Consider the following 128,440-nt stretch of genomic DNA (forward strand, 5'->3'; position numbering starts at 1 on the left):
ACCTGGCTCCTCCAGTCCGCGCGCCCTTACCGCCCTGGGATCTTAATTTGGTTTTGTCGGTTCTACAGAAACCTCCTTTTGAAAACATCAGGGAGATTCCCTTGCTTACTTTATCCCAGAAGGTGGCCTTCTTGGTGGCTATTACTTCTGCTCGCAGGGTGTCAGAACTGGCTGCATTATCATGCCAGTCACCATACCTAGTGATTCATATGGATAAGGTAGTACTTCATCCTAAGCCATCTTTTCTTCCTAAGGTGGTTTCAGATTTTCATCTGAATGAAGATATTGTACTACCTTCCTTGTGTCCTCAGCCCAAGCATCATCGGGAACATGCGTTGCATTCCTTAGATGTGGTTCGGGCAATCAGGGTATACCTGAAAGCTACGGAATCATCCCGTAAGACGGATTCACTTTTTGTGATCACGGATGGCCCCAGAAAGGGTTTGCCTGCATCTGCCGCAACCATTGCCAAATGGATTAGACAGACGGTGGTACAGGCTTATTCTATTAAGGGTCAGAGTCCTCCGTTCCCTGTTAGGGCGCACTCCACTCGAGCGCTCAGTACTTCCTGGGCCTTTCGCCATCAGGCGTCAGTGGTCCAGGTATGTAAGGCGGCCACCTGGTCGTCGGTACATACCTTTACAAAATTCTATAAAATTGATGTGACGGCATCGGCGGATGCCTCATTTGGCCGCAAGGTTTTGCAGGCCGCAATTTGAGGAGACCGGTGGTCTACCTCGAGGGTTTTTTTCTGTTTGAAAATTTTTTTGTTGAGTCTCATCATTAAGGATGAGCATTGTAAACTTCTAGTTGGCACCGGTTGGGCCTTCTAGATTGGGATTTGATTTCCATTTTCCCACCCCTCAGTTGTGATACTGCTCTGGGACGTCCCGAAGGTGGTGTATCACCGAGGACTACGTCTGTCGATGAGCGCTAGAGAAAAATGGATTTTTGTAAAATCTTACCGTAAAATCCTTTTCTCTTAGCTCATCGACAGACGTAGTCCCCGCCCCTCTGTTTTGGAGTTGGGTTGGGTTAAATTCTCTTAAGCACTGCTTTTTCACATAACTGATTTGCTGAGGCAGAGAGAGAGAGGATATACCCTCTGGGACTGCCCCTAGGGTGTGGCCAGAGCTTTTTAATTTCCTGTCTAGTCCTGCTCCTGCGGAGGTAACATAACCCGAAGGTGGTGTATCACCGAGGACTACGTCTGTCGATGAGCTAAGAGAAAAGGATTTTACGGTAAGATTTTACAAAAATCCATTTATATATAAAAACGTGAAAAAAAGATATTAAGGATAAGTGAATTAATAAATAAAATATTAATCTTTTCAGTCAATAAAAAAAATTTTATAAAAAAATTGTCCATAGTGAATCTTCCCAAGTGACAAGAAAAAAGTGCAAACGTGCAAAAAAGTGCCACTATCCAATAAATGCGTGTATTCAGTGTCTACACGTGGGGATCCCACCTTCCGTGCACCACTATTTCCCCTAAATGGTCTCACCGGAAATTAAGCTGGTGGAACCAGCAATCACACTTTCTTAATAACTTTCCAGCCTGGTTGTCGGTTTCCTCAATAATAGTTATCCCGATTGGTCAGTGAGAAGAATGTCCCTTACATTGGTGGTCAGTGAGAAGAATGTCCCTTACATTGGTGGACAATGAAAAGAATGTCCCTTACATTGGGGGTCAGTGACAAGAATGTCTCCTTACATTAGGGGTCAGTAGGAAGAATGTTCATTACATTGGTGGTCAGTGATATGAATATCTCTTGTATTGGTGGTTAGTCAGAAGAATATCTCCTTACATTGATGGTCACTGAGAAAAATGTATCCTTACATTGGTGGTCAGTGAGAAGAATGCTCCTTACATTGGTGGTCACTGAGAAAAATGTCTCCTTACATTGGTGGTCAGTGGGAAGAATGTTCCTTACATTGGTTGTCAGTGAGAAGAATGCTCCTTGCATTGGTGGTCACTGAGAAGAATGCTCCTTGCATTGGTGGTTAGATGGAAGAATGTTCCTTAATTGGTGGTCAGTGGGAAATATGCTTCTTACATTGGTGGTCAGTGGGAAGAATGTTCCTTACATTGGTGGTCAGTGAGAAGAATGCTCCTTGCATTGGTGGTCAGTGAGAAGAATGTTCCTTACATTGGTGGTCAGTGGGAAGAATGCTCCTTGCATTGGTGGTCAGTGAGAAGAATGCTCCTTGCATTGGTGGTCAGTGGGAAGAATGTTCCTTACATTGGTGGTCAGTGAGAAGAATGCTGTTTGCATTGGTGGTCAGTGGGAAGAATGCTCCTTTCATTGGTGGTCAGTGGGAAGAATGCTCCTTGCATTGGTGGTCAGTGGGAAGAATGCTCCTTGCATTGGTGGTCAGTGGGAAGAATGCTCCTTGCATTGGTGGTCAGTGGGAAGAATGCTCCTTACATTGGTGGTCAGTAGGAAGAATGCCCCTTACAATGGTGGTTGATGGGAGGAATGGCCCCCTTACATTGGTGGTCAGTGAAAATTATTTAAAATAAATAAAAATTGTTAAAAAAAATGATTGTAAAGCACATCCAGGTAGAGTGCTATTTAGGATGAGCACACGTATGTGAACAATAATGGCGGAACATATGTATGGTATCATCGGGAACGTCGGAGTGAGAGCAATTCTAGGGCCATAATTTTGTAACATGCCAGTCAGAGCTTTTTATTTTTTGTATCTTTTTTATTAAACTCTTCAGCTAAGAAGACATTTGTTGCACCTATTATTTTGTGTTAATTCATGAAAACCTTAATTTTGGAAATGTACCATTGTTGCACTTTATTTAATGTAAATTTCTTTTTCTTTTTTTTCTATAATAAGAATTTATTTTGAACATAGTGTAGAGAAATTTTGTGACGAACAAATGTAATGTGGGCAGTGCAAGATGTAGGCGGGGCTTTGTGTGGGTGTGGCTTGAGTGTGGGCGGGGACACATGGGGGCCCATGATCTCTTCTTGCCCGGGGGCCCCATGAGTTGTCAGTCCGCCCCTGTTTACAGCTATCTAAAAAGTGTGGCATGTGGGCCCACTTGCTGAAGAAGCTCAACAAGGACTGTAATGTGTACAGGTGGAAGGAGCCGCTATTCAGGACGGTTTTTTTTTTCATTTAATGCATCAGCCTGGAGAGTTGATGATATGGCTGTGTATCACATTGTTATGTGAGTATTTGAATCCCTGTGTATAGTATTATTAAATAATTCGAAACAGAGAGCACTATGGTTTCCCCTTATTATTTTTTTGGTCATATACGAATGATTGAGTTTCCTAGAAGAGTCCAGTTTTGTCCAGGAACGTCTTGTGGAGGAGCATCCTCATGGTATCCAGAGAGACAAACAAACCGCCAATTAGGACTCTGTAGTGGGTTCATTGCTTGGAGGTGGGCAGACATTCCAACTAGAGGTGGTGGTCACTGAAGTCCCTGGATTATATAAATTTTTTTGAACACTACTTAGAATCGCACGATGGTGGAATTTTCATATATGTAAATTGGGACTTATAATACTGGCTGCGCTACACTGGTTATGTTGTTTTGATGTTTATTTAGAGTCACAGGTGGACACACTTTGATAAGTGTTGGCAGCAATCACAATTTGCAATATTTTTTTTGTTATCTTAATGAGTGGTTGATACAGTTTGCACATAATTTGTTTCATTGTGCTGATCACACACTGATTTTGATGTAATTAGTTGTGGAGACGTTTAAAGCAGGATTGGGTTATAACAAAATATCCCAAGCTTTGAACATCTCACGGAGCACTGTTCAATCCATCATCCAAAAATGGAAAGAGTGTGGCACAACTGTAAACCTACCAAGACATGGGCATCCACCTAAACTGAGAGGCCGGGCAAGGAGAGCATTAATCAGAGAAACAGCCAAGAGGCCCATGGTAACTCATGGAGGAGCTGCAGAAATCCACAGCTCAGGTGGGAGAATCTGTCCACAGGACAACTATTAGTCCCGTTTGCAGTTTGCGAAAAGCCATGTGGGGAACACAGAAAACGTGGAAGAAGGGGCTCCTGGTCAGATGACACCAAAATTTAACTTTTTGGCCTAAAAGCAAAACGCTGTGTGGTGGAAAACTAACATTGCACATCACCCTGAGCACACCATCCCCACTGTTAAAACATGATGGTGGAAGCATCATGTTGTGGGGATGCTTTTCTTCAGCAGGGACAGGGAAGCTGATCAGAATTGATGGAATGATGGATGGAGCCAAATACAGGGCAATCTTAGAAGAAAACCTGTTCAAGTCTGCAAAAGAGTTCAGACTGGACCGGAGGTTCGCCTTCCAGCAGGACAACGACCCCAAACTTACAGCCAGAGCTACAATGGAATGGTTTAGCTCAAAGAATATTCATGTGTTAGAATGGCCCAGTCAAAATCCAGACCTAAATCCAATTGACAATCTCTGGCAAGACTTGGAAAATTGCTGTTCATAGACACTCTCCATTCAATCTGACAGAGCTTGAGCTATTTTGCAAAAATAATGGGCAAAAATTTCACTCTCTAGAGGTGCAAAGCTGGTAAAGACATACCCAAAAAGGTGTGCATCTGTAATTGCAGCGAAATGTGGTTCTACAACGTATTCTACAAATGCACATCACACTTTTCAGATATTTATTTGTAAAAATTTCTGAAAACCATTTGTAATTTTCCTTACACTTCACAATTATGTGCCACTTCGTGTTGGTCTATCACAAAAATCCCAATAAAATATATTTGTTTTTGGTTGTAATATGACAAAATGTGCAAAATTTCAAGGGGTATGAATACTTTTCAAGGAACTGTATGATTGGTTAAGAACGCTTTAGCTTGTCTCTTCACCAGTCTTCAGGAAGCTGGCTGTGACTCCTTGTGGCTTTACAGCTGGCTTCCCACTGTGTATGCGTAAACTGCACTGTGCTTTGTGAATGGCTCAGCAACCTTTTGGGACCTGTGACGTGTCTCAGAAGGCTGCTTGAAAAAAAGGGGAGGGGAACAAACTTCAAAACCAGGTACCTGCTCCCCCTCACCCCCCAAAAAAAAAATAATAATATAACCAGAAGGGGGGGAAGCTAAACTTTCACTTTTTGGGAAATTAATATATTAACCTAAAACTTTTTTTTACAAACAGAACGCTATACTGTTGATCCAGTGGAAGGCAAATAAAAACCTATTAAGCATTGTCCAAATTGTTCCACTAGGGGAAAAAAAAAAACCTATGGTGTTGTTACTTAGAAATGCCAGATATACTCTGTGCATTTAGGAATGTATCGCTTTTTCCCCACTCCAAAGGAAGACTATTTCACAGCTTAGTATGAAGAAGCCCCCTTATCTTTTATGATGACTTTTGTACAGAGTTCACTATATTGACCAATTATGTACACATAGTGAGCATGTAAAGGAGATAAAGTTCAGATAAACTTTTTAGTTCCCCGAAATCCTTTTTGTGCACTTGTGCCCCAAACTGAATATCATATCCTAAGTGAGGTCTCTCTTTTTTTTGTATACAAACTTTTATTGAAAGGAAACAGAAAATGGTGGTACAAAGAGAATTGGTACGTTAACATGACAAATAATAGTATCACGTAGAGTAAACCGAAATATAACATTCTTATGTATTTTTAAGTCATCTCAGTCCAATATGGAAATTTGATATGAAGCTAAGAACAAGGATATCAAAAATATAGTTCCTGTAAATCGGTACAGAGCAGCATCAAAAATAATGTGTCTTGTTATTAAAGAAAATTCCATAACATAAGTGTTAGGCAGGAAACGTGGTGTCAAATGAAAGGCTTTTAAATGTTTAATCACCAGTACAGCAGTTACAAAAAAAAATGTCTGAGTGTGTAATCTATGGGTCCCATTTATTCGTGTGAAATGTCATAGAGTTGTAAATGGTATGAAAAATTCTTTCCATAATATAGATCGAATTTATTCTTGTTTTAAGTTGTGAAACTGGGAAAGAATTTGATTTCCAATGTATGGCAATCAGCCATTGTATAGCTACTGAGATAGTGTGAATTAATCTAGTGTGAGGTATGGATAAATTAATAATTGGGGAAAAAAGTAAGCAATTAGATGGAGAAAGAGTGATGTTTGTATCTGCGATTCAAGTGAGGTCTTTCTAATGCTTGGTACAATGACAAGATTTTCTGTCTGTCTGTGACTCTCTCTCTCTCTCTCTCTGGGGTCTATACCTATTTTAAGTACTCTTTTTATTTTTTTTAGAAACCGCAGACTGCCATTGCATGCTAGTCCTATACCAGGACTCCCAGATCCTTTTTAATTATGGACTTGTCCAGATGTATCCCCCCTAAAGTGTATGATGCATGGTATGTTTATAGCCCACAAGTGCATAAATGTACATTTTTCAACATTAATCCTAATTTGCCACAAAATTGCCCAATTAAATAGTGCATCGAGGATGGCTTGTAAGTCATCCTGTAAACTTTCTCTCACTGACATAACTAACTACTTAAAGTGGAACTCCACCCAAAAGGGGCAGTTCCACTTTAAGGACTCGTCCCCCGCTCCTCTTGCAAAAATGGGAGGGGGGAGCAGGTACCAGATTTTGACAGGTACCTTCTCCCACTTCTGGGAATGGAAGTTCTCCTCCCTCCCCGCAGTCTTCTGGGACACTGTCAAGGTCCCAGAAGACTGCATCCACCAATACAGGATGCGCCACATGACTCGTGCACGTACTTTGAAGCCCATAGTAAAGATGCCAGCACCGCCAAGGGTGGACAGCGGATGGAGATGGCTGGGGCAAGCTCACCGCTGGACCGTGGGACAGGTGAGTGGCTGTTTTTTTTTTTTTTTTTTGTTTTAAAGCTAGCAGCTACACTTTGTAGCTGCTGACTTTTATTTTTATTTTTATTTTTTTATAGGTGGCTGGAGCTCCTCTTTAAATTCACTATGCCTGTGGTGTGCTGTGGTGTGATTTTTTTTTTTATATTAACCTCTAAGACAACCAGTGAAATTACAAAATTACTTGGAGTTTGTGGCTATAGGCAACTTGAATTCTGTCATCCAAAACCTGATAGCTCCCACTATCCACACTCCATAAAGGCTGTGTGGAATTTACAGATACTTTAAAATGTATTTTATCTTCATTGCACAGTACAGGACACAGGTCTTCTCTCTGATCCCTTGATTGCTGGCTAACAAAAGCTTCATGGAGTGGGCATGATTATATGGGGACACCAGTGGTGAACCCAACAAATCTTTTTTAGATACAGTATTCGATCTTTTTAATTACAGTACAAAACACAGGTTCCTCCCCTTCTATTTAAAACAAAGGCTTGCTGGGAGTGGGAGGAATCTTATTTATTTCCCCAAGTGGGACTAGCTTGGGAAGTCCTGTAGATAGCATGGTGACCGCTGGATGAGCCTTTTTTTGTTCCATGTTATATAATAAGGTACAACTGCCATACTTGCATCAGTATAGTATGGTGTTAATGATTTAAAGGGGATGTATAGTGGTTTTGTTCTTTGCATCTACTTTATGACCAGGGCAAAAAAAAAAAAAGAAACATTTAAAGGCAAGCAAAAAACAGCATTGCATATTGATGTTTTTTCGTCTTCCATACAATCAGCAGAGTGTGTGGAGCTCCAGTCTGCTTTTTACATGTTAATAAGTTACTCTCTGTTGTCATGAACCAATCCTCTTAACTTCATGGCTCACCACAGAAGTAACCAATCCCTTATCAGACTGCTGGGTCAGCTTTTAATTAAATTAGGTGAGCTACAAATCAATCTCCTCTGCTATGCTTTTTAGCCAACTAATAATGCTTTGGGAATCCTTTCTCATTCTTTTAAAACAAAGATCATGTGTATGTATACAGTATCTCACAAAAGTGAGTACACCCCTCACATTTTTGTAAATATTTTATTATACCTTTCCATGTGAAAACACTGAATAAATTACACTTTGCTACAATGTAAAGTAATGTGTGTACAGCTTGTATAACAGTGTCAATTTTCTTTCCCCTCAAAATAACTCAACACACAGCCATTGATGTCTAAACCGCTGGCAACAAAAGTGAGTACACCCCTAAGTGAAAATTTCCAAATTGGGCCCCACGTGTCAATATTTTGTGTGGCCACCATTATTTTCCAGCACTGCCTTAACCCTCTTGGGTATGGAGTTCACCAGAGCTTCACAGGTTGCCACTGGAGTCCTCTTCCACTCTTCCATGACGACATCACGGAGCTGGTGGATGTTAGAGACCATGCGCTCCTCCACCTTCCGTTTGAGGATGCCCCACAGATGCTCAATAAGGTTTAGGTCTGGAGACATGTTTAGCCAGTGCATCACCTTTACCCTCAGCCTCTTTAGCAAGGCAGTGGTCATCTTGGAGTTTTGGGGTCATTCTCTCGTTGGAATACTGCCCTGCGGCCCAGTCTCCGAAGGGAGGGGATCATGCTCTGCTTCAGTATGTCACAGTGCATGTTGGCATTCATGGTTCCCTCAATGAGCTGTAGCTCCCCAGTGCTCATGCAGCCCCAGACCATGACACTCCCACCATCATGCTTGACTGTAGGCAAGACACACTTGTCTTTGTACTCCTCACCTGGTTGCCGCCACACACGCTTGACATCATCTGAACCAAATAAGTTTATCTTGGTCTCATCAGACCACAGGACATGGTTCCAGTAATCCATGTCCTTAGTCTGCTTGTCTTCAGCAAACTTTTTGCGGGCTTTCTTGTGCATCATCTTTAGAAGAGGCTTCATTGTGGGATGACAGTCATTCAGACCAATTTGATGCAGTGTGTGGCGTATGGTCTGAGCACTGACAGGCTGACCCCCCACCCCTTCAACCTCTGCAGTAATGCTGGCAGCACTCGTACGTCTATTTCCCAAAGACAACCTCTGGATATGACGCTGAGCAAGTGCACTCAACTTCTTTGGCCTGTTCTGAGGGGAAACTGTCATGTTAAACTGCTATATGGTCTTGGTCACTATGCTGCAGCTCAGTTTCATGGTCTTGGCAATCTTCTTATAACCTAGACCATCTTTATATAAAGCAACAATTCTTTTTTTAAGATCCTCAGAGAGTTCTTTGCCATGGGGTGCAATGTTGAACTTCCAGTGACCGGTTTGAAAGCGTGAGAGCGATAACACCAAATTTAACACACCTGCTCCCCATTCACACCTGAGACATTGTAATACTAACAAGGAGGGAAAATGGCTAAATGGGCCTAATTTGGACATTTTCACTTAGGGGTGTACTCACTTTTGTTGCCAGCGGTTTAGACATTAATGGCTGTGTGTTGAGTTATTTTGAGGGGACAGCAAATTCACACTGTTATACAAGCTGTACTCTCACTACTTTACATTGTAGCAAAGTGTCATTTCTTCAGTGTTGGCACATGAAAAGATATAATAAAATATTTCCAAAAATGTGAGAGGTGTACTCACTTTTGTGAGATACTTTGTGTGTGTACAGCACCAAACTCATTCATTATGTGTAATGGCGTGTATGCCATTATCTGCAGGTGGCTGCTACTGATAAAAATCTTCCCTGCTGTGCTTCCTTAAGAGCTGTCTGATACTGCCCTGTCTACTGGTGCTGTGAAAAATAGGAGCAGCCTTTGTTACAGAGAAATGTTTCACTCTCTGCCATTCACATATCTTATACTATTATTGTTCCACAATACATCGCATTCACTAATGGAGGAGGAGCAGTTGAAGGATAGGATCTCCCCTTCCCAAAGAATGCAATGCATTGTGGGACAATATTATAATTTTGTGATTAACAATGAGGGCAAAAGGGGAGGGGCAAGCAGTGCAATTTTTATCAGTAGCAACAGCTGCTGGTAACCTTCATAGCTTCTAAAGGCAGATGTCTCAGGCCGGCTCCGTGTCTGAATGGACACAGGAAGCTTCAGCTCGGCTCGGGTGTCCCATAGCAAGATGCTTGCTGTGGGGACACTCAACAGGAGGAAGGAGCCAGGAGCGTAGGCGAGGGACCCGAGAAGAGGAGAACCCGAGCTGCTCTGTGCAAAACCACTGCACAGAGCAGGTAAGTATACACGTTTGTTATTTTTCACAAAAAAAAAAAAAACACTTTTTAGTATCACTTTAAGCTTTAGTTATATTTTGCTGCTGAAAATGTACAAAGAGAAAAACATTCAGTTCCAAAATAGCAACAATATTCTGCCCACATCTGTGATCTTAAATGACACACAAGTGTCGCAATATGTTCTGTATCTTTGTTTACTTTAGTAACCATTTTCTATGCTGGGTGTTTGTTTGATTCTATTGTTCATGGATATTTTACATATATTATTAGTATAGCATGAGTAATTTCCTGCTAGAAAGCAAAATAAACTATATTTGGTCTTGTGAGTGACGAGGTCTAAAAGAAGGATGATACTTTTCATAATATCCATTTTATTAACCAGCAGCAAAAACAGTTCATATCTTAAGATTTTCTTTTCTTGTACAAAAGTTTTTATTAATAATAAGTTAAGCAAACAGAGTCAACAAGTGGATAGCTACAATGCATAGTAAACGATTATAAGCCAAGTAGATGTACATAATCGAGGCTTAACCCCCTTCTAGCACACAGAATTATAAAGGATGTAATCAAAACAATTCTGGGTTCATGCCACCATATAGCTCATGAAACCAGCCAACCACATGGTTGGGTATGACTAAACAAAAAAACCTCTAGTAATGAGCCAAGGTTTAACCTCCTGCCATCTGCGCTACAGCCTATATACGGCTGCAGCGCGGACTCGAATTTTCGGGAGGCCGTTTTTAAACGGCCTCCCAGTGACACGCCCCCCGCACGCTCCCGCGAGCGCGCATCGGGGGGAATCTGTGTCGGCTGTGTCCAAGGGATCACAGATCGTGGTGAATGGCCAATCACAGCGGCCATTCACCACGTGATCAAGCCGTCCAATGAGAGATGATCTCATATGTAAACATATGAGATCATCTCTCATCGCCGGCGCTCCTTCCTCACAGAGAGCCTGCGTGTGAGGAAGGAGGGAGAGCTGCACAGCGCCGGGGACACAGAAAAAAGTAATCAGGGCACCGATCACCAGTGCCCTGATTACTAGAGGTACACCAAACACACCTTCAATGCCCACAGTGCCCACCATCAGTGCCCCCATCAGTGCACACAATCAGTGCCCATAGTGCTGCCAGTCAGTGCCCATCAGTGCCTGCTCATCTAGGCACTGATGAGCACTGACTGGCAGCACTATGGGCACTGAGTGTGGGCACTGATGGTGCTGCCCATCAGTGCTCATCAGTGCCGCCCATCAGTGCTCATCAGTGCCACCCGCCAGTGCCCATCAGTGCCGCCCGCCAGTGCCCATCAGTGCCGCCCGCCAGTGCCCATCAGTGCTGCCCGTCAGTGCCACCTCTCAGTGCCCAGCAGTGCCGCCTATCAGTGCTCATCACTGCCGCCTATCAGTGCTCATCAGTGCGGCATATTAGTACCTCCTCATCAGTGCCACCTCATCAGTGCCCATAAGTGCCACCTCAGCAGTGCCCATAAGTGCCACCTCATCAGTGCCCATCAGTGCAGCCTATCAGTGCCCATCAGTGCCGCCTCATCAGCGCACATCAGTGAAGGAGAAAAATTTATTTATTTTCAAAATTTACTCGCAAAAAATAAGAAAAACTTTTTTTTTTTCAAAATTTTCCGTCTTTTCTCTTTTTTTTTATAAAAAATAAAAAACCCAGAGATGATTAAATACCACCAAAAGAAAGCTCTATTTGTGTGAAAAAAATGATAAAAATTTTATATGGGTACAGTGTAGCATGACCGCGCAATTGTCATTCAAAGTGTGCAAGCGCTGAAAGCTAAAAATTGGTCTGGATGGGAAGGGTGTTTAAGTGCACAGAAGGCAAGTAGTTAATAATATAAACAGAATCTGGAAAGAAATGCAAATATTGTAACCATCCAAATCAGGAAAATGTCTGGTGGTCAGATAAACATGCAGACAAAAGGATGTAATAAGTCAGAAAAAGCAAAAATGAAGAGACAGAAAAAGAGAGGGGAAAAAGGAAGGGAAGGGGGAAGAAGAGGAGTCCCATGGGGATTGCACCAGGAGATTACTAAATTGAAAGAAGAGAGTTATCAAATGGAGAGGGCTAGACATGGGCAATCTAATTTTTCATTGGTGTCAGAAACTATGACTGACAATGTTTCATTAACCATAATATAGTTGATGTGGTTTTTGACAGCTTCAAAACTAAGTAGAGGGGATTTCCAAGCTTTCACGATGGTTAACTTAGTTGCAGTAAAAAGATGCAGAGCCAGCTGTTGTTCCAGGCAAAGCAATCCAGCAATTGATTTGCAGAGAAGGGCCTTGTATGGATCTTTTTAAAGGTCAGTATGGAGTAAAGTGCGGAGAAGGAAATAAACCATGACCCATAATCTGCACACCTTTGGACAAGACCACCAGATATGTGCCATTGTACCCACATGTGAACATTCTCAGAAGCAGAATGGAGAATAGGCTGGAATGAAACGAGCTAGCCTAGCCGGCATATAATACCATCTATACAATACCTTATAAGCATTCTCCAATATAAGTACATTCCTAGAGCTTTTAGAAAGCGATAGGGTCATGATCTGCCAGCCCTCTGGGTCTCTTCCCCAATTCCCTTTCCCATTGGAGATGATAAAGCCACAACAATGGCCTTCTAGAGAAGATTTTCGAAGAATGAATTAATAAAATAAGGCCAAGGGAATGGGGCCGGGATCTACAAAGAGTCTCAAATGAGGTTAAATCATAGGGGGTAGGCTGGGACTGCAGGAGCTGTTAAATAAAATGACAAAGTTGTAGATACCTGTAAAATTCCCATTAGCAATAATTTTCATCTCAATGTTAATGAGAGAGATGGGCCTAAAGTTGGCCCAGGACGAATTATCACGGTCAGGTTTTGGAAGCATCACTATATTAGCAGTCAATAAACTGGATGTGAAAGCAGAACCATTTTTAACTGAGTTGTAAATTGCCATCAAATGAGGGGCAAGTACATCTGCCAATTTCCTGTAATATAGCACCGTAAAGCCTTCCAGGCCCACCTTAAAATTTTTGATACATTGTAAAACCACGGATTCCTGGATGTCTCAGTTCATGAGAGCCTCATTAGCCGATGATCGCTTAGGTAGAGCTTAAAAAAGCAGAGATGGCTTGACTATCCAAGTGCATAGGGGCAGAATATAATGCAGTAAAACGATGGCAAAATTTGTCTAAGACCAGTACCGGGTCAGAATATTGACGAGTGCGTAAAGTAATTGGAGAAAATTTAGAGTGAGAGTACGTAACATGTTGGCCAGCATCATGTTTGGTTTATTTGCCTTAGCATACCATTTCTGATGAGACCAGCACAGAGAGCTTTCAGCCACACCAGTTAGACATATGTGTAGCTTGGTACATGCTTGGTCTAAGAGTTTACGATTTGCCAATATTGTTTATAGGTTATAGAAAGGGACTCTAGCTGAACCTCAAGCTTTCGTTGTAGGAGCTGGTGTTCCCGCTTACTCTTTGCAGCTAGTTGAATAATGTGCCCTTGAAGAACCTTGAGTCTTCGGCTAAGAGAAGGGTACCTCTCTGGTAGGTTGCCGGTAGTGAGTAGACATGGGTCAAACAAAAGGTCCTGGGCTGGTATTATAGGCATATTAGGTCATAACAGTGACCTCTGTGTCCAAGATTGTACTTTGGAGTAATAGGTATCTACCATTTGGATCTGCAATCTGTTTAGTGCAATGGAAGGGAACAGATTTGCAAAAAGGTATGAGAACACTCCTTTGTTTTGTTAGACCGTTAGCTAGGTAGACATGGGGATATTGTGCATTCAAAAAGTTTGGACAAATGGAGGCTGAAAATAAAATAACAGAAAACTTTAGTTTTTGGGGAGATTTCATGCCCTGGGCATTTAAGGAGAGTCAATTAAACGTCATAAAGACTGTAAAAAGACAAAATAATGGTTCCCGGCGTGAATCTCAAGGACTTAAGGAGAGTGAATGAGAGAAGGAGGAAAAAAGAATAAACAAGAAAGAAAGAGAACATGAGAAAATACATGTTAAGACCTAGAAAAGCTTGGTTCTGTAAGAACCAGCATAGCAGAAATGCATCTGTTTGTGGGTCAAAAGGCCCACAGAGGGGCCGGGACTAGGCCAAAACAGTTGTTTCAGGCAAGTTCATTGGGGGTGCAGTGGAACCACTCGGCATAACTAATAAACCACAAATAACATGATAACAATATTAGGACAGGTCAAATAGACAGTAAGAAATCAACTGGTGGCAGAGAACCAACCAATAGTAAACAGATCTGTAAGACCAATAAAACAGTTAAAAAAAAGAAAAAAAAAGGAGCACAACTAAAACTGAGTCAAATAGACTATAAACACAATAAAACAAAAAAAAAATTCACAATGGTGGGATCTAGGCCGAAAAGGGCCACTCAGGATAGATGGATCATACCCCACAGTCAATGACCAGTGTCAGGTGGCAAAAAAAAGCAAAGAGCCTGGCAATACCACCAGGCACAGGTTGAGCAAGAGATCTGGAACATTCAAGAGCTGACAACTTCTTCCCGAGGAAACTTTCAAGATTTTCTTTTCATGAGGCCCATAAACTGAACATTTTAAGCCTAGTGTTGGCGATCATACATTTATATTGCACAGCATTGAGAGTATATGATATCTTTGACAGTGATGCTGCCTGAGTGGTTCCTGTGTCTTTTTTCCACAAAGATAAAAAGCATATTACATGCTGAAATGTAAAGCATTAACCAGATTGATTTAAAAAAATGTGGTTTTATCAAGCTAGAATGTTCATATTCGTTGATTTTTGATTGTCATTTAGTAAAATGCCAGCTGTCACACATCGTGCCTGTTACTATGTGTTACTGCAATGCACTGCTGTGAATATGGTTTCATAACATTTCCCAATTTTTGTTTATTTTCTCCTTAATACTTGCATTTTTATTTTCATTTCATTTTTCTTTAGTATGTTTGGTTTTAGGAAGTAACTGATTAAAGGAATCATTAGCACACTTTATTTGTGATGAAGGACTGAAATTAAATGCATGGTCTTTCTTCACATCTGACACTTCCTCTTTTCATAATTTCATTATATATTTTTCTTATGATAATTTTGAAACCCAGTATTTTGACACAGCATAAACTCCCTCTTAAAGCCCACAGAAAGGAAGGGGATGTACTGCCAGTGAGGTCATAGCACTAAAAAAAAAAAAACTGAAGTTCCAACGCTTCTCTACTCATATCCACTCCAACAAGAAAAAAAGGTTCTAGCCGGGATTAGGCTGTAATCCTCATTTACTATCATTATACCCTCAATAAAACATTTCAGCGGCAAATTGCGCCTCTTTCTCTGTTTGTCAAGGGACATAATTTGACTGTCCTTATTCCAATGTATTTCATGACTGAGAATGCTGGGCTAAACAATGCTATTGTTATCTCATTAAAGTGGAGTTCCGGCCTATTTTGCAACTTTAGTGATTCCTGGAGTGCTCGCTATGCTGATCAACAATTGGGCATTTTAAAATTTTTTTCGGGGGGTCCCTTACCTTATTTTCAGGGCATTTTTGATTGTACTTCCTCCTTCTCCCCCCTCTGTGGCCACGGCCACCGACATCACTTCCGCCTTTGCATTGCATCCTGGGAGCTGTTTGTCATCACTCCCAGGAGGCTGGAATCAGGAAGAACTTCCAGAACACTCCCTGGAATCAGGAAGAATGACACAGATTACACTGCGGCTTCAGATGCCCACGTCTAAGATGGCCGCGCCCAGACAGTGTTTTTAAAAGTAAGATTTTGACTAAAATCCAATACTGTACACCTTGTAAGTATGAGAATAGCAGTTCTGTAAAGGGCGATGGATTAGTATTATAGGGGTATTTTTAGTTAAAAAAGGTACTGTATTTTCTGGCGTATAAGACTACTTTTGAACCTCAAAAAAATCCTCCAAAAATGGGGGGTCGTCTTATACGCCGAGTACAATATCTCCAAGGTAACCTAAGTATAAGTATTACCAGTAGATGAAAATTAGGGGGGTCGCCTTATATGCCCAGTCGTCTTATACGCCGGAAAATACGGTATTTGAGGTCGGAACTCTGCTTTAAATGGCTTAAACCACATACATTATACACTGTAGAAGATAAATATAAATCTCTAAAAATCGTACCCCACAGGACTGCTGTCATGGGTTATATGCAGGCTTCCTTCAGGTGATTGGACAGTGGCAAAGAACTTTGCTAGGACAGCTTTAAGTGCATGCTCATACAGTGGGTACGGAAAGTATTCAGACCCCCTTAAATTTTTCACTCTTTGTTATATTGCAGCCATTTGCTAAAATCATTTAGGTTCATTCTTCTTCCTCATGAATGTACACATAGCACCCCATACTGACAGAAAAACACAGAATTGTTGACATTGTTGCAGATTTATTAAAAAAGAAAAACTGAAATATCACATGGTCCTAAATATTCAGACCCTTTGCTGTGACACTCATATATTTAACTCAGGTGCTTTCCATTTCTTCTGATCATCCTTGAGATGGTTCTACACCTTCATTTGAGTCCAGCTGTGTTTGATTATACTGATTGGACTTGATTAGGAAAGCCACACACCTGTCTATATAAGACCTTCCAGATCACAATGCATGTCAGAGCAAATGAGAATCATGAGGTCAAAGGAACTGCCTGAAGAGCTCAGAGACAGAATTGTGGAAAGACACAGATCTGGCCAAGGTTACAAAAAGATTTCTGCTGCACTTAAGGTTCCTAAGAGCACAGTGGCCTCCATAATCCTCAAATGGAAGACGTTTGGGACGACCAGAACCCTTCCTAGAGCTGGCCGTCCGGCCAAACTGAGCTATCGGGGGAGAAGAGCCTTGGTGAGAGAGGTAAAGAAGAACCCAAAGATCTGTGCCTGAGCTCCAGAGATGCAGTCAGGAGATGGGAGAAAGTTGTAGAAAGTCAACCATCACTGCAGCCCTCCACCAGTCGGGGCTTTATGGCAGAGTGGCCCGACGGAAGCCTCTCCTCAGTGTAAGACACATGAAAGCCCGCATGGAGTTTGCTAAAAAAAAACCTGAAGGACTCCAAGATGGTGAGAAATAAGATTCTCTGGTCTGATGAGACCAAAATAGAACTTTTTGGCCTTAATTCTAAGCGGTATGTGTGGAGAAAACCAGGCACTGCTCATCACCTGTCCAATACAGTCCCAACAGTGAAGCATGGTGGTGGCAGCATCATGCTGTGGGGGTGTTTTTCAGCTGCAGGGACAGGGCGACTGGTTGCAATCGAGGAAAGATGAATGCGGCCAAGTACAGGGATATCCTGGACAAAAACCTTCTCCAGAGTGCTCTGGACCTCAGACTGGGCCGAAGGTTTACCTTCCAATAAGACAATGACCCTAAGCACACAGCTAAAATAACGAAGGAGTGGCTTCACAACAACTCCGTGACTGTTCTTGAATGGCCCAGCCAGAGCCCTGACTTAAACCCAATTGAGCATCTCTGGAGAGACCTAAAAATGGCTGTCCACCAACGTTTACCATCCAACCTGACAGAACTGGAGAGGATCTGCAAGGAGGAATGGCCGAGGATCCCCAAATCCAGGTGTGAAAGACTTGTTGCATCTTTCCCAAAAAGACTCCTGGCTGTATTAGATCAAAAGGGGGCTTCTACTAAATACTGAGCAAAGGGTCTGAATACTTAGGACCATGTGATATTTCAGTTTTTCTTTTTTAATAAATCTGCAACAATGTCAACAATTCTGTGTTTTTCTGTCAGTATGGGGTGCTATGTGTACATTCATGAGGAAGAAGAATGAACCTAAATGATTTTAGCAAATGGCTGCAATATAACAAAGAGTGAAAAATTTAAGGGGGTCTGAATACTTTCCGTACCCACTGTATATACTGTAACCCCACCAAGTCTACGATAATTTTTTGCTAATGTCCTTAGGTGATGGACCTCTTTTTCTTTGTTCTTTTTAAACCATTGTTTTTTTTCTTCAGATTCTACTATTAAGATTTGACTGCGTATTGCCCTGGGCTACTATCAAGATTGCACTGCGTATTGCCCTGGGCTATCTAGCAGTTTCCAGATCTGTAACCCTCAGTGTTTACCTTGGGGACTGTAACTGTTCCCCACTGTAGTGGAGCAGGCCTGTAATGTTTTCTTCAAGCACTGATTCTACGTTAGATGCTCACCTTGGAACATTGTTGGCTGTAGTTAGTCGCAGGGTTTTATACAGTGTGAGTGTAAAGACCCCTTTGGCAGTAAGCCCACCGTGACATGGGAAGCTTGGACCCTCTACGGCCCAGTGACAATCGACAAGGTAGCAGGGTTTCCCTGTAATTTGAACTGTTCCTGGCATAACACAACCTGCAGTGCTTAGAACACAAGTGCTGCAAAAGGCACAGGAATGGGGAGTTAACTCACTTCACTGTGTTACTCCCAATTATACGTGTCTCTGATGCCCTTGGTGCTAGTATTTATATTTTATTATAAATTTTACTTTTCTCATCCATGCCTTGCTTTGAGTTGGTGATATAAGTGCAACACACCTCTTGGCTGATGCACTTCCGCCCTCCATATTGGCTGAATACATGCACACCACGTTTGCTGCACTTCCTACCACTTTCTGCTATAGGGACATAGCCAAGGAACATAGTGCCTGGGTTATAGTGGCTCCTGTATTCCTGACACACAAAACACCATTCTTCTGCATGAATTCTGTGGGCACACTACAGGGATCACTTAGCAATGTGAATCACAAGCACAGGGGTGTCGGGACAAAAGGGAATCACATGCTCTCTGCCAATGGCCTACAAGAAATGCAAAACACTCCTCAGGGTGATAGTTGTTCTCTTGTCATGGAGCAAAGTCCTATTATAAGATTACTCGCCTCCTCTGATTCTGGCTCCCTCTCAGGTGCACATATCCTGTCCTATTTGACTAAAGCAGATTTTTCTGCCACTATGTCCGAATTCTTTGGAAAACCTTCGACACTCTTTAGAACCTTCAGTTTGCAGAGGCCAAAATATTCTGCACTGCCTCTTTATTCCTGACCTCTGTTCATAAATCACAGATGGAATCTTCTAACCTGTGTTTTTTTTTTTTTCAAACCTGTTTTTTTTTTTCAAACCTATTCACAGTCCCAAAGCTAAATGTGGCATCCGCCCAATATTGGACTTGGTCTCCGAACAGATTTCTTTTTGAACCAAAATTCTGGACTGAATCGGCAAGATCTATTATTGCTTCTCTTAGACCATGGTAATTTCTGGCATCAGTAGAAATACAAGATTCCTACCTACATATCCCCAAATTCCCATAACACCAACTCCTTCTTAGCATTGTTTAGGGGACCAGTACATCCAGTTTGTGCCCCGCCCATGGTGTTCTCGCAAGAGTGGTGTGTCGGGGGGCTCGCGCGCTGCTGTCGGTCGCTGGCTGAGGAGAAAGGTTCGGCGACTCTGTGAAAGCATAGACCTGAATCGGAGTAAAGGGGAGATTCCCCAATGTTCCAGTAACCATTGTCAAAGTGTGCAGTGGAGAAAGTGTACAGTAGAGAGAGGTGCTCTGAGTCTATATCTAATTCCTAGTGACGGCTTATATCCTTGGAGGTTACCTGGTGAATTTATATGCTCCAATATACACTCCTCAGGTGAGAGGCTGGTGCATCTGGTGGAGGATCACAGCACTTTGTGTGGGCACAATTGCTAAGGTGTCATCAGTATTCAGTACTGAGCACTTTTTCAGCACAAGCTATACTGCATGGACTACTTTTTATTCTATTTCTCATTTTTATATCTTATAGCGCTGCACCATTTATTATAATTGTTATGCTTCTGGTGTTTGTAAATTGACCTGGGTGTTCAGGGGTTTTATATCATTGGATGTTGCGCCGATATTTTTTATTTTTGTCAGTTTGTAGCATTACCATTCAGGCTCTCCTCTGCACCCCAAGTGTTCACAAAAGTGAAAAAAAAATGCTTCTCCGTGGATCCAGGGCATCCATGTCACTGGATACTTGGATGACCTTCTGTCAGTCAACGTCCACAGGACTACTCAGCTCCCTCAAACCTAAATCTGGTAATCAACTTTCTAAAGTCTGCCCGCCCCCCCCAGCTCTCACTGTCTGGAGAACTCAGGCCTAATCTTGCACACAGCCCAAGCCAGAATTTTCTTTCCTCCGAAAAAGACCGCCTCCTTAACCGCTTCAATACAGGGCCCTTTCACCCCCTTTCTACCCAGGCCAATTTTCAGCTTTCAGCCCTGTCACACTTTGAATGACAATTGCACAGTCACGCCACGCTGTATCCAAATAACATTTTTAACATTTCTTTGAGACAGATAGTTTTCTTTTGGTGGTATTTAATCACTACTGTTTTTTTTTTTTTTCTTTGCTAAACAAATGAAAAAAGACCACAATTTAAAGAAAAAAAAAAGTTTTTCATAGTTTGTTTTAAAATTTTGTACATAAGTAACTTTTCTCCTTCACTGATAGACACTGATGAGGCTACACTGACGGACACTGATGAGGTGGCACTGATGAGGAGGCACTAATATCTGCACAAAAGGTTTTTAACCTTAAAGCAGGGAATAAAAAAAAAATGCAGAGGTAAAAAAAAAAAAAAACTTTAGGCTTTAGAACCACTTTAAGTTGTCTGATATAATTTACTGCATATTTTAGTTCTGCCCACAAATCTTCACTATTCATATCTGGAGGTTGTGAAACCTTAAACGATTATTGCATTTTTTACTAAGCCATTAACTAAACCCCACTCTCCCCTCAAAAGATGCACAGGCCTGGGAAGGGGGAGTTGCCCTAGGGAATAATGGCCATCCCATACTTCATACGTAGACTACCATTATTCTGTGTAGCTGTAGCCTATCCTCTTCCTAGCAGTGGATCAAGCCATTATGTGAACAATGCAGTAGACTGGAGTACTGGACTTAAACAGGTTGTAAGGAGTAAAGCTGATATTTACTACAATGTAAGATGTGGGGTCCAACTTTCCCTTCTAAAAGTTATTTTAGGGGTTTGTTTTGCTGAGTGGAATAGCCAAACTATTTTATGTGACAGTAGGCAAAGATTTTTCACTAGAACAAAACAACAGCCAGATAAATTATTTAGAAGAAGGTTTGAAATATTGAGTTGTGGAATTTTTATTTCTGCACCTGCATTCTATCTTCACACATATGCGATGCCAGGCATCGCATCTGATTCGTACTGCATTGCTCTTCACATCACATGCAACGTCTGTGCAATGCAAATCCAGCCATACAGCTTATATGGCTGAAATCGCATTCGCACCGAAATGGTGCAGGACCCTTTTTTTGGACGGCACTGGAATCGGATGGATATGTGTGTGAACACCCATGCCATCCAATTCTACAGTTCACACTGCGTTCTGCGAACCGATTTGGAGGTGTCATTCACTTTCTATTGACACCCGCAGCATTTTTCAGTGACTAGTGTGAACTGCCTGCAAGTTAGATGTGATGCGGGAACTCGCACAGGAATCAAACTGGTTTCCGCATTGCAAATGTTCGAACCAAAACTAACGTTTAACTCGGGAAACAAAATAGTAACTAACTGCAATAAAATCAGAAGAAATATGTTGGGTTGTTGGTTGTTAAGGTTGTCCCTGCAGAGGTAGTCTTTAATGTTCTAGTGTCAAAATCAGGAAAAATAGACTGCATAAGGCCCTATATTTCTGATGAGCACAGAGTTAGTCAAGGTGTTTTCTGTTTCATAAATACAATTGTTTAGATTATGCACATGTTTTACTGAAACTTTCTGCAAGAATCTACCAAACATAAATATGGAACAAGCTATACACATATTGACATATTTAATAGGTTAAATTATATGTGTTCCAACTCAAGTTAATGTGAAGTGTGTGGGATAGGTGTCTTTTTTTTTAGACTGAAGTAGGACCTGAGAATGCTAGTGTAGGGTCTGCTGCCCTCTATTGTCTATATTATTAAATAGCTTTAGATTGCAATTACCACAGAGTTGGCTGATTACTGACATGTATTTCCTGTCCCTGTTATTTGGGTCAGAAACCCCAGTTGGAGGACTGTATTGTTGGATAAAAGAGTTTCCAGGAAGTAGTCACAGACCTGAATATCACATGACCCTAGACACACAGGAGCTGCTGTTGTAATATTTTAACTGCTGCTGGTTATAGCTTCTTGAGTGTGTATTTAAATCCTTGTGACTGTAATATCCCCAACAAGTGCAGTGCAATCAATATTCAAGTACAATTAATTATAAATATGTACTAAATTACTAAATGCACTAAAAACTAGTGCAAAAGGGGTGTGGTCCAAAGTTAGCTCCTCCTCAGTGGGTGTGTATTCATTCTATGGTAACCCCAGCAGTAATGCCATGCAACCCATTCCCCTAATGCTTTGATTCAAAACTTTAATGTGACCACTGGAAAAGCTCTGTACATAGAATAGGCATACGTTGATGCCAGGAATCATCTTACCCTTAGGTGACCTGAAGGGAGATGTGTACAAAGGAAAGGTATCCACCAGTTAAAGGTGTGTGACAGCCACCTGGAGACATCAGGGATCTTCTCTATGAAGGGTGCAGTCTTGCCAAAGAAACACCAAGGGTATACATCTATCTTGCCCCAGGGGTGATCAGATGGGGTCTCACCAGATGAGGGTCTGGACAAAACGGAGCTACAAGGCAGGGCACTAGGCCGGTGTGCCCTCTGTTTGTTTCATGATTCTAGTGTCCAGACATTCCCAGTTGAGAGGGCAGCAAGGCAGCAGCTACCTGCATTAGCCAAGTCCAAGTGCCTAAAAGTGACATTACTTGGTTTTTTGAGGGCCCACCTCTAAGCACAGGAGAGTGGTGTGGTGCACTTTTTGGAGAAATACATGTTTTACCACCATGACGTTATCAGGGCCACACGTCACTGTAATGAAATGTGAGTGCATATGTTTTTTTTTTTTTAACAAAGACTGTTTATACTGTGTACACTATGAGGCTTTTTTCTTTTTGAGCTGGGCTTGTGTCTGAGGCTGGGACTGTTAAGTCCATCGACCATCCACAAAGAGTGTATATACATACCTATGAGATAACCACCATCAGCAGCCATTTGAAATCTTTGGCTTACTGTTTAAAGGCTCCATTGGTCCCTGTAGTGTGAGACCATCTGTGAGGTGGGTGCACACCCTTGGGGTGTCAGGTGGTGTCTTTACATCAATCTTTGATCTATTATTGATCGGATCTCACCAATTTTATGGACATTGATGTGGTTTGATTCACAGATCTTTGTACGCGAATCGTTCTGGACTTTAGTAAATACAGGACTCACAATTTTTGTGTTTAAATATTTTTATTGATTTTTTATTTTTTTTATTTCGAACAGCGATATCCATTGTCAGCATATTTAGAAAGCATTGCATTTTATGTATGTGTTTTATATTGGTAGCACAGCACAGCACTGAGCACATGTATTTTACATGTAATTATTTATTTCTTTAATATCTGTCTAGTTCAGCTTCAGGATGTTTCAGGACATTTACAAAAGTCAAGCCTGATTCATATCATGTGTGTTATTTTGCACGCATTATGGTTGCAGTCATCATTTAGATCAGTAAATTGAGCAAACTGGATGGGGAAAGTCTAATAAGGCCTGGATGGACTCTGTATTAACACACTTCTCTTTTCTGGAAAGCGAAGAGGAAGTATTATGTTCATGGCTTAAAAGAAGCTATAATATAACTTGCACTTTAAAATCCCTGGTTACTGTGATGACCTTAAGAAAATGGTTGGTAACAGTAGAGAAGTACAGGTCTGGAAAATTTCCCCGCTGCTGCACAGACAGCAAAAAATTAACTAGAGGGTTTTTCCCATTTATTTTAACCGTTTGTAGTAATGGATAAAGAAATACCAAACCTGTCAAAATTTAAAATTGTGCACGCCTGTAAAATGTTGACTACATAACTCCCCCCTCTCCTCTCCATTACGGTGGGTGGTGTTTTGCTGTCCACAGAGATAGCAGGGAACAATGCTGTTAACAGTCTAGAGGCAGAAACCACAGGAAGTTAGGGGAGGACTGGCCCAGGGGGCAGGGGGGAAATTGCCCTCCGGGCCGCTCTGATGCCCTGTAAAAAGGCTGCATTGCTTCTGCCACAGACATGCCTAAAGAAATCCTGGTGAAGACAAGTAAAAAGTCCCCACTGCTGACCTGAGTGCAGGATGAAGACAAAAAAAACACAACCCCCCCAGCATGGATGGTGCAAACTATGTCTGAGCAGAGGCCGGTTCCATGCCACACTGGAGACTTTCCTCCCCCAGCCAGCCCTGACCGAGTTGTCCCAGCTACCCCCAACTGCCCCCTGCTGGCCAGATGGGGAACCTGCATTCGATCATTAGAGAGTACCTGAAGTGGAGCTTCAGCCTGAAATGGGGGTCAGGAAGAGGGAGAGTGGGAGGGGGGCCGAGTCGCTGCACCATGGGCCTCTGGTTTGCCAGCCAGCTCCTGCAGAAAGTTAATAACTCAAAGGTTTTCTGCCTGGATGAACAGCTACTTTCCATTTTTACTTGTTGAACAGATATAATAAATCACTTTCAATGTTATATTTAGCAAACCAAAAGGGAGCAAATAAGAGAAATATATTGTTAGCGCGTACATACATTCATCTTCACACCTATCCAGGATGCCCCATTCAGCCCTATGGAGCAGCGGATGTCAGCAGTGACATGTCCGCTGGCACCCACTGCCATCCGCATCCAATCCTGTCCGTGAAAGCCAGATGGATGGAAACCCTATTTTCCATCCGTCCTGGGGATCAGATGAGAGCGGACAGGCGGTCTGCTCTCATCCGATTCCCCATAGAGAGCACACAGTGCGGAGACAGAGCTGTCATCCGCTGGCTCAGCGGGTATCGGCGGATCGATCCCCGCTGAGCAGAGCACGGTCCGCAACGGAATGCGAACCGTGTGAAAGGGGCCTTACAGTGCTGGGGGTGACCCACTGTAATGGTATTTTTTCTGGTGCTCCAAGTTGGTCTTTTTAACGGCTTCTGACATAATCAGAGCCTTTGAACTCAGAAAACAGTCTTCTGACATCATATGTACTGTATTTAAGAGACATTGGATTTACCAACATGTGCAACTAATTCAAGTTGTTCTTAAAAGTAGAGCTAATAATTGCACAAAATTCAAAAATACATTTGTAGATAACAAGATTGAAGGCATTTTAAGTTGGTGTACAAAAACATACAGGGAGCCTGTCTCTGCATGCTGTGTAGCATAGCGGCATGTTTGCTTCTGCTACCTCCTCCCCTCCCCACTTATCACTGGTTGTAAGGATGCTGTCACCCTCCCAGTGACCAGTGAGACTTACAGTGGGTGGAGCCTGATGGGAAAGCTGAGACACTAGGTCTCTATCAAGTACACTCTCTCCTTGTGATTGACAGCAGGCAGTGGATGGATTCATTAGCCAATAGCAGGCTGTCTATCACAAAGGGGAGCAGACCTGGTGGAGGAAATAGTGTCTACGAATCCCCATCAGGCTTCACCCACCTAGATGCAGCTGCAGGAGAGAACTCAGCGGAAATAAAGACAGAGGGCCTGTAAGTTAACTCCAGCCTCGGCGAGCCTCCAAATATTGTGCTTTTGCCAGATTCATCTACCTGTTGGAAACTGGTACCTGAATCTATCACCCACACTTCAGTAAAGTTTGCCGAACCACCCCAAACTGAATCACAGTATGTTTGACTCATTACTCTTTTTTAATAGTCTGGTTATACTGCCGCCTAAAGGTGGTTGGGACACTGAAAAACAAAAACGTTAGGCCAGCCCCCGATTAACCTCATCCCCTTCTTTTCAACTAGCATTGTAGGAGGCTGGATTCTTTTTTTTTTTTTTAAAGTGATTGTAAAGTCTCGTTTTTTTTCCTAAAAAAAAAATAAAATAAAACATGTTATACTTACCCGCTCTGTTGCAGTGGATTTGCACAGCCCAGATCCTCTTCTTCTCAGGTCCCTTTTCTGTGATCCTGGCCCCTCCCTCCTGTTGAGTGCCCCCCACAGCAATCAGCTTGCTACGGGGGTACCTGAGCCAAGTCACAGCTCCTTGTGTCCATTCAGACACGGAGCCCCGACCCGGCCCTTCCCCCTCTCTTTCCTGATTGGTTAGCTAACTTTGACAGCATCGGCAGCCAATGGCGCTGCTGCGGTGTCTCAACTAATCAGGAGGGAGAATCTCTTCAGGTGGCTGAGACATCGCTGGACCTCAGGTAAGTGTGTGGGAGGCTGCTGTACACAGAAAGCTTTTTATCTTAATGCATACACTGTATTAAGATAAAAAAAACCTTCTGACTTTAGAACCCCTTTAAGCTCTGCTGAAGAAAAAAAAATAGTATTTATTTATTTATTTTTTTATTATTATTATTATATTTTTTCTTCGGTCATTACAGTGGTACATTACAGCAACTTCAATAGATGTATTTTCAGCAACAGCTTTGAAAGCCATACCCAGACCCTGCTAGAGTTGCTTTTACTGATTCGCCTAATAAGTAAAGCCATTAGAGCTGAACCCCCGGGAGCTACCTCACTGTTGTGCTGGTCCGATCTTGTATATTAATGATACTGTTTGATCAATGAGCGGGAGCAGGAGATTCACAGCTGCATGAAATAAAGGAGCAGAGATGCTCATGACATCATTGACTAATATGGCCCAGAAACATCTATGAGTGTTGGAAGGAAGAAGTCCTACTTACAGTGCCTTGAAAAAGTATTCATACCCCTTGAAATTTTCTACATTTTGTCATGTTACAACCAAAAACGTAAATGTATTTTATTGAGGTTTTGTAAAAGATCAAACACAAAGTGGCACATAATTGTGAAGTGGAAGGAAAATGATAAATGGTTTTCAAAGTTTTTTACAAATAAATATCTGAAAGGTATGGCGTGCATTTGTATTCAGCCCCCTTTACTCTGATATCCCTAACTAAAATCTAATATACTAATCTAAGCCCTCAGAGGATTGTTAGAGAACCTTAGTGAACAAACAGCAGCATGAAGGCCAAGGAATAAACCAGACAGGTCAGGGATAAAGTTGTGGAGAAATTTAAAGAAAGGGTAGGCTATAAAAAAATATCCCAAGCTTTGAACATTTCAGGGAGCACTGTTCAATCCATCATACGAAAATTGAAAGAGTATGGCACAACTGAAAACCTAACAAGACAGGGCTGTCCACCTAAACTGACAGTCCTGGCAAGGAGAGCATTAATCAGAGAAGCAGCCAAGACGCCCATGGTAACTCTACAGGAGCTGCAGAGATCCACAGCTCGGGTGAGAGAATCTGTCCACAGGGCAACTATTCGTCTTGCACTCCACAAATCTGGCCTTTATGGAAGAGTGGCAAGAAGAATGCCAATGCTGAAAGAAAGCCATAAGAAGCCCACTTGCAGTTTGCGAGAAGCCACGTGGCAGACACAGCAAACATGAAAGAGGGTGCTCTGGTCAGACGAGACTGAAATTGAACTTTTTGGCTTAAAAGCAAAAGGTTATGTGTGTGTCGGAAAACTAACACTGCACATCAGTGAGAAAACACCATCCCCACCGTGAAACATGATGGTGGCAGCTTTAAGCTGTGGGGATGCTTTTTTTCAGCAGGAAGAGGGAAGCTGGTCAGACTTGATGGAGTCAAATACAGGGCAATCTTAAAAGAAAGCCTGTTAGAGTCTGCAAAAGACTTGAGACTAGGGGTGGAGGTTCACCTTCCAGCAGGACAACGACCCTAAACATACAGCCAGAGCTACAATGGAATGGCTTAGATTAAAGCATATTCATGTATTAGAATGGCCCAGTCAAAGTCCAGACCTACATTCAATTGAGAATCTGTGGCAAGACTTAAAAATTGCTGTTGCCAGATGCTCTCCATCCAATCTGACAGAGTTTGAGCTATTTTGCAAAGAAGAATAGGCAAAAATGGTGTTCTCTAGATGTGCAAAGCTGGATGAGACATACCCAAAAACAGACTTGCAGCTGTAATTGCAGCGAAAGTGGTTCTACAAAGTATTGACTCAGAGGGCTGAATACAAATGCACACCATACTTTTTCAAATATTTATTTGTAAAAAAAAAAAAAAAAAATTGAAAACCATTTTTCATTTTCCTTCTACTTAACAATTATGAGCCACTTTGTGTGGGTCTAGCACATAAAACCCCAATAAAATACATTTACATTTTTGGTTGTAACATGACAAAATGTGGAAAATTTCAAGGGGTATGAATACCTTTTCAAGGCACTGTATCTGTCTGGTCCTGGTGGTCTTGTAATCCAGTTTGGGTTAAGGTGTAGTCTCATCCCTGCCTACCCCTTAAAGAGGATGTTGTTCACTCTACCCTCTTCATCGGGAGAATACAGGGTCACTACCCTTTTAACTTTTTCCAGCTTAACAAGTTGTTTCCCCTCTATCTTTTTAGATTTCATGGTGTGAGGACTCCTACATCCATGGCTATATCTTATGGCATTGGTTGATCTTCCTTCTCTTAAGTCACTCTTTTTGTTAAGTCTTTTCTAGGGACAAACAGTCTATCCAATCTTCCTATCCCTGAATTAAAGGATTAGGCATGCTAGACGTAAGCTTCCTAGTATGTAGTTTTTGAACTTCCCCCTTAGTAATCTGTTTTTTATTTGGGACTTGACCCAGCAAACATTTCTTTCTCGTTAACCATGTTCATTGTTGGTCTATTGTTCTCATGTTTGGATAGTGTGTTGTTCCACCCGTTTTTTTTTCTGGATAGTTAGTCCCTTGACTTTACTGAATGAGGTCCATCTGTTCCTTCAGGTAGCAGTTACCTTTAGTGGTGATTATATGTTCTAGTCAGAAGTACCAAGTTGATCCTCAGTGCCCTCTCCTTAGTCATGGCAATTTTCATATTTTGTTTGTCCCTTCTTCATCTTGCTGAGATTCAGGGGTTGATTCCTTCAAATACTCCTTTGTAGTATGATCTCTACATTTACTTGTGCATCAAGAAGGTGTCATTCTCAGAAACTTCTGCCCCTTTAAAGTGTAGCTCACACAAAAAAAGAATTATCTAGTAAAGAAAGGCGCTGTTAAAAGCCAAACTACATGTGCTATCTTACTACGTGCTCCCCCAAAGAAAATTCCCTCAAGGGTACTAATAGAAATGCCAAAAAGGTTTATATACACTACATACTGGCATGCCTAATGTTATGTAATCAATGCAAAAATATGAAAAAACGTATTATTTAACATGAGTGATATCAAACGTAAAAAAACATCCAGTAATCGTTACCCCAGTGAAGAGATCACTAACATGTATAATGTGTATCAAGATAAAGTGGATCCAAAAAAAAGAGAAAAAAAAAAAACATAAAGTTCTTTTTAAAATGTGACAGTTTTTGTAACCATACACTGTGCTGTACAATATATGTGCTTTTCTTCAAATATATTTAGTGCTCTACCACGTGCACTCACCTGAACCCCCAGGTCGCAAGGACCAATCTCGCCTTTTATAAATTCAAATATGTGTTGGTTTTGGACTCTTCCGCAGTTAATGGCAATACTCCTTTAGATCCCCTCACACAGTAGATGGCAATTGGCATAAAAAAACAAATAAGGTGATCGTGCAACACTATTTCATAAAAAATAAGTTAAAAACAACTCAGCAGTAGTTGTACTTACATTAAAAAGTGCCCCAGCCAGAACCAGCTCGATATACCCGCACAATGCCCCTAGACAATCAAGACCTGGTAAACTCAGGACTCACTCTTCCTCGCCGCTAATTACGGTTCTCCGAGGCCTAAACTCCATGGATAATCAATGACGTCATTTCCGGATAGCGATTGAGCGCACGTAGGCTGAGGAACTGTAGCTAGCGGCGAGGAAGAGTGAGTCTTGAGTTTACCAAGTCTTGATTTCCTAGGGGCATTGCATTATAAAGCTGCTGCCGGCCAGGGCACTTTTTAATGTAAGCACAACTACTGCTGAGTTGTTTTTAATTTTTATTTTTTTATTAAACGATATGGTGTCACTGAGGCTGTCTCTGATTCATTGGATCTTGGTGAATTGACCCTGGCAGAATGATGATCCTGGTCATTCACCCTGGACAGAGTAGGGGAAGGGGAAACCCATAGCAGCCGATCAGATTTCAATTTACTGACTTGGCTAATGTGATTTCTGTTTGAAAATGGGTCACTGCACTTTGTATGTCATCTTTTGCTCTGTGCTACCTTAATTGGAGTTTTTAGCTCTGTTATGTGATACTGTTATAACCCCTTTGGGACATGTCGGTTATCAGCAGGAGGTCAGATAGCCAGTAGAGCATTCTGGAGGTGACCTCTTAATCTGGACATCAGGGGTGTTGCTAGGTGGGAAAAAGACCAGGGGCTTCAGCCCTAAGATAAATTTGATAACCCCTCCCACATTTTAAAGTAAGTCCCATCCAAGCTCTTCCCACATTTAAAAGTAAGTACCACCCAAGCTCCACCCAATGACCTCCCCTCACCCCTGCCCAATGTATTTGTATGGCCCCCTTACATGTGTAAATAAGGAATTAAAATAAAGAAAATGCATTAAAAACAATATATATATAAATACATAGCCTATATTTCTCTGTCACTCATTGACAGACGCAGTCCTCTTGATTAATAACACATTGGGTTATACTGCCCTCTACAGGAGTAGGACACTAGACGGAAGGAAAACGTTCTTACCACACCTTAGGGGCAGTCCCAGAGGGTATATCCTCTCACTTCCTGCTACAGGATGTCAGTTTTTTCTGTCTAGTTAGGTCCAGATTCCCTGGACAATAGGATCCGGTTGAGCGAGCGGACCAGGGAGTCTCTGGTCTGGTGGCTTCGGTCTCCAATGCTCACCCAGGGGAAGTCACTCCTTCCGATAGTATCCAGGTTTTCGATAAATGTGTGGGAACTGAGAATGATCAGACTGTGTCTGATTTACTGGACCGAGCAGCTCCAGGGCAGCCCGGTTCGGAACCAGTTGGACAATGCCACGGCTGTGGCTTAGGTCAATCACCTAGAGGATTGGCAGGCAGATTATCTCATCCATCAGACTCTGGATTAAGGGGTAGGGTCCCTTTATCCAGGGGTATTTCACCAGTTGTGCCTTCATTGGGGCACCATTGATGTGGATCTGTTGGCATCCCGGCTCAACAGGAAGGTGCGGAGGTTTGTAGCACGCGCCCGCGATCCTCTAGTGGACGCAAAAGGCGCGCTGATCGCCCTGTTGGGGCAGTATCAGCTACGGTATGCTTTCCATCCTCTCAAGTTTCTGCGGGAACTTCCTCGCAGAATAAAGGTGGAGGGAATTCCAGTTATCCTGGTAACTCCGGACAGACCTCGTCGAGCCTGGGACTTCGACTTGGTGAGGCTAGTCACGGACGCTTCTTGGAGACTTCTTCTCAAGGAGGATCTGCTGTCTCACGGACGGATCTTCCATCTTGCTTTACAATAGCTGGCTTCAACGGCCTGGCCATTGAGACTCAGGTACTGAAGGACAAGGGTTTGTCAGCTTCAGTTATTCCTACTCTAATTAAAGCAAGGAAAGCGACTTCCAGCAAAGTCTATTATCGCACATGGAGGTCTTATATTGCGTGGTGTGAATCTCTTGGATTTCCCTCACGTACCTATTCGGTGACCCGAATCTTGGCCTTTCTGCAACAGGGAGTTGAGCAGAAATTGTCCTTGAGCACTATCAAGGGTCAGGTTTCAGCATTAGCAATCTTCTTTCAGAAACCTTTGGCTACCCATTCCTTGGTGAGGAATTTCATCCAGGGGGTGCGTCACCTGGCTCCGCCAGTGCGCGCACCCTTACCACCCTGGGATCTTAATTTAGTGTTGTCGGTTCTTCAGAAACCTCCCTTTGAAGATATTAGGGAGATTCCCTTGCTTACGTTATCCCAGAAGGTGGCCTTCTTGGTGGCTATCACTTCTGCACGCAGGGTGTCAGAACTGGCCGCATTATCTTGTCGTTCCCCATATCTGGTGGTTCATAGGGATAAGGTGGTTCTTCGTCCGAATCCATCCTTACTTCCTAAGGTGGTTTCAGAGTTTCATCTGAATGAGGACATTGTATTGCCTTCCCTATGTCCTAAGCCCAGTCATCCTCGGGAGTGTGCGTTACATTCCTTGGATGTGGTTCGGGCAATCAGGGTATACCTGAAAACTACGGACTCGTTTCGTAAAACGAATTCACTTTTTGTGATCACAGATGGCCCCAAAAAGGGGTTGCCTGCATCTGCCGCGACTATCTCCAAATGGATCAGACAGACGGTGGTACAGGCTTATTCTATTAAGGGTCGGAATCCTCCGTTCCCTGTTAAGGCGCACTCCACTCGGGCGCTTAGTGCTTCCTGGGCCTTCTGCCATCAGGCGTCAGTGGTCCAGGTTTGCAAGGCGGCTACCTGGTCGTCGGTTCATACCTTTACAAACTTTTATAAAGTTGATGTGATGGCATCGTCGGATGCCTCTTTTGGCCACAAGGTTCTGCAGGCCGCAATTTGAGGAGGTCGTTGGTCTACCTCGAGGGTTTTTTGGCTCCGGTTGGGCCTTCTGGATTTTGATTTCTGTTATCCCACCCCTCATTTGTGGCACTGCTTTGGGACGTCCCAATGTGTTATTAATCAAGAGGACTGCGTCTGTCAATGAGCGACAGAGAAAAATGGATTTTTGTAAAATCTTACCGTAAAATCCTTTTCTCTTAAGCTCATTGACAGACGCAGTACCCGCCCCTCTACTTTTGAGTTGGGTTGGGTTAAATTCTCTGACACTGCTTTGTGACATAATTGACATCCTGTAGCAGGAAGTGAGAGGATATACCCTCTGGGACTGCCCCTAAGGTGTGGCCAGAACGTTTTCCTTCCGTCTAGTGTCCTACTCCTGTAGAGGGCAGTATAACCCAATGTGTTATTAATCAAGAGGACTGCGTCTGTCAATCAGCTTAAGAGAAAAGGATTTTACGGTAAGATTCTACAAAAATCCATTTTTTTTTTTGCTTTCTGTGCTTCCCCTGTCTCAACTTTAGTTATTGCAAATACTCTTTCTGAAAGAGTATTTGCAATTACTTGAGACAGGGGAATCACAGAAAGCAAAATATTATTTACACTGACAAATCTGCAACGTGATAGTGTGAAGCTTTTGCTTAGATGAGTAATTATACATTTAGGAAATCAGGTGGGGTCTTATGCATGATGAAAACAATTCCTGAGAAACCTCCTGCTAAGCTGAAACACTTCTTCCTATAAATACTGAAATAAGCATACATTATTGGGAAGACAATAATGGAAATGAGGGTTGAAGAAGCAGCTTCTTGGAAAACCTTTGCACCATATCCTAGGCTGACTGACCTGGCAGCCGCCACGACCTGTCACTTCAGGGCCTGCCTCGGCTCTAAGCTGAGCCCGTGCTGCCACCAGGAGAAGAGGGAGGTGGCCAGTGGGTGGAGTTAATTCTAGGCGCGGAGGAGGAATTTGAAATCCTCCTCCACTCTGACGCCTGCGCTGCGCTCTCCTGCTGTCACGTAACGATGCTGACATCACGTGACATCACTGGTTGCTAGACGCCAAGCGTCAGGCCATACTAGCAACCAGTGTGGGTGCAGCGCACAGAGCAACAGCACGGAGAGGATTAAGAGGAGGATCATGGACTCGGGGCTAATAATGATTTACATATAGCAGCAGACCAGGCGCTTTTTGGGGGACCACTCGGGGCTATAGCCCGGGTCAGCCCCCCACCCGACGCCACTGCTGGCTATACACACTTAATGTCTTTTGTTTAGCCTGCAAGACTGAAGGAGAGCGATCACTCGATTCTCCCATCCAAGCTAATTACCGTGGATGGATGAATCTTCCCTTCCAGCTATTGTATCCTGACAGCCAGCACTTGTGACTGTCAGAATACCCAGACAGTGACTACAACTGATTGAATGCAGCCACTGTTCAGTTGACAATTTTCCACCCAGCCTCTTCAATTTTTCAATCATAGTTTTTCAAGCCAGGTGTTACTTGCAGGGACACCCTTGGGTAGAATTTTTTCTCATTTACAGCTGGAAATTTTAAGCGTATGGCTAGCTTTGTTCCTATGATAATACTCAAAGTAAAGATAACTATGGTGTCAAGTATACTGTAAATCTTGTATGGATAAGCCTGCGCATTTATGATATTTTAAACTTTACCCATAACAACTTGATAAAAAATCATGTCTTTTAAACAAGTAGCATCAGTGGGGTATTTAGGTTTTGTGCTGGCCTAGACTAAATGACTAAACTCGTGCACCCCCTAATTTAACCATGACCCACCCCTTACTGTCAAGGCCAAACCCCTTCCTGTTTCAGACCCACCCTGTCATCTGTAAACCACACCCCTTCCTCTTTAGACTCCACCTCTACCTCTTCCTCTCTGCACATTAAAAGTGGGTACAAAGTGCCTACTTGTATAGTTTGTTGTTTTGTATTGGTATGTCGGTTCGTGGGAGCGCTCCTGGGGGCCCCCCTAAGAAGTGGGGATGCCAATCCACGGGGCCAGTGGCCGCAATAGCCGCCGGGCACCCGCGATCGTTCCCCGCTGAGAGATAACGACGGTCTGCTGTTGTAAACACAGCAGACCAATGTTCTCTCCGAAATGATCACAAAGCGCCTGTGATCCTTCTATTTAGAATCACAGGTCTCTGTGTTCATTTCACAAACCCCTCCCCCATATAGTTAGAAAACACCCCTAGGCTCACATTTAACCCTTTGATCCCCCCAGGTTAACCCCTTCCCTGCCAGTGTCATTATTACAGTAACAGTGCATATTTGTAGCACTGATTAGTGTAGTAATGTCCACTGGTCCCCCCAAAAGGGTAAAAAATGTCAGTTAGGGGTCCGATCTGTCCGCTGCAATGTCGCGGTCCTGCTAGAAATCGCAGATAGCCGATATTACTAGTTAAAAATATAATAAAATAAATAAAAATTACAAATCTGTCCCCTAGTTTGTAGAGGCGATAACTTTTGCGCAAACCAATAAAAATACGCTTATTGTGATTTTTTTTTTTTTACCAAAAATATGTAGCAGAATCCAAATTGGCCTAAAAGGATAAAAAATTTTGATTTTTCAATTTCTTTTGGGGAATGTTATATATCTGTTTCTTCTTGCTGGAGGCTGCCATTTTTCCCAGAGCTCCTGAACAACAGTAAATAATAAAGCAGAACTAAACTCATCGATTTACCGGTTTAAAAAAACAGGTACATTCCTGGAATGCTGGGATTATTAACTGTCACACTTGTGTTCTCAACCAAACTGTCAAACCTTTAGATGGCTAGTGTGATAACTGATCACTTTTGCAGCACCATGGCAGTTGCAGATCAAACAGAAGCAGCTTCATTGGCTGTAAAGGATAGGAGGGTTTAATTCTGCTTTAAGGCTGTTAGCAGTTCGGCCTCTTCAAATTCAGCAGTGCCTAAAAATGGAGAGCAACTGAGCATGGGCAGAGCAGGGTGAGACAATGTATTACTGGATTTTAAACAATATAGACACTTTATTTTTAATGTGTTATATATCTGCAAAATGGGCCAGCCTGAAGTCATCTAGCAGGACTTCCTTTTCTGACTAAAGTTCTACTTTAACATCAAATATCCAGATTCTTGCATAACATTAACTGTCACAGATTTTTTTTTAAAGCTGCATTCATTGAGACTTTTTTGAATCTGGGGATGGATTCTCATTTTTTGACCCATCAACAAATAGGCTGCAGTATTGTACTGTGCCTGAAATAAAACCATCATGTGAGTATAGGTGAAGTATTATTCATTGAACAGCCTCTCACTAGGAGGAGCTATGTTTATTTCTCATATTCTAAACTCTTTATACTGTTATGGTATGTTTACAGCCAATCAGAGCAGTGCATCAGCTCTGCATTGTTCACGCCTACTTCTGTAACAAACTTTTTCAGTTTGGTATTCTGGTGGCCAGAGCTTCAGTCTGTAATCTCTACAGCTGGGAAGTAACTGATCACACTTGGGATTGCTTCACTGAAACTACAAAATACTTGTAATTAACTATGGCAGAGCCTTTCATCAGGCATGTTCAGCTCCTTGGCTTCGAGAAAAGATTCTTTCCCAGCCAGCACTATGTAAGTAATTCAATTGTAAGAATAGAGTTTTATATTTTGAACATAACAATTGTAAGAAAGATTTGCATTTACACTGCACTTCTTGCATGTCACCCATACATGCTACTATTGTGAGTGTAGAATAAAGTGTCAAACTAGATTTTGGCATAAAACAGTAAATGTGACATTTACTGAGGGTGAATAACTGAAATGTAAAATACCTGCACCAGGAAGATTTACCTGCAATGTTTCGTGAAAGTCACATTCACTGCTTTAGAAAAATTAAATTTAATGTGCTGTTTTTGAGTAAGCGAGTGTAACCTAAAAAAGGCTTTAACCACTTAAGCCCTGGAGGATTTGGCTGCTAAAAGACCAGGGTTTTTTTTGCAATTTTTTACTGCAAAAGGCTCGCAAGTCAGTGACAGGCGAGTGACGTACCCCTACGTCACTCTGCCTGGCCGGGGCTGACCGCCGCAGTATATAGTCGTGCGGCGGTCGGCAACCGGTTAATGAATTACTACCAGTCAAAGATAATCCTAAAGCTCTAGAACAGGCTTTCTCAACCAGGGTTCTGTGGAACCCTGGGGTTCCTCCAGAGGTTGCTAGGGGTTCCTTGAGCGATGAAAAAATTCTGCCTCTCCGATATGTTCCCATGGACACCATTTATCTTTTTAGCTATCTGTAAAGGGGTAATTCTTCCCAGTGACCACAAGTGCAATGCCTCGTACACACGATCAGATAATCGTACGAAGAAAATCGCTTTCGAATTGATCGCACAATAATTTGATCGTTAGTACACAGCTTCCGACAGCCGATCACAACATTTCGTCCAACAAAACCCAAAGGGACAAACACGAAAACTTTTTGTCGTACGATAGCCTAGCGAATGAAAACCATTTAATCAGTATAGTATGCGTTCGCTAAAAATCGATAGACAAAGACCACGCATGATCAGAAACACGAAAATAACCCGGAAAAAGCCTGGCCGCCATTGTTTTTGTTTTGCACTATCCGATACAGAGCTATGCAAGTAGGAAGCTTTTCCAGAATCGTGCAAAAAAAATCATACATTTAGTACGCATTGTTGAATTCGATATTAGTATCATGCAACAAAATGCGAATGATAAGTCGTCCGATTATCTGATCGTGTGTACGAGGAGCATTCTTCCCACTGATCATCTCACTAATGTATCATGAGATGTAGATATAGTCAATTTTAGCAGGGGTTCCCTGAGACTGGAAAGTTATTACAAGACTTCCTCTGTGTTGAAAAGTTTGAGAAAGGCTGCTCTAGAATATTTAAACTACTGGTTTCCTTTTCTATGTAAAGTGCTAGTGAATTTGAAATACCAATTTTTTGTGTTATAGCACAAAGCAAAAAGTGGTTAAAAGTCAGGTGAATTGACAAGCTAGAAATAAATGATTTTCCTGAATGTATTAATGAGGATTTTTTCCAGCCAGCAGACAATTATACAATTCAAAAATCAGGAGTGCCTTGAATCGTAAACAGATTCAATGACTGATGGCTCTATAGATTGGATAGTAAACATTCGGGAGAATTTAAATAGGGAATCAGCATTTGTCTTAAATCCATCATGCCTAGTCTTGGTAATCAATAATGTTTAATTTTAATGTCAGGATTCTAGTAGCATATCTGGCACACAGACTGTAGCTTCGTAAGTGTGTTTCCACTTAAATAGTGGCACTTGTTTGTAAAGAAAATCTGTATTTTTTTTAATATTTAGAGTGATAGGAGTTTTTTTTAATTAGATTTTTACAGGTGCCTGCCCGCCCCCTCTTTTAATCTCAAATCTACCCAGGGCCAGGTCAACAGAGAGGCAGGAGAGGCTGCAATTGAGTCACTGAGCCACCACTTCCCTAGATTACACTCTCAATGTAATCAGAAGACAGCAGTTCCTCTATGGGCCAATGCAAACAGCAGTTGCAGGCTATATGTGTTGTAACAATGTAACTTAGGATACCTTTTATAATATAGTGTCTATGCTGTGCTTTGTTCTGCACGTTGGTCTCAACAAACCTCTCTGTGTAAAATAAGTTTTTAGTAGTTTTTTAATAATAGTATTTATTACATGTATTTATACATATTATCTCTTAGCTAATCCTATTTATCACTTATTAATTATTTTAATAGCCATTTTCTGCTGTTTTTATTGTATGTATTTTTTTTTTTAATTTTCTTGTCATTTTCTTTTTGTTTCGTTTGTGGTTTTTAGATTAAACATATAATTTTTTATTTCCCAGATAGGTAAACAAAAATTGTATATCGCTTTTACTTCGTTTATTATAACTAAATTACACTTGTTTTATATTTTTGATACCCACCTCACATCCTATTCAGTTTTTCATGGCCAAAATGGCAACAACCCCAAAGTCTGGAGACAGCAGTTCTTACTTCTGTCTGGACATTGCAAATGTGGAAGCATGGTGTATCCTTAGGTCTGGGGGGATGGAAGGAAAGCACTTTGTTATCTTCACCTTGGGTACGTTGTCCAAACAATGCTGGGGGCTCTGTATTCTATGACAGCCTCCAGATCTGAAGCCATACTCCCCCCATACCCTCAAGTAAAAATAATAAAATAAATTTAGCACTCTTTCAGTGAAATTTGAACAGCAATAAGTGTAGATACACAGTATGCCAATAATCAATTACAGTAAAACCTTGGATTGCGAGCATAATTCGTTCCGGAAACATGCTTGTATTCCAAAGCACTCGTATATCAAAGCAAATTTTCCCATAAGAAATAATAGGAACTCAAATGATTCGTTCCACAACCATTTATTCATAAGTCTTTCAGTTTATAGTCTATATAAAAAGATTATAGCAATGTGATAGGTTGTGTCATCATAAAATGTCCATCCACAAATGGCGCCTCCACAAGGGGATTAGAAGCAAAATCCAGCAGGAGCTACAGAGTAGAAAAGAGAAGAGAGGCGCCTCTAAGTGTAGCAGTATGGGGACATTTAATGAAGGTACAACATTTAGCAACTCACATGGTTGATGATTAAGAGGCACATCTAAGTATGCAGGTATCCGGGGTAAAGCTGTCCACATAGACCATCTTCTGAACCACTGGCTCTCACCGATGTCAGTCTGCAATTGTGATTGGGAAGACTACCCTGCAGTAGAGTGATCTGAAAGCTAGACTTTGAATCGCTCTTGGAGCGTAGCATGGAAGGGTGTGATGAAGATGGCAGTGCGGATGATGGTCTATGTGGACAGCTTTACCCTGGATGCCTGCATACTTAGATGTGCCTGTTTTAATCTTCAACCATGTGAGCTGCTAAATATTGAACCTTCATTAAATGTATCAATATTGCTACACTTAGAGGCGCCTCTCTTCTCTTTTATACCCAGTTGTGGCATGACGCTACTTGTATATCAAGACATCGCTTGTATATCAAGTGAAAATTAATTAAAAAAATGTGCTTGTCTTGCAAAGCGCTCTCAAACCAAGTTACTCTCAAACCAAGGTTTTACTGTATAACAAAAATGCAGCACTAAAATAATAAACTGTCCACAAAAATGTGACCATAAACTGAAGTTTGTCAAAACATCAAAAATAAACAGTTCATATTGTTATGGGTGTAAAACATATAAAAGTGCTCCACTTCAGCCTTCACCCAACACTTGGAAACACCCGTAGTGCCAATCCTTCACCAATGGTAAAAATACACACTCACCAGAAGGATATGCTGTTTATTACTAGAACAGCAATAAGCACTTTGTGTAAATGGCCTCCAGCATCACTTCTCTCGCTCCACAGTTAGCAGGACCAGACTGCTCTATTCCACTCCACTCCACCAGGGGACAGTACCAGAGTTATCAACATTGAGTCACCAACCAAAAACAATATTTTTGCTCATAGTGTAAGAATTTCATATTTCCAAATTTACAATAAAAACATTCAGTATAAAAACAAATGCCGCTTTCAAACTTACATAAGGGACCACCAAACCTGCAGAGAATGGTGGCATGACCTCTAGCCCTGCACAATGTAGCTCTACATACGTTTCATGCAAGTACGCGTATTCAGGAGCTATCTGTTTGTTTGTCTATAGCGGCCATTGTTATGTAGCCTTTTCCTGGAGCTCCAATACAAACAAAAGGCTACATAATAATGGCTGCTATAGACAAACAAACAGGCAGCTCATGTGCTCTCCCAAGTAAGAGAGAAGTTAAAAATATTACTGTATCAAGACTTACAGTAAGTAAATAAAAGCAAAAAATGTTGTTTTAAATTTGTGATGAGCATAGAGTGGTGAAGGGTTAGAACCGCTGTCAGGTTTTCATTGTGGTCTGTGTATCCATTAGGGAGATTTACCCAAATTGTCCTGATCACTGATGTCAAGAGGAATGAATATGTAGGTAAGTTCACATTTTTGAGTTGGCATCAGAACAGGAATAAAGGAGGAATCTTCCAACAGGGACACTTGTTCTTGTGACAGCTGTCTAAGATGGGATATGCCTCACATTGGAAAGATATCCTCTAACTTCCTGTTGAGTCTGTAGGATAGGAAGTTTAGGGAAATCTACCCTATGAGACACAGATAGGAAAAAAAAAAAAACCTCTATTCTTTCCAAAATAGTTGAAAACAATGTTTGGTTTTGAATATACTTTAAAGTCTGTGTAAGCACCTCTGGGTGCCATCTTTCAGGTTCCCATGTCACTCTATCCAGGTGAAGGGTGTACATGCTGCTTGTACCATGTTATTAAGGGCCTGTGTTGGCAGGATTTTGTAAACTTCAAATGGGTTAGGCATTCCCATGTTCTTGAGTATGCAAACCTTGCTTATAGCTGATACGTGCCGGTCAGAAGGAGGTCAACTGCAGATCAAATGCACCTGCCAATGAATTCTGATCATCTCAGAAGCGTCTTAAACTGGTTTCATCAATACAAGCCCAAAGCCCATCGGCACAAGACTTATATCAGTCTCCCAGTAAACTATATTAATTAGATCCTTAAACTGATGTACCAATTGTATCATTATTTTATATCAACGTCCAAAGTGTTTATTATAATATAGAGATGTCACTACTACTGTTACTTTTTTCTCCTCTATCAGGTATATATGTTCATGGTAAAATGGCAAGATCTCACAGAAAAAATGGTGTACAGAAAATATACAGAAATGTACGAGTTTCATGTGAGTATATTTTATCGTTCATAACTGCATTTGCTTATCTGTCTATCTGTCTGTCTGTCTAAAGTGTCTATCTGTCTGTCTATCTACAGTGTCTGTCTGTCTGTCTGTCCATCTACAGTGTCTGTCTATCTATAGTGTCTGTCTGTCTATCTACAGTGTCTGTCTGTCTGTCCATCTACAGTGTCTGTCTATCTAGAGTGTCTGTCTATCTAGAGTGTCTGTCTATCTAGAGTGTCTGTCTGTCTACAGTGTCTGTCTGTCTACAGTGTCTGTCTGTCTACAGTGTCTGTCTATCTAGAGTGTCTGTCTGTCTATCTAGAGTGTCTGTCTATCTAGAGTGTCTGTCTGTCTATAGTGTCTGTCTGTCTACAGTGTCTGTCTGTCAACAGTGTCTGTCTGTCAACAGTGTCTGTCTGGCTGTCTGTCTATCTACAGTGTCTGTCTATCTACAGTGTCTGTCTGTCTACAGTGTCTGCAGAGTTGTATAAAGTACTCAAAACCCATACTTGAGTAAAAGTACAAGTGCTCGATCAAAAAGTGACTTGAGTAGAAGTGGAAGTGCTCAATCAAAAAGCGACTTGAGTAGAAGTACTAAAGTATTCAACATTTTTTGTACTTAAGTATTGCAAGTAGTTTTTTTTAAAAAATTTGCTACTCAAGTACTGAAAGTAAAAGTACCAGTAGTTTTGAAAAAAAATTGCTACTCAAGTACTGAAAGTAAAAGTACTGTGTTATGTAGTTATTAAAGAAAGAAGTCAAAAGTTTGAACATCATATTGTTTTTTATTATTTCAAATGTAGCTTTTATTTATACATACAGTAGCATTTATTTTCATATGCGCTGATAATATACATGTTTTGAGCTTCATGAAACCTGCCATCTACTGTTCTGGCAGTGGTAATTTTTAGAATTGTAACGAGTAACTATGCAGTACAAAAAAAAAATATCGGAGTAGAAGTATTGAAATCATCGAAAAAATGTAGTGAAGTAAAAGTGGAAGTAGGAGAAAAAAATTCTACTCTAGGAAAGTACAGATACCGCCTTTCGGTACTTAAGTACAGTAGTGAAGTAGTTCTACTTAGTTACTATACATCTCTGAGTGTCTGTCTATCTACAGTGTATATCTATGGTGTCTGTCTGTCTATAGTGTCTGTCTTTCTATAGTGTCTGTCTGTCTACAGTGTCTGTATGTCTGCCTTCACATTGCCCACCAGCAGGTGTGTTCTAACACTGCTACTGGTGTGAACAGGCCCTGGTTGTCTGGTTTTCTTGGGGATAGCCTTCATGCTATACTCAACACAGTGTACTTCAGAAATGACTATGACTTTTACAGGTGTTTATTAGCCTATGTACTCATTACAATGTTTGTACAGAGATAAACTAGTACCGTAGGAGGAAGTAGAACACAGATGCCACCCTGGTCACAGCAACAGATAGTACATCCTTTGTTCTAAATTATATATGAATGATAATGTAAATGTTAAATTCCAAGATCACATCTTTTACTTCTGTATTGTGTTAGAGAAGTCTGATAAAGGTATTTATTTACCCAATTTCAGAATAACTTCAATATAGCTGTGTACTGCATTTGCAATGGGCAAATCAACCCCTTCAGCTCTGTTTACACTACTTGGGGCACGGAAACAATGTTTCAGCTTAAGACTCGATTCACACTAGCGCGACTTGTCAGGCGACTTGTCAGCCTGACAAGTCGCGCTCCCTCGCAGTCCATTGACCGATACAGGACCCATTCTAATAGGAGCGACACAAGTCACTACAACTTAGAAAAAGGGTCCTGTACTACTTAGGGGGGACCTCGGAGCGACTTGCATAGACTTCCATTATGTGAAGTCCATGCAAGTCGCTCCGAAGTCGTGGTGCATGGGAATGCCCAAGTCGCCCCCGAAGTAGTAAGGAGTCGTGCCGCCCCAGTGTGAACCGAGCCTTAGGCTTCTTAATTGTTGTGTCAGCATTCCAAAAGCTTCATTTTAGGCTAAGTTCACATGTAGGCGTTTTGGGGCGTTTTTGGGGCATTTTTCTGCTCTAGGATCAGCTCAAAAAACACCCAACAAGACAAATCCTATTCATTTCAATGGCCCCTGTTCACATTTGAGCGTTTTGATGTTTTAAGCAAAACGCCCAACGCTCAAAAAAGTACATGAGCTTCTTTTTGGGCTACAGGCATTTTTATTTTTTCCATTGGTCACTTGTCAACCTAAAAATGCCTGCACAAAAACGCCTGTAAAAACGCCTGTAAAACGCCTGAAAAAATGCCCATAAAAACGTCTAAAAAACGCCTGTAATTAGCAACGCCAAGATGTGAACGTAAGTGTGCAGACTGGTGTCTCTTTTGCTGAACCTCACGGTTACATTTTTTAAAAAACTTTATTGAGCATGTACAAATGTACACTTCATTTAAATCTGCATACAGCAGCGCAGTGCACTGCATTGACCCTTAGTGTTATTTGATGCACTGCAGAACAATGCCGCATGTCTGCATTTTCTGCACTGCATTCCACACCAGCATCGTGGTTTGAGCAGAGCACAAAGAAATAAGGCCATTTTCACACAAGCTTTCCTGATCTGGTCCGCTTGTCAGTTTTTCAGGGGGACCTGATCGGACGCTCCATATACCTACTATGGAGCAGCGGATGTCAGCGGTGACATGTCCGCTGACACCCGCTGCTATCCGATCCCATCCTGCCTGTGAAATCCAGACAGATGGAAATCTGGAGGATCGGATGGGATAGGTTCGGATGAAAATGGACAGGCGGTCCGTTTTCATCCAATTTCCCCTAGAGGAGAGCGGAGCTCTGACAGGTCTGTCTCTGCACACAGAGCAGAGATGGACCTGTTATATGCCTGCTCAGCAGGGATCAGCGGATCGATCCTGGCTGAGCAAAACTGAGTCTGCCGGGCGGAAAGCCTGTGTGAAAGGACCCTTACGTCCCTTTCACACATACTGTCCATTTGTCCACTTTTCATCCATCTATTGGCGGATGAAAAATGGACATCAAGGCATTCCTTTGGAAAAATGGATATAAATGGATGATCATTCATTTACATCCGTTTTCATCCGCTTCTGTCAACATCCATTTTTTTTTTTTTTAACAGATGAAAGCCCTATTTTTCATCCGTTAAAAAACGGATTGGATGACAATCGATGAAAACGGATGACATCTGTTGACAACGGATGACAATGGATAAAAACAGATGACAACGGATGAAAACAGATGACAATGGATGACAGCGGATGAAAACGGATGACAGCAGATGACAATAGATGACAACGGATGACAATGGATGAAAAACGGATGACATCCGGATAGCAGGGGCGATGTCACCGCTGACATCCGCTGCCCCATAGAGGTACATGGAGCATCCGATCTGGTCCGCCTGAAAAACTGACAGGCGGACCGGATCGGAAAGCCTGTGTGAAAGGGCCCTTACTGTGCTTTGTGATTAACACCACACTTAAATATCCTGATAAAGTATGATGTGCAAAAGTTTAAATTTCAATGTTTTATTTAGAATACATTTTTGGTGTGCCTTGTAGCTTTACTTTGTGCTGCCACTGATGCTAGACACATACAGTAGTTGCTAATGCTTTACTGACAAGAACACCACCCTGTATCTATGTGGGAGCCATCTTCAAAATAGTCTGTGTAATCTCCCACCTCAACATGCTGAGCCCATCACAGAGCAAAGCTACTCAGGCATATGTGAAATTCTCATGGGTGTGTGCTACAAAACCTCTAAAACACAAATAGCCCACGCTTCTGTATTTATCGGTTTTGTTCTGAGTGTCAGACAGGTGCATTGGTGATCGCCTGCATGTGTGATTTTGAATTTTGTACTTTTCCTGACATCAAATATTTTAATGAATGGGGAACATATACAGCACATACGATATTACACATCAAATTAAAAAGTGTGCAATGCAATTGTAACTAACTAATGTTTGTAATATTACCCTATTCTAAATATTCTAGGATGCTGACATATCTGTATAATATTATAAATTAGTTCTTTTCTTCATCCTTTTTTTTTTTTTTCTTAAGTCTCTTCTCTCTCTTCTGGTATCCTGTTTATATGTTTCTTGGCAATGGCTTTAAGCTAACCCCATGCATTACAATCCAATTATTGTTATACCAACATCTGTGCAGTGTCAGGGTGAGGTAAATGTAATGAATTGTACAAGTAGGCCCTACAATTACATAGTTGTTGGGATGACAAAAGGTGGTTTTAAAATCAGATACTAAAGTGTATGGCCATCTATAGCCTGTGTCATTTACAGTAAGACCAGAACTTGCCTGGCTAAACACAACACTGCAAAAAGAAGCACATACTCTAGCAGGGAGTCACCAAGGGATACACAAAAAAAGTGAAAACTCCCTTTTGAATTAACCATGAAGCCCACCTGAAGTAAAACACATATTTTTTTGGTTTTGTCTTTGATACAGTGGTGCAAGTGTTAGAACTTCAATCAGTTTCAATTCAGTTCAGTTTTTATTTCTGTCAGTGTTCCAGTCGAGTTTCTGTTCTGGCTGGAAGTGAGACAAACCCGCCCCCAATGGGGACAAAAGGGCGAATGAAACATGAATGGGATTCCAATCCTTCCCCACTTTCCTAAAAAAAAAAAAAAAAAAAAATGGTTGTTGTGCCCAAAGGGTAGACTTGCTCCCACTTCCTTTTTTGGTTGATACACATCAAGCATCAAATAGGAAATGATGGGAAATCTCTACAAAGGAGACAAAAGAAACTTAAGACAAAAGAAACTAAAAAAAAAAAGAGAAAAAGTGTGAAAGACGCTATATAAAAAACTGGAAAAAAAAATAACTTGCATAGTTACATAGTAGGTGAGGTTGAATAAAGACAATAGTCCATCCAGTTCAACCTGTGTAGGTGTGTGTGGCTGTAATCATCTCACATAGCCCTGAATGTTCTGATCCTTGAGATGTACATCTAAGAGTCTTTTGAAAGCCCCCATACTACCCACAGAAACCACCTCTTGTGGTAGAGAATTCCACAATCTTGTAGCCCTAACAGTAAATAACCCCCCACGTTGCCTGAGGTTAAAACGCTTCTCCTCTAATCGCATTGTATGCCCTCGAGTCCTCATGCAATCCCTTTGACTGAAAAGCTGTTTTTCTAAGCTGAGATCCCCATTGAGATATTTATAAATTGCTATCATGTCTCCCCTCAGGCGTCTCTTCTCCAGGGAGAATAAATCAAGCGATTGCAGACGCTCTTCATAATTAAGGTCCTTCAATCCCCTAATCAGTTTAGTTGCCCTTCTCTGGACTCCCTCCAGCTCCAACACATCCCTCCTGAGGACTGGCGACGAGAACTGGACAGAATACTCCAGATGCGGTTGGACCAGAGTTTTATAAAGTGGAAGGATTATAGTCTTATCTTGTGTCACTCATTAAAAGTAGAATTTTAGGCAAATTTTTTTTTCATTTTGGATATAGTAAGGGAGGGTTATATACCCTGTCGGATTTATTTTCGCAATCTGTGTCCCATTGTGGAGATTTCCTTTCACTTCCTGTCCCATAGCCAAACAAGAAGTGAGAGGAAATCCCTGCAAATGATTGGAATTCCTTGGGGACCCCCAGGTCACCAGAACTAGTGTCCCCATTGGAAGAGATCCCCACTATTGCCTTTCTGGGGACAACCCAAAATTTGGGATTTTCTTTTACTTTCACTTTCAATAATAATTGTAAAGAAGACAAATAGTGAGGGTGAATCTCCTTAAAAGAGAAGTATGGATCTCTTTTTTTTTTTTTTAGATTTATACTTACCTAGGTGGATGCAGCTTCGGTCCAATGCTGCATCTGTTCCCCGGCACCTCTATACTGAGAAGCCAGTGATTGAACACCGCTGATCGCTTGGTTCTCACAGCTCTCTGCCCCCTCCTCACTCATTGGAGCGCTGGGCTGTGGAGGGGCGGAGTGGCCGGCTCAGAGTCTCAGGGGCTCCCTGAGAGGCTTAGCCGGGTGTCGGCCCAGGGATCTGGAAGATCTTGACTCCATGGTCGTGATGATGCGGTGCCTTGACTGACTTCTGTGACGTCAGCAGAGAGTGGACTTCAGCCTGCTTTCTGCTAAAAACGGGTCACAGGAGTGCAAAACGAACTGCACTCCTGTTGTGAAGGAATGTGATGAACACTTGTGAATTAGATCCATAGAAGTACAGCTAAACGAGCTGCAGCACAGAAGCACAGACAGCAATACCAATTGACAGGTGTTCTAATCCCTCTTCACTCTATCCAAAACTAACAAAAAAAGTTTTGCTTTTAGCTATACTTTAAGAGCAATTTAGTCTTTCGGTTATGGTGCTGGTTGGGTTTTTTACTGTCATATTCTTATTACCTTTATGTACTCTGTTTGTAGAAAGCCCTTAAAGAAATGTTTCCAATTGAGTCTGGAGAAATTACCAAAGAACACAGAACTATACCTCATCTGCCAGGTAATCATTTTATAAAAATGCATATAATTGCTATGTTAAATACAGAGGTCTGTTATTTGAGTGGGGAATGTAGGGCTGTTACAAATTGGAGCCATCCAATCCTAATCCAATCCTATAAAAGTTTTACTGTTTTAAGGTCTTGGATATACTCTTTGGACAAGACTGCTTTCAAAACCGTAAGAAAGTTAAAGGGCATCTGAAATTAAGAGTCGGTTCACACTAGCGCGACTTGTCAGCCTGACAAGTTGCGCTCCCTCGTGGTCCATTGACCGCTACAGAACCCGTTCTAATAGGAGCGACACAAGTCTCTCCGATTTAGAAAAAGGGTCCTGTACTACTTCGGGGTGACCTCGGAGCGACTTGCATAGACTTCCATTATGTGAAGTCCCTGCAAGTCGCTCCGAAAGTCGTGGTGCATGGTAATGTACAAGTCGCCCCCGAAGTAGTAAGGAGTCGTGTCACCTCAGTGTGAACCGGCTCTAAATAATTAATCTAATGATTTTCAGATTCATCTAATCATTTATGATCTGGAAATTTATCACAAACCCTGGCTAAATTTAATGAAAAAAATGAATTTACTTATACCAATAAGCAGGGAGAATTAGGGTTGCAGGATTTTCTCCCACTTATTGCTTTGATAAAAACACAATGTTAGGATTTCCCTTCACTTTCTCTCTTGGTGGCATTGGTCACCAGGAGAAAAAGGGAGGATGAATTTCTCTTCTGAGGACACAGAGAGTAATAAAAACTTGGTAGAGGCTCTAACCCTTCCCTAATTTTTCCAAAACAAAAACAGATTTACCTTTACATACATACAAATATATATAAAATGTATATAGTTGTCCTTTCAATAACATAGAGTATTTTTATCTGTTAAACCATAAATTCTAAAAATATACATTTGAGTTGGTATCATAGAATGTGTATAAAAAGTGAATGTGAACAAGACAAAACCACACCCAGAGCTAAGATTCCCCTATATGTTGCTGTACCTATGACAACAGCTTCAACACAGCATCATTCAAAGTTTTTTTGTTCCTACTTAATCCACCACTTGTATAGTAAAACATACGGAATTGTGAAATATATAGGTGACAAATAATAATTTTGCCTAGTTTATTAGAGAGCACACCTCTGCTTTAGATCACCACCTACTGGGTAATGTCCCACTTGCAGAAGCAGGTGATGGTCTACAGCAGACCTGTGTCCTCCAAGGAATGCAATGAGACTTTTAGCAAATAATGAATCACACTATACTACCAAAAGTATTGGGACACCTGCCTTTACACGCACATGAACTTTAATGGCATCCTAGTCTGTAGGGTTCAATATTGAGTTGACCCACCCTTGGCAGCTATAAAAGCTTCAACTCTTCTAGAAAGGCTATCCACAAGGTTTAGGAGTGTGTCTATGGGAATGTTTGATCATTCTTCTAGAAGCACATTTGTGAGGTCAGGCACAGAGTTTGGACGGGAAGGCCTGGCTCACAGTCTCCACTCTAATTCATCCCAATTGTGTTCTGTCGGGTCGAGGTCAGGACTCTGTGCATGCCAGTCAAGTTCCCCCACCCCAAACTCCCTCCTTCATGTTTTTATGGATCTTGCTTTGTGCACTGGTCTAAATCATTTAGTGGAGGGGGGGATTATGGTGCGGGTTTGTTTTTCAGTGGTTGGGCTTGGTCCCTTAGTTCCAGTGAAGGGAACTCTTAAGGTGTCAGCATACCAAGACATTTTGAACAATTTCATGCTCCTAACTTTGTGGGAACAGTTTAGGGATGGCCCCTTCCTGTTCCAACATTACTGCGCACCAGTGCATAAACAAGGTCCATAAAGACGAGTTTGGGGTGGAGGAACTTGACTGGCATGCATACCTAACACTTAGCCACCATGTTGTATAAACAATATATGGTATCTAAAAACAACACAAAGAATATGCATTAATATGTTTACAACTCTTAAGAGCATTTGATAAACCTTGACAATTGAACAAACCAAACTATAAAAATGAATTTGAAAAAGTTGTTGATTGCATAATGACTTCAATTTTCTAGCGACTATATTTGTGCACTTTTTACATACTGAAGCAAAGAAAAGAGAACTGAAACAGGTCAAATAAGCCACCTGTATTTTCCTTTTTCATCCTTGGTTGGTATTGTGAAAGATCAGTTATGAGATTTTACTGTTCTAAGCTTAACAACTTGCCTTCTGTGCACTTAAACCCCCTTCCCATCCAGACCAATTTTTAGCTTTCAGTGCTCTCACGCTTTGAATGACAATTGCGCGGTCATGCTACACTGTACCCATATGAAATTTTTATCATTTTTTTTCACACAAATAGAGCTTTCTTTTGGTGGTATTTAATCATCTCTGGGTTTTTTATTTTTTACAAAAAAAAGAAAAAAGACAGAAAATTTTGAAAAAAAAAAAAAGTTTTTCTTATTTTCTGCGAGTACATTTTGAAAATAAATAAATTTTTCTCCTTCACTGATGTGCGCTGATGAGGCGGCACTGATGGGCACTGATAGGCTGCACTGATGGGCACTGATGAGGTGACACGCACTGATGGGCACTGATGAGGTGACACTGATGAGGAGGTACTAATATGCCGCACTGATAGGCGGCACTGCTGGGCACTGAGAGGTGGCACTGCTGGGCACTGAGAGGTGGCACTGCTGGGCATTGAGAGGCGGCACTGACGAGCGGCACTGATGGGCACTGGCGGGCGGCACTGATGGGCACTGGCGGGTGGCACTGATGGGCACTGGCGAGTGGCACTGATGGGCACTGGCGAGTGGCACTGATGGGCACTGGCGAGTGGCACTGATGGGCACTGGCGAGTGGCACTGATTGACACTGACGGGTGGCACTGATGAGCAGCACCATCAGTGCCCATAGTGCTTCCAGTCAGTGCTCATCAGTGCCTAGATGAGCAGGCACTGATGGGCACTGACTGGCAGCACTATGGGCACTGATTGTGGGCACTGATGGGGGGCACTGATGGCGGGCATTGTGGGCATTGATGGTGGGCAGTTAGTGTGTTTAGTGTACCTTGTGTAATCAGGGCACTGGTGATCAGTGCCCTGATTACATTTTTCTTTGTCCCCGACGGCTGATCGGCTCTCTCCTTCCTCACACTGCAGTCTTTGTGAGGAAGGAGCACTGGCGATGAGAGATGATCTCATATGTTTACATATGAGATCATCTCTCATTGGACGGTCCGATCACGTGGTGAATGGCTGCTGTGATTGTCCATTCACCACGATCTGTGATCGGCTGTGTCCAAGGGACACGGCCGACACAGATTTTCCCCGATGCGCGCTCGCGGGAGCGCGCGGGGAGGCTGTGTCTGGGGGGCCGTTTAAAGACGGCCTCCCGAAAATGTGAGTCCGCGCTGCAGCCGTACTTCGGCTACAGCGCGGATGGGAGGTAGTTAAAGGGCAGTAAGCTCACTCTACAATAGAGGAAAATTAGGCAGCTGCTAACACCATGTGAACAGAATTTTCATATTCTAGACTGTGCAGATGAAACAAATATGATTTTTATACACTGCTGTTTCAGTATACAGTACCAATCAATAGTGTGTGTATGATGGTATGCTTAATGTTTGGTTTCCCCTTTGATGCGGCGCAGCTCATGCAGAAACATATTCTTTTCTAAAACATCCCACTTCCCCAGGCACTAATGGTGTATTGAGAGAAATGTATGGTTTGCCATTGCTGACATTCTTCTGAAAATGCTAGCTGCCTGGCTTCAGTACTTATAATGCTAGTTACCTGGTTTAAAATGTATATTGACCCAGAACAAGCAAGTAAAAGCTGAAGTCAGAACTCCTGTTCTACATTCTTGTTTAATATCAGTGACTCAGGAATAGATATGGCCTTGCAGTTCGCCCGGCGGTCGGTTCCCGGCGAATTTTGCTTGTTCGCAAATTCGCGAAAAGGCGGACTTTTGCCGATGTTCGCGGCGGCCATATTCATTTACATTGGGGAGAACTTTGACCCATGACACAGCCGTCAGGTGGAACGGGACAGCCAATTGAAACATTTCAGCACATGGACATGCCCCCTACCTTATTAATAGACCAGAGCTGTCGGCCATTTCACATTCTGCTTTTTGTCAGCATAGGGAGAGGTCTGCTGTGTTCATCAGGGAGAGATTGCCAGTGACACAAATATCTCTGTTAAGATCCACAAAAGTCCTTTTCAGGGCTGGTATTTGGTATAGGTCTACTACAGTCTCTTTTCAGTTTAGGGGCAGGTATGCTGTGTTCATCAGGGACAGATCGGCAGTGACACAATTCGCTCTGTTAAGATCCACAAAAGTCATTTTCAGGGCTGGTATTTGGTATAGGTCTGCAGTCTCTTTTCAGTTTAGGGACAGGTATGCTGTGTTCATCAGGGACAGATCGGCTGCAGTCTCTTTTCAGTGTAGGGACAGGTATGCTGTGTTCATCAGGGACAGAGATTGCCAGTGACACAAATCGCTCTGTTAAGGTCCACAAAGGTCATTTTATGGGCTGCTATTTGTTATAGGTGTGCAGTGCACTATATAGGGGTGTAATCCACGTATAATATACTTTGTAATATAGAAAGCATATTATAGTGGATTTGTATTGTGCACTGTGCAGCATTGTGACTGGTGTGTTGAGCGTTGCTGCAGCAATACTACAAACAGTGACAAAAGCACTTTTAATGTATTATAACTGGTGTGATAGACCAGTGGCCCCCCAATATCACATATTGAAGTGGGGTGTTATTTAACCGTATACTTTTCTAAGAGTGTATTGTAGTCCTGCAAAAATGTGGCCTCTTTTGCTGCATTAACCGTGCTACACACAGTGACAACAGTTACTGGCCAATTGTTTGTAGAACTGGTGTGATAAAACTGTGGCCCCCCAATACCACATATTGAAGTGGGGTGTCACCTGAGTATACTTTCATAAGTGTATTTGTCTCCTGCAACAATATTGCCTCTTTTGCTGTGTTAACTCTGATACACACAGTGGCAAACTCCCTGGCCAATTTTTGAACAACTGGTGTGATAAATATAAAATAAATAACCGCGCTAAGCCAAAGAAAAAGCAGCAGCTGTAGTGGGAGTCACTAAATAGAAAATGTATAGGAAGAGCTGTGCTAGATTGATAGTAGGCTAGAGTCACCCAGCATAAGCAAAGTATATTGTAGTATGGTAGTAGATGTATTACACCAACAATAACAATATTACCTTATATAGTAGTGTATGTATTATATCAAATGGCAATATAATCTCATACCTCACAGACAGATATATATATCACAAAATGTCCCAAGATCACATATCTACAGGCATAAGTGAATAAATAAATAAAGAATAAAGTCCATCAAAAAGTCCATGTAGATTGAATGGGTGTCCAGTGAAAGAATGAAATACACACCACTTCCTACGTGCCTAATTCCAGAAAGGTGCCACATGCAAAGAGCTCAAGTTAGGCTTACCAGAGTTCATTGGATTATGAGCATAACACACATATATCCACAAATGGGCCGACCAGTATCCACCATGTAGTACCGCACTGCCACTGTATTCCTGAGCGGATGACCCCGAGCTGGTAAAGGAGTCCCTCAGTGTTCCACGTCCCAATAAAGAGAAGGGAGCAATAGCGTAGTACGTCCACACAGTTTTATTTGTAAAACGGTTAAAATCACTTACATCAAATGTTGAAAAAAACAAGCGCTGTGTTAACTCTGATACACACAGTGCCAAACTCCCTGGCCAATTTTTTATACAACTGGTGTGATAAACCAGTGGCCCCCCAATACCACATATTGATGTGGAGTGTCATCTGAGTATACTTTCATAAGTGTATTTGCGTCCTGCAACAATATAGCCTCTTCTGCTGTGTTAACTCTGATACACACAGTGCCAAACTCTCTGGCCAATTTTTTGAACAACTGGTGTGATAGACCAGTGGCCCCCCAATACCACATATTGAAGTGGGGTGTTATCTGAGTATACTTTCATAAGTGTATTTGTGTCCTGCAACAATATAGCCTCTTCTGCTGTGTTAACTCTGATACACACAGTGCCAAACTCCCTGGCCAATTTTTTGAACAACTGGTGTGATAGACCAGTGGCCCCCCGATACCACATATTGCAGTGGGGTGTTATCTGAGTATACTTTCATAAGTGTATTTGTGTCCTGCAACAATATTGCCTCTTTTGCTGTGTTAACTCTGATACACAGTGCCAAACTCCCTGGTCAATTTTTTGAACAACTGGAGTGATAAACCACTGCCCCCCCAATACCACATATTGAAGTGGGGTGTTATCTGAGTATACTTTCAAAAGTGTATTTGTGTCCTGCAACAGTATTGCCTTTTTTGCTGTGTTAACTCTGATACACACAGTGCCAAACTCACTGGTCAATTTTTAGAACAACTGGTGTGATAAACCAGTGGCCCCTCAATACCACATATTGAAGTGGGGTGTTATTTAACAGTATACTTTTCTAAGAGTGTGTTTTAGTCCTGCAAAAATGTGGCCTCTTTTGCTGTGTTAACTGTGCTACACACAGTGACAACAGTTACTGGCCAATTATTTGTAGAACTGGTGTGATAAATCTGTAGCCCCCCAATACCACAGATTGAAGCTGGTGTTATTTAACAGTATACTTTTCTAAGAGTGTGTTTTAGTCCTGCAAAAATTTGGCCTCTTTTGCTGTGTTAACTGTGCTACACACAGTGACAACAGTTACTGGCCAATTATTTGTAGAACTGGTGTGATAAACCTGTAGCCCCCCAATACCACAGATTGAAGCTGGTGTTATTTAACAGTATACTTTTCTAAGAGTGTGTTTTAGTCCTGCAAAAATGTGGCCTCTTTTGCTGCGTTAACCGTGCTACACACAGTGACAACAGTTACTGGCCAATTATTTGTAGAACTGGTGTGATAAACCTGTGGCCCCCCAATACCACAGATTGAAGCGGGGTGTTATATACCTTTTTCCAGATATACTGTGATTCTCTAGAGACTTTTGTCACAGGGTATTTTAAAAAATGACAGGCAGAGGAAGAGGCAGGCCCTTCCGCAGGGGTGGTAGGGGTAGGGCAGGAGCAGTAGGCCGGAGCCAAAGTGTGAAGTTTCAGAAGGTGCGTTCGATTACGTCAAAGGACGCACCAGACTTGGTTGAGTGGCTCACTTAGCCTTCCTCTTCTGCACCCTCCTCATCCTCTCTATCTGCACCTTCTTCACTCTCTGCTGTGTGCACCCCCAAAGACCCCACCACAAACACCACCACCATATACCCTCCGCTTTTGAGTCACTGGAATTATTTTCCGATCCATCACAAGACATTTGTGATACGCAGCCATTCTTGGCATCGGATCAGGAAGAGGAGGTAGCAACAGCCGCCACTCAGCAGTCTGACGACAGTACCCAGATCAGCCCAAGGAGCTTGGTCCCCGCTGTTGCTGTCTACTCCGAGATCTCGAATGCTAGTGGTGGGGAAGGTGACGTGGATGATGACATGTCTATGGACGTCAGGTGGGTGGCCACAAGAGAGGAAGAGGAGGGGAGTTCAGAGGGAGAGACGGACCAGCAGATAGGAAGGAGAGGCAGGTGGAACTTGCATTGTACAAAAGGTACAAAGCAGACTGCAAAGGTATCAGGAGCGAGCCATAAACCATGTACAGTCACATCTGGTGACCACTTTAGGAAGGCACCTGAACTCCCATCACCGAGCCCAGTGGGAGCAACACAATCAGAACCCACAAAGCCACACTCCAGGCTCTCACTGTCCAGCCTCTTCTCCTTCTCTCTCCTCACAATTGTCCTCCACTCCACCTTCCATGATGCCATCGTCACGTTGTTCTGGAAAAAGGCAGGCTTCTGTGGCCCAAATGTTGGAGCCTAAAAAAATGATAATGCCGGATAACCCTCTTGCCCAACGTTTGACTGCTGGCTTGTCAGAACTGATAGCCCGCCAACTACTGCCATATAAACTGGTGGACTCGGAGGCCTTTTGGAAATTTGTGGCCATTGGAACACCACAATGGAAGGTCCCAGGCAGGAAATATTTCTCGCAGAAGGGCATTCCAGAGCTGTATGGCCATGTTCAGCGGCAAGTGAATATATCACGGGCACACAGTGTTGGTGCCAAGATACATCTGACCACAGACACATGGTCTAGCAAACACGGGCAGGGAAGGTATATCACTTTTACTGCCCACTGGGTGAACCTTCTGACGGCCGTCAAGCATGTAACCTGTGGCACCCGTGTAGATTTGGTTGTACCACCACAGATTGCATGCAGGCCTGCCTCTTCTTCTCCTCCTCCTTCTCCATCCTCCCTCTCCTCCTCAGCTGACTCCTCCTTTTCCGCTGCTACCGTCTCTTCCGCTGCGCCGCCCAAGATCCCCAGAACCTATTCCACATGCCAGGTGAGACGTTGCCATGCTGTGCTGCGTCTGTTGTGCCTGGAAGCCAAGAGCCACACTGGTCCTGCACTCCTTTCAGCTTTGCGTTCACAGGCAGATCAGTGGCTGACACCGCTCAATTTGACAGTTGGTAAAGTGGTGTGCGACAACGGTGCCAATCTGCTGAGCGCGCTGAAACAGGGCAAAATAACACACGTGCCATGCATGGCACACGTCCTGAACTTGGTCGTGCAGCAATTCGCTGCCAAATACCCTGGGGTCCAGGACGTCTTGTGGCAGGCCAGGAAAATCTCGGGCCATTTCAGATCTTACACAGCCATGGCTCGCCTTGCTGATATTCAGCGATGACACAACCTGCCCATCAGGCGTCTTATTTGCGACTGTCCGATGCGATGGAACTCTACGTTGCATATGCTTGATAGTCTGCTCCAGCAGAAACGTGCAGTTAACGACTACCTGTACGAACTCTGGCAGGACAGGTCCTGGGGAGCTTGGGTTTTTTTCACCTCGCCAGTGGCTGCTCATGCGGGACACATGCAGACTTCTGCGGCCATTCGATGAGATCACCAAACTGGTCAGTCATGGCCAGGGCGCCATCAGTGACATTGTTCCTTACGCCTTCTTTCTGGAGTGTGCATTGCGTCGTGTCATTGATCAAGCCATCGAGGAGCAGCAGCAGGAAGATGAGGAAGTCGCAATGTTGGATGAATTCCCAGTGGGTGCTACTCCATCTGAGACAAGTCAACAACAGGAGTCTGAAGAGGAGTCAGAGGAGGATGGTGCCGGGGCAGATGAGGAGGAGCAAGAAGAGCATGCTTTAAACCTTTCTGGGATCCCTGGTGTTATCCGTGAATGGGGGGAGGAGAACGAGGACGACATTATCCTGGATGATGAGCTGGAGCCAGGCCACTACACCGCTTCCAGTTTAGTGCGAATGGGGGCCTTCATGCTCCAGTATTTTTAAGGAGGACCCCCGTATAAAAAGCATAAAGGGCAAGGACCAGCACTGGGTGGCAACGTATTTAGACCCCCGGTACAAACAAAAAATGACAAATGTTACCAGCATCACAGAGGGCGGTCAGAATGCAGCACTTCCAGGCCTTGCTGAGAGAAATGCTGCATTCTGCTTTTGCATGCGCTGGCAGAGGAATTTCTAGTCACAGAGAGACAGTTGGGGGTAGCAATCCAACAGCGCTTGCAAGAAGAGGGCAATTTGAAGATGTCTTGGTCACTTCAGATATGAGATCATTCTTTCAGCCGAACCATCGACAGCTGTACTCCGGATCCAGCATCAGGGAACGCCTAGACCGACAGGTGTCCAACTACATCGGGTTAACGGCCGATGTGGACGTTCTGAGAAGTGATGAACCCCTGGACTACTGGTCGGGCCAGAGCTTGCACAATTTGCAATGGAACTGTTGGCTTGCCCCCCGTCCAGTGTCCTGTCCGAAAGGACGTTCAGTGCAGCAGGGGGGATCGTGACTGATAAGCGCACTCGCCTAGCTCATGACGGTGTAGACTACCTCCCATTTATAAAAATGAACGAGGCATGGATCTCTAAGGAATTCAACACATGTGACCAGTAGACCATGTTTCATTGCAATTCCTCATGACAGGCCACAAATATCCACCAGACCGCCATCCACCCACAACAATTCCTGGTCCTTGTCTTCGCTAAATAGAGCGGCATAAAAGGCATTTCATGTCCATTGAATGCCTAATTTTTGGGGCCTTTCATGACCGACAATTATTTTTTCTGTCAATGCCTAATGAACCTTCAGCCACAGAATACTACATTCTTAGCTGTCAGGTTAACCCATGTGGGCTAATTTTTGGGGCCTTTTTTTGCCGACACTTACTTCTGTATCCTGTGAATGCCTAATGTACCTTCAGCCACAGAATACTAAGTTTTTAGCTGTCAGGTAAACCCATGTGGGCTAATTTTTGGGGCTTATACTAGCTGACACTTACTTCTTTATCCTGTGAATGCCTAATGTACCTCCAGCCACAGAATAAAACGTTCTTTGCTGACAGGTAAACCCATGTGGGCTAATTTTTGGGGCTTATACTGGCCGACACTTACTTCTTTATCCTGTGAATGCCTAATGTACCTCCAGCAACAGAATACAACGTTCTTTTCTGACAGGTAAACCCATGTGGGCTAGTTTTTGGGGCCTTTTGTGGCTGACACTTCTTTATCGTGTGAATGCCTAATGTATTCTTCAGCCACAGAATTCCAAGTTTTTAGCTGTCAGGTAAACCCATGTGGGCTAATTTTTGGGGCTTATACTGGCCGACACTTACTTCTTTATCCTGTGAATGCCTAATGTACCTCCAGCCACAGAATACAATGTTCTTTGCTGACCGGTAAACCCACGTGGGCCAAGTTTTGGGGCCTATACTGGCCGACACTTACTTCTGTATCCTGTGAATGCCTAATGTACCCCCAGCCACCAAATACTACGTTCTTTGCTGACAGGTAAACCCATGTGGGCTAATTTTTGGGGCCTATTCTGGCCGACACTTACTTCTGTATCTTGTGAATGCCTAATGTACCTCCAGCCACCAAATACTACGTTCTTTGCTGACAGGTAAACCCATGTGGGCTAATTTTTGGGGCCTATACTGGCCGACACTTCTGTATCCTGTGAATGCCTAATGTACCTTCAGCCACAGAATACTACATTCTAAGCTGTCAGGTAAACCCATGTGGGCTAATTTTTGAGGATTATACTGGCCGACACTTACTTCTTTATCCTGTGAATGCCTAATGTACCTCCACCCACAGAATGCAACGTTCTTTGCTGACAGGTAAACCCATGTGGGCTAATTTTTGGGGCCTATACTGGCCGACACTTACTTCTTTATCCTGTGAATGCCTAATGTACCTCCAGCCACAGAATACAACGTTCTTTGCTGACAGGTAAACCCATGTGGGCTAATTTGTGGATTCTTTTATGGCCGACACTTATTTATCCTGCGAATGCCTAATGTACCTTCAGCCACAGAATACAACGTTCTTTGCTGACAGGTAAACCCATGTGGGCTAATTTTTGGGGCCTATACTGGCCGACACTTCTTTATCCTGTGAATGCCTAATATACCTCCAGCCACAGAATACAACGTTCTTTGCTGACAGGTAAACCCATGTGGGCTAATTTTTTGGCGCCTTTTATGGCCGACACTTACTTATTTATCCTGTGAATGCCTAATGTACCTTCAGCCACAGAATACTACATTCTTAGCTGTCAGGTAAACCCATGTGGGCTAATTTATGGGGCCTGGAATGGCCGACACTTCTTTATCCTGTGAATGCCTAATTTTTCAGACTGGAATTGGAAATCAAGGAGTCTGTAAAGGTTCCACCAAATTGTGGAATGGATGCGGACCCATTTTACAGATGTGTGAATGGACTCTATATGTATTTGACATGTATTTACCGGTTGCTGTCAGTTCTGGCTGATTTATGAAAAAAAAAAAACATTTTATTGCTGTAAAAAAAAAAAACTTTTTCAATTGCAATACTTCAGTTATGACATTGTCCATGTGGTGGGATTATTTGTGCACAGCTAGTAAGTCTTTTGTGGCTGCAAATATGACCTAAAGGTTTTTAAGGTCCCCTGCCATTGAAGTCAACGGGGCCGCCGCGAACTTGCGGTTTGCGGACATTTGAGAAAGTTTGCGGCTAACGTTCGTGAACCGCCACGGCCAAAGTTCATCCATCCCTACTCAGGAAGTACTGAAACCATTGGATGAGCTTGTATTTACAGAAGAGCTCAGCTTTGGCAACCTGCAGTCTGCTCTCAGTTACAAATTACCTTCAAAGTGAACCCCAAGTTTATTGTTTAACTTTTTGCCCTGTCCCCCCTATAAGAATGTAGCACCCTCCTATATAGGTGCTAGGAAGAAAACATAGTCTGCTCCATCTGCTTATCAGGGGAGCCTGATCAGTAGTTCTGCCTGTTGCATGTGTCCATGTGTGATTCATCTGGTCTGAGGGAGTGTCCCCACTGTATCCAATAGGGGAGCCTGTTGGACAGTGGAGGAAACCCAGCCAGTGACACACAGGCTTTCTAACTATCCCAGCGGGTTGGTACAAACAGTGGTGCATCCTGGGGTATGTTATAAAAGCCAAGGGCCCATGTGACGGGTCTTTGGGCGGGAAGCCAGGTCCCAGGAGGAGGGTGACGGCTGTCTCTCCTCCTGTCTGATGTGGAAGGTGGTCACAGGCGGTCGACCTAGTGAGCCAAGAGTGTGGTGCTGAACCAGGAGGTCCAGTAAGCTGACAAGTGGAGATTGAGGCAGAAGCAACCTTGGGAAAAACAGTGTTCGTGAGTACCGGAAGCTTGCCAGGGGTCTGCCCAGGAAGGGGACTGCTCCAATGGAGAGTCAGTGGACAGGGGTTAGCACACATAGCAAGTGAGAAAGGGGGTGCCAAGCTAGGACCCTGAAGAATAACTTAAACAGGATCATACTTTCTATCTTCACTTCAGTGGCAAGGTGAAGCAGCGGCCTTGCTGCACACTGCAGCTAGTTGTCCTCAGAATTTTGCATAGTTTATAGTTGGAGTATCCCACTCATCCCTTCTCCTATCCCAGTTCCAAATAAAATACAAAAAAAAACAACATCCCCTGGATTGATTATTGACTGAATGCTGAATGCTATTTGTCTGCTTCCAGTTGCTAAGAGTAACCCAGGGGAACCCAGAAAGTGCACTTCTCATAAGTCCTCTTGGGGGCAGTGATACAAGAATAAAAGTGCCCAAGCTGTACTTACCCTCTCCAGCACTATTCCTAACTTCCTTCTCGGTCCAGCTCTGCCAGTCTTCTTCAGGCAGAACAACACTCATCCTGTCCAATTCCTGGGGTGGCCCATATCATGTAGTCTGGGCCTACAGTACTCCATGACTGAATGCCACTTAGATTTCATAACATGACCTCTGCTCACTCGCTTACCCTACTGTCATAAAGAAAGAGTAGGATACTCCAGTGATATCACCTTACTGGCCAGAAGACTGTATGCAAAGGCTATGTACAGGGATTTAAAAAAGAAAAGACCTATAAAAGAGCATTCAGGGGGTATGGTGGGTGCTTGTTTAGGCAATTTAGAGCTGTAATTCAGCTTAAAAGTGTACCAATTTAAAATAAATAAAAAAACTGAACATTTTGCAGCTTATCAAAGACATCTTTCCCTATTTTTTTTTTTTTTTTTTAACTTTTCATTCTAAATATTCCTTAATTCATCAAGTCCGATATAGCTTCCTTAAATAGAATTCCGGTCATATTCTTTTTAGTTTTGATAGCATAGTAAGGCTTAGACATTTAGTCAGGTTAAAAATAATGCTGTCTTTGTGCTCATTGGGGATATTTCCCAACAATTCTGGTCCCAGTGACACGACAGAAAGTAAGGAAATGTCTTCAATGGCCACAAAGACAGTAAACAATGGGCACCTGAGAGCAGTTCTGCTCCTTTTTCAACCTATAAAAACTAACAAAAAGGCTTTTAGAGGGCTTGACATGTTCATATAAATTCAAAATTTATATTTATTGTTTTTAAATCCCTAACTTTCATTAAAACAATAGTAAGTGATGCTGCTATCAATGTCCTTGTTCAGGTGCTTCCTTTTATAGGTGGCAGCACTACATGCTTGCCTCTCAACTGTGCCTAGCTTGATAAATGTCATTCAGTTATTACTGTAGACAGAAAGTGGTTGCAAAGAGGCTACAGGAGATCAACAGATCAACAACACTGAGATGCAACAAACGATTAAAAAAAACGGGGAAAACAAGTATTTTATTAAAAACAGAAATTGACAATTGAGACTTGCAGTCCCGCTCTAAGCAGAGATATAGATCTCCCCACCGGTTGTTGTGTCCAAGCGCCCTTTCTTCTCTTAGAAATTGACAATTGTTAATGATATACAGTACTTAAAAATGTCATCTACTCAGGATGTGCATCAAGCCATCAACTTTACATTTTTCACTTGGTCTGAGAAAAATAGGAAAGTCATAAATCAGTTATGTTTAAATTTTAAAAATTAAATTTTCAAATAATTGTTTTTTTTAGCACCAAAATGGTTTGATGGTCTGAGGTCTACAGAGAACAGACAGGTTACTCTGGCTGATTACTGCCAGTCTCTGCTCAACCTTCCTTCTAAGATCTCTCGTTGTCCTCATGTTCTCAACTTCTTCAAGGTTAGATCTGATGATGTAAACCCCATATCGAGCAATAAGTAAGTATGTTTGATATGCATCAGGAGTATCAGACTCAATTTCATTGAGGGCTCCATCAGCTATATGGTTGCCCTCAAAGGGCCAGTTGTATCTGTAAGACTATATAAATTAACCCAGGGCTTTTTCTCAGATAACAGATGCAGGAACTCTACCATGCCCTCCCCTGATGAACCGTATCAAGTGGTGGGTGTGGCCAAGTTTCAGTGGGAGGATCATAAAGGGGCAATAAATACCAGGAGTGCATTATGTGCAGAGTTCAGGGGTGCCATATGTACACAGTGCAGAGTTTAGGGGTGCCCTATGTACAGAGTGCAGGGTTCAGGGATGCACTATGTACAGAGTACAGAGGTCAGTGGTGCACTATGTGCAGAGTTCAGGGGTGCACTATGTACAGAGTGCAGAGTTCAGGGGTGCCCTATGTACAGAATGTAAGATTCAGGGGTGCACTATGTACAGAGTGCAGAGTTCAGGGGTGAACTATGCACAGTGTGCAGGGTTCAGCTCTCTTGGCTGTCCACATCTCACTTTCACTACTCCTCACCTCTGACATCTGCACCATCCCCACCCCCCCCCCGACCCCCCAATAAAAAAAAAGTTTCCTCGCATCTCGCCTACCCGGCCCAGCTCTAGTACCTCCTGGTAGCGTAGATAGCTCCGCCATGCCTTCCCCTAATGAACTGTATCAAGCGGTGGGTGTGGCCAAGTTTCAGTGGGAGGATCTTAAAGGGGCAATAAACACCAGGAGTGCATTATGTGCAGAGTTTAGGGGTGCCCTATGTACAGAGTGCAGGGTTCAGGGGTGCACTATGTACAGAGTTCAGTGGTGCACTATGTACAGAGTTCAGTGGTGCACTATGTACAGAGTGCAGAGTTCAGGGGTGCACTATGTACAGAGGTCAGAGTTCCTCCTGGTAGCGTAGATGGCTCTGCCCATCTCTCTCACTTGCAGGAGGATCATCGGGGATCATTGATTGGAATCTGTGCAACCGGGCACAGATGGGGATCACAGTGCAACTTACCATGTGATGCCCCATCCCACACTTCACCTGCCATCTGAATCTTCCTTGTCCCTGCCATGAGTGTGGGGCAGGCAAGGATCTGTGAGTTTCCACCATGTTCCAGCTGAAAAAAAGCCCTGGGTGCAAGGGTCACATGAAATGGCTTGGGGGGCCGAATTCAGCCCACGGGCCTTGTGTTTGACACATGTGATATACATGATACAAAACATTCTACTATTATGCCAGTACTGCTGTTATAACGTTACATGCTTATAGTTAGAAACAGACAGCTATTGTGTTAGTGTGTATTCCATTAAGCATAATTGATGTTGGTTATTATTTTGTGGTACATTTATGAACTATCATAGGGTATGTGCACACTCTAGGGCAGCCATTCTCAACTAGGGTCCTTTAGAGGATGCTAGCGGTTCCTTGAGTGGTGGCTAATTGACCTTCCATCTGATGGTGCCTGCATAATTCAAGGGCCAAAGTCAATTCAATGTCCCATTGATCCCAAATGAATTGGATTTAGCAAGTGTTCTCCAAGCCTTGAAAATTATTTTAAGGCTTCCTTTAAGGTAAAAAAATTGAGAAAGGCCGCTGGCTAGGGTATGCACACAGCACAGATTTCAGCAGCCTTTCTCAACTGGGGTGCCGCGAGATCATGGTAGAGAATGGCTGTCAGATGAGCCTGAGCTCCTGATCCCCAGCTGAACCGTACATCGGCATCGGGAGAAAGCTTGGTCAGACTCAGCAAAGTGAAAGTAAAGGAAGGGGGAGTGTGTTGTGCTCTCTGCCTCCCCATACAGTGCAGTACCTGGCTGTGTGAAGAAAGGTACTGTACTTGAAAATTTTAAAGGGCTTTATACATGTGTTTGTGTGTGTGTGTACTTGCGTCTGTATTTGTGTGAGTGTGTGTGTACATGTGTCTGTATGTGTGCAATGCACACAGTTGCAGCATGGTTGCAGTGCAGCCCCATTCACCCTGGGTATAACTTCAGCTGCAGCCACAGCATGTATACACCCCAACTGCTCCCTCTGCAGCTAAAGTGGGAGCAGTTGGGGGTGGTTAAAACAGCTCAACCACGTGGTTTTACCACTCTTCCAATTTCACGTGTGAACAAACCCTTGGTTCACATCTGTGTGGCTGTGTGCTGCGTGTAGGGCAACATATTAATTTCAATGGGCTGCCCCACCTGCATAAATGCAGGAAAGGTAGTGCCTTACCCTTTTTCTTTTTTTAATTGCACCGCATTAAAAACACCCCACCTTTGCCAATGTGTGGGGTACCATTAAGAATTAATGGCACCCCTAAAGAGCAGAGCATTTGTCTGTGTGTCACGAACGAGGGTGATTTTGCGTGCGTTCCGCGACACACAGTAACATGAACTAAGCCTTGGACAGGGGTGCCTCAAGACTGAAAATACTTTTCAGGGGTACCCTCGACTGGAAAAAGGTTGAGAAACACTGCTTTACATACTCTGACTGCAACAACTTTGGTTTTTGCACTGCATCATATACATTTTATTTGCTGTCTGCATGCTGAAGATGCTAATACTTTTTTATTTTGCTTTGTTCAGTGGTCGAAAACCTGAAACTTTCTTGCTGAAGGAAGACGCCTCAAAGAAAAATGTGTCCGGTAAGGAAAATCTGGAGGTGGATCTTTTTTTTTTTTTTTTTTTTTTTTACAGTAATGAAACCTCACCCTGTGATTTTTTTTCAAATTTACATTGTTAAATGAAAAATTCTTGTTTCTTTTCCTGAAAGTATAATGGAAGATATGTTCAGTTCTGGTGCCTGTATAAAAGCATTTATCCCGCACCCTTTTGCTTTTAATTAAATCTACATATTATGTCATATTGGCAATGTCTGTTCTTGTGCAGTTGGATGGTCTTTGTAGATTCCATTCAGTCCAGGCTCTGCATCAGTTACACTCTGATTCTCTGATTCTTGGGTAATACAAATGTTGATACTCCATGTTGACAATGGGAGGTTGGAACATGTTACAACAAACCGCTGTATTTTTGTTTTATATTAGGTGCTTTTTAAAGTATCATTGTATTAATCATGTGTAAATGTAATTTCTTGTTTCTGCAAATGTTTCTGAGACTCTTCCTTTTTTTTGTGACAGATATAACAGGTCCTATTATACTCCAGTCCTATCGAGTAATTGCAGACTATGTAAAGAATTCTAAGAGTGAGCTGTCCGTGAATGATGGTGATGTGGTTGACGTGGTAGAGAAGAATGAGAATGGTAAGCTACTGTTTAACCACTTTTGAACCAGAAGGTTTTACCTCCTTAATGACCAGGCCATTTTTTGCAATACAGCGCTGCATTAATTTAACCACTTCAGCCCCGGAAGGATTTGCCCCCTTCCTGACCAGGCCCTATTTTGCGATACTTTAACGGGCAATTGCTCAGTCGTGCGATGCTGTACCCAAACAAAATTTGCGTCCTTTTTTTCCCACAAATAGAGCTTTCTTTTGGTGGTATTTGATCACCTGTGCGATTTTTTTTTTTTTAATTTTTTGCGCTATAAACAAAAAATAGCGTAAATTTTTTTTAAAAAAAAGAAAAACAGTATTTTTCACATTCTGCTATATGACATTCTCAAAAAAAAAAAAAAAAAAAATTAAAATTCAAAATTTTTTAACATTTTAGGCCAAATTGTTTTCTGCTACATATTTTTGGTAAAAAAAAAAATCGCAATAAGCGTATTTTGATTGGTTTGCGCAAAAGTTATTGCGTTTAACTATGGGAAAGATTTATATAATTTTTGTTGATGTTTTTTTTTTTTTACTAGTAATGGCGGCGATCTGCGTTTTTATGCGGGACTGCGACATCGTGGCGGACAGATCGGACCCCTAACTGACATTTTTGACACTTTTGGGGGGGACCAGTGACATTACTACAGTAATCAGTGCTAAAAATATGCACTGTTACTGTAATCATGACACTGGCAGGGAAGGGGTTAATACTATGGGTGATCAAGGAGTTAAATGTATGCCTAATGCTTACTGACTGTGTGGGGGTTCTGTGACAGACACAGAGATCGCAGTTTCAGCATAGTTGAAACTGCTGATCTGTCCCTGCCTGTCTGTGAGAAGATCCGCCTGTTTTGTTTACATAAGCAGGCTGGCCTTCTCTCCATTTTTCGGACGATCACGGGAGGAAGGCGGCGCTTACCGTATCTCCTCCCGCGGCCCGCCTCCCGCTGTGTCTAAACACAGCGGGAGCGCGGCTCTGGCGGCGCGTGCGCCGTTGGAATCGCATGCACTCCAGTCACGTAGTACTATGTGACTGGACGCAGGGGAGCCGCACTGCTGCAGTAATATTACTGTGGGCGGTCGGAAAGTGGTTAACTGACAATTGCGCGGTCGTGCAACACTGTACCCAAAAAAAATGGATGTCCTTTTTTTCCCCACAAATAAATAACCTCTGCGTTTTTTTTTTCTTCTTTTATTCTGAAAAAAAAAAAACAATATTTTTTTTTTACTTTCTACTATATAACATTCCCAATAAAAAAAATTAAAAATCAAAATTTTTCACCATTTTAGGCCAATATGTATTCTGCTACATATTTTTGGTAAAGAAAATCCCAATAAGTGTATATTGATTGGTTTGCCCAAAAGTTATCACGTCTACAAACTAGAAAGATTTATGTAGTTTTTATTTATTTATTTATTTTTTACTAGTAATGGTGGCAATTAGCGATTTTTAGTGGGACTGTGACATTGTGGCAGACAGATTGGACACCTAACTGACATTTTTGATACTTTTGGGGGGACCAGTGACATTACTACAGTAATCAGTGCTAAAAATATGCAATGTTACTGTACTAATGGCATTGGTAGTGTAGGGAGTTAACAGCATGGGGCGATAAAAGGGTTAAATGTGTCCCTAGGGGTGCTTTCTAACTGTGTGGGGGATGGGCTTGCTGAATGAACACAGAGACCTGTATTCCTAAATAGGAGGAACACAGGATCCCTGTGTTCATTACTGACTGAACAGCAGTCTGCCGTGTTTACAACGGCAGCCTGCCGTTCTGTCTCCACAGGGAGTGATCGCGGGTGCCCGAGGACATCGCGGCTGCCAGACCCGCTGTTTGTTTCCCCCTGTGGCCAGTCAGTGCACACACTCCCCCACTAGCGGTCCCGCGAAGCGACGTACAGGTACCTAGTTTCGCGGGACAGAGACGACCTGCTGCCCTAATACTAAGGCAGCTGGTCAACAAGCGGTTAAGGAACAATTCTATTTTGTTTCCTGAACTTCAGTACAGCAACACAACAATCCTACTCACTCACTTAAATACTGGTCATTTGCTGTCAGGGCTTTAAGCTGTTAAGTGAGAATTAATGGGTTACAAAACCCACAATTGTGAAATCAGTCTGTATAGGAAGTAAAGCATGCTTGTTATACTCTCTGTGCAACCTAAGGGGTGCATTGTGTAAAAAGGCTGTTTTGATTCTGTCTTCTCTGATCCTCCCTTTCTTCCACAGTCCCCAATCCATCTCCGAATAAAAAAGAGCATTAGGAGTCAGGCTGCACATGCTGAGTTTGGTGTATATTGCTAGAGAAGTTTTTTTTTCTTGGGAGAGTGCATGTGATCAGCACAGGGCCAATCAGCACTGTCCAGACTGAGGGTCAGGGGTCTTGCTGCCTCATAGGACAATCAGGGGAAAATGAAAACTCCTCCTGCAAGCTTTAAGCAGACAGTGATACAAGTCACAAGACTGCTCTAACTGCTGATGAGAAAAAGTATTTATCAGTTTATGTTTACTAAAACTATTGCATTTCCATGTGCTCTGGGAGATCAGATATAGTTGTAGCAGGTTTTCCAGGCATTGTGCCTGATGTGGGTCTGCCATTGTCACCGGTTACCTTTCCAGCCCATGTGAGCTGTGACCCTGGGTGTGAGAACTAAGCTTTGACAACTCCGGCATCTTTGTTTTGTGTTTTTTTATTGTATTTAAGGGGGTGGGAGAAGGGAATGAGTGGGATACTCCTTTAGGCTTCAGCTAGATACACTTGGGACTTTGTTCCTGAAAAATGCCTGTTGGCGCTTCCTGGACGCCAGCCAACGCTCACTAACTCTGTGAACACTCTGTAACTCGATTAAAGTCCAGAAGATCCAGCACTGTGAAATTGTAGAACCACTGACACTGTTACACTGCAACAAGTCACTGAACACTCCCCTCCTGCCTTGCACTGGCTTGAGGTAGTATGTTGTAGAACTCTGTAAAGCTGTAACTTTCAACTGGCACACTCTGTACAATTCAGGGACCAACTGCAGGTGCCCCCTTTAACCTTGAACTCTTCGGGGTTCACTGACTATGTACCCCCCTCTGCAACTTCAGTGTCCTCAACCTAGGTACCCCCTTTACCGCTAGCTGACACTGGATCCCAGAACCTCCTCCGGAGTGGTCCCCTCTGACTTCAGGCAGACCCCCAGGGGCAATCCTCAGTACTCACGACCTGTGTAGGCTTTCCTGGGACTGGATTCCTCTCGCTCTCCGCTGGTTCTCGGCACACCGGATCCCCTCAGCTCAACTCAGCACTCTCTGGACACTCAGGCGACACCCCGAGACATCCGCTTTCCTCAGACAGGAGGAGAGACAGCTGTTCTGTCCCTCCTGGGACTCTGCTTCCGCCGAAGACATTGTGTCACGCACTTCCCCCAAACTTATACCCACTCCCAGAATCCTTTGCAGCATAATCTGCCTTCTGAGGTAGTTAAAGCGGAGTTCCACCCAGGGGATACTTTTTTTAAAAAAAATACCCCCGGGACAGTCAGGGCTAGTACATTCCACAATGGATAGCCTCTGATCTGTCCCGGGTTGCACTTACCTTGAAAAAGTATTCTCCAGCGCTGCCATCTCAGGTGTGGGCAGCTTGAAGCCAGCGCGATCCTCTTCGGCGTCCTCTTCCTTCTTCTTCGGTCCCATGATGCACTGCACCGGCCCCGCCGTCACTTCCGGTGCGCGCGCATCATCCCTCCACAGCTTCTGGGCATTCCCAGAAGCTGTTTAGAAGGGAATGACGCGCGCGCACCGGAACTGACGTCGGGGCCGGTGCAGGCGCAATGATTCCTGGGAGCGATGACGTTCAGCTCCCAGGAATCATTGCAAAAGCCAGGAAGTGACGAATCGCCGTGGCCGCCGAGGGGAGGAAGAAGGAAGTAAGGTAAGTATATTTTCTCTACAAGGTAAGTAAAAAAAAAAAAAAAAAAATTGCGATTATCCATTTGTTTTTCAGGCGACCCGGAGTGAGAAGATGGAGGTAAGTATAAAATTAGGGTGGAACTCCACTTTAACAGCTGGGATGTGTCCCCTGATTGGGCTTCCTCCACTGCCCTATGAGGAGCCTTTTCACAAATGCCAGTGGGGATACTTCTCCCCTCAGCAGGCTCATCTGGAAACTCTGACACCCTAACTAAACAAATAACAGCTCTGCTGTTAGGCAGACAAGGCCCAATATACATTTACCTAGCAGCTACCTGTAGGGTGCTACACAGTGAATGCAGGGTACTGGGTTTAGTAACACTTTAAGTCAATGTGATCAAATATGGGAAAAGGTAAGGTCACATTTAGTGGCACTGTCCAAACTCCCCACCAGCACGATTTCTGCTGCAACAATGTCAGTAATGATGACCTCATATCTCCAATTTGTATGAACAATAGACTATACTTTACCGATGGCTGAGAGCCAGAGTAGTTGCGAAAAGGGTAACTTTTTTGTGGTGAAAAAAAAAGGCAAATAAAAAAAAAAAATAATAATATAGCATATATATATATACAATTGCGACACAAGTCATATTGTAATTGAATGTTATTAAAAATGACCTTTCCTTTTCAATCTACAGCTGTCATTTTCTGTAAAATGCAATGCAATATGGCTACCTCGAGGTGTTCTGTACACAAAATGTTTACTGACCACACCCCAGAAACATCATTTCCTGCTTGTGTGATTGGCTTAGTGATTTTTCCAGAATTCTGCCCTAAGATGCAAATCAGATTTCAGGCATCCCCTGCAGCAAAAATGTCATTTTTGGTGAGATACTCCTAATAGGAAATCCCGTCTAAAGGGATGCAGACTCTGCAATTTTCCTCTTTAGAGCCCCACAGGTGCAGCAGCTGATTGATAATAATGAAACCACTCCCATTAGACTCACTTGGCACATGGACACAGAGAAACACACAGGGACTTCTTCAGAATAACAAAAGTTAAGAATCTACAACATAGTTTGTTAAAATTCTTGTAATGTACATAGATCACCCAGAGGGGAATGTTTTTTTCTCAATAACAATAGAGTTGCTCTTTAACTTCCAGCACTGTTTTTCTAGAATCTTGGGCACATCTGTTGGGCCCTGCTACGGAGGAAAATTGTTGCCCTACTATTAAATTCAGATTACACACCAGACACTGCATTATATATGTAGCACCCTCCTAGATAGGTGCTAGAGAGTGAGTATAGTTTTTGGCTATGTCTGCCTATCAGAGGAGCAGCAGGTAAATTCTATATTCTCTCTACTTAACAGGGAGCCGGATCTGTGAGTTAGGTCTGCTCAATGTTGCTCAGTGTGTGATTAATCTGGTCTAGGGGAGTGTCCCCACTGATCCAATGGGGAAGCACATTGGATAGTGGAGGAAACCTGGCCAATGAGTACACAGGCTTTGATACAGCCCCAACGATTGGCACAGACTGTTGTCTCTGTGCATTGTGGGGTGTAGTATAAAAAGCCAGGAGCATATGTTCTCTGGGTCTTTGGCTGGTGAGCAGAGTCCCGGAATGAGCGGCTGCCTCCTCTTCTGCAGCAGTTGGTGTATGGTCACAGGCAGTCGGCCTGGTGAGCCAGATGGCAGGAGCTGAACTCAGAGGTCCAGGAGAGCTGACTGAAGGAGTTGAGTCACTGGAGAACGTGGAAAAACAGTATCATGAGTACAGAGGATCGTGCCTAAGGGCCTGACCAGGAAGGGGGCCACCCCGGAGTAGAGTAGTCAGTGGATGGGTGTCAGCTGGTGGATAGAAAAGGGGGTACTAGGTGTGTGCCCTGAAGATAAGTACTAAAAGGAATATTACCTCAGATTCATCTAGTGGCAGGATGAAGCTGCTGCCTGGCCGCATTTTCAGATAGATGTCCTCCGCATTGTGAATAGTTCAAGTGTTGGGAGTATCTCACTGATACCTTCTCCCATCCAAATATTAAATAAAACAACAAAAATAACAACCCCTAGACTGTTCATTGACTGAGCCAAGGAAGTGTTAAGATTCTGCATGCAGTTGCTACAGGTAACCCAGGGGAATCTAAAAGTGTGAAAAAACCAGCAGCCCTCAAGGGGGCAGTGCTACATATAGTACAGTATATCCATTATATATGACCAGACCCAGCACATGTGGCCTACTGTGGGCAGGCAGAGCAGTGTAAACCATTATTTTTACAAATTGGAGCTATGAGATTTTATGGATCTTGCATTTTCTTATGTAGAAGAACTATGTTTAGCTGTTCCTAATTTCACACCAAGAAAATGTTAACTTTGCCAGTTATGCATAAAAAAAAAAATGATGATTGTAATATGAATATATTAATATATACATGAACTGAAAATGCTGAAAAAGTATTGCCTAATATTTGGGGAACTGCAAGAACCAGGTGATTTAATTTTCCTTCAGACATTTTTTCCTTCTGTCCAAACATTGTCTTGTTTATAAAAAGACTATTCTATAATATATCCTCTTTTCTCCAGGATGGTGGTTCTGCCAGATGAAGAACAAACGAGGCTGGGTTCCAGCTGCTTACCTTGAGCCTCTTGACAGTCCAGATGAGTCTGAAGAACAAGATCCCAACTACGAAGGTAACAAGGAAATACTGTATCCCTCTTTATTTAACAATATAAAAGAGAAAGTAAGGAAAGTAGGTAAGTTACCATAGCAATAATTGAGATTCCTGGTTTATTTCTCTTAGTATACAGTAGGTTACAAAGCAAACCTCACTGGTTGCTATTAAAGCGGCAATAAACACTCCTTGATGACTTGAATCTTACAGGTACTGTAAGCTAATAATAAAGCTTACCTGTAGGTCTGAAGAAAATCTCCTAAATGTGCACCTTTTAGGAGATATTCACTATTTCTGCAGCCGGTGATGTCATTGGCACATGTGCACTGCGCTCTGAACAGACAGCATACTGGGTATGCCTTTCACTCAGAGCGCTGTGCCGCGATCATGGCTCCTGCGTGCATGTGCGGGAGTGAAGTCATTGCAGCTTGGTCATTGAAACGGCTGGAGCCTGCGAACCTAGAAGGAAGACCGGGTGAAGATGGAAGCCCTGTCAGTGCTCCGCTGGAGGGCTTTTCTGTAAGGCAAGTATTTCATAATGTGCTACTTTGTAGTGCATGCTAGCACATTATGCCACTGACTTGCAGGGGTAAGGTTTTTTCTTAAACTGCCTTTTTTAACACTTTAACAGACATAATATTTTGCCTTTACCTTTTTTCTTATTTTCACAAATTTCCCTAGTGTAGGGTCTTCCAGCATGATATACATCCAATGTATGGGAACAATTTAAGTGAATTATGCTATGGGTTGGGTTGTTGTACAGTTTGGCTAGAGATGAAGGCATGGTTTCTACAGTGTAAGCAATGAAACTTGTGCCCATGTGAACGTCAGTTCTGGCTAACACGTAAAAGCTATCAGAAAGCCATTTATGTCAGAAAACTCGCTATGCTTATTCTAATTTGACTACTCTGTAATCGTCTGAAACTAACCCAAATGCCACTCACTAAAAATGTACCTCCTGTTGTATTTTTTTTATGCTTTCTTTCCCTCTGCTTTCTGCATTACCAAGAATATTCACAATTTTAAGGTAGATTTGATTCTTAAAGAGGAAGTAAACTCCTCAAAATTTTTTTCCTTTTTTTCTTCCCTGCAAAGTAAATGCATATTGTTCTAGTATGCATCGCATACTAGCACATTATGTGACACTTACCTCCAACGAAGCCTACGATGTCCACGCTGCTGGCCGCATCCATATTCACCTGTCTTCTTCCGGGTCTGCGGGCTCCGGCAGTATTACTGCACTGGGCTCTGAAGAAACGGCACAGGCGGCCGTTTTTTCAGAGCGTATGCGCGATGACATCATTGGCTGCATGCACTGCAAATATCTCCTAAACGGTGCAAGTTTAGGAGATATTTACAGCACCTATAGGTAAGCCTTAATATAGGCTTACCTATAGGTATAAGTAATTAAAATCGGATCTTACCGTAAAATCCTTTTCTCTTAGCTCATTGACAGACGTAGTCTTCTTGATTCACAAGAACTGGGTTATGTTGTCTCTGCAGGAGTAGGACTAGGCAGAAAAGAAAAAACGTTCTGGCTCCACCCTAGGGGCAGTCCCAGAGGGTATATCCTCCCTCTCTCTGCTACAAGGCATCAGTTCTGTCACAAAGCAGCAACAGAGAATTTAACCCAACCCAACTCAATGATAGAGGGGCGGGTACTACGTCTGTCAATGAGCTAAGAGAAAAGGATTTTACGGTAAGATCTTACAAAAATCCGATTTTCTCTGTCGCTCATTGACAGACGTAGTCTTCTTGATTCACAAGAACTGGGACATCCAGAAGCAGTGCCACAAATGAGGGGTGGGATTGACAGAAATCAAAATCCAATCTAGAAGGCCCAACCGGTGCCAAACTAGAAGTTTTAAAGGCTCATTATAAACAAAGAATGAGACTCAAATAAAAATTCCAACGGAAAAAAACCCTCGAGGTAGACCACTAGTCTCCTCAAATGGCGGCCTGCAAAACCTTGCGGCCAAACGAGGCATCAGACGATGCCATTACATCAACTTTATAATGTTTTGTAAAGGTATGCACCGACGACCAGGTAGCCGCCTTGCACACCTGGACCACTGACGCCTGATGGCGAAAGGCCCATGACGCACTAAGTGCCCGAGTGGAGTGCGCCTTAACAGGGAACGGGGGCTCCCGACCCTTAATAGAATAAGCCTGTACCACCATCTGTCTGATCCATTTGGAAATAGTCGCGGCAGATGCAGGCAACCCCTTTTTGGGTCCATCCGGGACCACAAAAAGTGAATCCGTCTTGCGAAACGAGTCTGTCGTTTTCAAGTATACCCTGATCGCCCGGACCACATCCAAGGAGTGCAAAGCAAACTCCCGAGGATGACTGGGCTTAGGACACAGGGAAGGTAATACAATTTCTTCATTCAGATGAAATTCTGAAACCACTTTTGGTAGGAAGGATGGATTCGGACGAAGAACCACCTTATCTCTATGAATCACCAGATATGGGAAACGACAAGATAATGCGGCCAGTTCTGACACCCTGCGTGCAGAAGTGATAGCCACCAAGAAGGCCACCTTCTGGGACAACGTAGGTAGAGGAATCTCCCTAATATCTTCAAAGGGAGGTTTCTGAAGAACCCACAATACTAAATTAAGATCCCAGGGTGGTAACGGCGCTCGCACTGGCGGAGCCAGATGTCGCACCCCCTGGATGAAATTCCGCACCAAGGAATGAGTAGCCAAAGGCTTCTGAAAGAAGATAGCTAAGGCTGAGACCTGACACTTGATAGTACTCAAGGCCAGTTTCTGCTCAACCCCTTGTTGCAGAAAAGCTAATATTCGACTAACCGAATAAGACCGTGGACGGAACCCCAGAGGTTCACACCATGCAATGTAGGACTTCCATGTGCGATGATAAATCTTTCTGGAAGTCGCTTTCCTTGCTTTAACTAGAGTAGGAATAACTGAAGCTGACAACCCTTGTCCTTCAGCACCTGGGTCTCAATAGCCAGGCCGTTAAAGCCAGCGATCGTAAAGCAGGATGGAAGATCGGTCCCTGAGACAGTAGGTCCTCCCTGAGAGGAAGTCTCCACGGGACGTCCGCCACCAGTCTGACCAAGTCGGCGTACCACGCTCGGCGAGGCCAGTCCGGAGCTACCAGGATTACTGGAATTCCTTCCTCCTCTATCCTGCGAAGAAGTCTTGGCAGTAACCCGAGAGGAGGGAAGGCATACATTAGCTGGTATTGCCCCCACGGGGCGATCAGTGCGTCTGCGGTCTCTGCTAGAGGATCGTGGGAGCGAGCCACGAATCTCTGTACTTTCCTGTTGAATCGTGATGCCAACAGATCCACATCCGGGGTGCCCCAACGTAGGCACAACTAGTGGAAAACTTCTGGATGGAGGGACCATTCCCCCTGATCCAGAGTCTGATGGCTGAGATAATCTGCCTGCCAATTTTCCACCCCCGGAATGAACACCGCAGAGATCGCTGGAACAAATCGTTCCACCCAGCGAAGAATGCAAGCCACTTCCTTGGCCACTCGGACACTCTTGGTGCCCCCCTGGTGATTGACATAAGCCACGGCCGTGGCGTTGTCCGACTGGATACGAACCGGGCTGCCCTGGAGCTGCTCGGTCCAGTGAATCAGACAAAGTCTGATCGCTCTCAGTTCCAATACATTTATCGGCAACCTGGATTCTTCCGGGGACCAAAGTCCCTGGACAGATAACTGACCGAGAATTCCTCCCCATCCGGATAGGCTGGCATCCGTGGTCACTATCGTCCAATATATTGGCAGAAATGACTTTCCCTGGCTGAGCATCGGAGACCGAAGCCACCAGACCAGAGACTCTCTGGTCTGTTTGCTCAATCGGATCCGATTGTCAAGGGATTCCGGATTCCGATTCCATCTGAGAAGAATCTCTTGCTGAAGAATTCGGGTATGGGACTGGGCCAATGGGACTGCTTCGAAGGAAGCCACCATCAACCCCAGAACCCTCATGCAAGTTCGAAGAGAAGACCAGCTGTTGGATAGTAACAACTGGACTGCTGATTGAATCTTCCGGAGTTTCCCTACCGGAAGGAAAACTCTTGTCCTGACTGTGTCTAGAATTAGACCCAGATATTCGAGCCTCTGGGTGGGAACCAGAAATGACTTTTGCTGGTTCACCAGCCACCCGAATTCCTGTAAAGAAATTATAGTAATTTCTATGTTTTGTAGCAGGGTCTGAGGAGACTCAACATGAAGCAGGAGATCGTCTAGGTAACCTAGAATCGATATGCCTCTTTGGCGCAGTAGTGCCAACATTGGGGCCAACACCTTCATGAAGACCCGAGGAGCCGTGGCGAGACAGAAAGGTAACGCCACAAACTGACAAACTGATAGTGGTTCTCTTCTACGGAAAAGCGTAGAAACCGCTGATGTCCTGCGAAAATGGAAATGTGAAGATAGGCGTCCTTGATGTCTATGGACGCTAGGACATCCCCTGGATGCAGGAAGGCTGCTACTGTGTGAATGGATTGCATCTTGAATTTTCTTATGTTGAGAAAGGAATTGAGTGCCCTTAAGTCCAGAATTGGACGCACTTTGCCCTCTTTCCTAAATAGGTTTGAATAAAACTCCTGAAAACGTTCTGTCCAAGGAACGTGGACTACCACTCCTTGTTGTAGTAAATCCGTGACTGCTCTCCGCAGATCTTCTAGACGATCCGGGGATAGTCGGATATTGGAAGGGAAGAATCGCGCCGGTGGGAGAGATCGAAAATTGGTTTTGTACCCTGACCTTATGACTTCGCAAACCCACTTGTCCGGGGTTCTGGAAAGCCATGGATCCGGGTACCGGCGAAGACGTCCCCCCACCCCAGTTATGGGTGGGGGCGCACCTTCAGGCTTTGGACGATTTATCTTCAGGTCTGGAGGGGGCGGGCTTTTGCTTGCCCGACCAACGTCCCCTGAAGCCTCCTGAAGGAGCTTTGGAGGACTTAATTTTTTCACCCGCGGGACGAAAAAACTTTTTGTGAGCAGAGAAAGAAGGCCCTCGTCTTTGACGAGGTCCTTTACCTTTAACATTTTGCGGTAAAAAGGTGCTCTTTCCTCCCGTGAGATCCTTAATGATCTCATCTAAGTTGGCTCCAAATAGACGCTCTCCTAAAAAGGGGATATTAGCCAATGCTTTTTTGGAACCTTGGTCGGCTAACCAACCTTTTAGCCACAGTGTACGCCTGAGAACCACTGCTGAAACTGATGCTCGCGCCAATAATGGAGTGGCGTCTAACGCCGCATCACACACAAACTGTAACCCCTGTATCATTTGTTCCAACAAATCTGATACCGCCTGAGGGACCTCTTCTAAGTCCCGGCGTAACCACTAGGTCCATTCAGTTACAGCCTGCGAAAACAGACCAATAGCTATTATAGGTCTGAAAGCTGATCCAATCAAGGCAAACATGGTGCGAGACATAGCTTCTATCTTGCGATCCACTGGATCTTTAAAAGACGGGGCGTCTTCTAAAGGAATAACCGTGGCTTTATTCAATCTAGCAATTGGTGAATCCACCACAGGTGGTTCTGTCCATTTCTTAATGAGGGTTTCCTCAAACGGATAACGCCTGTTAATGCGTTTAGAAATAGCAGAAGTGCGTTTTGGCAGACTCCATTCTTCTTTGATTGGATTGCCAAAACATTTGGGCAATGGAAAAACCTTCGCTACTTTGATGCGTTTTTTAGTCCCAAAGGGGATTTCAGTTTCAGCTATTTCCGACGGAATACCCTGTAATCTTAAGGTTTCTTGAACAGATACAATGAGTGCGTTTACCAACGCTTCCTCTCGGGCTATGGCTGATGCCGAAACATCCTCCTCACTGTCTGAAGAGACAGTACCCGAGACACCAATCCCAGATGAAGTACCTGCAACTGCAGAAATAGGCTCAGATTCTGAATCCGAAGTTTCAGATAATAAGGGGTTAGGCGGGGGTCGCTTTCTTGCGCCCTGTCCCTGACAAGCCACTTCCACCCGGGACACAAAAGTTTCCATAATAGCTGACAATGATTCAACCGTCAGTGGGGTGCTGGAGGATCCTGCAGACACCTCGAGGGGATCCGGTGGAGATACATGAGTGGCAGGGTCCATGTTAATTCAGGACACCTCTGCCAGAAAAAACAAAAACTCTTTTTTTTTTTTTAAATAAAAAATACCTCCTTTTTTTTTTTTTATGTGTATCCCCCTAGCGCAATAGCGCCCCTCAGAGTACCTGCTTCTCGATCCCCACAGAGAGAGAGAGGGACCCTCAAGGCTCACCACCCGATGCAGAGAAGTTTCCAACCAACTGCAGTCAGCGTCTGTCTTTTACAGACTGGAAAGAGCTGTGTTAGTTTTCCCGGGTAGAAGGACGTGGCTCCGCTCCCTGTGTACGCCTTCCGGCGTTCCCAGCTCTCCACGAGGTAGCTGGGCTCATCAAACATGGCCGACCCCATACAGGAGACAATAGACTCCAAAAACATGGCGGCCGGCGTGACCTGAGGACATTCATGCACCCGGTCTACGGCAAAATGGCGGCGGACTGCCGAAATCGTTTTTCCCCAGCACATCCACCTGCATCTCTGCTAAATTGCGGTTTATCGATCTGCAGGAGGTACACTACAATTAAGGTAGGATTATACCTCCTATGTCTGCTGTAATACTACAGTCTGCTGGGTAGAGTGTTAGCTCTCAAACCAAGTCCACTTCCCACCAAACACATGCTGTATTTACAAGGGGGACTTTTAGTGTCAGACAGATACTGACCATGTATGGAGGGGCCCATAATTCATACTGCCTCATAAAGAGGAAAAAAGGGAACGTTTACTCACCATACCGAACCGACAGGCACCCTCTCTTCACAATACCCTCTCCACCGGGGCGGGGGGTTGTGGACCACTCTGGACGCCTCGACTCTCTGGTTCCTGGCGTCCAAGCGAGACTTTTAACTCGCAAGGTCAGTCCCTCCAATGGGACTCCGTCGCGGCCGACCCAGCGCGGAGCTCTGGTCTGCACGCGCTCGTAGGCAGAAACCGGGGTGACCACTGGATCTCAACATCCAGCCCGTCGCCCGGCCCCGCATACTTACTTGAATGTGTCGCGGCCGACCAAGCGCAATGCAATGGTCTGCGCGCGCTCGTAGGCCGGCTGGGGTGACCACTGGTGTCGCCCAGTCCGGCGTATTTGCTTGAAGATCTCACAGGAAAAAACACTGGAGAAAAAACTACCTAAAAAATATTTTTTCTAAAAAAAAAAAAATCTTGCCAGGACCAGAGATCCCAGCAAGGAACTTAGGTCCTTACTCCTGACTAGACAGAAAAAAACTGATGCCTTGTAGCAGAGAGAGGGAGGATATACCCTCTGGGACTGCCCCTAGGGTGGAGCCAGAACGTTTTTTATTTTCTGCCTAGTCCTACTCCTGCGGAGACAACATAACCCAGTTCTTGTGAATCAAGAAGACTACGTCTGTCAATGAGCGACAGAGAAAGTGGGTTTACAACCACTTTAATAGAGGTGGAAAAAAGATTTTTGTAGTGACCTATTTTTACATAGGGCTCTCTTTACATAAGCCCTCTCATAAGGCTGTATGCAGGGGATAACAAGGACTGCAGTGGGTGTGTTTGATAATATCTCTCATGCATCACAATCAGGGACTGTCAGATCACCAAATTACTGACTCGCGTAAGTGGGGTTTAAACTAGTCCACAAAAGTGAGTTTCTGGTAGGGCTAAGGCTTAACCATACACTATAAAATCTGACTGTAAAATCTCCTTTAGATCTACCATCAACTATGAAGTATAAGAGCCCAGAAGGAGCTGAAAGTGAGGGGCAATCACTGTAGTAGCGGTACATACTACAGTGATTTCCAGCTTTCAAAGAGATCAGCCATATACAAAACATACATACAGTACTTACATTGGTCCCACTTCCAAGATGAATCAGTGTAACTATGCCAAAAAAAAAAAATACCTAAACTTCAGGTTTAAAGGACAACTTGTACCAGAGATTCAGTTATCCTTTAATCCCAATATACAGATACATTCAGGTTAAAAAGGTCTTGTGTAATAGTCATTCTTTAATATCACCATTCAATGTTACTTGGTATTATGTTTACTTTCAATAAAAAGGCCTGATTTATATTTATCAGTGAAACAAGTGCTTTTCAAAGCTAACATTTTGCTCTTGTGTTCAGGGGAATTGCACATTGCTACAAAAGATTTTACAGGAGAACTGGAGGATGAGTTGGATGTACAGGAGGGTGATATAGTTGAAGTAATTCACAAACTCCTTGATGGCTGGTGGGTTGTCAGGTAAAAGCTGGCAAGCAAATGTTGGAATTACCTAAAAGGTTAATACTTGTCAATTGTGTAAGAAATTCTTCTATAAATGTCTGTTTTTTTGTTCCAGAAGGGGCAGTGTAACTGGCTACTTCCCAGCAATGTATCTGGAGAAGTCAGGGGACACTATTTCCGAAGATAGAATCCAAACAAAGACAAAGGCATTGCCCCCCCGAAGGTAAGAATAAGATAAAATACATTTTATAAAGTTTTATATAAAGCAAATTTTATTAAAGTATTTACGACACTTTTCTGGTGTTAAGTTCCCTTTAAAATCCTGCTCTGGATTCATGAAAGATTTGCGGCAGTTTTGGAAAATGTTCGGACACATTTGACAGATTCATGGGGGGGGGGGGGGTGGGTCAAGAGGGAGTAAGGGGAGGGGGGGGGGTCAAGAGGGAGTAAGGGGAAAGTGTTGAGTTTTTTAACTTTATTATTGTTTTGTGGATTAGCTTCATTGGTTGCTAGGAGGCAGGCTGCCAGCATCCCAGCAACCAGTGATGTAGGGCACTCTGACAGTGGGCAGAGCCTGATGCGGAACTCTGAGAGACTAGTTCCCGACAGATCCACCTTGGTTGTGATTCAATCTAATAGTAGCTATGAAATCTGTCCACTGCTGTCCGCTGTAAATCAGAAGCGAGGTAGACCTGACGGGGAACTAGTCTCTCATAGTTCCCCCTTTGGACTCCATGCTCCCGACAAGTGCATTGTCATGGAAATTTGTTGAGTGAGTAGAGCATGATAGATGACTGAGAATAGTTTCGCACCAGGTCAAATCACAATAATCCCAATGCACACATTCCTGAAGATGGCTGTTTAAAGGGACCCAGCGTGGTGTTGCATGTACTATGTGATCATGAAGTAAGACTTTGGACAAATTTGAGGAATCCTTGGTGTGTTGGTGACATTTCTTCACCTTTAGTTTCCCACCAGGTCTGCCTCCTGTGTGTCTGACAGCAGACACCAGTGGGTGGATTCCATAGCCACTATTGGGCTGAAAAGCGCCTATGGAATCCACCCACTGTGTTCCGATATCAATCACATGAGAGGAGGACCTGATGGGAAACTAGTCCCCATCAAGCACCACACACTCTACAAAACTTCTCAGCGATCTCCTGTTTGTGTGAATGGGTGCAGTAGATGGGGAGGAAAGCTGTTAACACTCAGACTGTAATAGTAGCAGTCTTAGCATTTTTGAGCTGCACTGAGGATGAAGTGTCCACTATAGACACTACATTAAAATAAAACTATAGGAAACATTTTTGTTTTAATTTTGGATAGAGTAAGGAAGGGTTATAACCCCTATCAGATTCTTTTTTTTGCCATCTGTGTCCCATTATGGAGATTTCCCTTCACTTCATGTCCTATAGCTAAACAGGAAGTGAGAGGGAATTCCTGCAAATGAAGGGAAATCCTTAGGGACCCGTAGGTCACCAAAACTACTGTTTCCATTGGAAGATTTCCCCTCTATTACTTTTCTGAGGACGGGGGAAGAGACAGCGATGAAAACTGACAGGGGTTCTAATCGCTCTATCCAAAACTAAAAATATAAAGCTTTGCCTTTACTTACACTTTAATATACTGCTAAAAAAAAATGAAAGGAACACTTCGAAAACACATCAGATCTCAATGGGGAAAAATATCATGCTGGATATCTATACTGATATGGACTGTTGTGCCATCCTGGAGGAGTTTGACTACCTGTACAACCTCTATAGGGTCCAGATATTGCCTCATGCTATCAGTAGTAACACTGACCCTAGCCAAATGCAAAATTAGTGAAAAACAGTCAGACAAGATGAGTGGGTAAAAAACTGTCAGTGGCCTCCACCTGTATACCATTCCTGTTTTGGAGGTCATCTCATTGTTGCCCATCTAGTGCACCTGTTGTTAATTTCATTAACACCAAAGCAGCTGAAACTAAATAAAAAACCCCTCTGCTAGTTAACTAACCAGATCAATATCCCAGGAGTTTAAATGACTTGATGCTATACTCTGATAAAAAGTTGTTCCTTTATTTTTTTTGAGCAGTGTTTAAATACTGTAGCAAACACTGACATTTTTGTTGTGGAGATGTGATAGAAAGCTAAAGAGTGTGTAGGAAACTTGATTTACAAGAATAATCTGACATTAATTACAAAAGTGAAATACACATAATGAGCTCTTCTGTTAAACTGTTACTGTCTTGTTAACATTATATATATATATATATATATATATATATATATATATATATATATATATATTGTTTCTATATACATATTTACATATCTTATTTAAGTTATGTATTAATGTACATTTATATAAATGTTACTGAATTTGCAAAAATACATTTACATAAACACATTTAACACATGGTAAAAGTAAGAAAACTATTTGTTCTTCAACTACAGAGGCACAATTTCAAATGCTAAAAGTATCCACAAGCAAAAACGTAAAGAAATCAGCCAGGAATCATACAGGAGAAACAGCAAAAAATATCTGAAAGCACGGCAATCTATAATTGAGGTTATGGAGAATATGACTATTGGTAAGTACTGAAATTTAAAATTTAAACATTTTATATACCATCCAGTCTTTTTTTATGAATGAGGGATGACATCAAAAGGGCAGTTTAATGAGACATATTCAAAAGGCACACGTCCTTTCTTTTTACATCTCTGAGAAATAGATTTGTTGTACCTATGGACAATATATACAGTGTGTGTATGTGTGTGTGTGTGTATATATATATCTATGTGTGTGTATGTGTATAATATATATATATATATATATATATATATATATATATACACACAGTGGGTATTTAAAAAAATCACCCCCCTATAAAATAATCACATTTTGAAGCCTGAAAGACAGACACAGTTTTTGTTTTATCCAGCTGTATTTACTAGTGTAACTTATAACATCTAAGTGAAAAGATATAACACCAGCATGTCAGAAAAAAAAACAAAAAAAAAAAAACCTATAAATATTCCTACAGTGCAGCGCGACATAAAATCAACACTAAAAATAATAGAACAAAAATATAATAAATAATAAAAATGTGTGTGTCTTCAATCAAAGTCGTTTTAAATCAACAATACATAAAACTACCCCTCCAAAAACAAAGTTGTAGTGTAAAAAAAAAAAAAAAAAAAGGCTCCATATAAAAAAACACTTACAAAATGTAAAATCAAAAGCGCTTGTAATCACATTCACATTTGTCACATTTGTGTGACATTCCTGGCTCGGCCCCTCCCTCCTATACGCCAGTCTCCCACTCATTGGGCTCCTTCAGTCCACTCATTGGAAGAAGCCCAATGAGTGGGCAACACGCTCTAGTCCCTGCTGCAGAGAAACTCCCCCATTACAGGATATTACCCCTCCATGCTTTATTGTAGGAATGGTGTATTTTGGACAGTGCGGCAGGGGTTAATACATCGAAGGAACTGTCACAGGCTCTCATCAAGAGATCCTGACTATGCCCACCCTTTGTGCCCAGCTGCTCTATTCATAAAAGCCATACTGCAGCTTCTATAAATGGAACACGATCTATGAATGGAGGATGGGTGGATGATTGATAGCGCCACTGCCTCCTTTCATAGATCTCCATTGTAGATGCAGAAATTTGCAGATTCCTGCCTCCGGAAATTGCAGGGTGTGCCAATTGCCTGTGTGAATGTAGCCTAAAGTGATACTGTCATGAGAGATTAAAGGAGGCTGCCATTACTAATCTTTCCTTTGAAAATGCTAGTTTCCCAGCTGTCATTCTGATGCTTTGACCCAAGTGCTATATATGTTTTTCTAGTGTCCTCATGATTTATGCTTTAGGGGCTATAAGCTGTGTTAAGGATATACTGTATAGTGACTACCCATATATGTAACCTCAAATACTTGCAGTATATTTCTGTGACAGATATTTTATTGCACTATTTGTCCTAGTTGTAGTAAACAGTGTATATTTTCTCTTTTAAATGCAGATGAGGAGCAAGAGGGAGACAAATCAAAAGCCCAACCTGCTATTCCTCCACGGCCAAGCAAAGAGCTGATTTTGGATCGTTGTACAGAGAACACAAAGTTCAAGATCCTAACCGTGACTTAAAAAGACTTCTTAAATCTTTATTTAATGATATGTAGATATTAGGGATGGGCTTGATGTTCGAGTCAAACGTAAGTTTGACTCGAACATCACCTGTTTGTGTGTTGGAACTGAACCCCCGAACAAATGGGGCACTCTGCAGGAGGTTCACTCGCCGATGAGCGCCCCATAATGCACTGTGCTATGCAGTGAATTAATTACTGATGATTGGTCAAAGTATGCACCTGACCTGTATGCTTTGGCCAATCACAGCACAATGCCCTGTCAAAGCCATAATCGGCCAAAGGCAGGGTGCCTTTAGCCATCATGGGTCAGGGGCTAAATCCACACCCTACACTATATAAGGCTGCTGCTTTCATGGAAGCCATGTATAGTGTGTGATAATAGAGGTTAGGCAGATAGTTAGTGGACAGTGAGTTGAGTTAGTTTAGGGCAGTCAGTGTAGTGTTCAGGTTATACCCCACTTTTATAATGTATGGATATGTTGTAGTCCTGGGTCTCCTCTCAGTGCTCCCCAAGTTTTGGCCATGCCAAGCTGACCAAGATTTCCCATAGACGCTAATGTTAACCACTTAAGCCCCGGAGGATTTGGCTGCTCAAAGACCAGGCCCTATTTTGCGATTCGGCACTGCGTGAATTTAACGGACAATTGCGCGGTCGTGCGCAGCTGTACCCAAATTAAATTGACGTCCTTTTTTTCCCACAAACAGAGCTTTCTTTTGGTGGTATTTGATCACCTGTGCGATTTTTATTTTTTGCGCTATAAACAAAAAAAAAAGCGACAATTTTGAAAAAATAACAATATTTTTCACATTTTTTATATGAAATTCTCAAAAAAAATGTAAAAATCAAAATTTTTTAACATTTTAGGCCAATTTGTTTTGTGCTACATATTTTTGGTAAAAAAAATCGCAATAAGCGTATTTTGATTGGTTTGCGCAAAAGTTATTGCCTTTACTAACTACGGGAAAGATTTGTCATTTTTATTGTTTTTTTTTAACTAGTAATGGCGGCGATCTGCGTTTTTTTTTTGTTTTTTTTTGCGAGACTGCGACATTGCAGCGGACAGATCGGACCCTTGACTGATATTTTTGATACTTTACTACAGTAATCAGTGCTATAAATATGCACTGTTACTGTAAAAATGACACTGGCAGGGAAGGGGTTAACTTTATTGGTGATCAAGAGGTTAAGTGTGTACCTAGGGGCGTGAATCTAACTGTTAGGGGGCGTGGCTAGTGAAGTAATCACAGAGACATACAATCCTACATAGCAGGATCGCATAGCCTCTGTCAATACTTCAGGGAGAATGACAGACAGCTGTATTTACATTAGCCGTCTGTCTTTCTCCCTCTCCTGAGGGAGATCGCGAGTGGCTGGCGGACATTGGAGCCACCGGTCACACGCGCAGGCTAGGCAAGGAACGAGCGGGGGCGGGAGTGCACCGGCGGCGGCGAAGCGCTCGCCCCCTACAGGCCCACGGGCGAGCGACGTACCCATACGTCACTTTGCCTTTAGGGGGCTGACTGCTGCAGTAGATTTAGTCGTGCGGCAGTCTGCAAGTGGTTAAAGACAGGGAGCAGTGCCATGGCAAGCTGTCCAATATTTCCCATAGACGCCAATGTTAAAGATGGGGAGAAGTGCCCTTGCCAAGCTGATCAAGATTTCCAATAGACGCCAAAGTTAAAGACCAGGAGCTGTGCCATGTCAAACTGACCAATATTTCCCATAAATTCCAATAAACACTGAAAGCTGAAAATTGGTCTAGGCCTCTTCCCGACAACCCTGGGCTGTGGTTGTGGGAGTCAGCGGGTGGGGGGGCTTATCGGAATCTGGAAGAACCCGGCCCCCTCCATGTGAATGGGTATCAGGTACATCGTACCCCTTCCCATTCACCAAAAAATTGTACAAAAAATAAACACAAAAGACAGTTTTTGACAAGTCCTTTATTCAAAAATAAAAATAAAAAAAATAATTTCCCTCGATGTAAATCCATCGTCAATCATGACATTCCCAGCACCCGAAGAATAGAAAATAATATAAAGGACGCTTCCGCCTCTTCTGAGGCTACCCACCGAATGACGCTCTTGAGCTTTGACAGCTCTTTTATAGACAAGGGGCGGGGCCATCCGATTACGTCACCCGGTGGCACTGCCCCCCTTTTGATGCCACATGACGTCACGTGACGTCACGTGACGTCAGAAAGGACCAGAGCCCCCAGATGACGTAACCCTGCCCCTTGCCTATAAAAGAGCTGTCAAAGCTCAAGAGCGTAATTTGGCGGGTACGCCTCAAAAGAGGCGAAGCGTCTTTGAAATATTTTCTATTTTTCGGGTGCGGCAGGCGTCGTGATTGACGATGGATTTACATCAAGGGACACTATTTTTTTATTTTTATTTTTGAATAAAGAACTTGTCAAAAACTGTCTATTGTGTTTATTTTTTTGTACAATTTTTGGCAAATGGGTAGGGGTACGATGTACCCGAAACCCATTCAGATGGGGGGGCGGGATCTGGGGGCCTCCTTTTTAAAGGGGGCTTTCAGATTGTGATAAGCCCCCCCCACCCACAGACCCCCTCAGCCACAGCCCAGGGTTGTCCCCATGTTGAGGGCAAGCGGCCTGGTATGGTTCAGAGGGGGCGCTCCCTCGCCCCCCCCCCCCCCTTTCCTAAGGCTGCATGCTTGGATAAGGGTCTGGTATGGATTTTGGGGGGGAGCCCACGCCATTTTTTTTTCCAATATTGACGTGGAGTTCCCCTTAAAATCTGTACCAGACCTAAAGGGCCTGGTATGGATTTTGGGGGCGGGGACCCCGCACCGTTTTGTTTTTTTATTTTGGCATGGAGTTTCCCTTAAAATCTATACCAGACCCAAAGGGCCATTTTTTTTTTTTTTTTTTACTTCTTTCATAGGGTTCCCCTTAACCAATTAAATACAGGGCACTTTCACCCCCTTCCTGCCTAGACCAATTTTCAGCTTTCAGCTTTCAGCGCTCATTGGCATCTATGGGAAATATTGGTCTGCTTAGCATGGCACTGCTCCCCGTCTTTAACATTGGCGCCTATAGGAAATATTGGTCAGCTTGGCATGGCACTGCTGCCCGTCTTTAACATTGGCGTCTAGGGGAAATATTGGACAGCTTGGTATGGCATCTGTATTGCCGGGAGCCGACAATACATTACAGCCGCGAGCAAGTTTAAATTACATTTTTTCCTTTAGAAATAATAATTAGTATTGCTGCAAAAGACTCCATACATCGTACAGATGCGCCACTTTACAAGAACATTAAAGCCCCCATGCACGATATTTAAAGGAATTTTTAATTTTTATTGTTTCACTTTAAGCATAATTAAAATCACTGTTTCTGTAAAAACGATTGTTTTAAGAAACTTCTTTTGCATTGATACATGTCCCCCAGGGCAGTACCCAGGTCCCCATACAGTTTTTATATGAATAACTTGCATAGTAGCCTTTAAAATTAGGACTTTTAATTTTTCATGTTCGTGTTCCATAGACTTTTATAGAGTTTGCATGTTCACTAGAACTTTTCCCCTGTTCGAGATGTTCTGGTGCGAACCGAATGGGGGGGTGTTCGGCCCATCACTAGTAGATATATTATTACCTTCATTTAGGGAACATCAACACTCCAAGCACTGTTTTTGAAATATCATGTTGTTGCACAGTTAACTCCTGCATACCTCAACAAACTTTCTTTGTTGCCAGTGGAAACCACCTCCTCCCACAGTGGATAGATTTCCATTTATTAAAAGCTATGCCTTTCTAGTATTATTCGAAAAGGAGCATTTTTGTTTCTGCAAAAAAATACAGAAAAATGTCTGTTTTGATGTATGTTCTAATATATTAAAATATATGAATAATCCATTGTACCTGTTTCTTTTAAGACTGATATGAACTCCAGGTGCACTTAAAGTGATTGTAAACTTCAAACATGACATATGAACAAAGCATATCCTTGTATCAGTGGCGTACCTAGAGCATTTGGCACCCGGGGCGGATCCTATATCTGGCACCCCCCCAACTTTAAAATGTAAAAACACCCACACAAATTTGTAATGTTTTCAAGAATATTTATTGCACAAATTTCACAGCCCCCCATCACAGTGCCCCTTGCAGTCTGCCCTCCGTCTCTCTAATCACAGTTCCCCCTTTTGCACTCTCTGCCTCCCCTGCACAGTCCTACCTTTAGCATAAATAGATAGCTAATATTATTAGCAATGTGTTTAAGTTTGAGTAAGAGATTGGAGACATGCTAAAGGAGATGGTCAGAGACTGCGGACATGGTACAGGAGATGGTCAGAGACTGCAGACATGATACAGGAGATGGTCCGAGACTGCAGACATGGTACAGGAGATGGTCAGAGACTACGGACTTGATACAGGAGATGGTCAGAGACTACAGACATGATACAAGAGATGGTCAGAGACTGCGGACATGATACAGGAGATGGTCAGAGACTGCAGACATGATACAGAAGATGGTCAGAGACTGCAGACATGATACAGGAGATGGTCCGAGACTGCAGACATGGTACAGGAGATGGTCAGAGACTACGGACTTGATACAGGAGATGGTCAGAGACTACAGACATGATACAAGACATGGTCAGAGACTGCAGACATAATACAGGAGATGCTCAGAGACTGCAGACATGATACAGTAGATGGTCAGAGACTGCAGACGTGATACAGGAGATGGTCAGAGACTGCAGACATGATACAGGAGATGGTCAGAGACTGCAGACATGATACAGGAGATGGTCAGAGACTGCAGACATGATACAGGAGATGGTCCGAGACTGCAGACTTGATACGGGAGATGGTCCGAGACTACGGACTTGATACGGGAGATGGTCAGAGACTACAGACATGATACAAGAGATGGTCAGAGACTGCGGACATGATACAGGAGATGGTCAGAGACTGCAGACATGATACAGAAGATGGTCAGAGACTGAGGACATGATACAGGAGATGGTCCGAGACTGCAGACATGGTACAGGAGATGGTCCGAGACTACGGACTTAATACAGGAGATGGTCAGAGACTACAGACATGATACAAGAGATGGTCAGAAACTGCAGACATGATACAGAAGATGGTCAGAGACTGAGGACACAATACAAGAGATGGTCAGAGACTGAGGACCTGATACAAGAGATAGTCAGAGATTGCAGACATGATACAAGAGATGGTCAGAGACTGAGGACATGATACAGGAGATGGTCAGAGACTGAGGACATGATACAAGAGATGGTCAGAGACTGAGGACATGATACAAGAGATGGTCAGAGACTGAGGACATGATACAGTAGATGGTCAGAGACTGTAGACGTGATACAGGAGATGGTCAGAGACTGCAGACATGATACAGGAGATGCTCAGAGACTGCAGACATGATACAGTAGATGGTCAGAGACTGCAGACATGATACAGTAGATGGTCAGAGACTGCAGACATGATACAGGAGATGCTCAGAGACTGCAGACATGATACAGGAGATGCTCAGAGACTGCAGACATGATACAGGAGATGGTCAGAGACTGAGGACATGATAGAAGATAGAAGAGCACTAGGGGGGGCCGGAGAGCACAGGCAAAGCAGAGAGCACCGGAGGAGCTGAAGGGCACGGTGGGGTGTGGGGGGGGACTGGAGAGAATTAAGAGGGGGTTTGGAAAGCATTGCAGGGGGGTTGGAAGGTGCAGGGGGTGGAGAGCACTGGGGGGGACAGGGAGCACTTGGGGGGCAGGCAGGGAAAACCAGGGGGGAGGAGAGCACTGGGGGGGGACAGGGAGCATAGGGAGGAGAGAGATGAAAAGCACTGTGGGGAGCTGAAGAGCACTGGGGGGGGGCTAAAGAACAGGGGGGGTCCAGTGCACTGGGGGGGGGGGTTAAGAGCACTGAGGGGGGGATAAGAGCACTGGAGGGGGGGGGGTTAAGAGCACTGGGGAGCCAGCAAAAGAAGTTGTATAGGAGGGGGATGGGGCAGATGCATATAGAGGAATTGATCTTTCCCTATTCTTCCTGCAGGAGGGAGAGGAGGAGAATCAGTTATTCAGCAGCTGCAGGAAGAATAGGGAAAGATGAATTCCTCTATATGCAGCTGCCCCATCCCTCTCCTATCCAGCACACACACTTGGGCACTCACCTTCTTCCCACCGAGGCTCCGTCCCTTCTTCCCACTGAGGCTCCGCCCCCTTCTTCCAGCCATGGCTCCGCCCCTTTATCCCGCTGCGCCCCCCCGCTAGCAGCGCGGACTGAAGGAGCTGCCACTGCAGCTGCCTTCACACTGCGATACGGGATCTGTCAGAACACGCCGGGCAGGATACCGGCTGACACCCCCCAGTGCGTGGCACCCGGGGCGGGCCGCGGCCGCCCCCCCCCCCGTTGGTACGCCACTGCCTTGTATAGTGTGTACTTGTCTCAATTAAGAGCAGATGTCATTTATGTCTGCTGTGTCATTCCTCTGCTATCAGCAAAAATCACTACTGACAAGTGTCTCTTCCCTCCGATCAGCTCTCAGAGCTTTCCTCATAGAGCTCTGCAGAGTATGACTTCCGCTCTCCGCCCCCTTTTTCTAAACTCTCAGACAAGCTGTATACATTTTGGACTTTGAAAGGCTCTAGAGAAGAGAAGACTGCAGATTGACAGAGACAGGTACAACAAACGGAGGGGGGAAATTTTTGATCCCTTGAAGTTTTTGTACGTTTGCCCACTTACAAAAAAATGAAGGGTCTATAATTTGTATCATAGGTTTATTTTAAACGGAAGAGACAGGATATCAACCAAAAATCCAGAAAAAAACACACGACACAAGTGTTATCAATTAAATTGCAGTTCAGGGAGTTGCAGTTCAGTGAGTAAAATAAGTATTTGATTCACAAGCAAAACATGACTTAGTACTTGGTGGAGAAACCCTTGTTGGTAAGACGTTTCTTGTAGTTGGTTACCAGGTTTGCACACATCTCAGGGGGGATTTTGGTCCACTCTTCTTTACAGGTCTTCTCTAAATCCTTAAGGTTTCTTGGATGTTGCTAGGCAACTCGAAGTTTCAGCTCACTCCATACATTTTCTATAGGATTAAGGTACGGAGACTGACAAGGCCACTCAATGACCTTAATGTGCTTCTTCTTGAGCCACTCCTTTGTTGCCTTGGCGGTATGTTAGGGGTTATTGTCATGCTGGAAGACCCATCCCTGACCCATTTTCAGTGTTCTGGCTGAGGGAAGAGGGTTCTTATTCAAGATTTTACAATACATGGCCCCGTCCATTGGGCCCTCAATGCAGCAAAGTCGGTCTGTACCTTTAGCAGAGAAGCAGTCCAAAAGCATCATGTTTCCACCTCCATGCTTGACTGTAGGGATGGTGTTCTTAGAGTAATAGTCAGCATTTTTCTTCCTCCAAACTGTACATGTGCCAAAAAGACTGTACATGTGCCTCTCAAGAAGGCACATGTACAGTCATGTCAATGAACATCTAAATGATTCAGCAAAGGATTGGGAGAAAGTGCTGTGGTCAGATAGGACCAAAATTGAGGTCTTTGGCATGAACTCGACTCGCTGTGTTTAGAGGAAGAAAAATGATGACTATGAGCTTAAGAACACCATGCTGATCAAATAATTTTTTGCAGGGGATCAAATACATATTTCCCCCACTGTATGTAGGAGGATTTGTTTCATGTCTGTTTATCACCTGAGGCCAGCCACTTCACTGGGTATATGTGAGGGTTTACAACCCCTTTAAAGCCTACGCTTAGGTAAAACATAAAGAGATAAAAAAAAAAAAATTAGCATGTGGGACAAAACTTACATTTAATTTGAAGTGTCCCTTGTGCTGGGGCCAGCTGTCATTGTTGAAATCCTCTGCCCTCCTCCTATACCCTGTAATCCTCCAGTGGTTGGGTGAGTTAATACAACCAAGGGACCTGTCACAGGCACTCTTCAAGACAGCTGACTATGCTTACCATTTCTGCCTTTCTCCTTTATACATTGAAAAGCTGTAATATAGCTTTGATTAATGAAAGGAGTTCTATGAATGGAGGAGGTGGACATTTTATTCATCCACCCATCCTCCATTCATAGTTCGCTTTTAATTTTAATAAATGCAGACTGTGCTATCAAAGCACATTTCATAGCTCTTGGAGGAAAAAAAAATGAAAAGAGAAAGCTCTGGTAAGGAACAAGTAGGCTGTCATTAGAAGTACACTAACTCACCCTTGTTCGCCATCCTGAGCAATTCTATACTATAAATCGCCCTACCCGGTAGGGGGTGTGGCTTGGTAATGGCACCCTAAAATTGTATAATGGCACTTAAAATAGTATGCACCTACTGGTGACATAGCATCCATGTGGATCTCCTGTGCTGTTCCCGGGGTAAACAGAAACCTAATTCACTTGGAAACCTTATATATATATATATAGATGGTCAGAGACTGCAGACATGATACAGGAGATCCTTACTATATAGGAGCATCTTATTAGGGGATAATATGCTGACTAAAAATTGGTAATTAAACTAGGTCACAAATTGTAGACTGTAGTCTAATGCTGAAGAGGGATGAATAATTTTTCTCGAATTTGCTAATTTTTCTGACTTCTCATATATTTACCCCTTGGCCTGAAATGTAAAGTATCTGCTTCATCGGTTTACTGATTTATACTTAATGGTCAGCTTTAAAACCTTGACTTCTTAACGCTTCTGCTCTTTCAACTAATGTTGAACGCAATTAGCTCTAATAACATAGTCGAGTGCAATTAATGGAGTCTTGTGTTAATAGCTTTTTGTTGCAGCTTTTCGTGTGGAAAGCTATATAAATTCTTTATTCTTTTTATTATTTATGATACTTTATTACCAAATTAAAACAGCAGTTACTATGCCAGCTGCCACAATCTCAATTGCAAAAGACAGTTGAATCAAAACTAGAATAGAGTACTAACTAAATAATGCTTCCAAGTGAACCTAGAATTTCAATAAGATGTTAGTCTTTAGTTTTTTTAGGTTTTTTTTCTTTCTTTCATTTCTCAAGTAATCTTATTTATTATGAAGTTTTTTTTTATTGCCAAAGATATCATGGCGCCGTGAGGACATGTTTCCTAGGAGCTCCGTGAATCATAGCGGTGTTCCAGCCGCATGCAGCCAGCGAGCCCGACCCAGCCCTGCATTCCCGCATATGCCAGCACCTAACAAACCATAGAAGCCTCCGGAGACCAGTAGGAGACCAGACATCGCTGCCTATTTTCTCCGGCTCCCCGCAGCACAGTTATCCCCTGCACCTTTCAAGATGGCGCCTCCAAGTCTGCCGGCTAACGGTCCAATTACAACAGAAAAACCTCCTAAACCGGCTCAGTGCCACATAGTGACCCATCCTGCCTCTCCCCGCAGCCCTCCTGCTCTGTTACATATAATGGATAAACAGCGGGCAGATCCATTGGACATCTTCACCTCTCCTGGCCGATCCAAAAGCTCATCGGTACCTAACTGGAGGGAACTCCTATCTGTAATACCATCAAAACAGGACATGAATGAGATGGCAACTTCAATTGTGAGTAATCTTTCTCATGAAATAAATGCTATAAAACAACAATTTGAACAAATGGACAGTAAAGTAGTTGCTGTGGAGGTAGCCCAATCTATGCTGGACTCGAGTCACTGACTTAGAAAATTCACAGGCCCTTTTCCAGACACAACTAACTATACTGCAACTCCAACAGGATGACAGTGAAAACCGTAGCCGTAGAAATAATACCTGTATAAGATTGCGGGGGATACCGGAGACCATTCTGGGCCCTAAGCTTAAGATAACTGTTATGGAGATATTTAATAAAATACTGGACCGTCTGTCCACAGAGGACATTGAAATAGACAGAGTACATAGAGTACAAGCACCTCGCAGTGTAGGAGAGGACCACCCACGTGATGTATTGGTCAGAATACATTTTTATTCCCTCAAGGAAAAAATGATGCGCTGTGCATGGAATCAAGGACCCTTGGACATTAATGGGGCATCAATTCGGCTCCTGGCGGATCTTTCATGCCGCACCTTGCGGATGAGAGCCATTTTAAAACCATTGCTAGCTGAAATCAGCTATGCGGGTGCTACATACCACTGGGGACACCCATTCCATTTGATGGTCCTCCGGAACGGAAACTCATTTGCCTTGAGATGGCATGACCAGATACCCGAGTTATTTTCTTTCTTAGAGGCACCCATAATAGCAATTCCCAATTGGCTCAGTAATCCATGGAACCGACTTTCGATGGAATCCCCCGAGTCCAGATCTCCATATCGACTAAGAAGCCGCCCTGGACTGCTAGAGGAGGTGGCCCCCTTGGAGAACAAGGATCCTAACACATAACAGGACTTATACTGGAAAAACTCTATATCTCCTTATTTTTTCAGGCATACTGCTAGAAAGATCCCTATGAGACCCTATGGCGGGCAGTTTATGCTGCTTGGGCGTCTGGGGGTCTTGCGTGGGGGATTTGGGGCCTTATAATAAGGGTCTTGGGTATATTCATTTTCTGTAGAGGAACTATAGATCCTAGATGCCTGAGGACTTCATGATGCTCCCCTGAGTGATAATAGGAGAGGGATATTTTGGGTGGGGGGGGGGGGGGGGCTTGTTTATTAACATAGAAAAACGTTGTTATGAGTGTCTCTTCACAGGGCAGGGGGGTTATAGCTTAGGTACCCATAAGGGCTATTATGTGTGACTCTTTGGTCACGTCTCCTTTTTCCTTATTGGTCTTTTTTTTTTTCTTTTTCTCTTTTTGATTCTTTCTACAATATTTGGGGAATTTTCTCCTTTTTTTTTTCTCTGGTTTTTCCTAGGATACTATTTTCCATTATGGTGCCTACTAACCACATTTCTCCCACGTTAGGTAGCGCCTGGTTGCGCTTGGTTACGGTTTAACCAATTTTTTTTTAATATCTGTACTGGAATACAGATTGGAGGGGATCCTTTTTTTTCTTTCTTGCCCTCGTGGGAGGAGGGGCCTCCAGGGTAATCATGTCACTGGGGGCCAAGCGAGGGGCCTCGGGGTGTAAGATAACCACTCTTAATGTAAGGGGCTTATCCACCCCAGAGAAACGGACACGTCTCTTGTCAGATTTAAAACACAGCCATACTCAGGCGGCATTTTTACAAGAGACGTGTTTTCGGAAAGATGCGGTCCCTAGGTTATACAACAAAGATTTCCCCTGGGTTTATCATGCCCCCTCACCAATATCTAAGTCAAAAGGAGTGAGTATTCTTATCTCCAAATCTCTCTCATGGTCATTGAAAGAGGAACTAGTAGACCCCATTGGTAGATTTTTGCTGATTAAAGGAAAAGTCGATCAGGTAACGTTAACTCTATTGAATGTCTATCTACCGAACTCTGATCATGTATCTTTTTTACGGCAATTAGTGCCGGAAGTCCTGAGCTTTCGAGAGGGACATCTTGTGATGGGCGGAGACTTTAATTATGCACCTGAGCCTCTTCTGGACTCGTCCAGAGGAACCTCATGTCTTTCTAACGCAAGGCTACGCCGACTACAGCGGGAACTCTCTCTCCTCAACCTGACCGACCCTTAGGGAATGATGCACCCAGGGGAGCGGGACTATACTTATTACTCTCCGACCCACAACGTTTACACCCGAATAGACCGCATCCTAATCCCTCAAAGTGATCTCCCCTTCATGATTCCTTCTCATATTGATACATTCTCTATATCGGACCATGTCCCAGTACATATTGTCATTGCTTGGGAGCCTGTGCCTGAAAAACCGAGTTCTTGGAGGCTCAATGAATCATTACTTCAGTTCCCTGAACTTAGGGTAGAGATAGAAACTGCGATTTCTAATTATTTTAAATACAATATGGATGAACTTTTATCTCCATCTGTGATCTGGGAGGCACACAAGTGTGTCATCCGAGGGGGTACTTATGCGAATAGGAGCACAACGTAAAAGGGAAGATAAGAGCAGACTGTCGGCTCTCTTCACCTGAATAGACTCCCTTAGCAAACAACATAAGCAGTCCCTGGCCGTGGAAAATCTTGTGCCCCTGACCCAAGCTAGAGAAGAATTAAATTGCCTCCTATTGCAGAAGACAATTAGGGGCATGGCATGGGCAAGGAGACACTATTATGAATTCTCAAATAAACCAGGGGCGATGTTAGCACAGGCGTTAAGGGGCTCGAGAATGTGAACACATATATCTAGAATTCAAACAGTTGATGGACGTGAGGTCCATACTTCGTCAGCTATCTCAGATGAGTTTTACTCATTCTATCATTCCCTTTATAATATATCAACCCCTGATGGATCAATATCCTTCAGAGAGGAGAGGAAATCATCAGAGGCTTATATTCAGGGGTCAGGTATGCCCACTCTTACAGTGGAGCAGGCATCCGATCTGGAGGGGACAAACACTGCTGTAGAGTTATCCTCTGCCCTCTTACAATCTAAACCACATAAGGCCCCCTGCCCAGATGGCTTTTCTTTACCATATTACCAGAAATTCTTGGCATACTTAAGAAAGCCCCTCTTAGCACATTTCAATGCAACAGGTGAAGGTGCCATACTGCCTATTGATTCTCTCAGGGCTTATATAACCCTCATTCACAGAGGGAAAAGACCCTCTGTTAGGCAGCAGTTACAGACCTATTTCTCTCCCTAATTTCGATACTAAATTATTTGCAAAGATACTCGTGAATCGACTTTTGCCACACATTCCCAGCCTGGTACATTTTGACCAGGTTGGGTTAGAGCCATTTCGTGAGGCAAGAGATAATACCATAAGGGTTGTGGATCTAGTACAGGAGGCACGGGTGTCACGTACCCCAATGGTGTTATTATCAACTGACGCGGAAAAGGCCTTTGATACGGTGGCTTGGAGCTTTATCCAAGCCACCCTGTCATATGTCATATATAGGACTGGGACCTTGGATGCAACATTGCATTCAGGCCCTTTATTCCAGACCATCGGCGGCGGTACGGGTGAATGAGTGGTGTTCAAACTATTTTCCAATCTCAAACGGCACCCGGCAGGGATGTCTGTTGTCACCACTCATTTTTATTTTAACGTTGGAACCCTTCCTGTGCTCATTACGCCGATCCAATGATATCTCAGGTATACAGGTTGCTGGCGATCAACACAGGGTGGCGGCTTATGCGGACGACCTTGTGTTCTTCATCACCAACCCAATTATTACACTCCCAACATCTTACGAAATCGGCAGTGTTAAATATCTCATCTTCAGCGAAAGAGGAGCTTGCTTTGCGTGCCTCATTCCCATTGCACTGGGTCGAAGGATCACTGACTTATCTGGGGGTCCAGATTACGGCTGATACATTAGATCTATTCAGGAAGAATCATATCCCTATGTTGGGGATTCTGAAGGAAATCCTTCGTGTATGGCAATCGTTAACCTTGACGTGGTTTGGACGATGTGGCGCGCTTAAGATGAACATTTTGCCTAGACTCCTTTATATATTACAGACATTGCCGATCGCGGTCCCTATATCTTTTTTTCAACAGATTTGGACATTGTTTTGCGCGTTTATTTGGTCCTCTAAATCCCCTAGGATTCCGTTCCAGGTGCTAACCCTCCCAAAATCGAAAGGGGGGGTGGGACTCCCGGATATACTTCGATACTATCGCGCATCTCACCTTGTATGTGTAGTGGATTGGCACTGTAATTTGGCCTCTAAGCGGTGGGTGGGCTTGGAAGTGGGCGTGACTGGTCAGGTGACTCCACCGGCCCCATGGTCCTCTTTCTCATCTACGGATCCCATTCTTTCTCATCCTACGATAGGTCCCACCCTACGAGAATCTCGGCGGTTCAACAACATCCAAAGATAGCTCCTGCCCCTTCCCCTCTTACTGCCATACTGGGCAATCCGCATTTTCCTCCTGGGTGTACAAGTGCTAGGATGTGCAGTTTGGCTCAAAATGGAAAGATACGTCTAGTATGGCAACAGGGCACGGTCCCTATTTATGAGGAGATTGCTGCTTGGCCCGGCTCGGAGCTGGATTATTTGAGCATCTGTCAGCTACGGCACTTCCTAACCTCTCTTAGACAGAGGAGTTATGCCCCCCGGGCCTTAACACCATTTGAATCATTATGTAGAGCAGGGGAACCTGTTAAGCACTCCTTGTCTTTACTATATCTGATGCTGTCTGAAGAATCCGAGGGACATGATTTGTCGTTCCTGTCTCAATGGGAGTGAGAGCTTGCAATATCTTTAACGTCCACTCAAAAAAATTAGATTTTAACACTGGTACATAAATCCTCTATGGACTGTAAACATCAGGAGGTAGGATATAGGATTTTAACTAGGTGGTATAGAGTCCCTGTAATACTGCATAAGATGGATGTGGATTGTTCGGATAGGTGTTGGCATTGGGGGATCGGAGGAGGGATCAATGCTCCATATTTTTTGGACCTGTCCCTCATTGCGCTCCTTTTGGACAAGAGTGGCGGCAGTCATTAAACAACTGACGGCGGTCGAGGTGGAAGATGACCCAGCGTTTTGCCTCCTCCATCTTACAAGAAGCTCAATTCGAAGGCATAAGACGTCCCTAACACTTCAACTTCTTAACGCTGCAAAGGCATGTATCCCATCCATGTGTAGACAAACACAGCTCCCAGGGTGTAAACTATGGTTCTCAAAAGTTAATGAAATCTACAAAATGGAGGAGCTGACTGCTACCCTTAAGAATGCGGAGGAACAGACCAGAGAGCGATGGAAGCCTTTGGGTATATTTTATTAGTATTGAGGGCTATCAATCAGATATAATTAAAAATGATCCTCCGTAGAGTATCATATATCCTAGCCTTTTCAGGCTGAAATTTTTTTTTTTCTGGAGGCCCCTCCTTGACCCCTATTTATATATATATATATATATATATATATATATTTTTTGTATTTTTTTTTTCTCTCCTTTAAAGCGGAGTTCCGGGCACAAAAACAATATTTTTTTTTTGTGCCCGTCCGCTAGTTTAGCCTAACCTGAAAAGGAATTGGATAGTTAGATTTTTTTTTTTTTAAAACTCACCTTGTAATTGACGATCGTAAATACTCACCTATGACAGCTTCCTCCTCCAGCGCCGAGGCTCTCCCCGTCACTTCCTGCCTCGCAATGATTCCTGGGAGCTAAACGTCATAGCTCCCAGGAATCAATGCGCCGCACCGGCCCCGCTCGTCATTTCCGGGCGACGCCGCATTCCCCTGCTAAACAGCTTCTGGGCATGCCCAGAAGCTGTTTAGGAATGCGGCGCCGCACCGGAAGTGACGAGAGGGGCCGGTGCAGCGCATTCTGGGACACGAAGACGCGGAAGAAGACAGAGAAGAGGACCGCGCCGGCTTCAGCTGCCCACAACCGAGATGGAAACGCTGTGGAAGAAAACTTCTAAGTAAGTATTTCTTCTAAAAGGTAAGTGCGAACCGGGACAGATCAGAGGCTAGCCATTGTGGAATGTGCTAGCCCTGACTGTCCCGGGGGTATGTTAAAAAAAAAAAAGTTTCTCTGCCCGGAACTCCGCTTTAATAATATAGCGTGCATTTTTTTTTTTTTTTATGGAACAGAGAGAGATGTGATAAACACCTCTCTAATCTGGTTGGGTGTTGACAGTCTGGGAATTAATAATTTTGCAACATATTTTTTTTTTTTCTCTTCTCCACACTGTAAGGTATAAAGATTTTTTCACAGGGGGTTTTAGTATTTTGTCATGATGTTTAGTGTGCACGTTTCCATTGTTAGATGTAGTTATTTCACAATGTATATTATGTTGTTTTGAGATGACGCTCACGGGGATTTTGTATTGTATTATAATGATTAAAAGTACACATTCCCGCTGATACTATGTATTGGCAACACATATGTAAAATCCCTAAATGGAGGAGTCCCCTTTTTTTTTCTGGGATTTTGTATTATATTATAATGATCAAAGTTCACATTCTCACTGATATTTTGTATTGGTAACACTTATGTAAAAATTTGTATTAATGGTCACCCATGGAGGAGTTTCCTTTTTCTTTTTTTTTTCCCCCATTTTATCGCTGTATTGTGACAAGATAATTGTTCCATAAAATGTAAGGATTGGTTTTTGTTATACTTTAAATGAAAATCAATAAAAAAAAAAAGACAATAAATTAAAAACAAAAAAAAATCACCCTACCCGATCTACTTACTTCACTCCGAGTTACAGGCTTGTTTACACTGTCAGACCCATTTCTTTCCATTGCTGGCTGTGATGTGCGCATTTTACATAGAAATCATTTTGCCTCTTATGTGTCATCTTATAACCTGTATTCAGAGGTGCTGTTTCGTAGGTTGTACAATATTGCTCACCTCAGTTGTTGGGTTCAATAAAGTTTAAGTTGTTTTCTCTGTAAACCGTGCCTTCCAACTTTCTGAGATGGGAATGAGGGACACCTATTTGCAAAAGTATGTAGGCATTGGACACACACCTCTGCCACGCCCCCTTAACCGATTGACGACCAGCCGCCGCAGATGTTCTACATGTACGGCACTCGCCTGGGAGGAGCTAGGGGGCTTCCGCCCCCGTTTGTCAGCGGGGAAGCCAGTGCGGGTGTCAGGCAGCTCCAATTGCCGCCTGACATTGGCGATCTCTCCCCGCTGACAGAGAAGGACGGACGGCTGATGTAAACACAGCCGTCTGTCTTTCTCCCTCGAATGATCACAGAGACCATGCGATCCTGCTATATAGGATCACATGTCTCAATGGTCATCTCACAAGCCCAACCCCTCCACAGTTAGAATCACTCCCCTAGGGTCACATTTAACCCCTTCATATCCAACACTGTTAACCCCTTCCCTGCCAATGGCATTATTACAGTAACAGTGCAAATTTTTAGCTCTGATTACTGTAGTAATGTCACTGGTACCCCCAAAAGTGTCAATAATGTCAGTTAGGGGTCTGATCTGTCCGCCGCAATGTCGAAGTCCCGCAAAAAATCGCAGGTCGCTGCCATTACTAGTAAAAAAAAAAAAAAAAAAAACAATAAAAATGACAAATCTTTCCCGTAGTTAGTAAACGCGATACCTTTTGCGCAAACCAATCAAAATACTCTTATTGCGATTTTTAAAAAAAAAAAAATATGTAGCAGAAAACAAATTGGCCTTTTTTTTTTTTTTTTTCAAAATTGGCGCTATATTTTTGTTTATAGCGCAAAAAATAGAAATCGCACAGGTGATCAAATACCACCAAAAGAAAGCTCTATTTGTGTGAAAAAAAGGACGTTAATTTCATTTGGGTAAATTGCGCAAATGTCCATTAAAGTAACGGAGTGCAGAATCACAAAATAGGGCCTAAATCTTCCAGGGCTAAAGTGGTTAAAGGAGAAATGTAAAAAAAGTGCTTTTTTTTTTTTTTTTTTTTAACCACTACTATTCCTTTATATTGTCTTTTAGGATTTACAAATGCAGCAATTTAGAAATTGGAGGAAAGGCTTAGCACTGGGAAACACTTTTTGATAGATAAGTAGTGCATTTTATATACAACTATATAGATCAGACCAAAATGAGGGACAAATGAAGAGGAAAGAGGAACAGTTTTGTTCGAAATCAGGGACAGTCCCTCGAAATCAGAGACCGTTCCTCCAAATCAGGGACAGTTGGGAGTTATGGTATATGGATAATTGTTAACACCAATTTATCCCAGAGAAACTGAGACAGTTCCTCCAAATCAGGGACAGTTGGGAGCTATGGTATATGGTTAATTGTTAACAGCAAATAACAAACAAAAAGTTTTGCGCCAGACAAAAAAATTTAATAATCATATAAATCACAAACAACAACTGTGATGAAAATGAGAGTATAATAAGCTTTCAAAATATAGATGACTGTGCAAATCATATATAGTGCAAAGTTAGTGAATAAAGAATGCCCATCAAATTGATCCCACACTCCAAAAAGGTGACACCTCCTTGAATGTGATGTGCTTCCTTCGCCATATAAAGTGGCCTCTCACCTTGTTTCTAGACCTGGATGCTACAGGTCAATACCAGCATTTTCCCCTCAAATAGGGGAGATGTCAGTCTGCAAACAGGGGGGCTGATCCTAGGTTTCACCTCTGATCACAGATGGCATATATAATATGAGGAGTAAAGAAAAAAGATCTAGTGTTCTCTGCTTATTAATACGGTAGTTTATTCAGTAAATAGCTGCACTTACATACAAGGCACTCAGCAGTGCCTGCTTTCAAAGCGGTTCATGACAAGTCAGGAGAGATGCAACGTCCGGTATGCAGGCTCCGCCCCCTTTACGCGTTACGTCGGCGCTTCCTAGTTGTGACTTCCTCAGTAGGGGTGGAGTCTGCATACAATGCCTTGCACTAAAGAGGCCACTCGGGCCTCAATGCTTGCTATAGATTGGACAGTGAAGCCGGCGCCCGCCTGAGATTGCAGCCTAAATGCGGGACACCGGAAGTAGGATATAGCAATGCATCCAAAAGTGACACAGATAAAATATGCCACTGTCAGTAACCTTAATAAGTTTAACACCTATGTCAATTTACAAAAGTATGTACGAACCCTTAATCACAAGCCGTATTTCTTAGCCAAACCAGACAATCGCCCCAGTGTAAATGAGACATCACATCACTCTACCCTTAAAAATAAATCGGTCTTTAACCCATTGAATAAGGCCAATAATATTTAGAAGTGTTCAAAAATTTGGTGACGCATGATCTGGAACACTTAAAAGTAAAGAAGGCTCATGATTCTCAATGGATTAAAAATGGGATCACCAGCTTGGAGAATAACAAGCAGTTGGTAATTTGACCGGCAGATAAGAGAGGGGGAATAGTGGTTATGAGTGCAGAATATTATAAAAATGAAATGATGCCGAGACAATTGTCTGATAAAGAAACTTATTCCCCACTCAACCACAACCCCATAAATGAATATAAAACAGAGCTGGAGAAAAAAAAGAGGCTTTATACCTGAATCCTGTGGCATGAAGAACCCCTGTTATATATTTCCTTCCTAAGATACACAAGGATATTAATAGACCTCCCAGTAACCAATTATTAACGGCATTGAATCTTTAAGTTCAAGACTTGGCCAATATATAGATTTTTATTTACAACCTTTAGTCACACAGACAGAAGCATTTGTTAAGGATACCAAACATGTTATCCAATCCTTGCAACATTTACAGGGCACTGATAACTGTATTCTGGCTACTGCAGACGTCAGTTCCCTGTATACAATTATAGGACATGAGTCTGCTCTTGGAGCAGTAAAATGTGCTTTGCAGGATACGGAACTTGATGGAGACCATGTTAAATTTATTTTGGAATGCCTAAAGTTTTGTTTAGGCCATAATTTTTTCTGGTACGCAGGTGACTACTTTCTTCAGATAAGAGGTGTAGCTATGGGGGCAAGGTTTGCCCCCAGTGTAGCTAACCTCTTTATGGCCCAGTGGGAGAGTGAGGTGATTTTTTTGGATAGACCCGATGAACTTATAGGTTATAAAATATTTATTGAGGACCTATTGATCATATGGAAGGGTGATATGGATTCTTTTAATAATTTCAGAAATAAGATGAATATTAATAGCACTTACTTGGACTGAGAGTAGAGAAACTATATATTTCCTTGATTTGGAAATTTTTAAAAAAAAGGTCAGATTGGCACTAGAAATTTTTTTAAGCCTACTGACCGAAACTCTTATTTACCAATGGATAGTTGCCATCACAAGAATTGTCTTTTTTAATATTCCTAAAGGGCAACTGGTCCGTATTAAGAGGAATTGCTCAAGCCAGGAAGACGATATTACCCAGTCCAAAGTGTTGATAGACCGCTTTCGCGCTAAAGGATATGATATGAATAAAGTTTCCTTAGACCATGAAGGGGTTAAAGTATTGGACAGAAATGTACTTTTGACCGAATCCACGAGATCTGTACCTGATAAAAGTGATTTTAGACTTATACTTGATTTTAATATTCAACACAAGCAAGTAGAACAAATAATTAGAAAGCATTGGGACATTCTTAAACAGGATAAAGTTTTAGGAGAGGACCAGTTCTCAAGGATCGCCTTGCACCGGGAGTTATTGATCCCCCGGTTACAAGAAAGAGCATGCTCTTTGAGTTCTTATCCGGTTTCCATGCTTGTGGGAGATGTGAGGTATGTCGCCAGACCAAAAATAATCTTAGAAAGAGGAAAATATTTAGGTCCAACAGTACCGGTAGGAAATATCAGATCAAGGATCTGATTACTTGCTCCACAATAGGGGTAATCTACATGTTGGAGTGCGGGTGCGGGCTCCAATATGTGGGCCGCACATCTAGACCCCTCACTGTAAGATTAGCAGAACATGTTAAAAATATTAAAAAAGGTGAAACCTCACACAATGTGTCAAGACACTTTAAGGAAGTACATGGCAAAAGACCTGATTCTTTAAAATTTTGGTGTATAGAACAAGTAAAAAAACATTGGAGAGGCGGGAATTACATCCGTCAAGAGGGAGTCCTTCTGGATCTATGAAACTAAGGTTTTATCACCTAGAGGTTTAAATATTGATTTTGACTTGAATTGTTTTGACAGATAATAAATATTTTTTAGGAATTTTTTATATATTTTTAATTAATTTTATTATTTTTATCAATATTTTTACCTCTATTTAGATCCATCAACTAGTTACGTTATTAATTCAGCTTTTGACATAGGTGTAGAATATGATAATTATATTATTAATTTTAAAGTTTAATACATTTTTAATTCAATAAATATAGTATATTGTTTTTAAATTGTTCATTATATATGCATTAATATATGTTAAGATGGATTGTTAGGATGCGATGTCTGGTATGCAGTCTCCGAGAGGTATATAGCTTGCTGGGGTATTTTTTACCTATTTACTTTGTAATTATATGGATATTCAATCTGTGTCACTTTTGGATGTGTTGCTATATCCTACTTCCGGTGTCCCACATTTAGGCTGCAATCTCGGGCGGGCGCAGGCTTCACTGTCCAATCAATAGCAAGCATTAGTGCGAGGCATTATATGCAGACTCCACCCCTACCCCCTGGGAAGCGCCGATGTAACGCGTATAGGGGGCGGGGCCTGCATACCCGATGTTGCATCTCTCCCTGACTTGTCACAAATCGCTTTGAAAGCAGGCACTGCTGAGTGCCTTGTATGTAAGTGCAGCTATTTACTGAATAAACTACAGTATAAATAAGCAGAGAGCACTAGATCTTTTTTCTTTACTCCTCATCATATATGCCATCTGTGATCGGAGGTGAAACCAAGGATAAGACCCCCTGTTTGCAGACTGACATCTCCCCTATTTAAGGGAAAAATGCTGGTATTGACCTGTAGCATCCAGGTCTAGAAACAAGGTGAGAGGCCACTTTATATGGTGAAGGAAGCATATCACATTCACAGAGGTGTCACCTTTTTGGAGTGTGGGATCAATTTGATGGACATTCTTTATTCACTAACTTTTCACTATATATGATTTGCACAGTCATCTATATTTTGAAAGCTTATTATACTCAAATTTTCATCACAGTTGTTATTTGTGATTTATATGATTATTATATTTTTTTGTCGCATGTTGTGTGGCGCAACACTGTTTGTTTGTTATTTGAATCTGATTGTGAGGTGTGAGCACATTTTGGTGTGAGCAGCCGGATTTCAAATATTTAAATTATTATATAGTTTATGCACTGTATATTATAATATATAATTTGTGCACGTGCATATATACTGTACATATATATATATGTAAATTTTTGGCATATATTCTTTGCACACATTTTTGTTTTTTGAAACACACAGAGATTATTTCACTTTTCACATTTTTGCGCTGATAGCCTTTTGAATTATTTGAATTGTTAACACCAATCTATCCCAGAGAAACGGAAAGCTATGATGAAGGAAACCTATTTGCACCAAATATGTTGTGGAAGCCCGTGCCATGCCTAAATGATAGCATGTACCTCTGCTTATGCATCCAGACTGAAGAACTGCATAAAAATAACAGGCGCCTTCTAGTGTATTGAAGCATGTTACAGTAACTTCACTAAATATTCATAAAAAATGGAAACTGGGGAAACCTCAAAGCATGATTTTAATAAAGATTGCAAAGGGAACAATAATTTTATTTTCTCTGTATTTTATTTACAGTCAAACCTATTTTTTTTTTTTTTAACCATGCATGTTGAATGTATATTTTCCACAGTTCACTAGTGCCTATTTTTAAATTTCACCGGGGGGCGTGGTGCCGAGCTCTGTGATGGCCGCTTAGGTACAGAGCTCCGCCGGACCGCCGGGACAAAACGCTGCAAAGAGGGCACCCAGTCACACAAAATCCTCGGACGATGGTGAGGAGACCCCCGACACCTCCCGGAATGCCTAAGAGGCGAAAGGGGGGACAAACTCAGTCCCAAAAGCTGCCTACCTTTCACACAGCGGCCCCTCAGCGCCGGTCTCAAAATGGCGGAGGCCCGCGAATACAGGGCTATGACGAGGCCTACCTACAAGCAGCTCCCCCTGGGGTTAACAAACCCCCTGGACCACGAAGTGACGATAGCCCACCCTTGGGAACCAATACTTCGTCCACCTGGCACCCGTAAGGTCCCACAAACAAACGGACTCTAATAAAGGAGGTACCTAGAACCGGGACATGGAGGTTAGTGAGGCCTTACCTCAGCAACAGCTGGCGGCCATTACTATAGACCCGATAGCTGGGTTCCCCACTACAGGCCAACCGGTCTCGGACATAGTCCTTAAAGACATGTTAATGTCCCTGAGAGACTCAATTCACAATGACCTTATGGCTTCAGTCACACGCTGTCGCAGAGAAGTTTATGAGTTGGGAGATAGGGTGGACCAGATTGAACAGGTCATGGGCGAATACTCCACCTCATATAATACCTTAGTTGATGCCCATAGCACCCAGACAGAGGATATCCTATGGATTAAAGACAAGTTGGCGGATCTTAAAGATCGCTCATGCAGAAACAATTTAAAACTCAGAGGAGTTCCTGAGACGGTTCTGCAAGCTCAACTTCTTCAGTATGTTCACGATATGTTCTGTGCAATTGCCCCTTCACTAACAGAATCAGAACTTACTGTGGATAGAGTACACAAGATCCTCAAACCCTCCTTCCTGGCCGAGGATCTCCCCAGAGACATTCTCCTGCAATTTCATTACTATAAATCTAAGGTAACTATTCTGGAACAGTTTCGCAAGCCAGGCCAGCGACCCCCGGCCTACGCTTCAATACAGATTTTACTGGACCTCTCCCGACACACCCTTCAACGTCGAAGAAACTTGGCCACTATTACCAAGGCCCTATAGAATCATCAAATTCCCCACAAGTGCAAATACCCAGGAACCTTGTCCATTACTCATAATGGTGTAACAGTATCTATCTCCACACTTGAGGAAGAAATTTCCCTCCTACGTCAATGGGACATAGTACTTGAATCCTCTCCACCTCCAAGTCATCGTCCACAACACCAACAAAGTCCATCACAGTACGACTGGCAAATGGTGACTCGTAGACGTCCTCCTCATAGAATGAGACATAAAGCTGGTCCCTCAACTACCTCTCGATCCTCATATGATCTCGGCGGTCCTTAGTGGTTTCTCCACTATACCCTTTGTATTTAAGGGCATTCTTTATTTCCCCGGTACTGTTTATGGTTCCTCTTTTTACCTTTTGCTTTTTTGTTATGTTTTGGCTCTTGTTTTTGCCACAGGATACACTAAAACGAAGTTCATGGAAATCTTCTGGATGCCATTCCCCTACTGCAGATTGCTCTATAATGACAAATCACCTGTCCATCCAATACACAACATGGGGCTCCTCCACATTTCTGTCCTTTGGGTCACGGAAGTTCGTTTCAGGCACTGCATACTCTTATCCACCAATCTCATGACTATCAAATGCCTTTCAATTAATGTTAAAGGATTAAATCATCCTGCCAAGCGCCGCTCAATATGGCAAGAAGCCCTTACCCACAAGGTAGATATCTTGTGCGCCCAAGAGACTCACTTTGAAATCTCTAAAAGCCCCAAGTGTTCAAACCCTAATTTCCCTCATGTCTTCCTTTCTTGCGCAAGTAACAAAACAAAGGAAGTCTTGATCGCAGTGAGAGATACAGTCAGCTTCCACCTCAGAAATTCTATTCTAGACGACAATGGAAGATTCATCATATTAACATGCGACATTAACTCCAACCCTTATACTGTTGTGTCCCTATATGTTCCTAATGTACACCAGCTACGATTCTTAAATAAACTTCTCAAAAAAATGTTCAAAGAGTTAGATATGGAAGAGTCCTCATTTGCGGAGACTTTAATGCAGTGTCTGACCCACTTTTGAATACCTCTAGGGGTTCTCCCAATGGACGTCAAGAGCTTAGCGGCTTACTCCACAGAGAAGATCTTTTTGATGTTTGGCGTTGCCAACATTCCAACGAAAGGGACTACGCATACCACTCCCCTAGACACAATTCCTACTCCCGAATTGACCTGTTCCTCACAGATAAATGGTTACTCCAAAAAATATTAGAGTCGCATATCCTTGATATTTCATGGTCCGACCACGCTCCTATTTTCATCACAATATTTGAGGGGACAGGGTCGCAGGTCTCTAATCCGGTCTGGTATTGTAATCTCAAGCTATTGCAAGATCCAGACTGTGCAAAAATCATATCCGTTAATCTTTCAGAATTTTTTCATTTAAATATCTCCTCTACTTCAATGCTTTCATAATATGGAATGCTCATAAGGCGTATATTAGAGGGACATTAATACAACAAGGGGCCAGACTGAAGAAACGCTATGACTCCCGGCTTGACTCGCTTTTAGAAGACATTCACACCATAGAGCAACAAAATAAATCATCACCATCTATCGAGCGATCACACGCTCTGCAAAAACTCAGGGAGGAACTCCGACTTCACCTGATGCAGAGGTATGATTGGCACCTTAGACGGCTGAAACTCCAAACATACGCTAATGCCAATAGAGCTGGGAAATACTTGGCTAATCGCCTAAAATCTGCCAGAACGAAAACTAAAATAGCGTATCTTATCCACCCTTCCTCCAGACATAAAATTCTCAACCCCCGGGATATTGCAGATCATTTTGCCGATTATTATGGTACCTTATACAACTTAAAAAATGATAACACTATAGCTCAACCTACTGAATCTTAAATTTCTGATTTCCTGAATAATGTCAATCTTCCATCCCTAACAGAATCTCAATTACAGTCCCTGAATGCCCCTATTTCTGATCAGGACATACACAGAGTCATAGCGTCTCTTCCACAGGGCAAGTCCCCTGGCCCCGATGGATTGCCTAATGAGTATTAGAAGATCTTTTCTACACATCTTGTTCCTCATTTATCTCCTGTGTTCGATCGAGCAGTTGCCTCCTCTACTTTTCCCAAAGAAATGCTGCAAGTCACTATTCCCAAACCAGAGAAAGACCCAATCACACCCGCCAATTTTCGCCCCATATCACTCCTCAATTCGGACATTAAAATTTATGCAAAAATACTCGCTCTTAGATTGTCAGACTTTATGCTGTTCTTGATCAAAAATGATCAACAGGGTTTTGTTAAGGGGAGGCAGCCCTCGGATGCGACTCGACAAATTCTGAATGTAATCCATTGCGCAGAGGTCCACCAAAAGCCTTCTCTGCTGTTATCCCTTGATGCAGAGAAGGCGTTCGACAGAGGGGAATGGTCCTACATGGTTATGGTTTTGTCTCGTTTTGGGTTTTGAGGGGGGATTGAATCTGCTATAAAGGCCCTTTATTCTTGCCCATCTGCCAGGGTGTATACATCGGGTTTCCTATCCAAGCCTTTTCAAATCTCCAATGGAACCCGTCAAGGGTGTCCGCTCTCACCAACCATCTTCAATCTCATGATTGAGCCCCTTACTGAATCTATACGTCAACACCCCTTGTAACTGGGTTTCAGGTTGGGGATGAGAGCCACGTGATCAGCCTTTTCGCTGATGACGTGATCCTCCTTCTAATCGAACCAAAAAAATCTCTGCCTGTGGTGTCCAGCATATTAAATACCTTTAGTTCTATATCTTATTTTAAAATCAACCACTCTAAATCTCTTATCCTTGACCTGGGAATAAATCCACAGGATAGGTCCAAACTCCAGACAACTTACCCATTTACGTGGGCGAAAGATGGTATTCCATATTTAGGGATTATATTAACTCCACAACTGGGTCTTATGGCTTGCACCAATTACAAACCCCTAATAAACAACATACAAACACAATCGAACAACATGACTAAGGATAATATTTCTTAGGTGGGCAGAATGGCGGCATACAAAATGTCTATTCTCCAGCAAATATTGTACTATTTTAGGGTTCTTCCCCTTCCTATCCCCAAAAAGTATATCACAGCTCTAACAAAATCACTATCTCAGTTTATCTGGTTTCACAAAAAAACTAGGTGCACAAGGAAAACCCTTATCATGCATAAAAAAGTAGGAGGCATGGGAATTCCCGACCTTAAAGATTACAGACTAGCGGCGTTTCTAGACCAGTTAAGTCATTGGTTTCAAACAAGTGACAGACCTCGCTGGGTGAATATGGAGATGACACTATCTGGGACTCCGGATCTTGTGTCTATTCTTTATATGGACAGTTTGAATCCTGGATGTCTTCTCTTTCTCCACCCATGGAAGCATCCATACTAGCCTGGCGCCACCTCATGGTAAACGCAATAAAAGAATCCCCTGTTGCTATCCCACGTATTCCTATATAATCCCTGGCGACTAGAATACCTTTTCTATACACCAAACCCTTACTCCGTTACAATATTACACAGGTGCAATACTTTTACCTGGAAGGAGTTCCTTGTAAATGGTCGGATATGCAAAAGCGATTCTCCCTCCCTCCAAAGCTCCACTTCCTTTGCTTCCGTATATCCCAATACCTGTCAAAATTTCCCTTACCTTCTCTATACATCTTCCCTACAGTGTGGGCCTTCCTAACAGCACCAATACACCGTAAGGGAGGAATTTCCCTTATTTATAATACTCTCCAACAAAAAACTGAATTTCAGCAGTCCTTAGCTATCCAGAAATGGAACAGAGACCTAGACACCTCGTACTCACTGGCAGATTGGCAATGGGCTATACAAGCAAACTACCGCTTTTCCAAATGTATTGGGCATTGGGAAACAATGCTCAAACTGCTTCATAGGTGGCATTACACACCATATAAGCTTTCTAAATTTTCGTCCCACCATTCTGATAAATGCTGGAGACAATGTGGTCAAGTAGGCACTCTGCCTCATATAATGTGGGATTGTCCCTGCTTAATGGGCTACTGGAAACTGATATTCCAATTGCTTTCATCAGTAATGGGAATTATACAAATACCCTCTATGGGTCTTGCTTTACTCAATCTTGGAATAGACAAATTCCCACCACAGATGCGACAAATAGTATGTCACATAATGTTGGCGGCACGTCTTAATATACTGTACTTATTCATTGGGGTACTCAAACTTCACCTAATATATCTGGTGTCAAGATAGCAATTAATTGCAATCAATTGTTCGAGCGCTTGCTAGCAATAAATCAAGGCTCGTGTAAGGCTTTGACAATGGATGGAAATTGTGGACTGATCTTAGTGGGAAAACCACGTGAATATACTGTTTATCACCTTCTGACACATATTTCGGTTTGGGGGTGCTCGGACGGATGGCTGACATTCTTCCTCTATCTGCACAGTTTGTACCCATTTGGGGTGCAGGTGGAGGGGAGTGTCGGTAGCCCAGCCGTGGCCTCGCCAATCTCTTAATACCTTTTTGTTCATCATATGATAATAGGTTGTACTTCCCTGTCCATGTTTTATTGTGAAGCAGTAATGTAATGAATGAGGATGTCCTAGTACAAATGACACTTTTATCTTGTGTATTAATGTTTATTTGGTGCTTGTTGCACTATAATGGATTTATTTATATTTTGTTTGTATTTTGTAAAAACTCAATAAAAATCTATTAAATCAAAAAATTTCACAACTGATCCATCAGACTAAACATGACATGATTTTTTTTGTCAGTATTTATCCATTGTCTACTTTCATGTAAGTGCTGTCAGGAAAATGTATATTCGGCTCATGTTAACTGTTTAGGAATGGATACATTTTGTATCTTGATTGCTCCTTTTTATTTGCATCACACCACATTTTTTATAATGGGCAAAATCTTAATACATGTGGGTAATAATTAGCACCAAAACCTTGCGCATTTAAACTGTGAGAACAGTGTTGGTGACACTTGATAACTCTGGGCGAATATCTGCTAGAAGCAAATGTTATAGAAACCTTACGAAGAAATACTGCACAGCAAGTTAGGTAATAAATAGAAAAAGGAACAAGTGTCACAATATACTATACTTGCACAAGTGGTTTTGCTTGAAGTAACATACTCAACTTCCTATTTTTCTGAATAACAAAAAAACTAAAAAGTACGTGCTAAATCCTAGTGACCAGCTATAGTATGTACTGTTACTGTTGCTTTGTTGCTAGAAAAAAATGGAATATGGTAGCCATAGACTTTGAATGACAGCTGTCCAGTCCAGTCCAGTCCAGTCATTTTTGGTAACAATCTCACTATGTGTGGAACGTGTGGATTTTACATGTTGCTGGGCATGTTAGAAAACTTGTCTTGATCACTAGTCTGCCTCTTTGATGAACCAGGGTTGGTTGCCCTCATTTACCCCACAGGTCTCCTCTATCCAATTGCATAAACATGTAGAAATCAGCAGAACTGACTTTATAACTATATGGAGTACTCTGAAATGTTTAACATGTAAAACTGCACTTAACCACTTCAGCCCCGGAAAGGTTTTACCCCCTTCCTTAACAGGCCACTTTTTTCAACTTGGCTTTAACTGACAATTGCGCGGTCATGCAATGCTGTACCCAATCTAAATTTAGATTCTTTTTTTCCTACAAACAGAGCTTTCTTTTGGTGGTATTTGATCACCTGTGCGATTTTTGTTTTTGCGATATTAATAAAAAAGGGCGAAAAGTTTGAGACAAAATTACATTTTCTACTTTTTAAAAAATGTCTTTTAAAAAATATCCAATATATTAAATTTTTGTCAAATATTTAGGCCAAAATGTATTTAGCAACATGTCTTTGACAAAAAAAAATCTCAATAAGAGTATTTTTATTGGTTTGCGCAAAAGTTATAGCATCTACAAACTATGGTGTAAATACTGGAATTTACGCAGCTTTTACTTTCTGACTGCCTATCTCGTTTCTTGAAGTGCTAAAATGGCAGGGAAGTACAAACCCCCCCCCCCCTCCAAATTACCACTTTTTGGAAAGTAGACATCCTAAGGAATGTCCTAAGAGGCATGTTGAGCTCATTGAATATTTAATTTTTTTGTCATAGGTGTTTGAAAAAAGACTAAAAAAAATTTTTTTTTTACAAAAAGTTGTAATTGAAATGATATATTGCTCACGCATGCCATGGGTATATGTGTAATTACACCCCAAAATACATTCTGCTGCTTCTCCTGAGTACAGCGATACCACATCTGTGAGACTTTTTGGAAACCTAGCTGTGTACGGGACCCTGAAATCCAATCACCACCTTCAGAATTTCAAAGGGCGTAAATTGCTCATTGCACTTTCTCACTACCGATCACGGTTTTGGAGGCCCTGAAATGTCAAGATGTCTACTTTGCAAAATGGGGTCATTTGGGGGGTTGTGCTATCTTGGAGTTTCAGGGCCTCTGAAACTGTGATAGGTAGTGAGGAAGTAAAATAAGCAATTTACGCCATTAGAAAACCTGAAGGTGGTGATTGGTATTTAGGGGGTTCCGTGCACAGCTAGGCTCCCAAAAAATCTCACACATGTGGTATCACTGTACCCAGGAGAAGCAGCAGAATGTATTTTGGGGTGTCATTTCACATATACCCATGGCATGCATGAGCAATATATCATTTAGTGACAATTTTGTGTAAAAAAAGAAAAAAACAAATTGTAATTTTCCCGAAACTTAGGGCAACATATGAAATACTCCATGGACTCAATATGCCTCTCAGCAAATAGCTTTGGGTGTCTACTTTTCAAAAAGGGGTCATTTGGGGGTTGTTTGAACTGTCCTGGCATTTTATGCTCAATCTTAGCCACACATCACCCACTCTTCTAACTACTTGAAAACCAAGCCTTTTCTGTGACTTTTTGTTTACATGAAAAAATATTTCACTAGAAAATTACTTTGAGCCCCCAAACATTATATATTTGTTTAAAGCAGAGGCCCTACAGAACAAAATTGTGGATGTTGCAATTTTTTTGTCACAAGGTATTTGCGCACAGATTTTCCAAACGCAATTTTTGCGAAAAAAATACTTCTTTTTTAAATTTAATGCAGGAATACACTATATATTTCCTAATTGTTTGGTAAGATTTAAAAGATGATCTTATGCCGAGTACATAGATATGCTTTAAAATTGCGCACGCCCGAGCAGCGGCAACAAACAACGTACATTTTAAAAGCCTTTAAAAGTCTTTACACATTACCACTTTAGACTTACAGAGGAGGTCTACTGCAAGAATTACTGCCCTCAACCTGGTGTTTGCGGCGATACCTCACATGCATGCTGCAATTGCGGTTAACATATGACACTAGACCGACGCTTGTGTGCGCCTTTGCGTGCAAGCACGGGGGGACAGGGGGGCTTGAATTTTCTTTTATTTATTTTGCTTTTTTATGTTATTTTGACACCTTCCCTTTCATTTTTTTAAATAATTTTTATTGTTATCAAAGTGAGTTTAAATATCCCCTATGGTAGCAATCTGTAGTGACAGGTACTCTTTTTTTAAAAAAGTGGGGTCTATTAGACTCTAAATCTCTCCTCTGACCTTAAAGCATCTGACCACACCAACATTGGTGTGGTCAGATGCTTTCCTAATTTCCCAATGGCGCTGTTTATTTATGGCGAAACCGAAGTCATGAAATGCTTCGATGTGGATGAAGAAATCTCTGCCAGAACATGTGTAGTATACCCATCATTAGACCGCCCAAAACATCCACCCACTTCTCTAATGATGGGCATACATGATTAAAGCCATGTATGCCTTTTTTTTTTTTTAACTGCAGTGGTAAAATCACCTTCTACAGCGCTGTCATCATAGATTTCCATATATGCTGAGCGCAAACGCTGTTTGTGTCAGAATATATATAAATCAATGTGACAACTGATGGGTGTACCTGCAAGGCAAACTGGTTAACAATAGAACAGTAAACATAAAACATTACATTGGTACCTGAAAAGTAAAAAATGGTTACCAATGAAAAACAGTAACAATAAAGTACAGTAAAAGTAGAAAGAGTAGAAGTAGAAGAGCAGAGTAAGAATAGAAGATTAACTTAAATGAAAACTATTTTTGGCTTTTTTATTTTGTTTTTATTTTTTGTTTTTATAACTTTTTTTGTTACTTTTTTTGAAACTTTTTTTTTTTACACTTTTTTTTTCTTCTACTTTAACGCTCCAGCTTAGGGTCTCTCAAAATTACGCTAGCCAACAAACATCTTTCGAGACCCTGTGTAAGTGTGCCTTAGACTGTGCCATGCTGTACGCTATACTAATAATCCACTAGTGTGTGGTAGCGTTCAAAACAGTCCCCAATGCAGAGACCAGGTTGGTCAGGACAGGAAGGAAAATACGTATGGGTGTCACGCCTAAGTCCGCGTTTCCTACAGACAAAACATTTTCTTTGGGGTGCTATTTGGGTAGGAGTAGCCTGGAGGACATTCAGAAAATGCCTCTTATGCAGCGGGCTCACTGCATCTGGTAAGGGAAGTTGGGCCGGAGCACCTCCTGGATACAGGTAGGCTCCGATGATCTCTTCCGGGAATTGTAGGAAGAATCCACTTCCTCATAGCACAAAAGCATTCAGCAAAGCCAATTGAAATAAATAAACAGACACTTTTTTTTTTTTTACCAGCCTCTGGCCTTATGGGCAAATAAGTACGGCGACAAAATCTGGTTGTTGAGGTCCACCCCTCCCATATTAAGGTTGTAGTCATGGACACAGGGGGCTTCTCCAAAACACCAGTTGCCGTAGGTATTTGGACCGTTGTGTCTGCGTGAATGGAGGACAGAGCGAAAACATTCCATGTATCCCTCCATTTCACTGCAAGCAATTTGTCTGTTTTCAAGTAGGCTCTCTCCCCCCGACTAAGTTGGGAATCTACAAGCCATTGGGGGAAGCCCTGGCGATTAGGTCGCACAGTGCCACATGCGCCAATTTGAAATTCGAGCAGGTGACTAAAGAGTGGCACGCTTGAATAAAAGTTGTCCGCGTACAAATAGTACCCCTTTCCGAATAAGGGTGACACCAAGTCCCACACAATCTGGGCAGTTGGGGGGCTCCACATTGCTATCTTTACCCTTGTAAATACGAAAACTAACTGTATAGCCTGTGGCCCTGTCACAGAGCTTATACAGCTTGACCCCGTATCTGGCATTGCTGGGGATAAACTGCTTGATAGCAAGGCGTTCAGAAAACTTAATCAGGAACTCATCAACGCAGACAACTTGTTTGGGGATAAACAAGGCTGCAAACCGCTGATTGAAGTGGTTTTACGAGGGGCCAAATTTTGTGGAGCCGGTCATATCCAGGGTCTCCCCGAGGATGACAGAGTCCATTGTCACTGAAGTGCAGGAACCACATAATTTGCTCGTATCTCATCCTGGCCATGGAAGCAGAGAACACACGCATATGGTGAATTGGGTTAGCGGACCAATATAACCGCAACTCACTCTTTTTAGTTATGCCCATGTTGAGGGATAGGCCCAGAAAAGTCTTAAACTCGGAAAACATTATAGGTTTCCAGCCAAATGGTCTGGCAAGGGACAAATTTGGATGTGCGGCAATGAATTGACCAGCATATAAATTGTTTTGGTCCACAATAGATCTGTAAAGATCTTCTGTGAAAAACAGCTTGTAAAAATCAAGGGGAGTAAAATTAGCTGTTTCCATCTGGATTTCCGGGTTGGGCAGTGAATGGGGGAAGTAAGGGCGCTGCAGAATCTATGGACGGCATCAGGGAGGACACTATGGGCTCTACGGGACTGTCTTCGAATTCTCCGTGGCTGCGGGCCACTACTGGTGCTAGCCACCGCACCAGCTTGAACTGCACTTATGGGACTCGCCATGTCACCAAGTGTTACTGCAGTTCTGATTTCACTATGACCAGGATGTACTAGGCCGCTGGTGCTTGCCAGTTCACCAGAAGTTTGAGCGGCACTAGTACAAACACTCTGCTCCATACTCAGCACCTCAGCAACTCCAGAACCTGGGTCGGGTACGCCTGACCTTAGCAGGGACCACTCCATCATCGGAGCTATCTGTCAGGGAGCCACTGCTGTCTACAGGCTCGTATACTGACCCTGATTCTGCCAGTGAGACATCCCCATCGCTCTCATCTGACATGGTCAGTATCCTGTAGGCCTCTTCACTAGTGTACCTCCGTTTGGACATTTTGGCTACTAAATTTACAGGTACCTAGTGCGACTCACATGTAAAAAAGCACCTGGTTCTCGAGGACTATTTGAACTGCTACAAAAAAAAACTGCTAGTGCTAGCAGAGATCAGGCCTGACTCTGCTAACGCTGCAGTTTTGTGTGTTGTGTTGTGTCTTTGGAAGTGACAGTAATCTATTGATTACTGCACTTGCCTGGGTGGGGTGGGCTGGGCGAAGGGGCTAAACGCAGGTACTGGCAGGTGTCATGGCTGATCCTGCTAACGCTGCGTTTTGGGAACCCTAAACTATTGGGGACACTAGTAAAGTTCTGATCAGATCAAAGATATTGATCTGTTCAGATACTATACTAGTAATGGAGGTGTTTGGTGTGTGTATGTGTGTGTTACTGGCAACCAAAGGGTTAACTAATATTTCTAACTATTCGGCGGGGATCCTAGGTTGACGCTTACTAGCGTTAACGCTAACTAATTGTCACCTGTGACACTAATATAGTGATCAGAAAAAAGATCTGTACACTATAAAAGTGACACTGTGACAGGGCAATGAAGGGGTTAACTGGGGTGATCAGGGGGTTAATCTTTATTGGGGGGGGTGGTGGGTACCCTAAACCTATTTGGGACAGAAACTAACGGTCGCTAGTGCTAAATTAAGTCACAAGGCACACTATTACAGAAATCAGCAAACCACTATATACTGTATATAGTGTGCACTGTGACAGGGGGTGAAAGGGTCAACTGGGGGGTTGATCGGGGGTTAAATGTGCCTATCTAGGTGTGTGTAAGTGGGCTGTTTGGTGTACTTACAGTTGATGCTCCCTCCTCTCAAGCTGGAACCAAAAAGGGCTCCAGGAGGGAAGAGAGCACAGTTTGCTGTGCCTGTGTTTACAAAACACAGGCACAGGTCGGTCTGTCATTGGTCAGAACCAATCACCAGGACCAGGCCAAAAATCATTGGCCTGGACCTGATGACTGATCGGTTCTGTACCAAATCAGACCATCGCAGGGACTGAGGGCGCGTAGGAGCGGCTGCCTGCCGCAGTACATCTGCGGCGGGCGGTTATAAACTGGTTAAATTTGTCACTTCTCTCTTAAGCATATGGTGTTAAGTGAGAAATAAATGAATGATATGCACTCACATGATCGCGCCTAAGGAATTATTACCAATAAAAATATATATAAATGTGAAAGAAAAGAAAAGAAAAATTGAGCTGCTAGTCGAACAACAGTGAGTTGTGAAAATGCAGAGATGTGGAGACAGTGCTAAAATTATTAGTGCGTAGTGTTAAATATTTAAAAATTCATATATAAATCAATGAAATCACTCTAGATAAATAAATAAAAATAATGTCATAACTTATTTTACAATCTGATTATAAACCAGTGGGTTGCCCCAAAAAGTGATTAAATCATAAAGTGACTATGCTTACAACAATAATTGCAATGCATAAGTTAGTCCTCAGTGATTTTTGAAAAGTGCTTAATGCAACAATTATATACAGTACGTGAACAGTCCTGAGTGATTTTATAAAGTGCTTGGTGCTCAGTGAAAAAGCATATCCAAGTGCAAGATAAGTGTGGGGAAACCGTCACCTAATGTTCATCCCACTTACCAAACGACCCCTTGAGGTCTAGTGTGGGTAAATGGTCCCTTTATATGGCTCCCGGTGTTCCTTGGAATACCTCGATGGGAACTCTGTCCTCTCACTGGGATGGGGATGTTGCCTGGGAGACGGCTTCACTGTATAGGGAGAGGCTGTGAAGGATTCCACTGTGTGTCTCGTTGGTGTGGTGGTAGTCTTCAGCTTGACTTGTTCGTTATCATCCCACACATGCACCAGCCATAAAATAGAATGACATCTCCAGGAACAGCGCATGTTCCCGAGGGGGCTATGTGGTGTTAAGTGCAGGTAAACATTTTGAAACAAACCTCCATTATGTGTATGTACTTTATATGTACTTGCTGGGGAGAAACTGTTTGAAAGCAAGGAGGCCAGAAAATGTATTCAGGGACTCATCAATGCAGACAGCTTGTTGGGGCATATACAAGGCTGCAAACTTTTGGTTTGAAGTGATTTAATATGGACCGAATTTTGTGGTCGCTATTACACACTCAGTAAGAGGTTAAAGGAGCATGTCAGAAATATCAGAATATTATGTAACTTTAACATCATAGAAAAAACATTTAAGTGCTTGTAAAGGTAAAAACAAACCCCCTCCCCCCCCCAAAAAACCCCCCAAAGAACAAACATGTTATACTTACCTGCTCTGTGTAGTTGGTTTTGCACAGAGTAGCCCTGATCCTCCTCTACTCTGGGTCCCTTTCAGGTGCTCCTAGCGCCTCCCTCCCTGCTGAGTGCCCCCATAGCCAGCTGCTTGCTATGGGGGCACTTATGCAGGCTTGTTCCTGAGCTGCGCTCTGCTTTCTCCTCACTGGCTGTGATTGACAGCAGCAGGAGCCAATGGCTCCCACTGCTGTGTCTGGGCCAGTGAGGAGACAGAATGCAGCGATGCTGCTCTTAGACACAGTGCTGGATCGACATTGGCCTCAGGTAAGTATAAAGGGGGCTGGGGAGGGGAGTGGCACACAGAAGATTTTTTACCCCTAATGCATAGAATGCATTAAAGTAAAAAAAAAAACTTCTGCTTTTTGAGAACCACTTTAATAAACAGATTTATTAAAATAATGAAATATAATTATTTTAATTGAGAAACTTGTCTATATACACTGTTCATGTTTTTATCACAACCCCTTGAGTTCTTGCCATTTAATAAAGGTAAAGCAGTGTTACCAAACCAGCATTACCCAAAAAATGTAATATATTGCAGTTTACTGATCATTTGATGTGGTGGCTGCATTGGTTTACCTTTTTTAGGCTTTTCCCCCTTTGTTTTCACCTGGTGATCTGGCCAGTTTGTATTTTATCTGATTTTTATTATGCTTTGTAGATAAAGATCAAGGGCTTGTCTACACCCCAGCTCACATGCTAAAAACATGTATGCTGTTGTATGTTGTGTAGGCATGGAATGATGCGTTGTTACAATGGATCACACATTTTTCTGTTTAACCATACTGTGTTAACATGCAGTATGGTGAGTTTTGCTGTATAAAAAATGCATACCATACATGTTGCATTTTTTTACAGCACACATTAATGTTTAAACTGTATATATATATATATATATATATATATATATATATATATATATATAATACACAGTATACAGGTATATATGTATATATTGTATATATACTGTGTATACAACAGTATGGTGATATATCAATGGTGATCTCAGCATAGAAAAAAAGCTATTCAGTCGAAAGGATTGCATGAGGACTCGAGGGCATACAATGCGATTAGAGGAGAATGCGTTTTAATCTCAGGCAAAGCAGGGGGTTCTTTACTGTTAGGGCTACAAGATTGTGGAATTTTCTACCACAAGAGGTGGTTTCTGTGGGAAGCATGGTGGCTTTCAAAAGACTCTTGGACGTAGATCTCAAGGATCAGAACATTCAGGGGTATGTGAGATGATTACGGCCACACACACCTACACAGGTTGAACTGGATGGACTATTGTCTTTATTCAACCTCAACTACTATGTAACTATGACATGAGCAGGACACCTAAAAACAATTGTTTTCTATGTTCTCTTGCTTTGAGCCTGTGGTGATGATCTATGTGGAGTTACTAGGGTTGCCACCTTTCCTTGATTTACCCGGAAAGTCAGGGTTTTAAATCATGTGTCCAGGTTTCAGGCGGACTGAACCCCGGACACATTATCTCACCTATAACTGGCCTTTGCAGCAAAGAGCACATGGATCAGCAACACATTTAAAACCAAACCAAAGAAATTCCAAGCCCAACTTACCGACCAGCCTGCTAACAAACCCAATTATCCTGTCTAACAGTATGCGTTAAAAAAAAAGGGTTTAGTTTGCACACGTTTGCAAATACATGTGTAACCTACAGAGCCCTGTCACGGCACCCCAGTATTATCTTCAGTCCTAACTCTAAATTTGAGAGCCTCCTCAGTGGAAGCACATGCATTATAATGGATAGGCAAAGGGCACCCAGCATATAGCATAATGGCAGCGAAGGTGTCCAGTTCGTCCAGTGGCGACTCTGGAAACAATATATAGGGGGCGCATAAGATACCACAGACAAAACTGGGGGGGGCACTCATAATTTTATCCACTATATCATACTACTGAAAAAAACTAAATAAGTATATATAGACTGCTCAAACTAATTAAAGGAACACTTTTTAATCAGAGTATGGTATAAAGTCAATTAAACTCCTGGGAAATTATTCTGGTCAGTTAAGTAGCAGAGGGGGTTGGTAATCAGTTTCAACTGCTTTGGTATTAATGAAATTACCAACAAGTGCACTAGATGGGAAACAATGAGATGACTTCCAAAGCAGGAATGGTTTTACAGGTGTAGGCCACTGATATTTTTTTCCCTACTCATCTTTTCTGGCTGTTTTTCACTAGTTTTGCATTTGGCTAGATTCAGTGTCACTACTGGTAGCATTAGGTGATACCTGGACCCTATAGGGGTTGCGCAGGCAGTACAACTCCTCCAGGACGGCACATCAATATGTGCCATTGGCAGAAGGTGTGTTGTGTCTCCCAGCAAAGTCTCAAGAGCATGGACGAGATTCCAGGAGACAGGCAGTTACTCTAGGAGAGCTGGACAGAGCCGCAGAAGGTCCTTATCCCATTAGCAGGACCAGGAGGAACAGGATGAGCACTGCCAGAGCCCTACAAATCGATCTCCAGCAAGCCACTAGTGTGAATGTCTCTGACCAAACAATCAGAAACAGACTTCATGGGGGTGGCCTGAGGGCCTGATGTCCTCTAGTGGGTCCTGTTCTTACTGCCCGGCACCATGGAGCTCAAGTGGCATTTGCTATCGAACACCAGAATTGGCTGGTCCATCACTGGCGCCCTGTGCTTTTAACAGATGAGAGCAGGTTCACCCTGAGCACATGTGACAGAAATGAAAGGGTCTGGAGAAGCCGTGGAGAACGTTATGCTGCCTGTAACATTGCTCAGCATGACCAGTTTGGAGGTAGGTCAGTGATGGTCTGGGGAGGGATGCACAGACCTCTACAGGTTAGGCAATGGCACCCTGACTGCCATTAGGTATCGGGATGAAATGCTTGGACCCATTGTCAGGCCCTACGCTGGTGCAGTGGGTGCTGGGTTCCTCCTGGTGCATGGCAAAGCCCGGCCTTATGTGGTGAGAGTATACAGCCAGTTCCTGGAGGATGAAGGAATCGATACCATTGAATGGCCCTCACACTCACCTGGCCTAAATCCAAAAGAACACCCCTAATATGTTTCGGACCATCCGGCGCTCCCAGGTTGCACCTCAGTCTGTTAAGAAGCTCAGTGATGCCCCGGTCCAGATCTGGGAGGAAATACCCCAGGACACATCTGTGGTCTCATTAGGAGCATGACCCGACATTGTCAGACATGCAGGAAAGCATGTGGGGGCCATACAAACTACTGAGTACCATTTTGAGTTGCTGCAATGAAATTTCAGCAAAATGGACTAGCCTGCTGCATTGTTTTTTCACTTTGATATTGGGGGTTTCTTTGAATTCGGCCCTCTGTAGGTTGATCATTTTTATTTCCATCAAATGATGTGGCATCCCTTAGTTCCTAACACATTACCCAGTCCATATCAGTATAGATATCCAACATGATATTTTTCATCATTGAGATCTGATGTGTTTTCAAAGTGTTCCTTTAATTTTTTTGAGCAGTGTATATAAATAAGGTTACAAAATACGAGAGTAATGCAGTATGCAATGATACCTTTTTCTTGTACTAACCTAACACTTAAAAGACAAGCTTTCAAGAGTTTTCCTTTCTTCCTCATGTATTGTGTCACACCTGAGAAAGAGGAAAACTCTTAAAAGCTTTTTCTTAAAGCAATTTCATGCAGTAATATCTCCTAGTATTGGTGCCAGGTAACACAGTAGTAGCCCCTAGTATTGTTGCCAGTTTACACAGTAATAGCCCCTAGTATTGGTGCCAGTTTATTCAGTAATAACCCCTAGTAATAGTGCCAGTTTATGCAGTAATAACACCTAGTAATGGTGCCAGTTTATGCAGTAATAGCCCCTAGTATTGGTGCCAATTTATACAGTAATAGCCCTTAGTATTGGTGCCAGTTTATGCAGTAATAGCCCCTAGTATTGGTGCCAATTTATACAGTAATAGCCCTTAGTATTGGTGCCAGTTTACGCAGTAATAACCTCTAGTATTGGTGCTGGTTTACGCCGTGATAACCCCTAGTATTGGTGCCAGTTTACGCAGTAATAACGCCTAGCATTGGTGCCAGTTTACGCAGTAATAAAGCCTAGTATTGATGCCCGTTTACACAGTAATAAAGCCTAGTGTTGGTGCCAGTTTACACAGTAATAAAGCCTAGTGTTGTTGCCAGTTTACGCAGTAATAGCCCCTAGTATTGGTGCAAGTTTGCGCAGTAATAGCCCCTAGTATTGGTGCAATTTTACGCAGTAACAGCCACTAGTATTGGTGCCAGTTTACACAGTAATAAAGCCTAGTATTGATGCCAGTTCACACAGTAATAAAGCCTAGTATTGGTGCCAGTTTACGCAGTAATATCCCCTAATATTGGTGACAGTTTATGCTGTAATAACCCTTAATATTGGTGCCAGTTTATGCAGTAATAACTCCTAGTATTAGTGGTTATGGGACTTTAAATGAGGTAAGCCAATTACTAGATATCAGGGTAATATGGAATCGCAGAATAATAGATATTTTATTAAATAATTCATGGTTTACACAATAATATAAATACAAATAGACATACACAATTCAAAGACCAGACAAGGAATATACAAATTCATATAAATTATTTCAATAGTAATAAATATATTTGTCAAAAAATGATTATATAACATAAACAACATATAATTGATCTCCAAATGGTATGTAATCATTTCTTGTAGAGAAGACATACCATTTGGAGATCAATTATATGTTGTTTATGTTATATAAAAAAATTTTGACAAATATATTTATTACTATTGAAATAATGTATATGTATACTCCTTGTCTGGTCTTTGTATTGTGTATGTCTATTTATATTATTGTGTAAACCATGAATTATTTAATAAAATATCTATGATTCTGTGATTCCATATTACCCTGATATCTAGTAATTGACTTACCTCATTTAAAGTCCCATAACCACTGAACTATTGTTCTTTCTTTTGCATATTCATTAGGGATGGAGGTTTAGTCATTGTCTATACCCCAGATCATGTCCCTTTCTTTGTAACTCCTAGTATTAGTGCCAGTTTACGCAGTAATAGCTCCTAGTATTGGTGCCAGTTAATGCAGTAATAACCCCTAGTAATGGTGCCAGTTTACACAGGTACAGCCCCTAGTATTGGTGTCAGTTTATGCAGTAATAGCCCTAGTATTGGTGCCAGTTTATGCAGTAATAACCCCTAGTAATGGTACCCGTTTACACAGTAATAACCCCTAGCAATAGTGGCAGTTTATGCAGTAATAGCCCCTAATATTGGTGCCAGTTTACTCAGTAATAGCCCCTAGTATTGGTGCCAGTTTACGCAGTAATAACCCCTAGTATTGGTGCCAGTTTACACAGTATTAGCCCCTAGTATTGGTGCCAGTTTACGCAGTAATAACCCCTAGTATTGGTGCCACTTTATGCAGCAATGAAGCCTAGTATTGGTGCCAGTTTACGCAGTAATAACCTCTAGTATTGGTGCCAGTTTATGAAGTAATTAAGCCTAGTATTGGTGCCAGTTTACACAGTAATAAAGCCTAGTATCGATGCAGGTTTACACAGTAATAAAGCCTAGTATTGTTGCCAGTGTATGCAGTAATAACCTCTAGTATTGGTGCCAGTTTATGAAGTAATTAAGCCTAGTATTGGTGCCAGTTTACACAGTAATAAAGCCTAGTATTGATGCTGGTTTACGCAGTAATAAAGCATAATATTGGTGCCAGTTTAAGCAGTAATAATGCTTAGTATTGGTGCCAGTTTATGCAGTAATAAAGCCTAGTATTGGTGCCAGTTTATGCAGTAATAAAGCCTGGTATTGGTGCCATGCTCTCAGCGTGGAGGAGGTAGGGAAGAATAGTGAAACCCGCTAACCACAGTGATGAAACTGTGAAGGCCAGCCACGACAGTGGGCCACAATGAGCGGAGCGGGCAGATGACAGGTCCGTGTCCACTCAGCATATGCAGAGCAGACACAGCCTGCTCTATTCTATGGACCCTCCAATCCAATCCTCCCAGACAGAAGGGGATGGATCCTGCTGGTGGGTATTGCTGGCTGGTACTGCTGGTGGGTACTGCTGGTGGGTATTGTTGGTGAGTACTGCTGGTGGGTACTGCTAGTACTGTGAGTACATTTGGTATCATTCCGCCAGTGACAGGAGCTGGAATTATACAGGAAGCATTGGCTCTGCTTCCTCTAGTGCCGATTCCATTTGCCACAATAATGCTCGGGATGGGAATCCGCAATCTGGGCTTACCGACCCCCCCATCCCAGAGCAAGAGGTGGGATCCTGTTGGGGGAGCACATGGGGGAGGCACAGCATAATTTTGGAGGGCCATGGCCTCCTCTGCCCCCCCCCAGTGATGCCACTGGATGCGTCCCCTTACCAGTATTCCAGCAGTACAAATAAATGGCCACTGCCCTCACCTATAACTGACCTTTGCAGCAAGGAGCACATGGAAGGGCAACGCATGCAAAACAAAACCAAAGAAATTCCCAGCTCAACTTTCTGACCATCCTGCTAATCAAACGAATTGTCTTGTGTAACAGTATGCATTAAAAACAAAACAGGGGTTTAGTTTGCACACATTTTAATGCACACTGTTAGACAGGACAATTTGGTTGGTCGCAGGGTGGTTGGTAAGTTGAGCTTGGAATTTCTTTGGTTTTGTTTTGCAGTCACACACAAATCGGTTGCCATCCGGGAGCTACGGGGGGGGGGGGGGCAGGGCGATGATGTCAGCGAGAGCAATTTAGCCACACCCACTGGTCGGTGCAGCACGCTATGCGCACCACATTACTACTCTCCTTGGGGTACTCAAGGTTTCCCAGGCCACTAAAGTGTTGGGGTTTGGCTTGAAGAGAAGGTGGCAACCCTAGGAGTGATGCAGCTCAATGGAAATGGAGTAAAGGAGCATTTTGTGTCAGGATGTGAAATGCAAAAAATGAGGAAGTCATAAAAGGAAGTACCAGATCACCAGTTCTTCCCCCTGATAAACAACTGAACTATACAAGTTCAAATATAGTTGGGTCTACAGGAAGATGAAGGAGAAATAGAAGTGAGCTGTCTGTGAAGGAGTGCTGGTGTTCTGTTAGGTTACTGCTACCCATCAGATTGTGTAACGGAAGTGATGTTCTGACAAAAAACACTCCCTGCGCATGCGCTATGCGTTCCATGACAGGTAACGGTCATGCGATAGAACCCCCATGCAGACATCTTACTACACCCAGCTACGTCTTGCATTTCAGAGTAATTTTAGCAATAAAGTGAGTGTATATAAATAAATGTAGTATATTGACATCTGTGACGCTGTTACATTTTTTTGAAAGACGCTGGAAACTAGCAGTAGGAAGGTGGCGGAGGTCATGATGGTACACCCTGCCCTGCTCAGCGCTAAACCTTTACGCTTTCAAAATTAAACATCCAAACAGCATCACAGGTATCAATATAATATATTTATTTATATACACTCACGGTATTGCTAATATACTCTGGTATTAAAGACATAGCTGGGTGTAGTAAGATGTCCGCATGGGGGTTCTAGCAGATTATCGCTACGGGAAGTGTTTTGTAGCTGTAATCTGATAGAACACTGGCCCCTCCACAGAGAGAAATGAGGAAAATATAGACATAAGCTTGTTAACAATTTTTAAAATGTGAGCGCGGATTTGAAGTTCAAAATATGCTTTAGGGCCCTTTCACACGGTCCGCATTCCGTTGCGGACCATGCTCTGCTCAGCGGGGATCGATCCGCCGATCCCCGCTGAGCCGGCGGATGACAGCTCCATCTCCGCACTGTGTGCTGAAAGGGAGGTGTCAGAGCCCCGCTGCTCTATATGGGGAATCGGATGAGAGCGGACCGCCTATCCGCTCTCATCCGGTCCCATCCCATCCGATCCTCAGGACGGATGGAAAATAGGGTTTCCATCCATCCGGATTTCACAG

At 42.8% G+C, this 128,440-nt stretch overlaps 1 protein-coding gene across 1 annotated transcript; it reads left to right on the forward strand.

The window, feature by feature from the left end:
• The first annotated feature begins 35,955 nt into the window (after nt 1-35,955).
• NCF1 (neutrophil cytosolic factor 1) lies at nt 35,956-88,439 on the forward strand. The gene is made up of 12 exons (XM_082248534.1): nt 35,956-36,152; nt 41,217-41,297; nt 47,693-47,768; nt 62,248-62,413; nt 64,993-65,051; nt 65,544-65,666; nt 72,159-72,266; nt 80,428-80,545; nt 80,643-80,750; nt 82,966-83,102; nt 84,535-84,687; nt 88,264-88,439. Exons 1-11 carry the CDS (start codon nt 36,081-36,083, stop codon nt 84,654-84,656), a joined length of 1,170 nt encoding a protein of 389 aa, XP_082104660.1. The 5' UTR covers nt 35,956-36,080; the 3' UTR covers nt 84,657-84,687; nt 88,264-88,439.
• The last annotated feature ends 40,001 nt before the right edge of the window (nt 88,440-128,440 follow it).

The sequence above is a fragment of the Pelophylax lessonae genome (genome assembly GCF_965119305.1).
Source record: "Pelophylax lessonae genome assembly, chromosome: 2".
NCBI classification, from domain to species: domain Eukaryota; kingdom Metazoa; phylum Chordata; class Amphibia; order Anura; family Ranidae; genus Pelophylax; species Pelophylax lessonae.

Bases quoted from the DNA above. Each gene is read 5' to 3' on its own strand.
- NCF1 (XM_082248534.1), top strand. From the start codon at position 36,081: ATGGCAGAGCCTTTCATCAGGCATGTTCAGCTCCTTGGCTTCGAGAAA. The intron at 65,667-72,158 runs GTAAGCTACTGT...TCTTTTCTCCAG, and splicing joins GGTAGAGAAGAATGAGAATG to GATGGTGGTTCTGCCAGATG. The intron at 72,267-80,427 runs GTAACAAGGAAA...TCTTGTGTTCAG, and splicing joins ACAAGATCCCAACTACGAAG to GGGAATTGCACATTGCTACA.